At 42.9% G+C, this 138,825-nt stretch overlaps 20 protein-coding genes across 20 annotated transcripts; all 20 read left to right on the top strand.

Annotated features, from left to right (window-relative positions):
- The first annotated feature begins 4,980 nt into the window (after nucleotides 1–4,980).
- Nucleotides 4,981–9,179, top strand: LOC113123747 (trace amine-associated receptor 13c-like). Its single transcript, XM_026296002.1, has 3 exons — nucleotides 4,981–5,147; nucleotides 5,260–5,600; nucleotides 9,087–9,179. Exons 1-3 carry the CDS (start codon nucleotides 4,981–4,983, stop codon nucleotides 9,146–9,148), a joined length of 570 nt encoding a protein of 189 aa, XP_026151787.1. The 3' UTR covers nucleotides 9,149–9,179.
- Nucleotides 9,180–23,496: 14,317 nt separating this feature from the next.
- LOC113123855 (trace amine-associated receptor 13c-like) lies at nucleotides 23,497–24,842 on the top strand. The gene is made up of 2 exons (XM_026296183.1): nucleotides 23,497–23,666; nucleotides 24,029–24,842. The coding sequence occupies exons 1-2, from the start codon at nucleotides 23,497–23,499 to the stop codon at nucleotides 24,840–24,842; spliced, it is 984 nt and encodes a 327-aa protein (XP_026151968.1).
- A 4,168-nt stretch (nucleotides 24,843–29,010) lies between these two features.
- LOC113123165 (trace amine-associated receptor 13c-like) lies at nucleotides 29,011–30,360 on the top strand. Its single transcript, XM_026294989.1, has 2 exons — nucleotides 29,011–29,180; nucleotides 29,547–30,360. The coding sequence occupies exons 1-2, from the start codon at nucleotides 29,011–29,013 to the stop codon at nucleotides 30,358–30,360; spliced, it is 984 nt and encodes a 327-aa protein (XP_026150774.1).
- Nucleotides 30,361–34,828: 4,468 nt separating this feature from the next.
- Nucleotides 34,829–36,178, top strand: LOC113123856 (trace amine-associated receptor 13c-like). The gene is made up of 2 exons (XM_026296184.1): nucleotides 34,829–34,998; nucleotides 35,365–36,178. Exons 1-2 carry the CDS (start codon nucleotides 34,829–34,831, stop codon nucleotides 36,176–36,178), a joined length of 984 nt encoding a protein of 327 aa, XP_026151969.1.
- Nucleotides 36,179–47,468: 11,290 nt separating this feature from the next.
- Nucleotides 47,469–48,815, top strand: LOC113123819 (trace amine-associated receptor 13c-like). Its single transcript, XM_026296124.1, has 2 exons — nucleotides 47,469–47,638; nucleotides 48,005–48,815. The coding sequence occupies exons 1-2, from the start codon at nucleotides 47,469–47,471 to the stop codon at nucleotides 48,813–48,815; spliced, it is 981 nt and encodes a 326-aa protein (XP_026151909.1).
- Nucleotides 48,816–51,707: 2,892 nt separating this feature from the next.
- Nucleotides 51,708–53,865, top strand: LOC113123164 (trace amine-associated receptor 13c-like). Its single transcript, XM_026294988.1, has 2 exons — nucleotides 51,708–51,716; nucleotides 53,056–53,865. Exons 1-2 carry the CDS (start codon nucleotides 51,708–51,710, stop codon nucleotides 53,863–53,865), a joined length of 819 nt encoding a protein of 272 aa, XP_026150773.1.
- A 3,750-nt stretch (nucleotides 53,866–57,615) lies between these two features.
- On the top strand, nucleotides 57,616–58,967 carry LOC113123946 (trace amine-associated receptor 13c-like). Its single transcript, XM_026296345.1, has 2 exons — nucleotides 57,616–57,785; nucleotides 58,151–58,967. The coding sequence occupies exons 1-2, from the start codon at nucleotides 57,616–57,618 to the stop codon at nucleotides 58,965–58,967; spliced, it is 987 nt and encodes a 328-aa protein (XP_026152130.1).
- A 1,757-nt stretch (nucleotides 58,968–60,724) lies between these two features.
- LOC113123163 (trace amine-associated receptor 13c-like) lies at nucleotides 60,725–62,071 on the top strand. The gene is made up of 2 exons (XM_026294987.1): nucleotides 60,725–60,894; nucleotides 61,261–62,071. The coding sequence occupies exons 1-2, from the start codon at nucleotides 60,725–60,727 to the stop codon at nucleotides 62,069–62,071; spliced, it is 981 nt and encodes a 326-aa protein (XP_026150772.1).
- Nucleotides 62,072–67,221: 5,150 nt separating this feature from the next.
- On the top strand, nucleotides 67,222–68,571 carry LOC113123162 (trace amine-associated receptor 13c-like). The gene is made up of 2 exons (XM_026294985.1): nucleotides 67,222–67,391; nucleotides 67,758–68,571. Exons 1-2 carry the CDS (start codon nucleotides 67,222–67,224, stop codon nucleotides 68,569–68,571), a joined length of 984 nt encoding a protein of 327 aa, XP_026150770.1.
- Nucleotides 68,572–70,318: 1,747 nt separating this feature from the next.
- Nucleotides 70,319–71,664, top strand: LOC113123842 (trace amine-associated receptor 13c-like). Its single transcript, XM_026296166.1, has 2 exons — nucleotides 70,319–70,488; nucleotides 70,848–71,664. The coding sequence occupies exons 1-2, from the start codon at nucleotides 70,319–70,321 to the stop codon at nucleotides 71,662–71,664; spliced, it is 987 nt and encodes a 328-aa protein (XP_026151951.1).
- Nucleotides 71,665–76,876: 5,212 nt separating this feature from the next.
- Nucleotides 76,877–78,201, top strand: LOC113123798 (trace amine-associated receptor 13c-like). Its single transcript, XM_026296095.1, has 2 exons — nucleotides 76,877–77,046; nucleotides 77,388–78,201. Exons 1-2 carry the CDS (start codon nucleotides 76,877–76,879, stop codon nucleotides 78,199–78,201), a joined length of 984 nt encoding a protein of 327 aa, XP_026151880.1.
- Nucleotides 78,202–81,342: 3,141 nt separating this feature from the next.
- On the top strand, nucleotides 81,343–82,686 carry LOC113123970 (trace amine-associated receptor 13c-like). Its single transcript, XM_026296385.1, has 2 exons — nucleotides 81,343–81,512; nucleotides 81,876–82,686. The coding sequence occupies exons 1-2, from the start codon at nucleotides 81,343–81,345 to the stop codon at nucleotides 82,684–82,686; spliced, it is 981 nt and encodes a 326-aa protein (XP_026152170.1).
- A 10,688-nt stretch (nucleotides 82,687–93,374) lies between these two features.
- On the top strand, nucleotides 93,375–94,724 carry LOC113123904 (trace amine-associated receptor 13c-like). Its single transcript, XM_026296271.1, has 2 exons — nucleotides 93,375–93,544; nucleotides 93,911–94,724. The coding sequence occupies exons 1-2, from the start codon at nucleotides 93,375–93,377 to the stop codon at nucleotides 94,722–94,724; spliced, it is 984 nt and encodes a 327-aa protein (XP_026152056.1).
- Nucleotides 94,725–97,647: 2,923 nt separating this feature from the next.
- On the top strand, nucleotides 97,648–99,000 carry LOC113123161 (trace amine-associated receptor 13c-like). The gene is made up of 2 exons (XM_026294984.1): nucleotides 97,648–97,817; nucleotides 98,184–99,000. Exons 1-2 carry the CDS (start codon nucleotides 97,648–97,650, stop codon nucleotides 98,998–99,000), a joined length of 987 nt encoding a protein of 328 aa, XP_026150769.1.
- Nucleotides 99,001–104,974: 5,974 nt separating this feature from the next.
- On the top strand, nucleotides 104,975–106,324 carry LOC113124000 (trace amine-associated receptor 13c-like). Its single transcript, XM_026296436.1, has 2 exons — nucleotides 104,975–105,144; nucleotides 105,511–106,324. The coding sequence occupies exons 1-2, from the start codon at nucleotides 104,975–104,977 to the stop codon at nucleotides 106,322–106,324; spliced, it is 984 nt and encodes a 327-aa protein (XP_026152221.1).
- Nucleotides 106,325–107,679: 1,355 nt separating this feature from the next.
- On the top strand, nucleotides 107,680–110,610 carry LOC113123160 (trace amine-associated receptor 13c-like). Its single transcript, XM_026294983.1, has 3 exons — nucleotides 107,680–107,796; nucleotides 108,645–108,841; nucleotides 109,797–110,610. Exons 1-3 carry the CDS (start codon nucleotides 107,680–107,682, stop codon nucleotides 110,608–110,610), a joined length of 1,128 nt encoding a protein of 375 aa, XP_026150768.1.
- A 3,065-nt stretch (nucleotides 110,611–113,675) lies between these two features.
- Nucleotides 113,676–115,224, top strand: LOC113123158 (trace amine-associated receptor 13c-like). Its single transcript, XM_026294982.1, has 2 exons — nucleotides 113,676–113,812; nucleotides 114,411–115,224. Exons 1-2 carry the CDS (start codon nucleotides 113,676–113,678, stop codon nucleotides 115,222–115,224), a joined length of 951 nt encoding a protein of 316 aa, XP_026150767.1.
- A 1,586-nt stretch (nucleotides 115,225–116,810) lies between these two features.
- LOC113123830 (trace amine-associated receptor 13c-like) lies at nucleotides 116,811–118,033 on the top strand. The gene is made up of 2 exons (XM_026296141.1): nucleotides 116,811–116,980; nucleotides 117,220–118,033. Exons 1-2 carry the CDS (start codon nucleotides 116,811–116,813, stop codon nucleotides 118,031–118,033), a joined length of 984 nt encoding a protein of 327 aa, XP_026151926.1.
- A 10,202-nt stretch (nucleotides 118,034–128,235) lies between these two features.
- LOC113123923 (trace amine-associated receptor 13c-like) lies at nucleotides 128,236–129,587 on the top strand. Its single transcript, XM_026296316.1, has 2 exons — nucleotides 128,236–128,405; nucleotides 128,774–129,587. Exons 1-2 carry the CDS (start codon nucleotides 128,236–128,238, stop codon nucleotides 129,585–129,587), a joined length of 984 nt encoding a protein of 327 aa, XP_026152101.1.
- A 3,869-nt stretch (nucleotides 129,588–133,456) lies between these two features.
- LOC113123863 (trace amine-associated receptor 13c-like) lies at nucleotides 133,457–134,808 on the top strand. The gene is made up of 2 exons (XM_026296194.1): nucleotides 133,457–133,626; nucleotides 133,995–134,808. Exons 1-2 carry the CDS (start codon nucleotides 133,457–133,459, stop codon nucleotides 134,806–134,808), a joined length of 984 nt encoding a protein of 327 aa, XP_026151979.1.
- The last annotated feature ends 4,017 nt before the right edge of the window (nucleotides 134,809–138,825 follow it).

Genomic DNA, 138,825 nt, shown 5'->3' with positions numbered 1-138,825 from the left:
GGACGGAGCAGAGCTCTGCTTCCCACAGCTCAACACGTCGTGCAGGAAGCCGACAGATCGGTCCAAGGCTGTGCTTCTGAACCTCCTGGTGTCCTTGGTCTCTGTCCTCACTGTGGCTCTCAACCTGCTCGTCATCTTTTCAATCTCCCACTTCAGGCAGAATCATCACTAACCTTTTAGAAATATGAAATGTTGACTTTCAGCTGACAGGTTTTCTACTTTCCACAGCTGTCTGATGTTGTAATGATGTTCTGCTCTTTTCCTCCAGGCAGCTCCACACAAACACTAACACCCTCCTCCTCTCTCTGGCTGTCTCAGACTTTCTCGTGGGCCTCGTGGCAATGCCTGGAAAAGTCCTCCGACAAACAGGCTGCTGGTTTCTTGGTGATCTCACATGTTCGATGTTTAAATATCTATCCTGTGTCACACTCTGTGCTTCAATAGGAAACATGGTTCTAATATCAGGTGAACGTTATGTGGCTATTTGTGACCCTCTGCATTACCCCACCAGAGTCACTGAGAGAAGAGTGACTCGAACAACAAAATCTGAGCTGAAGGCAGCCAGGACTCTTGGTGTTGTTGTGGCTGTGTTTTTAATGTCTTACTGTCCATATTACTGTGTGTCACTAGCAGGGGAGAACTTGGTCCATCGTTCAGCTGCATCTTTTGTAATCTATCTGTTCTATTGTAACTCCTGTGTGAACCCTCTGATCTATGCCTTGTTTTATCCCTGGTTTAGAAAAACTGTTAAACTCATTGTCACTCTGCAGATTCTGCAGCCTGGATCTCGTGACACCAACGTACTGTAGAGAGACTGTGAGTGAAATGAAATGAAACCTGCTCAATATTTTGACAAGTGAATTCACACATGCAGAAAGTTATTTAATCCTTTCTTCTCTTTAAAAAGGAAATATAAATAAAGCAGCACACCTGTAGAATCATTATGTGAGGCTGTTTGTGTCAGACTGCTCAGCTTCACAAACCCTGTTGCATCTTCAATATGTTTTATGAAATAGTGATTCTAATCAATATTTAATGATAGTTTGATTGTATTGCCGTGGGGTCCCTGTTCTGCCAGCTACCATGTCAGACAGTCACAGACATATACAGTGAATGGGTGGTGAGGTAATCCAGAATCCAGTCTGGCAGGTGGAAGTCCACCCTCATGTGTTTTAGCTTGTCACTGGAGAAATCAAAGAACATGATCCTCACAGTGCTCCCAGGCTTCTCCAGGTGAGAAACAACTCTGTAGGAAGAAGATGATGCTATCATCAACCTCGATGCCAAGCTGGTAGGCAAACTGAAGCTCACCAGAGGGTGGAGATGGACAAGGACCAGCCTCTCCAATGGTCTTCATCAGGTGTGATGTCAGTGCCACTGGCCTGTAGCTGTTGAGGTCCTTTGGGTGCTGTGTCTTTTGTAGTGGTATCACAGAGGATGTTTTCCACAGTTGAGGAGCCTGGAGCTGATGCATCAGGACCTGCAGCTTTCCTCACTTTGATCTTGCTGAGATCATTTCTCACCTTGTCTGTTGACAGACTGTGGAAGGGGGGTCAGAGTGCTGGATTGAGAGGGTGGGGGAGCCTGGGATGTTAGCAATAGGATGGCTGGGGTTTGGCCATGAGCTGAGACACATGCAGAGGGGGGTAGATGTGGTTCCTGGCTCCTGTAGTTGGCTTTCCCCTCCTGGATCTTCCTTCTCAGCTCCCTCAGCCCATTGTCTTTGAATTTTGTATGCTTCCTCGGTGTTGGTGGAATAAAATAGATCCAATATTTTATTGTCCCTGGTGTGGCAGGTCACACACTGGGTGAAATTGGACAGAGTCGAGGGCAAAGACACATGGTTGAAGTCCCCAGAGAAAAGCAGGAGGCCTGTGGGTGCTGTATCTGCAGCCTGCTCACAGCTGAGTGCAGGACGTCGCAGGCTGCATTAGCGTTGGCAGATGGGGGGGATGTTCACAGCCATCACAATAACAACTCCCTCCATATATAACAATGCCTCTTGCTAACAGCAGCAGTTTGATATCTGTACAGCAGATTTGCTCTTTAACAGTGATGTGCCCAGAGTTAAACCATCTATCAATCACAAATACTGCCAGCCCTCCTCCTTTCCTCTTACTGCTCTCCATTGTCCTGTCCATCTGTATGAGATGGAAGCTAACCAAAGGAACGACTAATTTCAGGATTCAAATGTGGCGCTACATCAATGTCAAAAGTACAATGTGCAAAAAGAAAAGGAGAAAAATATAAATCTGCATGTTTTAGCAATTTACATGTGCAGATATCTCAGTTGGAAGCACAAATGTGAAATTCACATGCCCTGAATGAAGACCTACATGTATGTTTATCATCAGGTCACAATCAAACTGTTTTTTCCTTCATCATTTGATATTTGTCCTCGTGCACCAAGTGGACTTCACCCTGCAGCTCTCTCTACTCAATTGACATTTTTGAGCACGACATGACATGGGGGGTGGATAGGACAGTTTTGGGGGGGGTTCCTGGTCGTTTCTAGTACAACAGTGCTAGCCAATATATTTATCCGACAGATTCCAATTTGTTCATGTTCATGATGAACCTTCCATGCACACAAAAGTTAGTTATGGAGTTCCACAAGGTTCTGTACTAGGACCGATTCTGCTCACCTTATACATGCTTCCATTAAGCAATGTGATTAGGAAGCACTCTATTAATTACCACTGCCTTCTTTCACTTGCGCAATATTGAAAAATTAGGAACATCCTGTCTCAAAATTATGCAGAAAAACTTGTCCATGCATTTGTTACCTCAAGGCTAGACTACTGTAACTCATTACTATCTGGATGTCCCAGTAACTCCATAAAAAACCTCCAGTTAATCCAGAATGCTGCAGCAAGAGTCCTGACAGGAACTAGCAAGTGAGATCATATTTCTCCTATATTAGCTTCTCTTCACTGTCTTCCTGTAAGATCCAAAATAGAATTTATAATCCTTCTCCTCACACACAAAGCTCTTCATGATGAAGCTCCTTCATACCTTAAAGACCTCATAGTACCATATTATCCCAATAGAGCACTTCGCTCTCAGAGTGCAGGTCTACTTGTGGTTCCCAGAGTTTCCAAAATTAAAATGGGAGGCAGAGCCTTTAGCTATCAAGCTCCTCTCCTGTGGAACCAGCTCCCAGTCTGGGTTCAGGAGGCAGAAACTCTCTGTACTTTTAAGGCTAGACTTAAAACCTTCCTCTTTGACAAAGCTTAAAGTTATGGTTAGTCCAGGTAACCCTGAACCATCCCTTAGTTATGCTGCTATAAGCCTAGACTGCCCGAGGACCATCGGTGCACTGAGCTCCTGTACCCTAACCCCCCCCCTCTTCTCTCCTCCCACCTCATGTATATTCCACCATTGAATGTCACTAACCTTGTGCTCTCTCTCCCCCCTAGTTTGTGCTCTCTCCCTCTCTCTCTCTCTCTCTGTACCTTCTGCAGGTGTCCCTGGTCCTGGAGCTGTATATTGCTGATGTGCAGTTAATGTCCCCACCAACCTGCAGTGTCTATTTGTTGTTTATTGTTGCTGTTCTTTTCTCTCTCCTCTATCCACTCACCGCGACCGGTCGAGGCAGGTGGCTGCCCAAACTGAGCCCGGTTCTGCTGGAGGAGAACATTTGCATGTAGCTGTAACGGTTAAGATGTAAATGATCTGACTGAAATCATGTTTATTTGGAGCAGTCAGAGGCATGTCCCAACTCCATATAAAGCACCGTATAACCAGACTACTGTGTGGTACAGCAGTATGAATGATACCACTGAGTCAACACATCAAGTAATAAGTTCATGTAGCAACATAAGGACCTTCCTGATGGACCACTCAGGCATCAATTTCCCCTGGAAATGCACAGGATGAGTTTATAAGTCAGTGCTGATTTTACTATCACTAACATCACCTTTTTCAGTACATATTATAATGTGTCTGAACAGACGTGGACATCGGCTTATCCAGTGGAGCTAATCAAACATCATGGCATTAACTAATGTCTCTGAGGTCGTGATAACTTTATAATCTGCTTATAGAATCGTCAGGTCATACACAGCTTTAGAAGAAATACTGGTTCACTATTAAATAATGAACGTTACCATAAGATTGATGAAGCACAGAGTGTATTCAACCTACATTCTGACGTTCATCCTCGTCCAGTATCTTGGATGTCTGGAGAAACTGTCATGATGTGGTCAATGACAAAAGCAGGAGCCATCAGCCAATGACATCTGTTGACAGAAACAACCATGAGCCATTGGTGCACGAGGAAAAATATCAAATGGAAAAGGAAAAAACAGCGTGACATGATGATAAACATACATGCAGCTCTTCATTCTGTGATTGTGAGATATTTGCACATGCAAATTGTTAAAACAAACAGGTTTATGTTTTCACCTTGTGTTTTTTTGTGCCCTCTAGTTTTGACATTGATGTGACCCCATATCAAAGGTCTCTGTCACAGTGACAAACATGTAGTTAAATACAGGGTGACAAACCTTTAAAGCTGAGCCGGAGGAGCAGTGTCTGATCAATTCTAATAATAATCATCAATGATAATCAATATAAAGACATAAAGTCCTAAATGTAATGGAAGTACACAGCTAAAATACAAAGCAGCACTTGTCAGATGTACAAGTCAGAACTGTGAGGAAAACTACACAATGACTTGTTGATACACAAATGGGCAGGGCAATGAGAAGGATTCACAGAGGACAGTGTGTTAGGTACGTCTGCAGATACACAGAGGTCAAAGGTCAGGATGAGGGAGAAATAAAGTGACAGTGAATGACAGAAGAAACAGTGAGAGAGAAAGTGATGACAATGATTGTGTTATGTTTAGAGTGAGAGAGGAAGGTGATCGGTGTCCAACAGAGACTGAGAGAGGAGGGGAGGGAGGGAACGACAGTAGAAAGAGATAAATCAGCTGTATGACAGAGAGCGTGGTCAGAAACCTGCAGACCTCTGATGATGCAGACCCAGGACGGAGCAGAGCTCTGCTTCCCACAGCTCAACACGTCGTGCAGGAAGCCGACAGATCGGTCCAAGGCTGTGCTTCTGAACCTCCTGGTGTCCTTGGTCTCTGTCCTCACTGTGGCTCTCAACCTGCTCGTCATCTTTTCAATCTCCCACTTCAGGCAGAATCATCACTAACCTTTTAGAAATATGAAATGTTGACTTTCAGCTGACAGGTTTTCTACTTTCCACAGCTGTCTGATGTTGTAATGATGTTCTGCTCTTTTCCTCCAGGCAGCTCCACACAAACACTAACACCCTCCTCCTCTCTCTGGCTGTCTCAGACTTTCTCGTGGGCCTTGTGGCAATGCCTGGAGAAACCCTCCGACAAACAGGCTGCTGGTTTCTTGGTGATCTCATGTGTTCAATAGTTAAATACTTGTCCTCTATCACAGTCTGTGCTTCAATAGGAAACATGGTTCTAATATCAGGTGAACGTTATGTGGCTATTTGTGACCCTCTGCATTACCCCACCAGAGTCACTGTGCAGAGAGTCAGGTTCATTGTTTGTCTGTGTTGGCTCATTTGCGTTTTCTACAATGGTCTCTATTTTAAGGATGAAATAACTGAACCAGGTAGATATAACTCCTGCTATGGACAGTGTGTGTTTAATATTGATTATATTGTAGGAGCTGTTGACATTGTTGTTAGTTTTATTTGCCCCATAACTCTCATCATAGTTCTTCATATCAGAGTGTTTGTTGTGGCTGTGTCTCAGGCTCGGGCCATGCGCTCTCACATTACAGCTGTCACACTGCAGCGTTCAGTGACTGTAACAACAAAATCTGAGCTGAAAGCAGCCAGGACTCTTGGTGTTCTAGTAGCTGTGTTTCTAATGTGTTTCTTTCCATATTACTGTGTGTCTCTTGCAGGGGAGAACTTGGTCCATCGTTCAGCTGCATCTTCTCTGCTCTATTTGTTCTACTTTAACTCCTGTCTGAACCCTCTGATCTATGCCTTGTTTTATCCCTGGTTTAGAAAAACTGTTAAACTCATTGTCACTCTGCAGATTCTGCAGCCTGGATCTCGTGACACCAACGTACTGTAGAGAGACTGTAGGTGAAATGAAATGAAACCTGATCAATATTTTGACAAGTGAATTCACACATGCAGAAAGTTATTTAATCCTTTCTTCTCTTTAAAAAGGAAATATAAATAAAGCAGCACACCTGTAGAATCATTATGTGAGGCTGTTTGTGTCAGACTGCTCAGCTTCACAAACCCTGTTGCATCTTCAATATGTTTTATGAAATAGTGATTCTAATCAATATTTAATGATAGTTTGAGCGTATTGCCAGTAGAATGAGGCTGTTTTATGACACTGGCTGTTGCAGACATCAAAACGTAGTTTACTCCAGTGTGACAAACTGATAAATGTTAAGATATAAAATTATGATCATGAAAAGGATTCACAGAGAACAGTCTGACGCAGAGGTCAAAGGTCAGGAGGTCAAGTCTAATTGCATTATTTGTGTTGTATCTGCTATTTTGACAAAGTCACTTTTTGAGGGTTTTTTTTTTACGTGATTAAATCAGAGATATATACAATCACAATCATGATCAATATCAGATCCATTGCTACAACTGATTCTGGAGGTTCACAACAACTATTCCAGCCTAAGAGTTTTAACACAACCCACCAAGCCACAGGTCAAGTGCGTCTATCTAATAAACATAAAATAAAATGAAGACTATATTTCCAAAAGTTTACACCTCCTCTCAGATGACTGTTGCTTCGGATATCCTGGAGACCTGCTCCAGATGACTGCAGACATCCTTAAAGTGCTTCATCCACGTAGAACCTATAACTCTAAAAAGTCCAACACTGGTTAAAGCACATCTTGTTGCATGATTATATTATAATATGATAACTGAGGAAAATAAAATTAAATTAAAATTTGTCAGACTGCAAAGGAGTTAGGTTAAAAACAAATATAAGTCAAGCAGAGTAATATGAGAGGACTAGAGGAGAGCTTCAGAACAGCCACCCAATGATAAGACAAGTGTCAACAGTCCTGTCAACCACCATGTTGGACAGGAAACTGAGGCTGTACTGGAGGGTGGGCTTGATGTCTAGTAGGAAGCTAGTACCACTCTGGAGGGTGGCCCTGAGAGCCAACAGGATATAAAACCTGATATGCGCGGCAGCCTCAGGAGCAATCGGGGAACTGAGATCACTCAAGACAGCAACCTTGGGCAAAGAACCGATGTGTTTCTGGTGGTTGACCTCAACAATCAGCTGAGGCCATTTAGGAGGGCAGCCCTGGCTACATGCAGGAACAAAAAGCTTGAAGCAATAGGAGGGTGTTATGTTGGAAAAGGACACTTGGGACGAGGTGCCAACGGCTCCAACAGATGACCCTCAAACATGGACATGAACAAAGGTTTCATCAAGGGCTCCTGCTGCCAACACTCCAACATGAACTGGGGGGGGGCTCTGAGGACATTAGTATAATAAACTGCAAACAAGAACAATAGAATAATTAAGGTGAAGGACAGACGAGGATCTGTCAGATACGTATAATGGCAAGAGCCAAACTAATCCAAACCAGGTGAAAACGAAAAATTAATTTGCGAGAAACTTAAGTAAATGACCTGGTTAGAACTTGGATGGGAGATCACCTTGGAAGACCAGGCCCGTTAGCCACAGCCACTGAGGTTGCACAAGCTGGTGTGGTCTTAGTGTCGGGCTCAAGCCCGAGTAAATGAAGAGAGCTGCTTCAGAAAGGCCAAATCAATCATGTGGATCAATTGATCCCCTTTCGTGACCCCTAATGGAGCAGTTTAAAGAAAAAGGGAAACTTAAGGAACATGATCAAAACTAAACAAACAACCATTACATCATCACTCTCAAGACTTGAAAAGGGTTTTCAAAGCTTCTGAAGCTTCATACATCATGAGTTTTTTAATTTGATACAAGATCATTTACTCATCTGAATAGCTTCTTCAGTCTAAAGGGAAGCTGGTAGAAATCTCAAATTTATCCTCTAAGATTAAATAAACAGGCAGATTTTAAGTGGTTAATGTACAACATAAATAACGGCCCTTGGACACTCCTATAACGGCCACTATATGTTATAAGGTCCCATTCATTTCTTAGCTGTCCATTACATAGGAATGCGACCATTGACGGTGGCTTTAATTTGAACATATGGTCATGTATGGAAGTCAGTATAAAAGGCCTTTAAGGAAGTGACGTAGGACCTGAACAGATACTTTAGTTGCCTGCCTTCCTCCTGGTGTGGCTAGTTAAATACAAAATACAGGCGTCAGTTCAGAATGGGCTCTTCTAAGTTCTGGCTATAACATACAATATATTGCTTGAAAATCAAACTTATTGTATTCTTTTATTCAACTTATTCTGACCTTATGTGGATGGAAAACTGAAGGACAGTGGGATCTTCAGCTTAGATTAATTACACGTGCAACTTACAGAGTACTGATTCTCTGAATCTCTAAGGTGAAAGAGGAAGAAGGGCACAACATGAGACAGTCTTGGTATTAAAGTAATGCAGAGGATAAATGAGTGTGCTGTGTCCAACAGAGAGAGGGTGTGGGAGGGACTAGGACAGTGACAGAAGAGTCATAGTCAGAAAGCTGCTGGAGCTGCAGCTCTATTCAGACCTCTGATGATGGAGACCCAAGCAGGAGCAGAGCTCTGCTTTCCACAACTCCTCAACTCCTCCTGCAAGAAACCAACACCTGCTTGGTCTGAAGTTGTGTTTCTGCACTTTCTGCTGTCCTGTGTGTCTGTGCTCACTGTAGCTCTCAACATGCTCGTCATCATCTCAGTCTCCCACTTCAGGCACAGATTCACTCCTCAGTAGAGAGTTTTAGGTTTTTGTTTTAAATTTCTGTTTTACATTCACAGCTGGATTTTATCAGAATTAACTATGAACAAGTATATGAAGACTTACACCGAGACTTGTTGACAGTGAAGGTCAATGAACAATAACAACAATGTAAAGCACGTATTTACTTGATTGTAAATGTTATTTATCTTTTTTTTTTAGCTGTCCATGATTTTATCCCGTATTTGAAACTTTTCTCTTTTCCTCCAGGCAGCTCCAGAAACCCACCAATCTCCTCATCCTCTCGCTCTCTGTCTCAGACTTCCTCGTAGGCCTCGTGTTCCTGCCTGGTGAAATCCTCAGAAAAACAGGCTGCTGGTTTCTTGGTGAGCTCATGTGTTCTCTTTATAAGTATGTTATCACTCTCAATGTCTCAGCATCAGTAGGAAACATGGTTCTGATATCAGCTGACCGTCATGTGGCCATTTGTGACCCTCTGCATTATCTCACCAGAGTCACTGTGAGAAGAGCAAGAATTTGCATTTCTCTCTGTTGGCTCTGTTCGGGTCTCTTCTGCAGTCTCTTTGTAAAGAATGATCAATTACAAAACAACAAGAATAGTTTCTGCGACGGGCAGTGTGTGTTTAGCATTGATTATACTCTAGGAGCTGTTGATGTTGTTTTTAACTTTGTTTTACCAATTACTCTTATTGTTGTTCTGTATATGAGAGTGTTCGTTGTGGCTGTGTCTCAGGCTCGGGCCATGCGCTCTCACATTACAGCTGTCACACTGCAGCGTTCAGTGACTGTAAAGACAAAGAAGTCTGAGCTGAAAGCAGCCAGGACTCTTGGTGTTGTTGTAGCTGTGTTTTTAATGTGTTACTGCCCATATTACTGTGCTTCTCTTGTCTGGGAGAATTTACTCAATACTTCATTTGGAACCTTTGTGGTATGTGTTTTCTCTCTTAACCCTTGTCTGAACCCTCTGATCTATGCTTTGTTTTATCCCTGGTTTAGAAAAACTGTTAAGCTCATTGTCACTCTGCAGATTCTGCAGCCTGGATCTCGTGAGGCCAACGTACTGTAGAGACTGTGAAATTAGATCAAACCTGCTGAATTAACAAAGATATTTTGTTGTTTACTTAGTGATTCTAAACTCCAGTACCTGAAACTATGATTTACCTTTTGTCAGAACAAATTGTTTATGAACAAAACACACCTTCAGAAAATGTTTCAGATAGGTTTTGTGTCCATCAGTTCACTGATAGTTTCCTGTAGCTTGTTCATATTGCTTTGCTCATGTTTCCATTATTCAAGTGAGTAATAACATCCGATAATGAATTGTGACTGTATTTGCATTTACCAGCTAAAATTTTTGCAGTTCCTGGACCATGTCCTGCTCTCAGAGGGCCTGTGCTTCACATTCAGTTTTGTTGTCATAGGTTTTGTTCTCTGACTGTGTTTACTTTTTTTCAGGTGCTGCTTTATTTTATTACACCTATGAATCTGAGATTCAAGCATTTGTCTTTTCCTAGCAGTCATATCGTCTCTGACAGGGACAGACGAGCTATTAAACATTAAATAACTGTGATTTTTGGTGTTTTTGCAAACATTAATTATTGGTCTACTGGTTTCTGTGTGACGCAGAAAAATATGCTGCAGACCAGTCAAATCTGCTTTCAAGTGAAGCAAAACTATCAATGAGACAAATGTTTTGTTTACAGTTAAAAATAGAAGAGATAAGAAAATAAGCACTTCTATTCATCCTGAAGAAAACTATTGTCCTACAAATTATAACATAAATATGTGTAAAATCTAGCAAACCAAAATAATACACAACCTAAAAAAAACCAACACAAAATTAAGATATAAAAGAATGCTGATATCATGATACATCTTAAACACTTTTGCGACAATTGTCATCATAACCATAAAAGTGTGTTGTATCATAATAAATTATCAAATATGATACATAAAGCTGCATAAAAATACTTCACCTGTTGTGCCCAATTGATGTGCAAGACAAAATGTAATATAGCTACATAACCCCCCCAAATAAATAGTTAATTACTTTATTACTTTATTAATTACTTTATGAATTACTATTAATCAATATAATTTAAATAACCTCAAATTTAATAACTGCTGTAACAACTGAATTTCCCCTTGGGGATTAATAAAGTACTTCTTCTTCTTTCTTCTTCTTCTAACATAGATACATATAACTATCATCCATCTATCTTTGGTTTACTTTGCATCATTTCATTTAAAATCCAACAAACTTTAATGGGGACAAGTTGTTTTCTTGGTGTGGTGTCATTTGTTTATGTTCGATGCTTGTAACAATATTTTAAATGATAATAAAAAATCTATGTAAATTCTACTAATACTACTAGAACAGTGTAGTGCAGTTTAACATTAATAAATACGGTATAAATAGAGTTGCATATATAATTCTCAAGATATGGTATAATTAGAGTCCTGTTGCTATCAGCTGTCCTCAGCCTGCTGACTCGTACACTGCCACACTTCCCTCTGTAGAGCTGCTGTTATCCCAACTTATTCAGCTCAACTGTTCCTATAACTATTAACTTGCTGGGGACATTCTCTCACAACGACCCACCCAGCCTCACTTACATGTGCTGGGAGACAGGGAGGGAGTAAAGCAACAGCTCAAAATGTATGTAACAGCTACAAGATGCTGCATAAAGTCTGAATCATCAACCAACAATGTTCCACTATGTCCATCCAGCCACCATCTATACCCTCTTAGAACTAACCAGGGTCCCAGGGATCTGCTGGAGCCTATCCCAGCTCTCTTTGGGTGAAAGGCAGGGGTCCACCCCGGACAGGTCCCCAGTCCATCACAGGGCCACATAGAGACAAACAACCTCACACACTCACACTCACTCCTATGGGCAATTTAGAGTCACCAATCAACCTGACATACATGTTTTTGGACTGTGGGAGGAAACCAGAGTACCTGGTGAAAACCCACGCAAGCACAGGGAGAACATGCAGACTCCACACCGAAAGGCCCCTGATGGGTTTCAAACCAGGAACCTTCTTGCTATGAGGCCTCAGTCCTAACCCCGGTCAGACCACCAGATCCTAAACAGTTTCCATCACAAATACAGCACCAGAGAAAAAGATCACTATGTCGTAAAATACCCAGATCAGTTTTATTACAGAGGTGATGAAACAACACAGTCTGTCAAGTTTTCAATTTTCAGAAAAGGCTCAGACCTTATCATGTCAATGATGGGGATGTTGTCCAAAGGAGGCATAATGTTTCATGACAGATTAATCAAGAACAAGGAGATGGATCTGTTTGTTTTCACTTCTAGCTTCTAGCTGAATGTGCAGCCTCACCAGTTGAAGTAATAATGAGGTTTCCATCCAATATCTCCATTGAGTGGTTAGACTATGTAATGCATGTCGACCTACAGAGATCAAACATAATGTAAACAATGATGAGGAGGCAAAAGGACCTTACTACGTTGATGGTTATCATGTGACATATTAGGAATTGCAGGGTGAATTTTCCGTGGCTCTGTAAAATGCTATGGGCAGGCAGATTTTAACCCCATAACCTGGTTGTCACCAATTTAATGATAAAGTTGTCCACTTAACAAGGCAGCATGGTGTTGGAATATGAACATTTACCATGCCCAACCAAGTTGATCTACATTAGGCAGAGTTTGACAGGCAATTGTGTGCCTGCCTGTGAACTGATAGGGAATCCCAAATTATCTTTAGAAAGATTTATTCCACTGTTACTTGATTTGGATTTGTGAAATGGAAATAATGAGGTCTGTAACATCTAACTCTTTCTTCCAATATGGAGCTAACAAAAAATACTTTTCTTGTATGTATCATCCATCCATCCATCTTCTTCCGCTTATCTGGGACCGGGTTGCGGGGGCAGTAGCCTAATCAGGGATGCCTGGACTTCCTTTTCCCTGGACACTTCCTCCAGCTCTTCTGGGGGGACACGAAGGCCCGGCCAGCTGAGAGACATAGTCCCACCAGCGTGTCCTGGGTCTTTCCCATGGCCTCCTCCTGGGATGACATGCCCACCTCCCCAGAGAGGCACCCAGGAGGCATATGGAACAGATGCCTGACCCACCTCAGCTGGCTCCTCTCGATGTCGAGGAGCAGTGGCTCTACTCTGAGCTCCTCCCAAGTGACCAAGCTCCTCACCCTATCTCTGTGGGAGCGCCCGGCAACCCTACGAAGGAAGGCAAGGCAAATTTATTTGTATAGCACCATTCATCTTCTTCTTCTCCTTTCGGCTGCTCCCTTCAGGGGTCGCCACAGCCAATCATCTGCCTCCATTTAACCCTATCCTCTATATCCTCCTCACCCACACCAACTATCCTCGTGTCCTCCTTCACTACATCCAAGAACCTCCTCTTTGGTCTTCCTCTAGGCCTCCTTCCTGGCAGCTCTAACCCCAGCATCCTTTTCCCAATGTATTCACTGTCCCTCCTCTGGACATGTCCAAACCATCTCAATCTGGCTTCCCTGGCTTTTTCTCCAAAACATCTAACATGAGCTGTCCCTCTGATGTACTCATTCCTGATCCTATCCATCCTCGTCACTCCCAGAGAGAACCTCAACATCTTCAGCTCTGCTACCTCCAGCTCTGCCTCCTGTCTTTGTCTCAGTGCCACTGTCTCTAAACCAGACAACATTGCTGGTCTCACCACTGTCTTGTCCACCTTACCTTTCATTCTTGCTGACACTCTTTTGTCACACATCACACCTGACACTTTCCTCCACCCGTTCCAACCTGCTTGCACACGTCTCTTCACTTCTTTTCCACACTCTCCGTTGCTCTGGACTGTTGACCCTAGGTACTTAAAATCCTCCACCTTCTTCACCTCTACTCCCTGTAACCTCACCGTTCTACTTGAGTCCCTCTCATTTACGCACATGCACTCTGTTTTACTGTGGCTAACCTTCATTCCTCTCCTTTCCAGAGCAAACCTCCACCTCTCTAGATTTTCCTCCACCTGCTCCCTGCTCTCACTACAGATGAAAATGTCATCTGCAAACATCATGGTCCACGGAGATTCCTGTCTAACCTCATCTGTCCATCACCACAGCAAACAAGAAGGGGCTCAAAGCCGATCCTTGGTGCAGTCCCACCTCTACCTTAAACTCCTCTGTCACCCCTACAGCACACCTCACCACTGTCTTACAGCTCTCATACATGTCCTGCACCACTCGAACATACTTCTCTGCCACTCCAGACTTCCTCATACAAAACCACAGCTCCTCTCTTGACACCCTGTCCAAATCTACAAAGACAATGCATCTCTTTCTGGCCTTCTCTGTACTTCTCCATCAGCATTCTCAAAGCAAATATTGCATCTGTGGTTCTCTTTCTTGACATGAAACCATACTGCTGCTCACAAATGCTCACTTCTGACCTCAGCCTAGCCTCCACTACTCTTTCCCATAACTTCATTGTGTGACTCATCAGCTTTATTCCTCTGTAGTTTCCACAACTCTGCACATCTCCCTTGTTCTTAAAGATGGGCACCAGTACACTTCTCCTCCATTCCTCAGACATCTTCTCACTCTCCAAGATCTTGTTAAGTAGCCCAGTCAAAAACTCTATTGCCACCTCTCATAAACACTTCCATACCTCCACAGGTATGTCGTCAGGACCACCTGCCTTTCCACTCTTCATCCTCTTCAACGCTTTCCTCACTTCATCCTTACTGATCTTTGCTACTTCCTGCTCCACAACAGTCACCTCTTCTACTCTGTGCTCTCTAACATTTTTCTCATTCATCAACTCTTCAAAGTATTCCTTCCATCTTTCCATCACACTTGTGGCACCTGTCAACACATTTCCATCCCTGTCCTTGACCACCCTAACCTGCTGCACATCCTTCCATCTCTGTCTCTCTGCTTCGCCAACCTGTACAAATCCACCTCTCCTTCCTTAGAGTCCAACCTATCATACAAATCCTCATACGCCCTTTGTTTGGCCTTTGCCACATCTACCTTCACTTTACGCTGCATATCCCTGTACTCCTGTCTATTCTGTTCTGTCCTCTCAGTGTCCCACTTCTTAGCTAACCTTTTCCTCTTAACACACTCCTAAAGTCACTGACCTCTTTCAGGTTGGAACGTCTGCACAAGATGTGCTCCTGCCTCCACTCTTATATGTCACCCTATGCTCCTCCCTCCTTCTGGAAAAATGTGTTCACTACAGCCCTTTCCATCCTTTTTGCGAAGTCTACCACCATCTGTCCCCCTGCATTCCTGTCCTGCATACCAAACTTACCCATCACTTCCTCGTCACCTCTGTTTCCCACACCAAACATGTCCATTGAAGTCTGCCGCAATCACCACTTTCTCACCACTAGGGATACCCTGAATCACCTCATCCATCTCCCTCCAGAATTTCTCCTTCTCTTCTAACTCACATCCTACCTGTGGGGCATAACCACTGACATTCAACATCACACCTTCAACTTCCAGCTTCAGACTCATCACCCTATCTGACACTCTCTTCACCTCCAGAACATTCCTAGCAAAATCCTCTTTCAGGATAACTCCTACTCCATTCCTCTTTCCATCCACACCATGATAAAACAGCTTGAACCCTGCTCCTAATCTATAGGTCTTGCTACCTTTCCACCTGGTCTCCTGAACACACAACATATACACCTTTCTTCTCTCTATCATATCAGCCAACTCTAGTTTTCCCTGACAAAGTCCCTACATTCAAAGTCCCCATTCTAAGTCCTACACTCTCTTTACCTACGAACACGCCTTCCTCCTCTCCTTCTTCAACCAACAGTAGTCCAACTTCCACTGGCCACCTGTAAGTCAACAGCACCAGTGGCGGTCGTTGTTAACCCGGGCCGCGACCGATCCGGTATGGAAGTCATTTTTGTGATTCGCATGTTTGATTTGGCTGAAATTTTACGTCGGATGCCCTTCCTGTTCTGTTCTGTTCACCCTGTACATGCTTCCTTTAGGATATGTCATTAGGAAGCACTCTATTAATTACCACTGCTATGCAGATGACACTCAGTTATATCTATCTATTAAACCTGTTTACACAAACCAGTTAACCAGACTTCAAGCCTGTCTAACTGACATAAAGGCCTGGATGACCAGTAACTTTTTACTTTTAAACTCAGAGAAAACAGAAGTCATTATATTTGGGCCAAAACAATCTCAGAAATAACTTTTCTAAAATTATAGCTACTTTAGATGGCATAGCCCTGGCCTCCAGCACTATTGTAAAAAACCTTGGAGTTATTTTTGACCAGGACATGTCCTTTAACTCACACATAAAACAAATCTCTAGAACTGCATTCTTTCACCTGCGCAACATTTCCAAAATTAGGAACATCCTGTCTCAAAATGATGCAGAAAAACTTGTCCATGCATTTGTTACCTCAAGGCTAGATTACTGTAACTCATTACTATCTGGATGTCCCAATATCTCCATAAAAAGCCTCCAATTAATCCAGAATCCTGACAGGAACTAGCAAGAGAGATCATATTTCTCCTATATTGGTTTCTCTTCACTGGCTCCCTGTAAAATATAGAATAGAATTTAAAATCCTTCTTCTCACATACAAATCCCTTCATAATCAAGCTCCTTCATACCTTAAAGACCTCATAGTACCATATTATCCCAATAGACCACTTCGCTCTCAGAGTGCAGGTCTACTTGTGGTTCCCAAAAGCAGACTGGGAGGCAGAGCCTTTAGTTATCAAGCTCCTCTCCTGTGGAACCAGCTCCCAGCCTGGGTTCAGGAGGCAGACACTCTGTGTACTTTTAAGGCTAGACTTAAAACCTTCCTCTTTGACAAAGCATATAGTTAGGGCTGGCTTCAGGCAACCCTGAACCATCCCTTAGTTATGCTGCTATAGGCCTAGACTGCCCAAGGACCATCAGTGTACTGAGCTCCCGTACCCTAACCCTCCCCTCCCTTCCCCTCACATGTATATTCCACCACTGAATGTCACTAAACTTGTGCTCTCTCTCTCCCCTAGTTTGTGCTCTCTCCTTCTCTCTCTGTTCTCTCTCTACCTTCTGCAGGTGTCCCTGGTCCTGGAGCTGTATATCGCTGATGTGCAGTTACTGGTCCCACCAACTTGCAGTGCTGTTCTTTTCTCTCTGCTCTATCCACTCACCACAACCGGTCGAGGCAGATGGCTGCCCAAACTGAGCCTGGGTTCTGCTGGAGGTTTTTTCTTCCGTTAAAGGGAGTTTTTCCTCTCCACTGTCGCCAAGTGCTTGCTCATAAGGGAATTGTTGGGTTTTTAGTTTTAGTTTTTGTAAAGTGCCTTGAGATGATTTGTATTGTGATTTGGCGCTATACAAATAAAATTGAATTGAATTGAATTGAATTGAAAAACAATCACTTCTGTCTTGTCTGTATTGAGCTGGAGAAAATTCTGGCACATTCATTCTTTGACTTGATTAATACACTCACATAATGAAATTAGAGGACTATAATCATGAATGATACTGATATATAAAGTTGGGTGTCATCTGCATAGGTATGGTAATCAATGTTGTAGTGTTCCATAATCGGAGCAAGGGGCAGCATGTAGATATTGAATAAGAGAGGACCAAGAATAGACCCCTGAGGAACCCCACATTTAATTTTTGTTCGCTCAGACTCGTAATTACCAAGTGAGACAAAATAGTCTCTATCTTGTAAGTAAGATTTTAGCCAATTTAACACGGTGCCAGTAACTCCCACCCACGTTTCTAGTCTATCAAGCAACACATCATGATCAACTGTGTCAAATGCAGCACTGAGATCCAGCAGTACTAAAACAGAGGTTTTGGATTCATGATTATTCAAATGTTGAATAATCATGAATCCAAAGCTGGGTTCCAGAGCCCAGGCTGTGCGTGGAGGTGAGCCCAACTATCTCTAGTCGGTACCGCTCGACTTCCCGCACAAGCTCAGCCCCCCCAGTCAGGTGACATTCCATTTCCCTAGAGCCAGTTTCAGCATCCAGGGATCGGGTCGCCAAGGTCCCTGTCCTCGACCACTGCTCGATCCACTAGGCACTGGCCCCTTATGGATCCTCCTGTGGGTGGTGGGTCCACACAAGGGCGGCCCTGCGTCGCTCTTTCGGGCTTTGCCCGGCTGGGCCCCATGGGGGGAGACCCAGCCACCAGGTGCTCGCCAACGGGCCCAACACCAGGCCTGGCTCCAGGGTGGGGCCCCGGCTTCGCCATGCCGGGCGACGTCACAGTCCTCGGTTTTCGCTCCATAAGAGGTCACTGAACCCCTCTTAGTCTGGTCCGTCACCTAGGACCTGTTTGCCTTGGGAGACCCTGCCAGGGGCATATAGCCCCGGACAACATAACTCCTAGGATCATACAGGCACTCAAAATCCTCTATCACGATAAGGTGGCGGTTCAAGGAGGGGACATTTGAAAATGAGGGAGAGATCCTGCCTCAGGTGGAGGAGTTTAAGTATCTCGGGGTCTTGTTCACGAGTGAGGGACGGACGGACCATGAGATTGACAGACGGATCAGGGCATCGGCAGCAGTAATGCGGTCGGTGTACCGGTCCGTTGTGGTGAAGAAGGAGCTGAGTCAGAAGGCAAAGCTCTCGATTTACCGGTCAATCTACGTTCCTACTCTCACCTATGGTCATGAGCTTTGGGTCAGGAGCTTGAAAGAACAAGATCACGGATACAAGCGGCTGAAATGAGCTTCCTCCGCAGGGTGGCCGGGAGCTTGGTCACCCGGGAGTAGAGCCACTGCTCCTTCACATCGAGAGGAGTCAGTTGAGGTGGCTCGGGCATCTGTTTCGGATGCCTCTTGGGCGCCTCCCTGTGAAGGTGTTCCAGGCTTGTCCCACCGGGAGGAGACCCTGGGGAAGACCCAGGACATGCTGGAGGGACTATGTCTCCCGGCTGGCCTGGGAACGCCTTGGTGTCCCCCCGGAAGAGCTGGAGGAAGTGTCCAGGGAGAAGGAAGTCTGGGTACCCCTGATTCGGCTACTGCCCCCGTGACCCGGCCCCAGATAAGTGGAAGAAGATTGATGGATGGATGGATGGATGGATGGATGGATGGATGGATGGATGGATGGATGGACGGATGGATGGATGGATGGATTATTCAAATGTAAATCATTTAAAATTTTAATAAGTGCTGTGGTGTGCGCGATATCCAGACTGAAGTGCAGTAAAAAGATTGTTTGCACCATAAAACTGTGAATTTGTTGAAAAACTACTTTTTCAATTATTTTTCCCAAAAATGGAAGATTAGATATTGGCCTGTAGTTACTTACTGCTGAAGCGTCTAGATTAGGCTTTTTAAGAAGAGGTTTTATAACAGCAGTTTTTAAGGCCTGGGGAAACTGCCCTGACTGAAGAGAACTATTAACAATCTGCAATACATCTGGAGCTAAGCTGTTAAAAACATTTAAAAAAAAATTTGTTGGTAAAATATCAAGGCAGCATGATGTAGATTTTAATTGTAGAAGCGTTTCTGCCAGAGCTCTGTGATCAAGGAGATCAAAATGTTCTAGATTCACTGGAGAACAAGGAGGCACAGGTGATATTGTCATGTTCCTAGGACTGCAGCTAGAGATAGTTTGTCTTATCTTTGATATTTTGTCTGTGAAAAAGGCTGCAAAATCATTGCATGACTAATGCACAGCTGTTCTCATTAATATTCCGCTTTTTGACTACCTCTGTTTCACCTGTGTTCAAAACAGCAGGGTGGTTGTTTAAAAAAAAACACAGCAATGATCAGAAAGCGCAACATCGGTCACCACCACCTCAGAAATATTAAAACCTTTAGAAATTATTAGATCCAGTGTGTGTCCCTTGATATGTGTTGGATCTGTTACATGCTGAGAAAGCCCAAAGTTGTCCAGGATGTTCAAGAGTTCTTTTGCACTTGCATCATTGAGATTATCAACATGAATGTTAAAGTCACCCACTAAAACAATACAATCAAAATCAATGCATACAATAGATAGTAATTTAGCAAACTCGTCAAAAAATGTGCATTGTACTTTGGGGGTCTATAAATAGTTACAAATATTGCTCGACAGGAGGATTTGGTATGAAGAGCAACATATTCAAAGGAGTCAAACTTTCCATATGATATGTTTTTGCATTTGAGGCTATCACTAAATAAAATAGCAACTCCACCTCCTTTCTTATGTATTCTTGTTTCACTCATGAAACTGAAATTTGGAGGGGTTGATTCAATAAGAACTGCAGCATTATTATCTTGTCCTAACCATGTTTCGATTAAAAACATAAAATCAAGCTTGTGCTTAATAATAAAATCATTGATTAAAAATGATTTGCCTACCAAAGACCTGACATTTAAAAGAGCTAAATTTAGTGTGTTAAAAACATTGTTTTCCCCATGTTCTGGGACATACTGTGGTTGGCAAGGGATACATAAATTTGCAGAATGCGTTGGGTAAGTCTTATTTCTCTGTAGATTTACCAAACTTTTTCTGTTACCTATCAAAACTGGGATTGAAACAGCTATTTGCATATTGGGCCCCGGCATTTCCTGGAGAGAGCCATGACTAACAGTATTGCAGCCTGGACCCAGCACATATCAGTTAGAGCTTACTGTGCTGTTATCAGGCTGTGGAGACAAAGAATGATTTCAGTGACGGCGTGGAGGAGGGGTTGGTGGATGCTGCAGTTGTGATGATTGCAGCAGAGCTTGCTGAGGAATTGGTGGGGCATGCCGCTTTGAAGGGCTTCTGGGTGTGAAAATGACACTGGGGGAAGAGGTCAGTTTGGGCCAAGTAGTGATGTCAGGTTGGCGAGGTTCTTGGTGATGGGGAATGGGATGCCCCGGGAAGATGATGAACTACGTAGGGTTTGCGGGGTTGTGGGAAGTGAATCCTCACAGACAGTGTCTGCTAGTGGGGTGTGGTCTCCTCATCTTTACTCTGACTACTCTCCATGTTAGAGCATTCGGGGGGGAGTGTTGGCTTTGGATGTTTTGATGTTTCTTCATTTTGTTTAGATTCCCGTATCTTGTCCTTGGCAGATTCCCGTTGTATCTTGTCCTTGGCAGAGGGAAGATTGTGGCGCAGGAAGAAAAATAGGTTGGAGGTGAAAGCTTTTACTCCTGATTTATTTAGAGACAATCCATCTCCCTTAAAAAAATGCCTGTGATCCCAGAAATGGTTAAAATTGTTGATAAAATGTACTGAATGAACATCACATGCAGTTGAAAGCCATGTGTTCAGTGCTAGTAACCTGCTGAATTTCTCAGTTCCTCCTCTGACTGGTGGTAGAGGTCCACTGATAAAAACTTCTGCATTTAGCGACCTTACTGTGTTTAGCAGATTATTAAAGTCCTTTTTGAGGACTTTGGACGGCTGCTTCACAATATCACTTGCCCCTATGTGTAGTACGAGGTTTTTCACAGTTGGATTTTCTGCAACAATGCTCATGATTTTCTCAGTTATGTCAGAGACCATATCTTTTGGGAAATACAGCACTTTTGTGTTGTTATTACACATCCGTCTCACATCTTTTATGGAAGAGTCGCCTGAGGCCCTGTTAGCTTTCCTCTTAGCTTTCAGACCTTACCCCTCTCTATGGATGTGGGGGATTGTCCAAGTGATCAGATGAAGATCCAGGGTCCTGCAGTAGTGGAGCGAATCTATTTTGTAGCTGTACAGTTGGTTCCTTTAGGAGTTTTGTTGCTCTTTTTCCCTTTAGCTGTTTTCCATGGCTGTGCTTTCCTCTGCACAGGACTTGAGGAGGATGATAACAATGGCCATCCTGTCACATCACAGATCTCTGGGCGCTGAGTTCTGCCTGTTGCTTGTCCTCTCATGTCAGAGGGAAGTGATTTAGTCTTTGGCTTTGCTCCGAGAGCATTCCAGGGAGGACTGATACCAGTAGTTTTATTTACCCAGACACAACCCTCCTGTTGCTTGGTCTTGTTAATGCTAGTTAGCTGTATACTAGCATGCTCTTGTCTGCTACTATGTTAGAGTGGTAGAGTAGTGTCCTCTTTCCCAGATAGTCCATTTATCTCCACGTTCATATCTAACCTTTGCACTTTATTTTCCAGCATAGTAATTTTCTGTAAGAGTTTGCTGTAATCGTCCTCTGAGAAGGGAGGCATGGTCATGGGAGGTTGAAAAAAATAAAAATAAAATCCTCACTAAAATTCTAAATGCAGTTAAAAAAGGGTAAAATAATGTTAAAAAGTGTATTATAAAATCATTGGGTAAGAATAAACAAAGTGAAAGGGAATAAAAGCAAAGTAAAACTGGCAGAAGCAGGATCAAGCAGAAGAGCGTCTGCACTCTTCAGAAGCAGGAAGCAAAAGGAAGGGAGCTCATTTCAACCATTTGTATCCTAGATCCTTGTATCCTAGGTCTTGTCTTTTCGGTGCCTATAGCAGCAGAAGAACTATAAGCTTTGTCAAATAGGAGGGTTTTAAGTCTAGTCTTAAAAATACAGAGTGTCTGCCTCCTGAACCCAGGCTGGGAGCTGGTTCCACAGGAGAGGAGCTTGATAACTAAAGGCTCTGCCTCCCATTCTACTTTTGGAAACTCTGGGAACCACAAGTAGACCTGCACTCTGAGAGCAAAGTGCTCTATTGGAATAATATGATACTATGAGGTCTTTAAGGTATGAGGGAGCTTGATCATGAAGGGATTTGTATGTGAGAAGAATGATTTAAAATTTTATGCTGGGATCCATCTGTCAATCTCATGACAGGACAACACCCCAGATACCTAACCTCCTCAACCTGAGCCAAGATCTCTCCCCTGACCTGAAGATGGAAAGCCACATTTTTCCGGTTGGCGGTGATGATTCTCATCCCAGTCACTTCAGACTTGGTTGCAAACCACCCCAGGCCACACAGAAGTTCCTGGCTCAATGGAGTTTGTCCTGTGGTCCCCGAATTGGACTCTCTCTGGCCCGTGGCTGCGCTTAGAAATTCTGTCCAGAAAAATAATAAACAGAATTGCCGACAAAGGGCAGCGCTGCCAGAGTCCGACAAGGACTGTAACATTGCCCAGTACGGAGAAGCTGGGGCTTTTCCCTGGAGAGGCCACGACCGCAAAGTCAATCATCGACCCCTGGCTGGGACCATGGGCAGAGACCCAGCTACCAGGTGCACGCCTTCAAGCCCCAACTCCAGGCCTGGCTCTAGGGAAAGGCCCCAGCTTCATCGTACTGGTGGACATCACAGTTCTTTGTTTGTCTTCTTTAGAAAGGGACCCATTTGAACTGCTCTTGGTCTGGTCTATTACCTACAAACTGTTTGCCTTGGGAGACCCTACTAGGGGCATATAGCCCACGACAACATAGCTCCTAAAATTCAGACACTCAAACCCCTACACCACGATAAAGTGGCGGCTCAGGGTGTATATATCAGCAATCTAAGAAGTGTGTTAGTAGCAGTAATGGAAAATGTCCATAAAATGTTTTAAGTCCTTTGGCAGTAATAAGGCTTTAGCTGATTCCCATGAATAAGATGAAAATCTGTCTTGGCAGGTCTTCTTAGCCTAGGTCACACACGCACAAAGAGGAGGGACCTCAGAGACCAGCAGACACTGAAAGAAAGAGGAGGGGATGAACTAAGAAAAGGTGAGAGGTAAATCAGTTATATGAGTCAGTTTTCTTCACAAAGCTGCAGCTCTCTGCAGGACTCTGAAGATGGAAGTTGAGGATGGAGTAGAGCGCTGCTTTCCACAACTCAACACCTCCTGCAGGAAGCCCACATTTCCAGGATCTGATGTTTTGTTCCTTCACATTGTGCTGTATTTTGTCTCTGTGCTCACTGTGGCTCTGAACCTGCTCATCATCATCTCAATCTCTCATTTCAGGCACAGATTCACTTCTCTATGATTTTTGTCTTAAAATGTGAACAGCTGCTGTACATTTACAAGAACTGTCTTTAGGCTTTTACTAAATCATGGTTCATGTTGACACACTAGACTTCTATTCTGCCTTGTTGACTGTTTGTGCACAATGAAGCACAAATGACTGATATTTGACACCAGAAACCACAGTTCATGTCCTGTCTCCAACAAATAATCAGCACTGGTTTCTATCCACTGAACTCAACCAAGTAGTTTTAATTGTCTACACTTAACCATGTGGTGACTACAGATGTGACAGATCAGGAAACATTCAGAGATATTGAACACAACTTGTTGGTTAATGACACTTTTCTCTTTTCCTCCAGGCAGCTCCACACAAACACTAACACCCTCCTCCTCTCTCTGACTGTCTCAGACTTTCTCGTGGGCCTTGTGCTGATGCCTGGAGAAATCCTTCGACAAACAGGCTGCTGGTTTCTTGGTGATCTCATGTGTTCTCTATATAAATATGTGTGCTTAATCATTACTGCTACCTCAGTAGGAAACATGATCCTGATATCAGTTGACCGTTATGTGGCTATTTGTGACCCTCTGCATTACCCCACCAGAGTCACTTTAAGAAGAGTGAAACTTTGTGTTTGTCTGTGTTGGCTCGGTTCCTTTTTCTACAGCAGTATCTTTTTTAAGGATGATCTGACTGAACCAGGCAGATATAACTCCTGCTATGGACAGTGTGTGTTTGTCATTGATTATACTGCAGGAGTTGTTGACCTATTTATATCCTTTATTGCTCCAGTTACTGTCATCATAGTTCTGTATATGAGAGTGTTTGTTGTGGCTGTGTCTCAGGCTCGGGCCATGCGCTCTCACATTACAGCTGTCACACTGCAGCGTTCAGGGACTGTAACAACAAAATCTGAGCTGAAAGCAGCCAGGACTCTTGGTGTTGTTGTAGCTGTGTTTTTAATGTGTTTGTGTCCATATTACTGTGTGTCATATGCAGGAGACACTGCACTAAGTGGCTCATCTGCTGCCTTTGTTCTCTACCTGTTCTATTGTAACTCCTGTCTGAACCCTCTGATCTATGCCTTGTTTTATCCCTGGTTTAGAAAAGCTGTCAAACTCATTGTTACTCTTCAGATTCTGCAGCCTGGATCTCGTGAGGCCAACATACTGTAGAGAGACTGTGAAATTAGATTTGATTCAGAAAGTAGGAGTGAAAATCCTTGTTTCTTTCTTTGCATACAGGATATAAATACAGTAGATAATCACTATATGTGCCACTGCACTTAATTTTATTCAAGGATTGCAACTTATGTAAAATTTAATAAACCTCCAAGCCCCCAACACTGATACCATTGGGGAACATTTATAAGTTGGTAGACACTAAAAATAAACTGAAATAATAATTCCTATATGCTCTATCTCTAATTGTTAGAAATGTGATGGTGGTGAGTGAAGAATTTAGGGACAGAAGATGTTTCACCAATGGAAAAAACTGAAGTGCAGTATTTTTTACTGACGATTCCACAGACTGGTGGATGTTAAAATCACAGTGATGGTGACAGCATTACTACACTACACAGTGAGAGCAATGAAACTCAGCCCAATTAGTGTTTCCCAGAGACGTAAAGAATGAGGAATGAAACTCACAGTTACTTAAGCTGCTGTTGCTGTTGTATCCATCTGTTCAAGAAAAGCAAACCCATCTGTTCTAAAAGCTGATAGATGTTCTGAAAGTCTTTAGTTTTTCTGAACCTCACACGAAAATAGTGCTCAAGATACCACATCTGTTCATCTACATGTGGAAAAAAAAAAACGAACGTGGTCCCATGAACAGGAGATGTCTAAAACTGCGAGTGAAAGCAGGCATTTGATGAGTGTGCAGCAGCAGCCTGAGTGTGAGGAGGATTTAGGAATGAGCACAGGACATTAGTCCAAGCAGCTTCATACCTGAGCTCAGACTGACAGAGCAGAGCACATCTGAGTGAGAGTGGGGAGTGTTTGCACGTGAGGACAGGGCTGTCCAATATTTAAACATCTAACTAAAAGATGACTCTCTCAAAATGGAAGAAATAATCTTCAATAAAAAGGAGTAAACCCCCAAAGAGCAGTGGTTCACATTGTCGCTTTACAGTAAGAAGGTTCCAGGTTTGAATCCCATTCCTGCCTTTTTTTGTGGACTTTGCATGTTCTCCCCATGTCTGTGTGGCTTTACTGCAGATGCTCCAGCTTTCTCCCACAGCCCACAAAGCCGATCATAGACCTCCAGCCTAGGGTGTCCTGGTACCATGTGCATTGGTGGACATGCTTGAACATGGTGTTCATTATGGACAAGCTGCCACTAGCACAGAAGTCCAACAACAGAACACCATTCGGGTTCAAATCGGGGAGGCTGTTCTCCCCAATCAAGCCCCTCTAGGTTTCACTGTCACTGCCCACATGAGCGTTGAAATCCCCCCAGCAGAATGATGGAGTCCCCAGTTGGAGCAACTTTCAGCACCAATTCTAGAAACTCTAAAAAGACCGGATATTTTCCATTGCTGTTCGGCCCACAGGCCGAAACAACAGTGAGAGACCTGTCCCCGACGTGAAGGCGCAGGGAAGTGACCCTCTCATTCAACGGGGAAAACTCCAACATCTGGCGGCTGATCTGGGGAGCAAGCCCACACTAGCCTGCCGTCTCTCGCCGCAGGCAACTTCAGAGTAGAAGAGAGTTCAACCCTTCTCAAAGAGTTGGGTTCCAGAGCACACTCAAATCCCTCTACCACGATAAGGTGGCAGTTCCAGGAGGGGGGTATAAATTTGTGGTCAACAGAATGCAGAACAGATGTAGGACAGATGGGGTAAACAACAACTAAGTGCTGGGCATAAACATGGGAGTAGCTGGCACAGCCACTTGGAGGAAATGGATCAGAGCTCTACTGGACTCTCCAAGGGTCACACCTAGCAGGATCTCTCTGCTGGGCTGTAACCCTCCCAAAACACCACAGATTGCAGTTGGCTCAGTCTGTATCTTAAATTCATTAGTGTATGAACCACAGATACTGGATCATTGTCAGTTTTGATAGATGGTGATGGATTCTCCAGTGGCTCCATTCCTTGCAGGGCACTGGGAACAATTAATCTGAGAAGAGATACCTGAAAGGTTGGACCAATCTTAAGTTGCTGCAGTGGTTGAATATACTAATTACCTCCATTTCTTCTTAATAGCAAAGAATGAAGAATGAATTCTGTTTTTGGCTAGATAGCTGGAGATTGATTGTGGCCAGGGAATGAGCCAGCTGTGAAGGGCTTGTGGCATGAAGTTCTACTCAGGTGGATATCTTGGACGTCTGGGCTAATGCTCCATCCTCTCCTGGATTTCCTTGTCAATCTCCCACCGATGAGGTGTCACAATGAGGTAGTCTGAACAATGGTCCCAGGAGCAGTGTATGAAGTGTCAACTCCATACTTTGGGACAAGAAATCAGCCTTGGTGTTTTTACAGCCTGGGCAGTATGAAATGGTAAAGTATAAATGTGGAGGAAAAGAGGGCCCATCTGGCAAACCTGGGGCTCAGTTGCTGAGCCACCCAAATATATTTCAGGTTCTTGTGTTCAGTGAGAATACAGATCAGATGCTGAGCTCCCTTCAACTATTCCTCCAAGATGACCTTAATGGCAAGTAAATCTATTAAGTCGGCTTAAGGCTATCTCTGCATTTAAGGTCTTCATTTAAGGTCCATTGGAACCGGAAGAGAGACCTTTGTACACCAGCAACAACAAGAAAACACAAGCTCTACCAGAGAATTGGTGGGAGAAGAACCAGGAAAGCCCACGGCTCATATCATAAGTGGCATCAACTTGCATGACAAAATGAGATATGCAAATGTTTTGCATTCATACCTGTAATATAATAGAACATAAAAAGGCATAAAAACATCTGGTGGTGAAAATATTCTAGAGTTGCTGCTTCTGTCACATTTCTAACACCAAACAAGCTGGGCTGAAGAATGCAGACAACACAAGGAAAAGCAAGGTGACAATGTAATTAGTTCATCATTAAACTGAAATTTCTCAGCGAATAAATAGAAACTGAGCAATAAAGAATCTTTCAAGTCTCTGGAAAGTATGCAGAACATAAACTAGCATGAACTAGCAGCCAAGTAACAAAACAATAAGAGAGTGGGCAAGAGGGCAGGGAGTTTAAATCCAGAGAGTCTCACCATATTTTAAGAGGTTCTGCATTGCAGACAAACTACACCCAGGGGGTGTTCTGGAGGACAGCCTTTTCAGCTGGCTATTCTAGAGGGTGGCTCTGCAGGTGAACTGACGTTCTGGTGAGTAGCCTTGGAGGCGATCTTTTTGGTGTGCAGTCCAGACGGGAAGCTGATGCCAATCGGAGGGTGTAGACAGGTTGCTTGGAACAGTACTAAGTGGGTGAAGGGCATGCTGCTTGAGCTTTCAGCTCAATAAAAAGGGGATGAGCCGCTGCTGGATTCAGAGGCTGGGGCTTCATTAACACGGTGGGACCTTGAACCACCTGAAATATCAGGACTGGGGGCAGACTGTGGTGGAGACTGTGGTTGAGACTGACCATGAAGAAGACTGAGGGCAAGATAATGACTGTAATGAGTTGGGCTGGAGCAGCACGGTGGCTGAGTGGTTAGCACTCTTGCCTCACAGTGAGAAGACCACGGGTTCGCAACCCATCAGAGACTATTCTGTGTGGAGTTTGCATGTTCTCCCTGTGCTTGTGTGGGTTTTCTCCAGGTACTCTGGTTTCCTCCCACAGTCCAAAAACATGTATGTCAGGTTGATTGGTGAATCTAAATTGCCCATAGGAATGAGCGTGAGGGTGTGAGGTTGTTTGTCTCTATGTGGCCCTGTGATGGACTGGTGACCTGTCCAGGGTGTACCCCTGCCTTTCACACAAAAAGAGCTGGGATAGGATGACCCTGGTTAGGAATATGCTGGTAAAGATAAAGGTTCGAAAATGGCTGATTATGGTCTGTGGGGTGAATACTTTGGTGTATGAGATCCCCTTATTCTTCTCCCCTGATGGGGACTCCTGCTGAGTCCCTTAAATTACATAAACAGGAGGTGGAAGTGGGTATAGGTGAGGGAAAACAGAACTTTCTACCTTTTTTCCTGCAAAAACATCTTTAGTTGTTTTGTCAGTGTGAAAACCACTGTCTGGAAAACTGAACACATTAAAACACAAAACATGCACAGGGAGGAGGGACCTCAGAGACCAGCAGCCACTGAAACAAAGAGGAGGGGATGAACTAAGAAAAGGTGAGAGGTAAATCAGTTATATGAGTCAGTTTTGTTCACAAAGCTGCAGCTCTCTGCAGGACTCTGAAGATGGAGGTTGAGGATGGAGCAGAGCTCTGCTTTCCACAACTCAACACCTCCTGCAGGAAGCCCACATTTATGTGGTCTGGTGTTTTGTTCCTTCACATTGTGCTGTATTGTTTCTCTGTGCTCACAATGGCTCTGAACCTGCTCATCATCATCTCAATCTCCCACTTCAGGCACAGATTCATTTCTCTATGATTTTTGTCTTAAAATGTGAACAGCTGCTGTACATTTACAAGAACTGTCTTTAGGCTTTTACTAAATCATGGCTCATGTTGACACACTAGACTTCTATTCTGCCTTGTTGACTGTTTGTGCACAATGAAACACAAATGTCTGACTGATATTTGGCACCAGAAACCACAGTTCATGTCCTGTCTACTACAAATAATCAGCACTGGTTTCTATCCACTAAACTCAACCAAGTAGTTTTAATAGTCTACACTTAACCATATGGTGACTACAGATGTGACAGATCAGGAAACATTCAGAGATATTGAACACAACTTGTTGGTTAATGACACTTTTCTCTTTTCCTCCAGGCAGCTCCACACAAACACTAACACCCTCCTCCTCTCTCTGGCTGTCTCAGACTTTCTCGTGGGCCTTGTGCTGATGCCTGGAGAAATCCTTCGACAAAAAGGCTGCTGGTTTCTTGGTGATCTCATGTGTTCTCTATATAAATATGCGTCCTACATCATTGTGAATACCATAGTAGAAAACATGGTTCTGATATCAATTGACCGTTATGTGGCTATTTGTGACCCTCTGCATTACCCCACCAGAGTCACTGAGCAAAGAGTGAAACTCTGTGTTTGTCTGTGTTGGCTCGGTTCTGTTTTTTACTACAGTCTCTTTTTTAAGGATGAACTGACTGAACCAGGCAGATATAACTCCTGCTACGGACAGTGTGTGTTTGTCATTGACTATATTGCAGGAGTTGTTGACATGGTCCTAACCTTTATTGCTCCAGTTACTGTCATCATAGTTCTGTATATGAGAGTGTTTGTTGTGGCTGTGTCTCAGGCTCGGGCCATGCGCTCTCACATTACAGCTGTCACACTGCAGCGTTCAGTGAGGACAACAATGAAGTCTGAGCTGAAAGCAGCCAGGACTATTGGTGTTGTTGTAGCTGTGTTTTTAATGTGTTTCTGTCCATATTACCGTGTGTCACTTGCAGGAGTCACTACACTAAATGGCTCATCTGCTGCCTTTGTTCTCTACCTGTTATATTTTAACTCCTGTCTGAACCCTCTGATCTGTGCCTTGTTGTATCCCTGGTTTAGAAAAACTGTTAAGCTCATTGTCACTCTTCAGATTCTGCAGCCTGGATCTCGTGAGGCCAACGTACTGTAGAGAGACTGTGAAATTAGATTTGATTCAAAAGGTACAAGTGAAAATCCTTGTTTCTTTCTTTGCATACAGGATATAAATACAGTAGATAATCACTATATGTGCCACTGCACTTAATTTTATTCAAGGATGGCAACTTATGTAAAATTTAATAAACCTCCAAGCCCCCAACACTGATACCATTGGGGAACATTTATAAGTTGGTAGACACTAAAAATAAACTGAAATAATAATTCCTATATGCTCTATCTCTAATTGTTAGAAATGTGATGGTGGTGAGTGAAGCATTTAAGGACAGAAGATGTTTCAACTATGGAAAAAACTGAAGTACAGTATTTTTTACTGACGATTCCACAGACTGGTGGATGTTAAAATCACAGTGATGATGACAGCATTACTACACTACACAGTGAGAGCAATGAAATTAAGCCCAATTAGTGTTTCCCAGAGACGTAAAGAATGAGGAATGATACTCAGTTACTTAAGATGTCTCGACTCAGCTACTACAAAAGTAGAGGTAGTTTTATTTTGATTTTGTTTATGCTGCTCAAGCTTTAACTTGCCAGAAGATCTCACAAGTGATGTCTTGTCGTGGAAACCTTTGGCCTGTTGCTGTTGTAGCCATAGCTCAAGAAAAGCAAACCCATCTGTTCTAAAAGCTGATAGATGTTCTGAAAGTCTTTAGTTTTTCTGAACGTCACACGAAAATAATGCTCAAGATACCACATCTGTTCATCTACATGTGGAAAAAAAAAAGAACGTGGTCCCATGAACAGGAGATGTCTAAAACTCTGCGAGTGAGAGCAGGCATTTGATGAGTGTGCAGCAGCAGCCTGAGTGTGAGGAGGATTTAAGAATGAGCACAGGACATTAGTCCAAGCAGCTTCATACCTGAGCTCAGACTGACAGAGCAGAGCATATCTGAGTGAGGGTGGGGAGTGTTTGCACGTGAGGACAGGGCTGTCCAATATTTAAACATCTAACTAAAAGATGACTCTCTCAAAATGGAAGAAATATTCTTCAATAAAACGGAGTAAACCCCCAAAAAGCAGTGGTTCACATTGTCGCTTTACATTAAGAAGGTTCCAGGTTTGAATCCCATTCCTGCCTTTCTTTGTGGACTTTGCATGTTCTCCCGATGTCTGTGTGGCTTTACTGCAGATGCTCCAGCTTTCTCCCACAGCCCACAAAGCCGATCATAGACCTCCAGCCTAGAGTTTCATGTGCACTGGTGGACACCCTTATGCTTGGAAATGGTGTTCATTATGGACAAGCTGCGACCAGCACAGAAGTCCAAAAACAGAACACCACTCGGGTTCAAACCGGGAGGCTGTTCCTCCCAATCAAGCCCCTCTAGGTTTCACTGTCACTGCCCACATGAGCGTTGAAATCCCCCAGCAGAATGATGGAGTCCCCAGTTGGAGCAACTCTCAGCCAAAACCACAGTGAGAGACCTGTCCCCGACTTAAAGGTGCAGGGAAGTGACCCTCTCATTCAACGGGGAAAACTCCACCATCTGGCGGCTGAGCTGGGGAGCAAGCCCACACTAGCCTGACGCCTCTCGCCGCAGGCAACTCCAGAGTAGAAGAGTCCAATCCTTCTCAAAGAGTTGGGTTTCAGAGCACAGACTGTACGTGGAGGTGAGCGCAACTATCTCTAATCGGTATTGCTCAACCTCCTGCACAAGCTCAGGCTCCTTCCGCCCCATTGAGGTGACATTCCATGTCCCTAGAGCCAGTTTCAGCATCTGCCTTCAACTACTGCCCTATCCCCAAAGTACTGACCCCTTATTGATCCTCCTGCGGGTGGTGGGCGCATAGAAGGGCGCCCCATATCGCTGTTTCGGGATTTGCCTGGCTGGGCCACATTGGGGAGACCCAGCCACAAGCCTTCAAGCCCCTGGACACTCAAATCCCTCCACCATGATAAGGTGGCAGTTCCAGGAGGGGGGTATAAATTTGTGGTCAACAGAATGTAGAACAGATGTAGGACAGATGGGGTAAACAACAACTAAGTGCTGGTCCATTGGGAGTAGCTGGCACAGCCACTTGGAGGAAATGGATCAGAGCTCTACTGGACTCTCCAAGGGGCACACCTAGCAGGATCTCTCCTCTGGGCTGTAACCCTCCCAAAACACCACAGATTGCAGTTGGCTCAGTCTTTATCTTAAATTCATTAGTGCATGAACCACAGATACTGGATCATTGTCAGTTTTGATGGATGGTGATGGATTCTCCAGTGGCTCCATTCTTTGCAGGGCACTGGGAACAATTAATCTGAGAAGAGATACCTGAAAGGTTGGACCAATCTTAAGTTGCTGCAGTGGTTGAATATACTAATTACCTCCATTTCTTCTTAATAGCAAAGAATGAAGAATGAATTCTGTTTTTGGCTAGACAGCTGGAGATTGATTGTGGCCAGGTAATGAGCCAGCTGTGAAGGGCTTGTGGCATGAAGATCTACTCAGGTGGATATCTGGGAGGTCTGGGCTAATCCTCTGTCCTCTACCGGATTTCCTTGTCAATCTCCCACTGAAAAGGTGTCACAATGAAGGTAGTCTGAACAATGGTCCCAGGAGCAGTGTATAAAGTGTCAACTCAATACTTTGGGACAAAAAATCGGCCTTGGTGTTTGTAGAGCCTGGGCACAATGAAATGGTAAAGTATAAATGTGGAGGAAAAGAGGGCCCATCTGGAAAACCTGGGGCTCAGTTGCTGAACTACCCAAATATATTTCAGGTTCTTGTGTTCAGTGAGAATACAGTACAGATGCTGAGCTCTCTTCAACTATTCCTCCAAGACAACCTTAATGGCAAGTGAATCTCTTAAGTCGGCTGAAGGCTTTCTCTGCATTTAAGGTCGATTGGAACCGGAAGAGAGACCTTTGTACACCAGCAACAACAAGAAAACACAAGCTCTACCAGAGAATTGGTGGGAGAAGAACCAGGAAAGCCCATGGCTCATATCATAAGTAGCACCAACTTGCATGACAAAATGAGATATGCAAATGTTTTGCATTCATACCTGTAATATAATAGAACATAAAAAGGCATAAAAACATCTGGTGGTGAAAATATTCTAGAGTTGCTGCTTCTGTCACATTTCTAACACCAAACAAGCTGGGCTGAAGAATGCAGACAACACAAGGAAAAGCAAGGTGACAATGTAATTAGTTCATTATTAAACTGAAATTTCTCAGCGAATAAATAGAAACTGAGCAATAAAGAATCTTTCAAGTCTCTGGAAAGTATGCAGAACATAAACTAGCATGAACTAGCAGCCAAGTAACAAAACAATAAGAGAGTGGGCAAGAGGGCAGGGAGTTTAAATCCAGAGAGTCTCACCATATTTTAAGAGGTTCTGCATTGCAGACAAACTACACCCAGGGGGTGTTCTGGAGGACAGCCTTTTCAGCTGGCTATTCTAGAGGGTGGCTCTGCAGGTGAACTGACGTTCTGGTGAGTAGCCTTAGAGGCGATCTTTTTGGTGTGCAGTCCAGAGGGAAGCTGATGCCAATCGGAAGGTGTAGACAGGTTGTTGGGACAAGTACTAAGGGGATGATGGGCATGCTGCTTGAGCTTTCAGCTCAATAAAAAGGGAATGAGCCCCTGCTGGTTTCAGAGGCTGGGGCTTGAGTAACATAGTGGGACCTTGAACCACCTGAGATATCAGGACTGGGGGCAGACTGTGGTGGAGACTGACCATGAAGAAGACTGAGGGCAAGATAATGACTGTAATGAGTTGGGCTGGAGCAGCACGGTGGGTTAGTGGTTAGCACTCTTGCCTCACAGTGAGAAAACCACGGGTTCGCAACCCATCAGAGACTTTTCTGTGTGGAGTTTGCATGTTCTCCCTGTGCTTGCGTGGGTTTTCTCCAGGTACTCCGGTTTTCTTCCACAGTCCAAAAACATGTATGTCAGGTTGATTGGTGACTCTAAATTGCCCATAGGAGTGAGTGTGAGTGTGTGAGGTTGTTTGTCTCTATGTGGCCCTGTGATGGACTGGTGACCTGTCCAGGGTGGACCCCTGTCTTTCACACAAAAAGAGCTGGGATAGGATGACCCTGGTTAGGAATATGATGGTAAAGATAAAGGTTCGAAAATGGCTGATTATGGTCTGTGGGTTGAATACTTTGGTGTATGAGATCCCCTTATTCTTCTCCCCTGATGGGGACTCCTGCTGAGTCCCTTAAATTAGATAAACAGGAGGTGGAAGTGGGTATAGGTGAGGGAAAACAGAACTTTCTATCTTTTTTCCTGCAAAAACATCTTTAGTTGTTTTGTCAGTGTGAAAACCACTGTCTGGAAAACTGAACACATTAAAACACAAAACATGCACAGGGAGGAGGGACCTCAGAGACCAGCAGCCACTGAAACAAAGAGGAGGGGATGAACTAAGAAAAGGTGAGAGGTAAATCAGTTATATGAGTCAGTTTTGTTCACAAAGCTGCAGCTCTCTGCAGGACTCTGAAGATGGAGGTTGAGGATGGAGCAGAGCTCTGCTTTCCACAACTCAACACCTCCTGCAGGAAGCCCACATTTATGTGGTCTGATGTTGTACTCCTTCAGATTGTGCTGTACTTTGTCTCTGTGCTCACTGTGGCTCTGAACCTGCTCATCATCATCTCAATCTCTCACTTCAGGCACAGATTCACTTCTCTATGATTTTTGTCTTAAAATGTGAACAGCTGCTGTACATTTACAAGAACTGTCTTTAGGCTTTTACTAAATCATGGATCATGTTGACACACTAGACTTCTATTCTGCCTTGTTGACTGTTTGTGCACAATGAAACACAAATGTCTGACTGATATTTAACACCAGAAACCACAGTTCATGTCCTGTCTCCAACAAATAATCAGCACTGGTTTCGATCCACTGAACTCAACCAAGTAGTTTTAATAGTCTACACTTAACCATATGGTGACTACAGATGTGACAGATCAGGAAACATTCAGAGATATTGAACACAACTTGTTGGTAAATGACACTTTTCTCTTTTCCTCCAGGCAGCTCCACACAAACACTAACACCCTCCTCCTCTCTCTGGCTGTCTCAGACTTTCTCGTGGGCCTTGTGCTGATGCCTGGAGAAACCCTCCGACAAACAGACTGCTGGTTTCTTGGTGATCTCATGTGTTCTCTATATAAATATGTGTCCTACATCATTACCTCCACCTCAGTAGGAAACATGGTTCTGATATCAGTCGATCGTTATGTGACTATTTGTGACCCTCTGCATTACCCCACCAGAGTCACAGACAGAAGAGTGAAACTCTGTGTTTGTCTGTGTTGGCTAGGTTCTGTTTTCTACTACAGTCTCTTTTTTAAGGATGAACTGCCTGAACCAGGCAGATATAACTCCTGCTACGGACAGTGTCTGTTGGTTATTAGCTATATTGCAGGAGTTGTTGACCTGGTTGTGACCTTTATTACTCCAGTTACTGTCATCATAGTTCTGTATATGAGAGTGTTTGTTGTGGCTGTGTCTCAGGCTCGGGCCATGCGCTCTCACATTACAGCTGTCACACTGCAGCGTTCAGTGAGTCTAACAACAAAATCTGAGCTGAAAGCAGCCAGGACTCTTGGTGTTCTAGTAGCTGTGTTTTTGATGTGTTTCTGTCCATATTACCGTGTGTCACTTGCAGGAGTCATTGCACTAAATGGCTCATCTGCTGCCTTTGTTCTCTACCTGTTATATTGTAACTCCTGTCTGAACCCTCTGATCTATGCCTTGTTTTATCCCTGGTTTAGAAAAACTGTTAAGCTCATTGTCACTCTTCAGATTCTGCAGCCTGGATCTCGTGAGGCCAACGTACTGTAGAGAGACTGTGAAATTAGATGTGATTCAAAAAGTACAAGTGAATATCCTTGTTTCTTTCTTTGCATAAAGGATATAAACACAGTATATAATCACTATATGTGTCACTGCACTTAATTTTAATCAAGGATTGCAACTTATGTAAAATTTAATAAACCTCCAAGCCCCCAACACTGATACCATTGGGGAACATTTACAAGTTGGTAGACACTAAAAATAAACTGAAATAATAATTCCTATATGCTCTATCTCTAATTGTTAGATATGTGATGGTGGTGAGTGAAGAATTTAGGGACAGAAGATGTTTCAACAATGGAAAAAACTGAAGTGCAGTATTTTTTACTGACGATTCCACAGACTGGTGGATGTTAAAATCACAGTGATGATGACAGCATTACTACACTACACAGTGAGAGCAATGAAATTAAGCCCAATTAGTGTTTCCCAGAGACGTAAAGAATGAGGAATGAAACTCACAGTTACTTCAGCTGTCTCGACTCAGCTACTACAAATGTAGAGGTAGCTTTATTGTCTTTGCTGCTCAAGTTTTAGCTTGCCAGAAGATCTCACAAGTGATGCCTTGTCGTGGAAACCTTTGGCCTGTTGCTGTTGTAGCCATCTGCTCAAGAAAAGCAAACCCATCTGTTCTAAAAGCTGATAGATGTTCTGAAAGTCTTTGGTTTTTCTGAAAGTCACACAAACATAATGCTCAAGATACCACATCTGTCCATCTACATGTGGAAAAAAAAGAACATGGTCCCATGACCAGGAGATGTCTAAAACTCTGCGAGTGAGAGGAGGCATTTGATGAGTGTGCAGCAGCAGCCTGAGTGTGAGGACGATTTAGGAATGACCACAGGACATTAATCGAAGCAGCTTCATACCTGAGCTCAGACTGACAGAGCAGAGCACATCTGAGTGAGAGTGGGGAGTGTTTGCACGTGAGGACAGGGCTGTCCAATATTTGAACATGTGTCTAAAAGATGACTTTCTCAAAATGGAAGAAATATTCTTCAATAAAAAGGAGTAAACCCCCGAAGAGCAGTGGTTCACATTGTCGCTTTATAGTAAGAAGGTTCCAGGTTTGAATCCCATTCCTGCCTTTCTTTGTGGACTTTGCATGTTCTACCCATGTCTGTGTGGCTTTACTGCAGATGCTCCAGCTTTCTCCCACAGCCCACATAATATGGTACTATGAGGTCTTTAAGGTATGAAGGAGCTTGATCATGAAGGGGTTTGTATGTGAGAAGAAGGATTTTAAATTATATTCTATATTTTACAGGGAGCCAATGAAGAGAAGCTAATATAGGAGAAATATGATCTCTCTTGCTAGTTCCTGTCAGGAGTCTGGCTGCAGCATTCTGGATTAACTGGAGGCTTTTTATGGAGATATTGGGACATCCAGATAATAATGAGTTACAGTAATCTAGCCTTGAGGTAACAAATGCATGGACTAGTTTTTCTGCATCATTTTGAGACAGGATGTTCCTAATTTTGGAAATGTTGCACAGGTGAAAGAATGCAGTTCTAGAGATTTGTTTTATGTGTGAGTTAAAGGACATGTCCTGGTCAAAAATAACTCCAAGGTTTTTTACAGTAGTGCTGGAGGCCAGGGCTATGCCATCTAGAGTAGCTATAATTTGTAAAATGTGGAAGGTTCATCATGGACATAAACAAACTGGAATCTGTCCGATAAATAGGATTGGAACCATTTTAACGCTGTTCCTCTGATACCAGTCACATGCTCCAATCTCTGTAATAAGATGTTGTGGTCAATGGTGTCGAATCCAGCACTAAGGTCTAGATACAACTAATAATGTGTCCTACCATAACTATGCAGATGACACTCAGATTTACATTTCACTCACAGCTGGTGAATATGGACCAGTTGACTCACTGTGCAGCTGTATTGAACAGATCACTCTGTGGATGCAAAACAACTCTCTCCAAATAAACAGTGACAAGACTGAAATAATCATCTTTGGGCCTCAGAAACAAAGAGAAAGTGTCAGCAGTCACCTCGAGTCTCTTTCTCTAAAATTTAAAAATCAAGCCAGAAATCTAGGGGTAATCATGGACTCAGACTTAAATTTTAACAGCCACATTAAATCGATAACATCGTCAGCATTTTACCATCTCAAAAACATTGCCAGAATCAAAGGGATCTTGTCTAAACCAGACTTGGAGAGACTCCATGCATTTATCTCTAGCAGGTTAGATTACTGTAACGGCCTGTTCATGTACTGTAAGGCAGCTACAGTACATTCAGAACGCTGCTGCTCGGGTCCTGACTAGAACCAGGAAGTACAACCACATTACTCCTGTTCTCAGATCTTTGCACTGGCTTCCTGTCTCTCAGAGAATAGACTTCAAAACAGCACTGCTTGTGTATAAGTCTCTTCATGGCTCAGCACCACATTACATCTCTGACATGCTGATGCCATATGAACCATCTCGAACTCTGAGAACATCAGGGACAGGCCTTCTGCTCGTGCCCAGAGTCAGGACTAAACAGGGAGAAGCAGCGTTTCAGTTATATGCAGCTAAAACCTGGAATAGTCTTCCTGATGATATTAGACAAGCCTCATCTCTGGCAATGTTTAAGTCCAGGCTAAAAACCTTTCTTTTTACTGTGGCATATAACATTTGACCTGCCAAATCGATCTATCTGCACTCAGTTTCCTTTAATATTAAATTTTAACTTTTATTATTATTTATTGTTTCTTTTCTAAAACTGTCTTTTTGTCCTACTTTGGTCCAGTTGGGGGAGACAATCGGACTCACGGTCAGTACTCTAAGTTGATTATGTTGGGAACCTTCGATCTAAAGCCAATTGGGTCAGGGACTCAGGGGTTAGGAACCCTGGTGCTTTAGTGTTATCCTTAGAATACGGGTCTAAACAGCTGTAGACTTAAATAAGGGGTTTGGAACCTCCAGCTGTAGCCTACTCGATCCTAGACGTAAGAGTCCGGGACTCAGGATCGTCTCCGCAGATAGTCTGTGTTGAGGTACTTTTAGTCCATCAGGGATTGGACAAACTGAAAGTAGGGGACCCACAAATATGGGTCAGCGTGGTCCGATAGTCGATATCATTAGGGGCAAATATGGTGACAAAGTGGTGGCATGCCTTTTTATTTTTTATTCTTGCTTATGTATTTTAACCTGTCTTTTATTTCTGTAAAGCACTTTGAATTACTCTGTGTATGAACTGTGCTATATAAATAAACTTGCCTTGCCTTGCCTTAATTTTAGAAAAGTTATTTCTGAGATTTTTTGGCCCAAATATAATGACTTCTGTTTTCTCTGAGTTTAAAAGTAAAAAGTTACTGGTCATCCAGGCCTTTATGTCAGTTAGACAGGCTTGAAGTCTGGTTAACTGGTTTGTGTTAACAGGTTTAATAGATAGATACAACTGAGTATCATCTGCATAGCAGTGGTAATTAACAGAGTGCTTCCTAATGACATAGCCTAAAGGAAGCATGTACAGGGTGAACAGAATCGGTCCTAGCACAGAGCCTTGTGGAACTCCATAACTAACTTTAGTTCATGTGGAAGGTTCATCATGGACACAAACAAACTGGAATCTGTCCGATAAATAGGATTGGAACCATTTTAACACTGTTCCTCTGATACCAGTCACATGCTCCAGTCTCTGTAAGAAGATGTTGTGGTCAATGGTGTCGAATGCAGCACTAAGGTCTAGGAGGACAAGTATAGAAACAAGTCCATTATCTGAGGCTAAGAGAAGATCATTGGTAACTTTTAACAGTGCTGTTTCTGTACTATGATGTGCTCTAAATCCTGATTGAAAATCTTCAAATAGTTCATTCCTGTGTAAGTGGTCTGATAGCTGCTTAGCAACAGCTTTTTCTAGGATTGTAGAAATAAATGGCAGGTTGGATATTGGTCTATAATTAGCCAAGACTCCTGGATCAAGACTAGGCTTTTTGAGTAAAGGTTTGATTACTGCAGTCTTAAAGGTCTGTGGTACGTAGCCTGATACTAGAGATACATTTACTAAGTCTAATAAAGATGAGTTAATTAATGGCAGGGTGTCTTTAAGCAGTCTAGTCGAGATGGGGTCTAAGAGACACGTTGATGATTTCGATGAAGCAGCTACTGATGTAAATTCAGAGAGATCTATGGGAGAGAAGCAGTCTAAACATAACTGAGGTCCTACAGATGATTCAAGAGCTACTGTAGTAGAAGATTCATTTATTGCAGGTATAGGAAGCATCTGCTGAATTTTATCTCTAATAGTTGTGATTTTATTTGTAAAGAAACTCATAAATTCATCACTGCTGAGAGCTAAGGGAACACTGGGCTCAACAGAGCTGTGACTTTTTGTCAGCCTGGCTACAGTGCTGAAAAAAACCTGGGATTGTTCTTATTTTCCTCTATTAGTGATGAATAGTATGCAGTTCTGGCTTTACGGAGAGCTTTTTTATATGTTAGTAGACTGTTTTTCCAGGCTAGAAAAATTTCCTCTAAGTTTGTGGAACGCCACTTCCTTTCCAGCCTTCGTGATGCCTGCTTTAAGGTACGAATATGTAAATTATACCATGGGGCTAGTCTTCTCTGAATCACTAACTTCTTTTTCAGAGGGGCTACAGAATCAAGCGTTTCACGCAGTGAAGTTACAGCACTGTCAACAACATGATCAATTTGGTAGGGAGTGGGATTGAAGCAGCTGCCCTCCACTGTGTTTATACTTGGCATAGATGTAAATAAAGATGGAATCATTTTCTTAAATTTATTAACAGTGTTGTCAGATAAACATCTGCTGTAGTGGAATTTTCTTCCAAACGCTGCATGATCCATCATCTTAAATTCAAAAGTTATTAAAGAATGATCTGACAAAACAGGATTTTGGGGTAAAACTATTAGATGTTAAATTTTGATGCCATAGGTCAGAACAAGATCATGGATGTGATTAAAACAGTGGGTAGGTTTATTAACATTTTGAATGAAACCAATTGAATTTAATATAGAATTAAATGAATTATGAATTATGAATATAGAATTATGCTGAGACTATTATTTTCAACATCTACATGAATGTTAAAATCTCCTACTATAATGACTTCATCTGAACTAAGCACTAAATTAGACAGGAAGTCTGGGAATTCAGTTAAAAATTCTGAGTAAGGGACAGGTGGACGGTACACAGTGACAAGTAGAACTGGTTTTTGTGTTTTCCAGTTTGGATGTGAGAGACTAAGAGTGAGGCTCTCAAATGAGTTATAACTGTTCTGAGGATGAAAGTTTAATAATAAGTGAGTGGAAGATTGTAGCTACTCCTCCACCTCGACCTGTGCTTCGAGGAACATGATCATTTTTATGACTGAGGGGGATTGATTCATTCAGACTGACATATTCATCCTGCTGTAGCCAGGTTTCAGTAAGATAAAGTAGGTCAATTTGGTGATCAGTTATCAAATCATTTACTAACAGAAACTTAGATGAAAGAGACCTGATATTTAATAATCCACATCTGACTGTTCTGTTTTTCTGTAAATAAGAGGAGTGGTCTTAATTTTTATTAAGTTTTTATGAATAACTCCTGTTAACTTCTGATTTATTTGATTTATATGTTCGAGGGGCAGACACAGTCTCTATGTGGTTTGAGGGGGGCGGCGGCTCTAAGGAAACTGCAGAGAGGCGTTTTAGTTTTAATGAGTCTCTGCGTCCCGGTCCCCACTCTGGATTGTCAGGCTTTAGGTTGGCTAATAAACTCGGCCAAATTTCTGGAGATGAGAGCTGCACCATTCAAAGTGGGATGGATGCCATCTCTGGCTACCAGACCGGGTTTTCCCCAGAAAGTGGCCCAATTGTCTATGAAGCCCACATCGTTTGCTGGACACCACCTAGACAGCCAGCGACAGAACGACAACATGTGGCTAAACATGTCATCACTGGTCAGATTGGGGAGGGGTCCAGAGAAAACTACGGAGTCCGACATTAATTTGGCAAAGTTACACACCGACTCAACATTAATTTTAGTGACCTCCGATTGGCGTAATCGGGTGTCATTGCTGCCAACGTGAATAACAATGTTTCCATATTTACGATTAGCCTTAGCCAGCAGCTTCAGATTTGACTCGATGTTGCCCGCTCTGGCCCCAGGAATACATTTGACTATGGTCGCTGGTGTCTCTATTTTCACGTTCCCGAATCGCCAATTAGCAGAGTCGGTTTCTCAGCGGGTGTGTCACTGAACGGGGAAAATCTATTAGAAACGTGAACAGGCAGGTGATGAGCCGTGGGCTTCTGCTTAGGAGTATGTTTCCGTTGGACCGTCATCCAGGCTAATTCTCCGGGCTGCTCCGGAGCTGCCCTTGGACCGCTAACAGACTCTGAGCTCGGTGGCTCCACACCTGCTAACGGGGCTAGGCTAGCTGGCTTTTGTTCGAAGGTGCGGAGCCGCGCTTCCAAATCAGTGATCCTCGCCTCCAAGGCTAGCAGAACCTTACACTTATTACAGGTACTGTGGTGGAAATTTCTTTAAGTATGAGAGTTGCTAATTCTCAGAAAAGAACCACAAGTGTGATGAATCATCTCAGGTTAAATCACAGGCCCGGAGAGGATGTCCTTGCAGAAATCCTCTGACGTCTGTGTTACAACACCAGTTTATATACAGTACTGTGGACTAATCCTGAACAGACCCCCGAAATTGTTTGTTCAGGTACTATCTTCAGTCTTCTTACCATCAAAGAAACAAATTGTTGGCAGTTATTTACAACCCTCAATCCTAAAACACTAAACCAATAAACAGACAGAACCACATACCATGAAAGTGTCAAGCAAACATTCAACCCCCACTTTGGCGTAAGTCAGTGACCGTTTGCTCTGTTGTAAAATCCCACAGTATCATTATCGCTAAAGGAGGCAGAGGAATAACTAAACATGTGGCACACTGAGCAAGAAAGAGAGAGAGAGGGAGAGACCATGTTAGCTAAGCTAACTAGCTAGCTAAGCTAACCGGTAGGCTAATGAGTTCTAAGTCAGGAAATAGCAATAAATACCAGTCAAAATAGAAAGGTACTTGACTAGTACCGGAATATAGCAGTTAATGAATTGTTAAGAATTTAGTTGGTTTTTAGGTGTGTTAGACTATAGCTAGTCTGTTGCTAATCTGTAGACGAACTATACAACACACACAACAGGACACGCTTGCAAGAGAAAGTGATTCGCTTACCCGGAGAGCAATACACTACGTCACAATGAAGGTAGCCTGAACAATGGTCCCAGGAGCAGTGTATGAAGTGTCAACCACATACTTTGGGACAAGAAATCGGCCTTGGTGTTTTTAGAGCCTGGGCAGTATGAAATGGTAAAGTATAAATGTGGTGGAAAAGAGGGCCCATCTGGTAAACCTGGGGCTCAGTTCCTGAACTACCCAAATATATTTCAGATTCTTGTGTTCAGTGAGAATACAGAACAGATGCTGAGCTCCCCTTGAACTGTTCCTCCAAGACAACCTTAATGGCAAGTGATTCTCTTAAGTCGGCTGAAGGCTTTCTCTGCATTTAAGGTCCACTGGAACTGGAAGAGAGACCTTTGTACACCAGCAACAACAGGAAAACACAAGCTCTACCAGAGGATTGGTGGGTGAAGAACCAGGAAAGCCCATGGCTCATATCATAAGTAGCACCAACTTGCATGACAAAATGAGAAATGCAAATGTTTTCAAATATTCAAAAAAGGCATAAAAACATCTATCCATCCATCTTCTTTGGCTTATCCGGGGCCGGGTCGCGGGGGCAGTAGCCGAATCAGGGATACCCAGACTTCCTTCTCCCTGGACACTTCCTCCAGCTCTTCCGGGGGGGGACCAAGGCATTCCCAGGCCAGCCGGGAGACATAGTCCCTCCAGCGTGTCCTGGGTCTTCCCCGGGGCCTCCTCCCAGTGGGACATGCCCGGAACACCTCCCCAGGAAGGCGCCCAGGAGGCATCCGAAACAGATGCCCGAGCCACCTCAACTGACAGCTCTCGATGTGGAGGAGCAGCGGCTCTACACCGAGCTCCTCCCGGGTGACCGAGCTCCTCACCCTATCTCTAAGGGAGCGCCCGGCCACCCTGTGGAGGAAGCTCATTTCAGCCACTTGTATCCGCGATCTTGTTCTTTCGGTCATGACCCAGAGTTCATGACCATAGGTGAGAGTAGGAACGTAGATTGACCGGTAAATCGAGACCTTCGCCTTCCAGCTTAGCTCCTTCTTCACCACAACGGACCGGTACACTGACTGCATTACTGCTGCCGATGCCCCGATCCGTCTGTCAATCTCGTGTTCCGTCCTTCCCTCACTCGTGAACAAGACCTCGAGATAGTAAAACTCCTCCACTTGAGGCAAGATTACTCCCCTGGCCTGGAGATGGCAAGCCACCTTTTTCCGGTTGAGTACCATGGCCTCGGACTTGGAGGTGGTGATTCTCATCCCAGCCGCTTCACACTCAGTTGCAAACCGCCCCAGTGCACGCTGGAGATCCTGGCTCGATGGAGCCAACAGGACAACATCATCTGCAAAGAGCAGAGATGAAATCCTGTGGTCTCCGAACTGGACTCCGTCCAGCCCCTGGCTGCGCCTAGAAATTCTGTCCATAAAAGTAATGAACAGAACCGGTGACAAAGGGCAGCCCTGCCGGAGTCCAACGCGCACTGGGAACAGGTCTGACTTACTACCGGCAATGTGAACCAAGCTCCTGCTCCGTTTGTACAGAGACCGGATGGCCCTCAGCAAAGGGCCCCGGACCCCATACTCCTGGAGCACCTCCCACAGGATGTCACGAGGGACCCAGTCGAATGCCTTCTCCAAATCCACAAAACACATGTGGACTGGTTGGGCAAACTCCCATGAACCCTCAAGCACCCTCGAGAGTGTGTAGAGTTGGTCCAGTGTTCCACGCCCAGGACAGAAACAGCATTGTTCCTCCTGGATCCGAGGTTCGACCACCGGCCAGATCCTCCTCTCCAGCACCCTGGCATAGACCTTCCCTGGGAAGCTGAGGAGTGTGATGCCTCTAGTGGGAACACACCCTCCAGTCTCCCTTCTTAAAAAGAGAAACCACCACCCCGGTCTGCCAATCCAGGGGTACTGTCCCCGAACGCCACGCAATGTTGCACAGGCGTGTCAGCCATGACAGCCCAACAACATCCAGAGACTTGAGGTACTTGGGACGGACCTCATCCACCCCCGGTGCTTTGCCACCGAGGAGCTGCCGAACTACCTCAGTGACTTCGGCTTGGGTGATGGATGCATCAGCCCCCGAATCCCCAGCACCTACTTCCCTTATGAAGTCGAGGTCAGCAGCTCCCCACTTCCACTGTAAACAGTGTTGGTAGAGCACTGCTTCCCTGAGGTGCCGGACGGTTTGCCAGAATTTCTTCGGAGCTGACAGGTAGTCCTTCTCAGAGGCCTCACCGAACTCCTCCCATACCCGAGTTTTTGCCGCCGTCACCGCCTGGGCTGCAACACGCTTGCATCTGGTGGTGAAAATATTCTAGAGTTGCTGCTTCTGTCACATTTCTAACACCAACAAGCTGGGCTGAAGAATGCAGACAACACAAGGAAGAGCAAGGTGACCATGTAAATAGTTCATTATTAAACTGAAATTTCTCAGCCAATAAACAGAAACTGAGCAATAAAGAATCTTTCAAGTCTCTGGAAAGTATGCAGAACATAAACTAGCATAAACTAGCAGCCAAGTAATAAAACAATAAGAGAGTGGGCAAGAGGGCAGGGAGTTGAAATCCAGAGAGTCTCACCATATTTTCAGAGGTTCTGCATTGCAGATAAACTAGAACCAGGGGGCGTTCTGGAGGACAGCCTCTCCAGCTGGCTGTTCTAGAGGGTGGCTCTGCAGGTGAACTGACGTTCTGGTGAGTAGCCTTAGAGGCGATCTTTTTGGTGTGCAGTCCAGACGGGAAGCTGATGCCAATCGAAGGGTGTAGACAGGTTGCTTGGACAAGTACTAAGGGGGTGAAGGGCATGCTGCTTGAGCTTTCAGCTCAATAAAAAGGGGATGAGCCCCTGCTGGTTTCAGAGGCTGGGGCTTGAGTAACATAGTGGGACCTTGAACCACCTGAGATATCAGGACTGGGGGCAGACTGTGAGACTGTGGTGGAGACTGACCGTGAAGAAGACTGAGGGCAAGATAATGACTGTAATGAGTTGGACTGGAGCAGCACGGTGGTTCATTGGTTAGCACTCTTCCCTCACAGCGAGAAGGCCACAGGTTCGCAACCCATCAGAGACTTTTCTGTGTGGAGTTTGCATGTTCTCCCTGTGCTTGCGTGGGTTTTCTCCAGGTACTCCGGTTTCTGCCCACAGTCCAAAAACATGTATGTCAGGTTGATTGGTGACTCTAAATTGCCCATAGGAGTGAGTGTGACTGTGTGAGGTTGTTAGTCTCTATGTGGCCCTGTGATGGACTGGTGACCTGTCCAGGGTGTACCCCTGCTTTTCACCCAAAAAGAGCTGGGATAGGATGACCCTGGTTAGGAAAAAGGTGGTATTGATAAAGGTTGGAAAATGGCTGATTATGGTCTCTGGGGTGAATAAATTGGTGTATGAGGTCCCCTTATTCTTCTCCCCTGATGGGGACTACTGTTGAGTCCCTTAAATTAGATAAACAGGAGGTGGAAGTGGGTATAGGTGAGGGAAAACAGAACTTTCTTTCTACCTTCTTTCCTGCAAAAACATCTTTAGTTGTTTTGTCAGTGTGAAAACCACTGTCTGAAAAACTGACTACATTACAACACATACACAGGGAGGAGGGATAAACGGACACTGAAATAAAGAGGAGGGCATGAACTAAGAAAAGGTGAGAGCTAAATCAGTTACATAACTCAGTTTTGTTCAGAAACCTGCAGCTCTCTGCAGGACTCTGACGATGGAAGACTGCTACTTTTGCCTTTTCAGAATGTTCATAAGATCCATCCATCCATTTTCTATAACCACTTTTTCCTGAAGGCCAGGGTCACAGGGATCTGCTGTAGCGTATCCCAGCTCTGTTCATAAGATGATGCATCTAATTGAAGTGTGTAACTATGGGAATGGAAAATGCCCAAGAAAGTTTTTGCTCTTTTTGAACCAACAGGAGGTGGGAACAAGTGAGGAGCAAACCTAAGATTAAAAACAAATATACACACCCACACACGAAGGAGGGACCTCAGAGACCAGCAGACACTGACACAAAGAGGAGGGGATGAACTAAGAAAAGGTGAGAGGTAAATCAGTTATATGAGTCAGTTTTGTTCACAAAGCTGCAGCTCTCTGCAGGACTCTGAAGATGGAGGTTGAGGATGGAGCAGAGCTCTGCTTTCCACAACTCAACTCCTCCTGCAGGAAGCCCACATTTCATGGGAATTATGTTTTGTTCCTTCACATTGGGCTGTTCTCTGTCTCTGTGCTCACTGTGGCTCTGAACCTGCTCATCATCATCTCAATCTCCTACTTCAGGCACAAATTCACTTCTCTATGATTTTTGTCTTCAAATGTGAACAGCTGCTGTACATTAACAAGAAATGTCTTTAGGCTTTTACTAAATCATGGTTCATGTTGACACACTAGACTTCTGTTCTGCCTTGTTGACTGTTTGTGCACAATGAAACACAAATGTCTGACTGATTTTTGACACCAGAAACCACAGTTCATGTCCTGTCTACTACAAATAATCAGCACTGGTTTCTATCCACTGAACTCAACCAAGTAGTTTTAATAGTCTACACTTAACCATATGGTGACTACAGATGTGACAGATCAGGAAACATTCAGAGATATTGAACACAACTTGTTGGTTAATGATACTTTTCTCTTTTCCTCCAGGCAGCTCCACACAAACACTAACACCCTTCTCCTCTCTCTGGCTGTCTCAGACTTTCTCGTGGGCCTTGTGCTGATGCCTGGAGAAACCCTCCGACACACAGACTGCTGGTTTCTTGGTGATCTCATGTGTTCTCTATATAAATATGTGTCCTTCATCATTGCTACTACCTCAGTAGAAAACATGGTTCTGATATCAGCCGACCGTTATGTGGCTATTTGTGACCCTCTGCATTACCCCACCAGAGTCACAGACAGAAGAGTGAAACTCTGTGTTTGTCTGTGTTGGCTAGGTTCTGTTTTCTACTACAGTCTCTTTTTTAAGGATGAACTGACTGAACCAGGCAGATATAACTCCTGCTACGGACAGTGTGTGTTTGTCATTAGCTATATTGCAGGAGTTGTAGACCTGGTTCTGACCTTCATTGCTCCAGTTACTGTCATCATAGTTCTGTATATGAGAGTGTTTGTTGTGGCTGTGTCTCAGGCTCGGGCCATGCGCTCTCACATTACAGCTGTCACACTGCAGCGTTCAGTGACAACAACAAAATCTGAGCTGAAAGCAGCCAGGACTCTTGGTGTTGTTGTAGTTGTGTTTTTAATGTGTTTCTGCCCATATTACTGTGTGTCACTTGCAGGAGACACCTCAGTAAGTGGCTCATCTGCTGCCTTTGTTCTCTATCTGTACTATTTTAACTCCTGTCTGAACCCTCTGATCTATGCCTTGTTATATCCCTGGTTTAGAAAAACTGTTAAGCTCATTGTCACTCTTAAGATTCTGCAGCCTGGATCTCGTGAGGCCAACGTACTGTAAAGAGACTGTGAAATTAGATTTGATTCAAAAGGTACAAGTGAAAATCTTCTTTTCCTTGTTTGTATACAAGATATAAATACAGTATATAATCACTATATGTGCCACTGCACTTAATTTTAATCAAGGATTGCAACTTATGAAAACTTTAATAAAACTTCCATGACCCCAACACTGACACCATTGAGGAACATTTACAAGTTGGTAGAGACTAAAACTAAACACAAATAATAATTCCTATATGCTCTATCCCTAATTGTTAGAAATGTGATGGTGGTGTAATCACTACGCTAGTGAGAACAATGAAACTAACCTCAATTAGTGTTTCCCAGAGACGTAAAGAATGAGGAATGAAACTCACAGTTACTTAAGCTGTCTCGACTCACCTACTACAAATGTAGAGGTAGCTTTGTTTTTGTTTGCTGCTCAAGTTTTAACTTGCCAGAAGATCTCACAAGTGATGTGAGTCATTGTCCTGGAAACCTTTGGACTGTTGCTGTTGTAGCCATAGCTCAAGAAAAGCAAACCCATCTGTTCTAAAAGCTGATAGATGTTCTGAAAGTCTTTAGTTTTTCTGAAAGTCACATAAAAATAATGCTCAAGATACCACATCTGTCCATCTACATGTGGAAAAAAAAAGAATGTGGTCCCATGAACAGGAGATGTCTAAAACTCTGCGAGTGAGAGCAGGCGTTTGATTAGTGTGCAGCAGCAGCCTGAGTGTGAGGAGGATTTAGGAATGAGCACAGGACATTAGTCCAAGCAGCTTCATACCTGAGCTCAGACTGACAGAGCAGAGCACATCTGAGTGAGAATAGGGAGTGTTTGCGCGTGAGGACAGGGCTGTCCGATATTTGAACATCTAACTAAAAGATGACTCTCTAAAAATGGAAGAAATAATCTTCAATAAAAAGGAGTAAAGCCCCAAAGAGTAGTGGTTCACATTGTCGCTTTACAGTAAGAAGGCTCTGGGTTTGAATCCCATTCCTGTCTTTCTTTGTGGACTTTGCATGTTCTCCCCATGTCTGTATGGCTTTACTGCAGATGCTCCAGCTTTCTCCCACAGCCCACAAAGCTGATCATAGACCTCCGGCCTAGGGTGTCCTAGTGCCATGTGCACTGGTGGACACCCTTATGCTTGAACATGGTGTTCATTATGGACAAACTGCGACTAGCACATAAGTCCAACAACAGAACACCACTTGGGTTCAAATCGGGGAGGCTGTTGTTCCCAGTCAAGCCCCTCTAGGTTTCACTGTCACTGCCCACATGAGCGTTGAAATAACCCAGGGAATGAGCCAGCTGTGAAGGGCTTGTGGCATGAAGATCTACTCAGGTGGATATCTGGGAGGTCTGGGCTAATGCTCCATCCTCTCCTGGATTTCCTTGTCAATCTCCCACTGAAGAGGTGTCACAATGAAGGTAGTCTGAACAATGGTCCCAGGAGCAGTGTATGAAGTGTCAACTCCATACTTTGGGACAAGAAATCGGCCTTGGTGTTTGTAGAGCCTGGGCAGTATGAAACGGTAAAGTATAAATGTGGTGGAAAAGAGGGCCCATCTGGCAAACCTGGGGCTCAGTTGCTGAACCACCCAAATATATTTCAGATTCTTGTGTTCAGTGAGAATACAGATCAGATGCTGAGCTCCCTTCAACTATTCCTCCAAGACAACCTTAATGGCAAATGAATCTCTTAAATCGGCTGAAGCCTTTCTCTGCATTTAAGGTCCATTGGAACCGGAAGAGAGACCTTTGTACACCAGCAACAACAAGAAAACACAAGCTCTACCAGAGAATTGGTGGGAGAAGAACCAGAAAAGCCCATGGCTCATATCATAAGTGGCATCAACTTGCATGTCAAAATGAGATATGCAAATGTTTTGCATTCATACCTGTAATATAATAGAACATAAAAAGGCATAAAAACATCTGTTGGTGAAAATATTCTAGAGTTGCTGCTTCTGTCACATTTCTAACACCAACAAGCTGGGCTGAAGAATGCAGACAACACAAGGAAAAGCAAGGTGACAATGTAATTAGTTCATTATTAAACTGAAATTTCTCAGCGAATAAATAGAAACTGAGCAATAAAGAATCTTTCAAGTCTCTGGAAAGTACGTAGAACATAGACTAGCATAAAATAGAATCCAAGTAACAAAACAATAAGAGAGTGGGCAAGAGGGCAGGGAGTTGAAATCCAGAGAGTCTCACCATATTTTCAGAGGTTCTGCATTGCATATAAACTAGAACCAGGGGGCATTCTGGAGGACAGCCTCTCCAGCTGGCTGTTCTAGAGGGTGGCTCTGAAGGTGAATTGACGTTCTGGTGAGTAGCCTTGGAGGCGATCTTTCTGGTGTGCAGCCCAGACGGGAAGCTGATGCCAATCGGAGGGTGCGGACAGGTTGCTTGGACAAGTACTAAGGGGGTGAAGGGCATGCTGCTTGAGCTTTCAGCTCAATAAAAATGGGGCTTGAATATAATAGTGGGACCTTGAACCACCTGAGATATCAGGACTGGGGCAGACTGTGTTGGAGACTGACTGTGAAGAAGACTGAGGGCAAGATAATGACTGTAATGAGTTGGGTTGGAGCAGCGCGGTGGGTGAGTGGTTAGCACTCTTGCCTCACAGCGAGAAGGCCACAGATTCACAACCCATCAGAGTCCTTTCTGTGTGGAGTTTGCATGTTCTCCCTGTGCTTGCATGGGTTTTCTCCAGGTACTCCGGTTTCTGCCCACAGTCCAAAAACATGTATGTCAGGTTGATTGGTGACTCTAAATTGCCCATAGGAGTGAGTGTGACTGTGTGAGGTTATTTGTCTCTATGTGGCCCTGTGATGGACTGGGGACCTGTCCAGGGTGGACCCCTGCCTTTCACCCAAAAAGAGCTGGGATAGGATGACGCTGGTTAGGAATAAGGTGGTATAGATAAAGGGTGGATAATGGCTGATTATGATCTCTGGGGTGAATACATTGGTGAATGAGGTCCCCTTATTCTTCTCCCCTGATGGGGACTCCTGTTGAGTCCCTTAAATTACATAAACAGGAGGTGGACGTGGGTATAGGTGAGGGAAAACAGAACTTTCTTTCTACCTTCTTTCCTGCAAAAACATCTTTAGTTGTTTTGTCAGTGTGAAAACCACTGTCTGGAAAACTGACTACATTAGAGCACATACACAGGGAGGAGGGATAAACGGACACTGAAACAAAGAGGAGGGCATGAACTAAAAAAAGGTGAGAGCTAAATCAGTTACATAAGTCAGTTTTGTTCAGAAACCTGCAGCTCTCTGCAGGACTCTGACGATGGAAGGCTGCTACTTTTCCTTTTTCAGATTGTTCATAAGATCCATCCATCCATTTTCTATAACCACTTTTTCCTGAAGGCCAGGGTCACAGGGATCTGATGGAGCCTATCCCAGCTCTGTTCATAACATGATGCATCTAATTGAAGTGTGTAACTATGGGAATGGAAAATGCCCAAGAAAGTTTTTTTGCTCCCTTTGAACCAACAGGAGGTGGGAACAAGTGAGGAGCAAACCTAAGATTAAAAACAAATACACACACCCACACACGAAGGAGGGACCTCAGAGACCAGCAGACACTGACACAAAGAGGAGGGGATGAACTAAGAAAAGGTGAGAGGTAAATCAGTTATATGAGTCAGTTTTGTTCACAAAGCTGCAGCTCTCTGCAGGACTCTGAAGATGGAGGTTGAGGATGGAGCAGAGCTCTGCTTTCCACAACTCAACACCTCCTGCAGGAAGCCCACATTTCATGGGAATGATGTTTTGTTCCTTCACATTGGGCTGTTCTCTGTCTCTGTGCTCACTGTGGCTCTGAACCTGCTCATCATCATCTCAATCTCCCACTTCAGGCACAGATTCACTTCTCTATGATTTTTGTCTTAAAATGTGAACAGCTGCTGTACATTTACAAGAACTGTCTTTAGGCTTTTACTAAATCATGGTTCATATGTTGACACACTAGACTTCTATTCTGCCTTGTTGACTGTTTTTGCAAAATGAAACACAAATGTCTGACTGATATTTGACACCAGAAAACACAGTTCATGTCCTGTCTTCAACAAATAATCAGCACTGGTTTCTATCCACTGAACTCAACCAAGTAGTTTTAATAGTCTACACTTAACCATATGGTGACTACAGATGTGACAGATCAGGAAACATTCAGAGATATTGAACACAACTTGTTGGTTAATGACACTTTTCTCTTTTCCTCCAGGCAGCTCCACACAAACACTAACACCCTCCTCCTCTCTCTGGCTGTCTCAGACTTTCTTGTGGGCCTTGTGGTAATGCCTGGAGAAACCCTCCGACAAACAGACTGCTGGTTTCTTGGTGATCTCATGTGTTGTCTATATAAATATGTGTCCTTCATCATTGCTACTACCGCAGAGGAAATCATAGTTCTGATATCAATTGACCGTTATGTGGCTATTTGTGACCCTCTGCATTACCCCACCAGAGTCACTGAGAGAAGAGTGAAACTTTGTGTTTGTCTGTGTTGGCTCATTTCTGTTTTCTACTACAGTATCTATTTTAAGGATGAACTGCCTGAACCAGGCAGATATAACTCCTGCTATGGACAGTGTGTGTTTGTTATTAGCTATATTGCAGGAATTGCTGATGTTGTTGTGACCTTTATTGCTCCAGTTACAGTCATCATAGTTCTGTATATGAGAGTGTTTGTTGTGGCTGTGTCTCAGGCTCGGGCCATGCGCTCTCACATTACAGCTGTCACACTGCAGCGTTCAGTGACTGTAACAACAAAATCTGAGCTGAAAGCAGCCAGGACTCTTGGTGTTCTAGTAGCTGTGTTTTTAATGTGTTTGTGTCCATATTACTGTGTGTCATATGCAGGAGACACTGCACTAAGTGGCTCATCTGCTGCCTTTGTTCTCTACCTGTTCTATTGTAACTCCTGTCTGAACCCTCTGATCTATGCCTTGTTTTATCCCTGGTTTAGAAAAGCTGTTAAACTCATTGTCACTCTGAAGATTCTGCAACCTGGATCTCGTGAGGCCAACGTACTGTAGAGAGACTGTGAAATTAGATTTGATTCAGAAAGTACAAGAGAAAATCCTTGTTTCTTTGTTTGTATACAGGATATAAATATAGTATATAATCACTATATGTGTCACTGCACTTCATTTTAATCAAGGATTGCAACTTATGGAAAATTTAATAAACCTCCAAGCCCCCAACACTGACACCATTGGGGAACATTTACAAGTTGGTAGACACTAAAAATAAACTGAAATAATAATTCCTATATGCTCTATCCCTAATTGTTAGAAATGTGATGGTGGTGAGTGAAGCATTTAGGGAGAGAAGATGTTTCAACTATGAAAAAAACTGAAGTGCAGTATTATTTAGTCGTGATTCCAGACTGGTGGATGTTAAAATCACAGTTTTGTGGCATCACTAGACTACACCTATCAGTAAGAACAATGAAATTAAGCTCAATTAGTGTTTCCCAGAGACGTAAAGAATGAGGAATGAAACTCACAGTTACATAAGCTGTCTCGACACAGGTACTACAAATGTAGAGGTAGTTTTTTTTCTTTGTTGTGCAAGTTTTAACTTGCCAGAAGATCTCACAAGTGATGTGAGTCATTGTCCTGGAAACCTTTGGCCTGTTGCTGTTGTAGCCATAGCTCAAGAAAAGCAAACCCATCTGTTCTAAAAGCTGATAGATGTTCTGAAAGTCTTTAGTTTTTCTGAAAGTCACACAAACATAATGCTCAAGATACCACATCTGTCCATCTACATGTGGAAAAAAAAAAGATTGTGGTCCCATGAACAGGAGATGTCTAAAACTCCACGAGTGAGAGCAGGCGTTTGATTAGTGTGCAGCAGCAGCCTGAGTGTGAGGAGGATTTAGGAATGAGCACAGGACATTAGTCCAAGCAGCTTCATACCTGAGCTCAGACTGACAGAGCAGAGCACATCTGAGTGAGAATAGGGAGTGTTTGCGCGTGAGGACAGGGCTGTCCAATATTTGAACATCTAACTAAAAGATGACTCTCTCAAAATGGAAGAAATAATCTTCAATAAAACGGAGTAAACCCCCAAAGAGCAGTGGTTCACATTGTTGCTTTACAGTAAGAAGGTTCCAGGTTTGAATCCCATTCCTGCATTTTTGATGGACTTTGCATGTTCTCCCCATGTCTGTGTGGCTTTACTGCAGATGCTCCAGCTTTCTCCCACAGCCCACAAAGCCGATCATAGACCTCCGGCCTAGGGTGTCCTGGTGACATTTGCACTGGTGGACACCCTTATGTTTGAACATGGTGTTCATTATGGACAAGCTGCGACTAGCACAGAAGTCCAACAACAGAACACCATACAGGTTCAAATCAGGGGGGCAGTTCCTCCCAATCAATACACTCTAGGTTTCACTGTCACTGCCCACATAAGTGTTGAAATCCCCCAGCAGAATGATGGAGTCCCCAGTTGGAGCAACTTTCAGCACCAATTCCAGAAACTCCAAAAAGGCCGGGTACTCTGCATTGCTGTTCAGCCCATAGGCGGAAACAACAGTGAGAGACCTGTCCCAGACCCGAAGGCGCAGAGATGTGACCCTCTTATTCAACAGGGAAAACTCCAACATCTGGCGGCTGAGCTGGGGAGAAAACCCATACTAGCCTACCGCCTCTCGCCGCAGGCAACTCCAACTACTAATTACCTCCATTTCTTCATAATAGCAAAGAATGAAGAATGAATTCCGTTTTTGGCTAGACAGCTGGAGATTGGTTGTGGCCAGGTAATGAGCCAGCTGTGAAGGGCTTGTGGCATGAAGATCTACTCAGGTGGATATCTGCGAGGTCTCGGCAAATGCTCCATCCTCTCCTGGATTTCCTTGTCAATCTCCCACTGAAGAGGTGTCACAATGAAGGTAGTCTGAACAATGGTCCCAGGAGCAGTGTATGAAGTGTCAACTCCATACTTTGGGGCAAGAAATCGGCCTTGGTGTTTTTAGAGCCTGGGCAGTATGAAATGGTAAAGTATAAATGTGGTGGAAAAGAGGGCCCATCTGGCAAACCTGGGGTTCAGTTGCTGAACCACCCAAATATATTTCAGATTCTTGTGTTCAGTGAGAATACAGAACAGATGCTGAGCTCCCTTCAACTATTCCTCCAAGACAACCTTAATGGCAAGTGAATCTCATAAGTCGGCTGAAGGCTTCCTCTGCATTTAAGGTCCATTGGAACCGGAAGAGAGACCTTTGTACACAAGCAACAACAGGAAAACACAAGCTCTACCAGAGAATTGGTGGGAGAAGAACCAGGAAGTCCAATGGCTCATATCATAAGTAGCACCAACTTGCATGACAAAATGAGAAATGCAAATGTTTTGCATTCATACCTGTAATATAATAGAACATAAAAAGGCATAAAAACATCTGGTGGTGAAAATATTCTAGAGTTGCTGCTTTTGTCACATTTCTAACACAAACAAGCTGGGCTGAAGAATGCAGACAACACAAGGAAGAGCGAGGTGACCATGTAATTAGTTCATTATTAAACTGAAATTTCTCAGCGAATAAACAGAAACTGAGCAATAAAGAATCTTTCAAGTCTCTGGAAAGTACGCAGAACATAAACCACCTGCCAAGTAATAAAACAATAAGAGAGTGGGCAAGAGGGCAGGGAGTTGAAATCCAGAGAGTCTCACCATATTTTCAGAGGTTCTGCATTGCAGATAAACTAGAACCAGGGGGCGTTCTGGAGGACAGCCTCTCCAGCTGGCTGTTCAAGAGGCTGGCTCTGCAGGTGAACTGACGTTCTGATGAGTAGCCTTGGAGGCGATCTTTCTGGTGTGCAACCCAGACAGGAAGCTGATGCCAATCGGAGGGTGCAGACAGGTTGCTTGGACAAGTACTAAGGGGGTGAAGGGCATGCTGCTTGAGCTTTCAGCTCAATAAAAATGGGGCTTGAATAACATAGTAGGACCTTGAACCACCTGAGATATCAGGACTGGGGCAGACTGTGAGACTGTGGTTCAGAGTGACCGTGAAGAAGACTGAGGGCAAGATAATGACTGTAAAGAGTTGGGTTGGAGCAGCACGGTGGCTGAGTGGTTAGCACTTTTGCTTCACAGCGAGAAGACCACAGGTTCGCAACCCATCAGAGACCTTTCTGTGTGGAGGTTGCATGTTCTCCCTGTGCTTGCATGGGTTTTCTCCAGGTACTCTGGTTTACTTCCACAGTACAAAAACATGTATGTCAGGTTGATTGGTGACTCTAAATTGCCCATAGGAGTGAGTGTGAGTGTGTGAGGCCGTTTGTCTCTATGTGGCCCTGTGATGGACTGGTGACCTGTCCAGGGTGTACCCCTGCCTTTCACCCAAAAAGAGCTGGGATAGGATGACGCTGGTTAGGAATATGCTGGTAAGATAAAGGTTGGAAAATGGCTGATTATGGTCTGTGGGGTGAATACTTTGGTGTATGAGATCCCCGTATTCTGCTCCCCTGATGGGGACTCCTGTTGAGTCCCTTAAATTAGATAAACAGGAGGTGGAAGTGGGTATATGTGAGGGAAAACAGAACTTTCTTTCTACCTTTTTTCCTGCAAAAAAATCTTTAGTTGTTTTGTCAGTGTGAAAACCACTGTCTGAAAACTGAACGCATTAAAACACAAAACATGCACAGGGTGGAAGGACCTCAGAGACCAGCAGCCACTGAAAGAAAGAGGAGGGGATGAACTAAGAAAAGGTGAGAGGTAAATCAGTTATATGAGTCAGTTTTGTTCACAAAGCTGCAGCTCTCTGCAGGACTCTGAAGATGGAGGTTGAGGATGGAGCAGAGCTCTGCTTTCCACAACTCAACACCTCCTGCAGGAAGCCCACATTTATGTGGTCTGATGTTGTGCTCCTTCAGATTGTGCTGTATTTTGTCTCTGTGCTCACTGTGGCTCTGAACCTGCTCATCATCATCTCAATCTCCCACTTCAGGCACAGATTCACTTCTCTATGATTTTTGTCTTCAAATGTGAACAGCTGCTGTACATTTACAAGAACTGTTTTAGGCTTTTACTAAATCATGGCTCATGTTGACACACTAGACTTCTATTCTGCCTTGTTGACTGTTTGTGCACAATGAAACACAAATGTCTGACTGATATTTGACACCAGTAACCACAGTTCATGTCCTGTCTACTACAAATAATCAGCACTGGTTTCTATCCACTGAACTCAACCAAGTAGTTTTAATAGTCTACATTTAACCATATGGTGACTACAGATGTGACAGATCAGGAAACATTCAGAGATATTGAACACAACTTGTTGGTTAATGACACTTTTCTCTTTTCCTCCAGGCAGCTCCACACAAACACTAACACCCTCCTCCTCTCTCTGGCTGTCTCAGACTTTCTCGTGGGCCTTGTGCTGATGCCTGGAGAAATAGTCCGAAAAACAGGCTGCTGGTTTCTTGGTGATCTCATGTGTTCTCTATATAAATATGTGTCCTTCATCATTACTGCTACCTCAATCGGGAACATGGTTCTGATATCAGTCGACCGTCATGTGGCTATTTGTGACCCTCTGCATTACCCCACCAGAGTCACTGAGAGAAGAGTGAAACTTTGTGTTTGTCTGTGTTGGCTCGGTTCCTTTTTCTACAACAGTCTCTTTTTTAAGGATGATCTGACTGAACCAGGCATATATAACTCCTGCTATGGACAGTGTGTGTTTGTCATTGACTATATTGCAGGAATTGTTGACCTGGTTCTAACATTTATTGTTTCAGTTACTGTCATCATAGTTCTGTATATGAGAGTGTTTGTGGTGGCTGTGTCTCAGGCTCGGGCCATGCGCTCTCACATTACAGCTGTCACACTGCAACGTTCAGTGACTCTAACAACAATGAAGTCTGAGCTGAAAGCAGCCAGGACTCTTGGTGTTCTAGTAGCTGTGTTTTTGATGTGTTTCTGTCCATATTACTGTGTGTCACTTGCTGGGGACACTGCACTAAGTGGCTCATCTGCTGCCTTTGTTCTCTATCTGTTCTATTGTAACTCCTGTCTGAACCCTCTGATCTATGCCTTGTTTTATCCCTGGTTTAGAAAAACTGTTAAGCTCATTGTCACTCTTCAGATTCTGCAGCCTGGATCTCGTGAGGCCAACGTACTGTAGAGAGACTGTGAAATTAGATGTGATTCAAAAAGTACAAGAGAAAATCAAGTTTTCTTTCTTTGTATACAGGATATAAATACAGTATATAATCACTATATGTGTCACTGCACTTCATTTTAATCAAGAATTGCAACTTATGGAAAATTTAATAAAACCTCCAAGCCCCCAACACTGATACCATTGGGGAACATTTACAAGTTGGTAGACACTAAAAATAAACTGAAATAATAATTCCTATATGCTCTATCTCTAATTGTTAGAAATGTGATGGTGGTGAGTGAAGAATTTAGGGAGAGAAGATGTTTCAACAATGGAAAAAACTGAAGTACAGTATTTATTACTCATGATTCCACAGAGTGGTGGATGTTAAAATCACAGTAATGGTGACAGCATTACTACACTACACAGTGAGAGCAATGAAACTAAGCCCAATTTCTGTTTCCCAGAGACGTAAAGAATGAGGAATGAAACTCAGTTACTTAAGATGTCTCGACTCAGCTACTACAGATGTAGAGGTAGTTTTATTGTCTTTGCTGCTCAAGTTTTAACTTGCCAGAAGATCTCACAAGTGATGCATTGTCCTGGAAACCTTTGGCCTGTCGCTGTTGTAGCCATAGCTCAAGAAAAGCAAACCCATATGTTCTAAAAGTTGATAGATGTTCTGAAAGTCTTTGGTCATTCTTACAGACACACAAAAGTAATGCTCAGGATACCACATCTGTCCATTCATGTGACTGCAAAACAGTGGAGTGGAGCTCACAGTGAGTCTATTCATGTTAGAGTAACAATCATTCTATCATTCTATTCTATTATACATGGCATAACCAACCGTTTATGAGTGGGTGTAGACCTGAAGTACACAGGAGTGTTCGAAAAAAGTTTAACAGCAACAGCACTAAAGCACAAGCTCTACCACAGAACTGGTGGGAGAAGAACCAGAAAATGGCCTGGCTGATGTTGCAATGTTAAGGGACACCAACTAGTGTGAACACGTGAGAAACTATGCAAGTGTTTGGCATTCATAGCTCTCCGCAGCAAAGTAGAGAGAACATGAAAAGGCACAAAAATCTCTGGGGGTGAAAAAATGATACAGCTGCTGTTTCACCCATTCAACACTTCGAAAACTTCAATAGATGGAGATCGAATCCGTATGTTGTCATTTCCCTCTGCATATTCAGTCATGTCCATTACCTCCACACAGAAACAAATATTTAGTCACATTGTCATTAAAAATGTGAAATTTCCATTATTCATTTTTAACATTGAGTAAAGACGATGACAAACGTGGTTGTTCTTACAGCTGTATATAGTTTCTGTAGACAGGAACGGTCATTGTACCTTTGTTGTACTGAGCCTTCACTGTAAAAGGTGACAGGAATACTCTAACCAGAAATTCTCCTTGTGGATGAATAATGTTCTCTATTTATCTCTACAGTTGGACGATGGCTGATTATGGTCCATGGGGTGAATACATTGGTGTATGAAATCCCCTTACTCTCCTCCTCTGATGGGGGTTCTTGCTGAGTCCCTTGAACTAAATTAAACAAGAAGTGGAAGTGGGGATAGGTGAGGGAAAACAGAACTTTCTTTCTAGCAAAACCATATTTAGTTGGTTTGTCAGTGTGAAACCCACTGTCTGGAAAACTGAATACATTAACACAAGAAACACACAAACACACAGGGAGGAGGGATAAACAAGAGGAGTTATATGAGTCAGCTTTGCTCAGATAGCTGCAGCTCTCTGCAGGACTCTGAAGATGGAGGTTGAGGATGGAGCAGAGCTCTGCTTTCCACAACTCAACACCTCCTGCAGGAAGCCCACATTTATGTGGTCTGATGTTGTGCTCCTTCAGATTGTGCTGTATTTTGTCTCTGTGCTCACTGTGGCTCTGAACCTGCTCATCATCATCTCAATCTCCCACTTCAGGCACAGATTCACTTCTCTATGATTTTTGTCTTAAAATGTGAACAGCTGCTGTACATTTACAAGAACTGTCTTTAGGCTTTTACTAAATCATGGCTCATGTTGACACACTAGACTTCTATTCTGCCTTGTTGACTGTCTGTGCACAATGAAACACAAATGTCTGACTGATATTTGACACCAGTAACCACAGTTCATGTCCTGTCTACTACAAATAATCAGCACTGGTTTCTATCCACTAAACTCAACCAAGTAGTTTTAATAGTCTACTCTTAACCATATGGTGACTACAGATGTGACAGATCAGGAAACATTCAGAGATACTGAACACAACTTGTTGGTTAATGACACTTTTCTCTTTTCCTCCAGGCAGCTCCACACAAACACTAACACCCTCCTCCTCTCTCTGGCTGTCTCAGACTTTCTCGTGGGCCTTGTGGTAATGCCTGGAGAAACCCTCCGACAAACAGACTGCTGGTTTCTTGGTGATCTCACGTGTTGTCTATATAAATATGTGTCCTTCATCATTGCTAATACCGCAGTAGAAATCATAGTTCTGATATCAGTTGACCGTTATGTGGCTATTTGTGACCCTCTGCATTACCCCACCAGAGTCACTGAGAGAAGAGTGAAACTTTGTGTTTGTCTGTGTTGGCTCGGTTCCTTTTTCTACTACAGTCTCTTTTTTAAGGATGAACTGACTGAACCAGGCAGATATAACTCCTGCTACGGACAGTGTGTGTTTGTCATTAGCTATATTGCAGGAATTGTTGACCTGGTTGTGACCTTTATTGCTCCAGTTACTGTCATCATAGTTCTGTATATGAGAGTGTTTGTCGTGGCTGTGTCTCAGGCTCGGGCCATGCGCTCTCACATTACAGCTGTCACACTGCAGCGTTCAGTGACAAATACAAAATCTGAGCTGAAAGCAGCCAGGACTCTTGGTGGTGTTGTAGCTATGTTTTTATTGTGTTTCTGTCCATATTACTGTGTCTCACTTGCAGGAGACACTGCACTAAATGGCTCATCTGCTGCCTTTGTTCTCTATCTGTACTATTTTAACTCCTGTCTGAACCCTCTGATCTATGCCTTGTTTTATCCCTGGTTTAGAAAAACTGTTAAGCTCATTGTCACTCTTAAGATTCTGCAGCCTGGATCTTGTGAGGCCAATGTACTGTAGAGAGACTGTGCATTTAGATTTGATTCAAAAAGTACAAGTGAAAATCCTCGTTTCTTTCTTTGCATACAGGATATAAACACTATATGTGTCACTGCACTTCATTTTAATCAAGGATTGCAACTTATGGAAAATTTAATAAAACCTCCAAGCCCCCAACACTGACACCATTGGGGAACATTTACAAGTTGGTAGACACTAAAACTAAACTGAAATAATAATTCCTATATGCTCTATCCCTAATTGTTAGAAATGTGATGGTGGTGTAATCACAGCACAAATGAGAAACTAAGCCCAATTAGTGTTTCCCAGAGACGTAAAGAATGAGGAATGAAACTCACAGTTACTTAAGCTGTCTCGACACAGCTACTACAAATGTAGAGGTAGCTTTGTTTTGGTAATTTTTTTTGCTGCTCAAGTTTTAACTTGCCAGAAGATCTCACAAGTGATGCATTGTCCTGGAAACCTTTGGCCTGTCGCTGTTGTAGCCATAGCTCAAGAAAAGCAAACCCATCTGTTCTAAAAGCTGATAGATGTTCTGAAAGTCTTTGGTTTTTCTGAACGTCACACAAAAATAATGCTCAAGATACCACATCTGTCCATCTACATGTGGAAAAAAAAGAATGTGGTCCCATGAAATGGAGATGTCTAAAACTCTGCGAGTGAGAGCAGGCATTTGATGAGTGTGCAGCAGCAGCCTGAGTGTGAGGAGGAGGATTTAGGAATGAGCACAGGACATTAGTCCAAGCAGCTTCATACCTGAGCTCAGACTGACAGAGCAGAGCACATCTGAGTGAGAGTGGGGAGTGTTTGCACGTGAGGACAGGGCTGTCCAATATTTGAACATGTAACTAAAAGATGACTCTCTCAAAATGGAAGAAATAATCTTCAATAAAAAGGAGTAAACCCCCAAAGAGCAGTGGTTCACATTGTCGCTTTACAGTAAGAAGGTTCCAGGTTTGAATCCCATTCCTGCCTTTTTTTGTGGACTTTGCATGTTCTCCCCATGTCTGTGTGGCTTTACTGCAGATGCTCCAGCTTTCTCCCACAGCCCACAAAGCCGATCATAGACCTCCAGCCTAGGGTGTCCTGGTGCCATGTGCACTGGTGGACACCCTTATGCTTGATCATGGTGGTCATTTGTTATGTGTTGGGGTGCTGGAAGGAGGAAGGAGAGACAGGACCCAAATGCAGGACAGCGAAGTTTAATAATTTCCCTGGATGTCCCAGGGCTCGGGAGAACACAAGTTTTAACCGTAGCGGTTAATATACAATCGCCGGCATAACGGAGAAACCTGCCACGTAAGGCATATAACAAAAATTTACTTTTATTGTTAAACAAAGGTCAGCTTCGGTCAACACGGGTTAATGCTTCTGCCAGGATCAAAGGAACACAGGGAGTACTTATAGCAGCCAAGGAAAACAAGTAATTGAACACAGGTGCAAATAGTTAGAGACAAACGTAAAGCTGCCGGAGACCGAGGTGGGGGGAAAACAGGAAGTCCCTTCAGTATAAAGGTCCCCCGGCAAGAAGTCCCAAAAGGGGACTCATAACATCATTATTGACAAGCTGTGACTGGAACAGAAGTTCAACAACAGAACACCACTCGGGTTCAAATCGGGGAGGCTGTTCCTCCCAAATCAAGCCCCTCTAGGTTTCACTGTCACTGCCCACATGAGCGTTGAAATCCCCCAGCAGAATGATGGAGTCCCCAGTTGGAGCAACTTTCAGCACCAATTCCAGAAACTCCAAAAAGGCTGGGCACTCTGCATTGCTGTTCGGCCCATTGGCCGAAACAACAGTGAGAGACCTTTGCCCGACCCGAAGGCACAGGGAAGTGACCCTCTCATTCAACAGGGAAAACTCCAACATCTGGCGGCTGAGCTGGGGAGCAAGCCCACACTAGCCTGACGCCTCTCGCCGCAGGCAACTCCAGAGTAGAAGAGAGTCCAACCCTTCTCAAGGAGTTGGGTTCCAGAGCACAGGCTGTGCGTGGAGGTGAGCACAACTATCTCTAATCGGTACTGCTCAACCTCCTGCACAAGCTCGGGCTCCTTCCGCCCCACTGAGGTGACATTCCATGTCACTAGAGCCAGTTTCAGCATCTGCCTTCAAGTACTGGTCCTCCTGCGGGTGGTGGGCGCATAGAATGGCATCCCATATTGCTGTTTCAGGATTTGCCTGGCTGGGCTCCATTGGGGAGACCCAGCCACAAGCCTTCAAGCCCCCGGACACTCAAGTCCCTCCACCACGATAAGGTGGCAGTTCCAGGAGGGGGGTATAAATTTGTGGTCAACAGAATGCAGAACAGATGTGGGACAGATGGGGCAAACAACAACTAAATGCTGGGCATAGACATGGGAGTAGCTGGCACAGCCACTTGGAGGAAATGGATCAGAGCTCTTCTGGACTCTCCAAGGGGCACACCTAGCAGGATCTCTCCTCTGGGCTGTAACCCTCCCAATACACCACAGATTGCAGTTGGCTCAGTCTTCATCTTAAATTCATTAGTGCATGAACCACAGATACTGGATCATTGTCAGTTTTGATAGATGGTTTTGACAGTGGCTCCATTCCTTGCAGGGCACTGGGAACAATTAATCTGAGAAGAGATACCTGAAAGCTTGGACCAAGCTTAAGTTGCTGCAGTGGTTGAATATACTAATTACCTCCATTTCTTCTTAATCGCAAAGAATGAAGAATGAATTCTGTTTTTGGCTAGACAGCTGGAAATTGATGTCCTTTATTCACAGCCAAACACTGTCCTGGTCACCAGACAGGTCCTTCTCTCTGCCTGTGGTCAGCAGCCACTTCTCTGCCCTCTGCAGGCGCTTGTGTTGAAATACTGACATGCAGTTTCACCACTGTGAATCAACTCAACCAACTCGTCACTACAATAATCATTGCCATACCTCATCAGGTACCACTTGATATTTTGGCTTAATGGACTTGGAGGTCTGTTACAAAGTGTGTAGAGAGATGTGACCATTATCACTGAGTAAGTGAAAAGTGGCTCGAGGTTACCTGACCACAAACGATCTGGTATCTTTGATTGATCACACACTGTTCAAGAGTTCACATAGAGCTACACATCCTTCCCAATGGTAGGCCACCAACACCACAAGGCTAAAATTTGCTGTGTATGGTTGGTACCAGGAGTTCTCTAGCCTCTGCGGGCTGTGTGGCCAGGTAATGAGCCAGCTGTGAAGGGCTTGTGGCATGAAGATCTACTCAGGTGGAGATCTGGGAGGTCTGGGCTAATGCTCCATCCTCTACCGGATTTCCTTGTCAATCTCCCACTGAAAAGGTGTCACAATGAAGGTAGTCTGAACAATGGTCCCAGGAGCAGTGTATGAAGTGTCAACTCCATACTTTGGGACAAGAAATCGGCCTTGGTGTTTGTAGAGCCTGGGCAGTATGAAATGGTAAAGTATAAATGTGGAGGAAAAGAGGGCCCATCTGGCAAAACTGGGGCTCAGTTGCTGAACCACCCAAATATATTTCAGATTCTTGTGTTCAGTGAGAATACAGAACAGATGCTGAGCTCCCTTCAACTACTCCTCCAAGACAACCTTAATGGCAAGTGAATCTCATAAGTCGGCTGAAGGCTTTCTCTGCATTTAAGGTCCATTGGAACCGGAAGAGAGACCTTTGTACACAAGCAACAACAGGAAAACACAAGCTCTACCAGAGAATTGGTGGGAGAAGAACCAGGAAAGCCCATGGCTCATATCATAAGTAGCACCAACTTGCATGACAAAATGAGAAATGCAAATGTTTTGCATTCATACCTGTAATATAATAGAACATAAAAAGGCATAAAAACATCTGGTGGTGAAAATATTCTAGAGTTGCTGCTTCTGTCACATTTCTAACACCAATAAGCTGGGCTGAAGAATGCAGACAACACAAGGAAGAGCAAGGTGACAATGTAATTAGTTCATTATTAAACTGAAATTTCTCAGTGAATAAACAGAAACTGAGCAATAAAGAATCTTTCAAGTCTCTGGAAAGTACGCAGAACATAAACTAGCATAAACTAGCATCCAAGTAACAAAACAATAAGAGAGTGCGCAAGAGGGCAGGGAGTTGAAATCCAGAGAGTCTCACCATATTTTCAGAGGTTCTGCACTGCAGATAAACTAGAACCAGGGGGCGTTCTGTTGGACAGATGGCTGTTCTAGAGGGTGGCTCTGCAGGTGAACTGACGTTCTGGTGAGTAGCCTTGGAGGCGATCTTTCTGGTGTGCAGCCCAGATGGGAAGCTGATGCCAATCGGAGGGTGCGGACCAGTGTTAATTTTGACAGCAGATTTTAATTTAGTTTTAGTCAGTCTTTTGACTAAAATGCAATTTTTCTTTTAGTCATATTTTAATCATCTGCTTTGTTTTAATTTTACTGTGAAGAAGACTGAGGGCAAGATAATGACTGTAATGAGTTGGGCTGGAGCAGCACGGTGGCTGAGTGGTTAGCACTCTTGCCTCACAGCGAGAAGGCCACAGGTTCGCAACCCATCAGAGACCTTTCTGTGTGGAGTTTGCATGTTCTCCCTGTGCTTGCATGGGTTTTCTCCAGGTACTCCGGTTTCCTCCCACAGTCCAAAAACATGTATGTCAGGTTGATTGGTGACTCTAAATTGCCCATAGGAGTGAGTGTGAGTGTGTGAGGTTGTATGTCTCTATGTGGCCCTGTGATGGACTGGTGACCTGTCCAGGGTGTAGCCCTGCCATTCACACAAAAAGAGCTGGGATAGGATGACCCTGGTTAGGAATATGCTGGTAGATAGAAGGATGGAAGCTGATTAAGGTCTGTGGGGTGAATACATTGGTGTATGGGATCCCCTTCTTCTTCTCCCATGATGGGGACTCCTGTTGAGTCCCTTAAATTAGATAAACAGGAGGTGGAGGGAAAACAGAACTTTCTTTTTACCTTCTTTCCTGCAAAAAAATCTATAGTTGTTTTGTCTGTGTGAAAACCACTGTCTGGAAAACTGAACACATTAAAACACAAAACATGCACAGGGAGGAGGGACCTCAGAGACCAGCATTTACTGAAACAAAGAGGAGGGGATGAACTAAGAAAAGGTGAGAGGCAAATCAGTTATATGAGTCAGTTTTGTTCACAAAGCTTCAGCTCTCTGCAGGACTCTGAAGATGGAGGTTGAGGATGGAGCAGAGCTCTGCTTTCCACAACTCAACACCTCCTGCAGGAAGCCCACATTTATGTGGTCTGATGTTGTGCTCCTTCAGATTGTGCTGTATTTTGTCTCTGTGCTCACTGTGGCTCTGAACCTGCTCATCATCATCTCAATCTCCCACTTCAGGCACAGATTCACTTCTCTATGATTTTTGTCTTAAAATGTGAACAGCTGCTGTACATTTACAAGAACTGTCTTTAGGCTTTTACTAAATCATGGCTCATGTTGACACACTAGACTTCTATTCTGCCTTGTTGACTGTTTGTGCACAATGAAACACAAATGTCTGACTGATATTTGACACCAGAAACCACAGTTCATGTCCTGTCTACTACAAATAATCAGCACTGGTTTCTATCCACTGAACTCAACCAAGTAGTTTTAATAGTCTACTCTTAACCATATGGTGACTACAGATGTGACAGATCAGGAAACATTCAGAGATATTGAACACAACTTGTTATTTAATGACACTTTTCTCTTTTCCTCCAGGCAGCTCCACACAAACACTAACACCCTCCTCCTCTCTCTGGCTGTCTCAGACTTTTTCGTGGGCCTTGTGGTACTGCCTGGAGAAACCCTCCGACAAACAGGCTGCTGGTTTCTTGGTGATCTCATGTGTTCTCTATATAAATATGTGTCCTTCATCATTGCTACTACCGCAGTAGAAAACATAGTTCTGATATCAGTTGACCGTTATGTGGCTATTTGTGACCCTCTGCATTACCCCACCAGAGTCACTGAGAGAAGAGTGAAACTCTGTGTTTGTCTGTGTTGGCTCGGTTCCTTTTTCTACTACAGTCTCTTTTTTAAGGATGATCTGACTGAACCAGGCAGATATAACTCCTGCTATGGACAGTGTGTGTTTGTCATTAGCTATATTGCAGGAATTGTTGACCTGGTTGTGACCTTTATTACTCCAGTTACTGTCATCATAGTTCTGTATATGAGAGTGTTTGTTGTGGCTGTGTCTCAGGCTCGGGCCATGCGCTCTCACATTACAGCTGTCACACTGCAGCGTTCAGTGACTGTAACAACAAAATCTGAGCTGAAAGCAGCCAGGACTCTTGGTGGTGTTGTTGCTGTGTTTTTATTGTGTTTCTGTCCATATTACTGTGTGTCACTTGCAGGAGACACTGCACTAAATGGCTCATCTGCTGCCTTTGTTCTCTATCTGTACTATTTTAACTCCTGTCTGAACCCTCTGATCTATGCCTTGTTTTATCCCTGGTTTAGAAAAACTGTTAAGCTCATTGTCACTCTTAAGATTCTGCAGCCTGGATCTCGTGAGGCCAACGTACTGTAAAGAGACTGTGAAATTAGATTTGATTCAAAAAGTACAAGTGAAAATCCTCGTTTCTTTCTTTGCATACAGGATATAAACACTATATGTGTCACTGCACTTCATTTTAATCAAGAATTGCAACTTATGGAAAATTTAATAAAACCTCCAAGCCCCCAACACTGACACCATTGGGGAACATTTACAAGTTGGTAGACACTAAAAATAAACTGAAATAATAATTCCTATATGCTCTATCTCTAATTGTTAGAAATGTGATGGTGGTGAGTGAAGAATTTAGGGACAGAAGATGTTTCAACAATGGAAAAAACTGAAGTGCAGTATTTATTACTCATGATTCCACAGACTAGTGGATGTTAAAATAACTTTAATGGTGACAGCATTACTACACACTACACAGTGAGAGCAATGAAAGTAAGATCAATTAGTGTTTCCCAGAGACGTAAAGAATGAGGAATGAAACACAGTTCATTAAGATGTCTTGACTCAGCTTCTACAGATGTAGAGGTAGTTTTATTGTCTTTGCTGCTCAAGTTTTAACTTGACAGAAGATCTCACAAGTGATGCATTGTCCTGGAAACCTTTGCCCTGTTGCTGTTGTAGCCATAGCTCAAGAAAAGCAAACCCATCTGTTCTAAAAGCTGATAGATGTTCTGAAAGTCTTTGGTCATTCTGACAGACACACAAAAGTAATGCTCAAGATACCATATCTGTCCATTCGTGTGACTTCAAAACAGTGGAGTGGAGCTCACAGTGAGTCTATTCATGTTAGAGTAACAATCATTCTATCAAATATCATTGTAATACATGGAATAACCAACCTTTTATGAGTGGGTGTAGACCTGAAGTACACAGAAGTTTTCGAAAAAACAGGATACAGTTACAGCACTAAAGCACAAGCTCTACCACAGAACTGGTGGGAGAAGAACCAGAAAATGGCCTGGCTGATGTTGCAATGTTAAGGGACACCAACTAGTGTGAACACGTGAGAAACTATGCAAGTGTTTGGCATTCATAGCTCTCCGCAGCAAAGTAGAGAGAACATGAAAAGGCACAAAAATCTCTGGGGGTGAAAAAATGGTACAGCTGCTGTTTCACCCATTCAACACTTTGAAAACTTCAATAGATGGAGATCGAATCCGTATGTTGTCATTTCCCTCTGCATATTCAGTCATGTCCATTACCTCCACACAGAATCAAATATTTAGTCACATTGTCATTAAAAATGTGAAATTTCCATTATTCATTTTTAACATTGAGTAAAGACGATGACAAACGTGGTTGTTCTTACAGCTGTATATAGTTTCTGTAGACAGGAACGGTCATTGTACCTTTGTTGTACTGAGCCTTCACTGTAAAAGGTGACAGGAATACTCTAACCAGAATTTCTCCTTGTGGATGAATAATGTTCTCTATTTATCTCTATAGTTGGGCGATGGCTGATTATGATCTATGGGGTGAATACATTGGTGTATGAAATCCCCTTACTCTCCTCCTTTGATGGGGGCTCCTGCTGAGTCCCTTGAACTAAATTAAACAAGAAGTGGAAGTGGGGATAGGTGAGGGAAAACAGAACTTTCTTTTTAGCAAAACCATCTTTAGTTGGTTTATCAGTGTGAAACCCACTGTCTGGAAAACTGAATACATTAACACAAGAAACACACAAACACACAGGGAGGAGAGATAAACAAGAGGAGTTATATGAGTCAGCTTAGATCACATAGCCACAGCTCTCTGCAGGGCTCTGGAGATGGAGGTTGAGGATGGAGCAGAGCTCTGCTTTCCACAACTCAACACCTCCTGCAGGAAGCCCACATTTCATGGGACTGATGTTTTGTTTCTTCACATTGGGCTGTATTTTGTCTCTGTGCTCACTGTGGCTCTGAACCTGCTCATCATCATCTCAATCTCCTACTTCAGGCACAGATTCACTTCTCTATGATTTTTGTCTTCAAATGTGAACAGCTGCTGTACATTTACAAGAACTGTCTTTAGGCTTTTACTAAATTATGGATCATGTTGACACACTAGACTTCTATTTCGCCTTCTTGACTGTGAACAAAACGCAAAGGTCTGACTGATATTTGACACCAGAAACCACAGTTCATGTCCTGTCTACTACAAATAATCAGCACTGGTTTCTATCCACTGAACTCAACCAAGTAGTTTTATTTGTCTACACTTAACCATATGGTGACTACAGATGTGGCAGATCAGGAAACATTCAGAGATATTGAACACAACTTGTTGGTTAATGTCACTTTTCTCTTTTCCTCCAGGCAGCTCCACACAAACACTAACACCCTCCTCCTCTCTCTGGCTGTCTCAGACTTTCTCGTGGGCCTTGTGGTAATGCCTGGAGAAATCCTCCGACAAACAGGCTGCTGGTTTCTTGGTGATCTCATGTGTTCTCTATATGCTTACTTGTCCTTCATCATTGCTGCTACCTCAATTGGAAACATGGTTCTGATATCAATCGATCGATATGCGGCTATTTGTGACCCTCTGCATTACCCCACCAGAGTCACTGAGAGAAGAGTGAAATTCTGTGTTTGTCTGTGTTGGCTCGGTTCCTTTTTCTACAACAGTCTCTTTTTTAAGGATGATCTGACTGAACCAGGCAGATATAACTCCTGCTATGGACAGTGTGTGTTTGTCATTAGCTATATTGCAGGAATTGTTGACCTGGTTATGACTTTTATTACTCCAGTTACTGTCATCATAGTTCTGTATATGAGAGTGTTTGTTGTGGCTGTGTCTCAGGCTCGGGCCATGCGCTCTCACATTACAGCTGTCACACTGCAGCGTTCAGTGACTCGAACAACAATGAAGTCTGAGCTGAAAGCAGCCAGGACTCTTGGTGTTCTAGTAGCTGTGTTTTTGATATGTTTCTGTCCATATTACTGTGTGTCACTTGCAGGAGACACCTCAGTAAGTGGCTCATCTGCTGCCTTTGTTCTCTATCTGTTCTATTTTAACTCCTGTCTGAACCCTCTGATCTATGCCTTGTTTTATCCCTGGTTTAGAAAAACTGTTAAGCTCATTGTCACTCTTCAGATTCTGCAGCCTGGATCTCGTGAGGCCAACGTACTGTAGAGAGACTGTGAAATTAGATTTGATTCAAAAAGTCGAAGCAAAAATCCTGTTTTCTTTCTTTACATACAGGATATAAATACAGTATATAATCACTATATGTGTCACTGCACTTCATTTTAATCAAGAATTGCAACTTATGGAAAATTTAATAAAACCTCCAAGCCCCCAACACTGACACCATTGGGGAACATTTACAAGTTGGTAGACACTAAAACCTAAACACAAATAATAATTCCAATATGCTCTATCCCTAAGACTTAGAAATGTGATGGTGGTGAGTGAAGAATTTAGGGACAGAAGATGTTTCAACAGTGGAAAAAACTGAAGTGCAGTATTTTTTACTGACGATTCCACAGACTGGTGGATGTTAAAACAACTGTAATGATGACAGCATTACTACACTACACAGTGAGAACAATGAAACGAAGCCCAATTAGTGTTTCCCACAGACTTAAAGAATGACGAATGAAACTCAGTGTCTTAAGATGTCTCGACTCACCTACTACAAATGTAGCGGTAGTTATATTGTCTTTGCTGCTCAAGTTTTAACTTGCCAGAAGATCTCACAAGTGATGCATTGTCCTGGAAACCTTTGGCCTGTTGCTGTAGTAGCCATAGCTCAAGAAAAGCAAACCCATCTGTTCTAAAAGCTGATAGATGTTCTGAAAGTCTTTGGTTTTTCTGAAAGTCACACAAACATAATGCTCAAGATACCACATCTGTCCATCTACATGTGGAAAAAAAAAAAAGAATGTGGTCCCATGAACAGGAGATGTCTAAAACTCTGCGAGTGAGAGCAGGCGTTTGATTAGTGTGCAGCAGCAGCCTGAGTGTGAGGAGGATTTAGGAATGAGCACAGGAAATAAGTCCAAGCAGCTTTATACCTGAGCTCAGACTGACAGAGCAGAGCACATCTGAGTGAGAGTGGGGAGTGTTTGCAAGTGAGGACAGGGATGTCCAATATTTGAACATCTAACTAAAAGATGACTCTCTAAAAATGGAAGAAATAATCTTCAGTAAAGAGGAGTAAACCCCCAAAGAGCAGTGGTTCACATTGTCGCTTTACAGTAAGAAGGTTCCAGGTTTGAATCCCAATCCTGCATTTTTTATGGACTTTGCATGTTCTACCCATGTCTGTGTGGCTTTACTGCAGATGCTCCAGCTTTCTCCCACAGCCCACAAAGCCGATCATAGACCTCCAGCCTAGGGTGTCCTGGTGCCATGTGCACTGGTGGACACCCTTATGTTTGAACATGGTGTTCATTATGGACAAGCTGCGACTAGCACAGAAGTCCAACAACAGAACACCACTCGGGTTCAAATCGGGGAGGCTGTTTCTCCCAATAAAGCCCCTTTAGGTTTCACTGTCACTGCCCACATGAGCGTTGAAATCCCCCAGCAGAATGATGGAGTCCCCAGTTGGAGCAACTTTCAGCACCAATTCCAGAAACTCCAAAAAGGCTGGGCACTCTGCATTGCTGTTCGGCTCATAGGCCAAAACAACAGTGAGAGACCTGTCCCAGACCCGAAGGCACAGGGAAGTGACCCTCTCATTCAACAGGGAAAACTCCAACATCTGGCGGCTGAGCTGGGAAGCAAACCCACACTAGCCTGCCGCCTCTAGCCACAGGCAACTCCAACTACTAATTACCTCCATTTCTTCTTAATAGCAAAGAATGAAGAATGAATTCTGTTTTGGCTAGACAGCTGGAGATTGATTGCGTCCAGGTAATGAGCCAGCTGTGAAGGGCTTGTGGCTTGAAGATCTACTCAGGTGGAGATCTGGGAGGTCTGGGCTAATGCTCCATCCTCTCCTGGATTTCCTTGTCAATCTCCCACTGAAGAGGTGTCATAATGAAGGTAGTCTGAACAATGGTCCCAGGAGCAGTGTATGAAGTGTCAACTCCATACTTTGGGACAAGAAATCGGCCTTGGTGTTTGTAGAACCTGGGCAGTATGAAATGGTAAAGTATAAATGTGGTGGAAAAGAGGGCCCATCTGGCAAACCTGGGGCTCAGTTGCTGAACCACCCAAATATATTTCAGATTCTTGTGTTCAGTGAGAATACCGTACAGATGCTGAGCTCCCTTCAACTACTCCTCCAAGACAACCTTAAGGGCAAGAGAATCTCATAAGTCGGCTGAAGGCTTCCTCTGCATTTAAGGTCCATTGGAACCGGAAGAGAGACCTTTGTACACCAGCAACAACAAGAAAACACAAGCTCTACCAGAGAATTGGTGGGAGAAGAACCAGAAAAGCCCATGGCTCATATCATAAGTAGCACCAATTTGCATGAAAAAATGAGAAATGCAAATGTTTTGCATTCATACCTGTAATATAATAGAACATAAAAAGGCATAAAAATATCTGGTGGTGAAAATATTCTAGAGTTGCTGCTTCTGTCACATTTCTAACACCAACAAGCTGGGCTGAAGAATGCAGACAACACAAGGAAAAGCAAGGTGACAATGTAATTAGTTCATCATTAAACTGAAATTTCTCAGCAAATAAACAGAAACTGAGCAATAAAGAATCTTTCAAGTCTCTGGAAAGTTTGCAGAACATAAACTAGCATGAACTAGCATCCAAGTAACAAAACAATAAGAGAGTGGGCAAGAGGGCAGGGAGTTGAAATCCAGAGTCTCACCATATTTTCAGAGGTTCTGCATTGCAGATAAACTAGAACCAGGGGGCCTTCTGGAGGACAGCCTCTCCAGCTGGCTGTTCTAGAGGGTGGCTCTGCAGGTGAACTGACGTTCTGGTGAGTAGCCTTGGAGGCGATCTTTCTGGTGTGCAGCCCAGACGGGAAGCTGATGCCAATCGGAGGGTGCAGACAGGTTGCTTGGACTAAGTACTAAGGGGATGATGGGCATGCTGCTTGAGCTTTCAGCTCAGTAAAAATGGGATGAGCTGCTGCCGGTTTCAGAGGCTGGGGTTTGAGTAACATAGTGGGACCTTGAACCAACTGAGATATCAGGACTGGGGCAGACTGTGAGCCTGTGGTGGAGACTGATCGTGAAGAAGACTGAGGGCAAGATAATGACTGTAATGAGTTGGGCTGGATCTGCACGGTGGGTTAGTGGTTAGCACTCTTGCCTCACAGCGAGAAGGCCACAGGTTCGCAACCCGTCAGAGACCTTTCTGTGTGGAGTTTACATGTTCTCCCTGTGCTTGTGTGGGTTTTCTCCAGGTACTCCGGTTTACTTCCACAGTACAAAAACATATATGTCAGGTTGATTGGTGACTCTAAATTGCCCATAGGAGTGAGTGTGAGTGTGTGAGGTTGTTTGTCTCTATGTGGCCCTGTGATGGACTGGGGACCTGTCCAGGGTGGACCCCTGCCTTTCACACAAAAAAAGCTGGGATAGGATGACCCTGGTTAGGAATATGCTGGTAAAGATAAAGGTTCGAAAATGGCTGATTATGGTCCATGTGGTGAATACATTGGTGTATGAGATCCCCTTATTCTTTTCCCCTGATGGGGACTCCTGTTGAGTCCCTTAAATTAGATAAACAGGAGGTGGACGTGGGTATAGGTGAGGGAAAACAGAACTTTCTTTCTACCTTCTTTCCTGCAAAAAAATCTTTAGTTGTTTTGTCAGTGTGAAAACCACTGTCTGGAAAACTGAACGCTTTAAAACACAAAACATGCACAGGGAGGAGGGACCTCAGAGACCAGCAGCCACTGAAACAAAGAGGAGGGAATGAATTGTCTGACATGAGTTCATCTGACTGAACCAGGCAGATTCTGCAGCCTGGATCTCGTGAGGCCAACATACTGTAGAGAGACTGTGAAATTAGATTTGCTTCAAAAAGTACTAGTGAAAAAACTCGTTTCTTTCTTTGTATACAGGATATAAATACAGTATATAATCACTATATGTGTATTTGCACTTAATTAATCAAAGATTGTAACTTATGGAAAATTTAATAAAACTTCCAAGCCTCCAACACTGATACCATTGGGGAACATTTACAAGTTGGTAGACACTAAAAATAAACTGAAATAATAATTCCTATATGCTCTATCTCTAATTGTTAGAAATGTGATGGTGGTGAGAAGCATTTAGGGACAGACGATGTTTCAACAATGGAAAAAACTGAAGTAAAGTATTTTTTACTGATGATTCCACAGACTGGTGGATGTTAAAATCACAGTGATGGTGACGACATTGCTACACTACACAGTAAGAACAATGAAACTAAGCTCAATTAGTGATTCCCAGAGACGTAAAGAATGAGGAATGAAACTCACATTTACTTCACCTGTCTCGACTCAGCTACTACAAATGTAGGGGTAGTTTTATTGTCTTTGCTGCTCAAGTTTAACAGCTACAGCACTAAAGCACCAGCTCTACCACAGAACTGGTGGGAGAAGAACCAGAAAATGGCCTTGCTGATGTTGCAATGTTAAGGGACACCAACTAGTATGAAGACGTGAGAAACTATGCAAGTGTTTGGCATTCATAGCTCTCCGCAGCAAAGTAGAGAGAACATGAAAAGGCACAAAAATCTCTGGGGGTGAAAAAAATGGTACAGCTGCTGTTTCACCCATTCAGACTTCAAAAACTTCAATAGATGGAGATCGAATCCGTATGTTGTCATTTTCCTCTGCATATGCAGTCATGTCCATTACCTCCACACAGAAACAAATATTTAGTCACATTGTCATTAAAAATGTGAAATTTCCATTATTCATTTTTAACATTGAGTAAAGACGATGACAAACGTGGTTGTTCTTACAGCTGTATATAGTTTCTGTAGACAGGAACGGTCATTGTATCTTTGTTGTACTGAGCCTTCACTGTAAAAGGTGACAGGAATACTCTAACCAGAATTTCTCCTTGTGGATGAATAATGTTCTCTATCTATCTCTACAGTTGGACGATGGCTGATTATGGTCCATGGGGTGAATACATTGGTGTATGACATCCCCTTACTCTCCTCCTCTGATGGGGGTTCCTGCTGAGTCCCTTGAATTAATTAAACAAGAAGTGGAAGTGGGGATAGGTGAGGGAAAACAGAACTTTCTTTCTACCTTCTTTCCTGCAAAAACATCTTTAGTTGTTTTGTCAGTGTGAAAACCACTGTGTGGAAAACTGAACACATTAACACAAGAAACACACAAACACACATGGAGGAGGGATAAATAAGAGGGGTTATATGAGTCAGTTTTGCTCAGATAGCTGCAGCTCTCTGCAGGGCTCTGGGGATGGAGGTTGAGGATGGAGCAGAGCTCTGCTTTCCACAACTCAACACCTCCTGCAGGAAGCCCACATTTACGTGGTCTGATGTTTTGTTTCTTCACATTGTGCTGTCCTCTGTCTCTGTGCTCACTGTGGCTCTGAACCTGCTCATCATCATTTCAATCTCCCACTTCAGGCACAGATTCACTTCTCTATGATTTTTGTCTTAAAATGTGAACAGCTGCTGTACATTTACAAGAACTGTCTTTAGGCTTTTACTAAATCATGGCTCATGTTGACACATTAGACTTCTATTCTGCCTTGTTGACTGTTTGTGCACAATGAAACACAAATGTCTGACGTGTTGATATTTGGCACCAGAAACCACAGTTCAGGTTTCTATCCACTGAATTTAACCAAGTAGTTTTAATAGTCTACACTTAACTATATGGTGACTACAGATGTGACAGATCAGGAAACATTCATAGATATTGAACACAACTTGTTAGTTAATGACACTTTTCTCTTTTCCTCCAGGCAGCTCCACACAAACACTAACACCCTCCTCCTCTCTCTGGCTGTCTCAGACTTTCTCGTGGGCCTCGTGGTAATGCCTGGAGAAATCCTCCGACAAACAGGCTGCTGGTTTCTTGGTGATCTCATGTGTTCTCTGTTTAAATATATTTCCTTCATCATTACTGCCACCTCAGTGGGAAACATAGTTCTGATATCAGTCGACCGTTATGTGGCTATTTGTGACCCTCTGCATTACCCCACCAGAGTCACTGAGAGAAGAGTGAAACTCTGTGTTTGTCTGTGTTGGCTCGGTTCTGTTTTCTACAACAGTCTCTATTTTAAAGATGAACTGTCAGAACCAGGCAGATATAACTCCTGCTATGGGCAGTGTGTGTTTGTTATTGATTATATTGCAGGAGTTGTTGACCTATTTATATCTTTTATTGCTCCAGTTACTGTCATCATAGTTCTGTATATGAGAGTGTTTGTTGTGGCTGTGTCTCAGGCTCGGGCCATGCGCTCTCACATTACAGCTGTCACACTGCAGCGTTCAGTGACTGTAACAACAAAATCTGAGCTGAAAGCAGCCAGGACTCTTGGTGTTCTAGTAGCTGTGTTTTTGATGTGTTTCTGTCCATATTGCTGTGTTGCTCTTGCAGGGGACACTGCACTCAAGGTTTCATCTGTATCTTATGTCATTTATGTGTTCTATTGTAACTCCTGTCTGAACCCTCTGATCTATGCCTTGTTTTATCCCTGGTTTAGAAAAACTGTTAAACTCATTGTCACTTTTCAGGTTCTGCAGCCTGGATCTCGTGAGGCCAACGTACTGTAGAGAGACTGTGAGTGAAATAAGATACGCTGTACAAAACATTTTCACTAGATTTAAGAATACAAGTTAAAATCTCTCTCTCTGCATACAGTGCATAATCAGTATATCGGTAAAATGTGTTTGCAACTTATGCTAAGATTATTTTGTTCTCAGTCATTTTATTATGATTTCTGTGTTTATTTTCATAGAGTCTGTTAGTTCATGTTCTAAGAAAGTTAGATAAAAGAAACAGAGCCAATATAAAGATATTTGACATCTATACAGTAGCCCCCTTCTAGGCTGTAGGAAGTGTTGACTCAGGAGACCCCTCTCTAGGCTACAAAAAACACTGACTTGACTGCCCCCTCAAGGTCACAGGAGCAGACTAAAAACCAGGGCTTGGGGCTGACTTGAAACTTATCTTATTAGTTTGTGAGACAGAGTGTTTGAAATCAATTTTACTTGCTGTTATTATAATGCAAAACATGGTTTGGCCTGCCATGCTAGTGTTGGTTCAAACTGCTGTTCATTCAACATTGTCTGTGCCTAAAGAAGGAAGAGTCCAACTTTTGTTAGTCACACAACAGCTAAAATCTCAAGTGGAAATAATCGAAACAATGCAACATCAACTCCTATCTACAAATGACGAAAACATGGAACAGTGGAAAACCTTTCCAGGAATGACCGGCCGACAAAATTACCCCACAGCGACGACTCATCCAAGAGGTCACAAAAGACCCCACAACAATATCCAAAGAACTGCAGGCCTCACTTGCCTCAGTTAACCCTCTGGGATCGACAAACGCACTGGTGCGTTTTGACGCATCTTCTCCCGATAAGGCCGAAACAAACTTAAATTACTCCGTCAATCTTGATCGTACAGATAAAAGAAATATATCATTCAAATCTGAAAAGGGTCTACTTTTAGTTTTATACCATCATAATAAAAACAAAACGTTGTGCTTTTTTTAAATAAAGAAAGCCGACAGGGTGCTCTCTCTGTCTTTTCTGTCTGTCATTTCTCTTCACAGACGCGTAAATAAAACAACCAGAATCTCAGCGAATACTTGGCTCATAAAAATAAGAATCATATGGCTAGAAAGCTTGAAATGTTTTCTTTTAAATGAAACAATTCAAGTCAAAAACAAATCATCACTTTTTATTTAATCCGTATGAACGTAAGGAGAAGTTCGTTTTCTCCTGTCTCACCTCATTACAGGTAATGCGGTCCCGCCTTGTACACTGTCCACTGTTCACATGTAAATAATCTCAGGTGAACCAGGTAAATATGTGCACACCCCCGAGAAATGACACAAAATATCAAACTTCATCATAGAATTTATTCACTTTTTCTGCGCGTTTGGATGATGGCGCGTTACGCACGTGAAGCGGCGCTCCTTACATTCCTCACAGAGACAAATAGTTTAGCTTGTCCTCAGAGTAAAAACACTGATTTTAACTCAAATGAGGATCGTTTGGCTCCTCATTGTGTTGTATTGTACAGCACTAATCCGTCCCATCTACATTGACTGAAAGGCTCATTATGCGCGCCTTTGTCTGGACGTTCAGTGCGTCTTTTGTGTTCTCAGGTAAATCACATGACTATTCATCCTCAGACACACCCTCTTGCATATGGCCTTTCTGGACAAAAAGTGTCTTAGAAAATTTAAATCAGTGTATTGTTTACTGTGAATGTGTGAACAAGATGACATTCACAGCACTCTGAAGTAAACACTTTAGCCTACAACATGCAGGTCTCCAAAGTCTTGTGAACCAATGTCCTGTTTGTGTTTTATGGTCTTATTTCAGTGACAAAAAAATTGCAGTTTTTCACAAACCATGCATAAACACTTTTTTCTAAAAAACACAATCATGTATAAACTTGCTGCTCACATATTATTGTAGCGCAGTTTGTGCTGATTACAGTGTTATCAGACTTTAGACATTAATATGTTTAAAAGCAACTGAAAAAAACACAAATGTCAGGACATGTGAAAATTTGTCCAGGGCCCCCTCAGATCCCAGAGGGTTCAGGTCACTGTTCATGACTCCACCATAAGAAAGAGACTGGGCAAAAATGGTCTGCATGACAGAGTCACCAGATACAAACCGCTGCTGAGCAAAAAAAACATAAAGACTCGTCTCACTTTTGCCAGAAAACATCTTGATGATCCCCAAGACTTTTGGGAAAATACTTTTTGGAAGGTGCATGTCCCAGTACGTCTGGCGTAAAAGTAACACCGCATTTCAGAAAAAGAACATCATATGAACAGTAAAATAAGGTGGTGGTAGTGTGATGGTCTGGGGCTGTTTTGCTGCTTCAGGACCTAGAAGACTTGCTGTGATAAATGGAACCATGAATTCTGCTGTCTAAGAATAAGAAATCACACCACTGTATACTGAGCACAGATTATATTTTTGCTCGCTCAAACAAAAAATTTTTGCTTGAATATAAATTATTTTCGGCAGGATGGTAGCTTAGCAGTTAGCACTGTTGCCTCACAGCAAGAAGAGCCCGGGTTTGCAACCAGTCAGAGTGAATGTGTGTGGTTGTTTGTCTCTATGTGTCCCTGTGATGAACTGGTGACCTGTCCAGGGTGTACCCCTGCCTTTCACCCAAAAAGAGCTGGGATAGGCTCCAGCAGATCCCCGTGACCCTGAGCCAGGAAAAGCGGGTATAGAAGATGGATGGATGGGTTACTAGAGTTGGAACACATTGAAGGTCACAAGGAAGCTGGTTCCATTTTTGTGGAACATTGGACCGGAAAGCAGCTTCAACATATTTGGTTCTGACTTGAGATTCTACCAGGTGACTGTTTCCGAAAGACCTTCAAGACTTTGGCTTTGTTCTTCAAGGAGATATTGTCATTTCCTTTTTCAGAGTGTTCGTAAGATGATGCATCTTATTGAAGTGTGTAACTATGGGAATGGAAAATGCCCAAGAAAGTTTTTTTGCTCCCTTTGAACAAACAGGAGGTGGGAACAAGTGAGGAGCAAACCTAAGATTAAAAACAAATACACACACCCACACACGAAGGAGGGACCTCAGAGACCAGCAGACACTGAAACAAAGAGAAGGGGATGAACTAAGAAAAGGTGAGAGGTAAATCAGTTATATGAGTCAGTTTTGTTCACAAAGCTGCAGCTCTCTGCAGGACTCTGAAGATGGAGGTTGAGGATGGAGCAGAGCTCTGCTTTCCACAACTCAACACCTCCTGCAGGAAGCCCACATTTCATGGAACTGATGTTTTGTTCCTTCACATTGTGCTGTATTTTGTCTCTGTGCTCACTGTGGCTCTGAACCTGCTCATCATCATCGCAATCTCCCACTTCAGGCACAGATTCACTTCTCGATTTTTGTCATAAAATGTGAACAGCTGCTGTACATTTACAAGAACTGTCTTTAGGCTTTTACTAAATCATGCATCATGTTGACACACTAGACTTCTATTCTGCCTTGTTGACTGTTTGTGCACAATGAAACACAAATGTCTGACTGATATTTGGCACCAGAAACCACAGTTCATGTCCTGTCTACTACAAATAATCAGCACTGGTTTCGATCCACTAAACTCAACCAAGTAGTTTTAATAGTCTACACTTAACCATATGGTGACTACAGATGTGACAGATCAGGAAACATTCAGAGATATTGAACACAACTTGTTGGTTAATGTCACTTTTCTCTTTTCCTCCAGGCAGCTCCACACAAACACTAACACCCTCCTCCTCTCTCTGGCTGTCTCAGACTTTCTCGTGGGCCTTGTGGTAATGCCTGGAGAAACCCTCCGACAAACAGACTGCTGGTTTCTTGGTGATCTCACGTGTTGTCTATATAAATATGCGTCCTTCATCATTTCTACTACATCAGTAGAAAACATAGTTCTGATATCAGTCGACCGTTATGTGGCTATTTGTGACCCTCTGCATTACCCCACCAGAGTCACAGACAGAAGAGTGAAACTCTGTGTTTGTCTGTGTTGGCTCGGTTCCTTCTTCTACTACACTCTCTTTTTTAAGGATGAACTGACTGAACCAGGCAGATATAACTCCTGCTACGGACAGTGTGTGTTTGTCATTAGCTATATTGCAGGAATTGTTGACCTGGTTGTGACCTTTATTGCTCCAGTTACTGTCATCATAGTTCTGTATATGAGAGTGTTTGTTGTGGCTGTGTCTCAGGCTCGGGCCATGCGCTCTCACATTACAGCTGTCACACTGCAGCGTTCAGTGACAAATACAAAATCTGAGCTGAAAGCAGCCAGGACTCTTGGTGGTGTTGTAGCTATGTTTTTATTGTGTTTCTGTCCATATTACTGTGTGTCACTTGCAGGAGACACCTCAGTAAGTGCCTCATCTTCTGCCATTGTTCTCTATCTATACTATTTTAACTCCTGTCTGAACCCTCTGATCTATGCCTTGTTTTATCCCTGGTTTAGAAAAACTGTTAAGCTCATTGTCACTCTTAAGATTCTGCAGCCTGGATCTCGTGAGGCCAACGTACTGTAGAGAGACTGTGAAATTAGATTTGCTACAAAAAGTACAAGTAAAAATCCTCATTTCTTTCTTTGCATACAGGATATAAACATAGTATATAATCACAATATGAGTCGCTGCATTTAATTTTATTCAAGGATTGCAACTTATGGAAAATTTAATAAAACCTCCAAGCCCCCAACACTGATACCATTGGGGAACATTTTAAAGTTGGTAGACACTAAAAATAAACTGAAATAATAATTCCTATATGCTCTATCTCTAATTGTTAGAAATGTGATGGTGGTGAGTGAAGAATTTAGGGACAGACGATGTTTCAACAATGGAAAAAACTGAAGTGCAGTATTTATTACTCATGATTCCACAGACTAGTGGATGTTAAAATAACTTTAATGGTGACAGCATTACTACACTACACAGTGAGAGCAATGAAAGTAAGATCAATTTCTGTTTCCCAGAGACGTAAAGAATGAGGAATGAAACTCACAGTTACTTAAGATGTCTTGACTCAGCTTCTACAAATGTAGAGGTAGTTTTATTGTCTTTGCTGCTCAAGTTTTAACTTGACAGAAGATCTCACAAGTGATGCATTGTCCTGGAAACCTTTGGCCTGTTGCTGTTGTAGCCATAGCTCAAGAAAAGCAAACCCATCTGTTCTAAAAGCTGATAGATGTTCTGAAAGTCTTTGGTCATTCTGACAGACACACAAAAGTAATGCTCAAGATACCACATCTGTCCATTCGTGTGACTTCAAAACAGTGAAGTGGAGCTCACAGTGAGTCTATTCATGTTAGAGTAACAATCATTCTATCAAATATCATTGTAATACATGGAATAACCAACCTTTTATGAGTGGGTGTAGACCTGAAGTACACAGAAGTTTTCGAAAAAACAGGATACAGTTACAGCACTAAAGCACCAGCTCTACCACAGAACTGGTGGGAGAAGAACCAGAAAATGGCCTGGCTGATGTTGCAATGTTAACCCTCTGAGGTCTGAGGGGGTTTTTGGGGCCCTGGACAAATTTTGACATGTCCTGACATTTGTGTTGTCTTTTAAACATATTAATGTCTAAAGTCTAATAACACTGTAATCAGCACAAAATTGGCTACAATAATATGTGAGCAGCAATTTTATACATGATTGTGTTTTTGAGAAAAAAGTGTTTATGCATGGTTAGTGAAAGACTACAATTTTTTACTCACTGAAATAAGACCATAAAACACATACAGGACATTGGTTCACAAGACTTTGGAGACCAGCATGTTGTAGGCTAAAGTGTTTACTTCAGAGTGCTGTGAATGTCATCTTCTTCACTCATTCACAGTAAACAATACACTGATTTAAATTTTCTAAGACACTTTTTGTCCAGAAAGGCCATATGCAAGAGGGTGTGTTCTGAGGATGAATAGTCATGTGATTTACCTGAGAAGACAAAAGACGCACTGAACGACCAGACAAAGACGGGCATAATGAGCCTTTCAGTCAATGTAGATGGGACAGATTAGTGCAGCACAATACAAAACAATGAGGAGCCAAACGATCCTCATTTGAGTTAAAATCAGTGTTTTTACTCTGAGGACAAGCTAAACTATTTGTCTCTGTGTGGAATGTGAGGAGCGCCGCTTCACGTGCGTAACGCGCCATCATCCAAACACGCAGAAAAAGTGAGTAAATTCTATGATGAATTTTGATATTTTGTGTCATTTCTCGGGGGTGTGCACATATTTACCTGGTTCACCTGAGATTATTTACATGTGAACAGTGAACAGAGTACAATGCGGGATTGCATTACCTGTAATGAGGTGAGACAGGAGAAAACGGACTTCTCTTTACGTTCATACGGATTAAATAAAAAGTGATGATTTGTTTTTGACTTGAATTGTTTCACTCTAAAGAAAACATTTCAAGCTTTCTAACCATATAATTCTTATTTTTATGAGGCAAGTATTCACAGATTCTGGTTGTTTTATTTACGCGTCTCTGAAGAGAAATGACAGACAGACCGAGAGCGCACCCTGTCGGCTTTCTTTACTTAAAAAAAGCACAAGGTTTTGTTGTTATTATGATGGTATACCACTAAAACTAGACCTTTACAGATTTGAATGATCTATTTCTTTTATCTGTACGATCAGAATTGACGGAGTAATTTAAGTTTGTTTCGGCATTATCAGGAAAAGATGCGTCAAAACGCACCGGCGAGTCCGTCGGCCCCAGAGGGTTAAGGGACACCAACAAATATGAACACGTGAGAAACTATGCAAGTGTTTGGCATTCATAGCTCTCCGCAGCAAAGTAGAGAGAACATGAAAAGGCACAAAAATCTCTGGGGGTGAAAAAATGGTACAGTTGCTGTTTCACCCATTCAACACTTCAAAAACTTCAATAAATGGAGATCGAATCGTATGTTGTCATTTTCCTCTGCATATTCAGTCATGTCCATTACCTCCACACAGAAACAAATATTTAGTCACATTGTCATTAAAAATGTGAAATTTCCATTATTCATTTTTAACATTGAGTAAAGACGATGACAAACGTGGTTGTTCTTACAGCTGTATATAGTTTCTGTAGACAGGAACGGTCATTGTATCTTTGTTGTACTGAGCCTTCACTGTAAAAGGTGACAGGAATACTCTAACCAGAATTTCTCCTTGTGGATGAATAATGTACTCTAAATATCTCGGGCGATGGCTGATTATGGTCCATGGGGTGAATTCATTGGTGTTTGAGATCCCCTTACTCTCCTCCTCTGATGGGGGCTCCTGCTGAGTCCCTTGAATTAATTAAACAAGAAAATGAAGTGGGAATGGGTGTGTCAGGATCTGTGTTTCTGAGTTCCTGTTTTGTGCTTTTATTTTGTAGTTCCTTTAGGATATGGTTTTGTTTTCCCTTGTTCCACTTTACTTTGACCCAATTAGTTGATTGTTTGCACCCTTGCCTCGTTTGTGTTCCTTTCCTTCTTATACCTTGGTTCAGTCTTTGTTTTTTTGCTAGGTCATCTGCCCTCACATGCGTTTTGTCTGCCGTGATATGTGGTTGTCTCCCCTCGCATGTTTTCACTTGCCAGTACTGCCAGATCTGCCGTCTGCCTTTTCTCCTGGGTTTGAGTTAAGTTTTGTCTGCCTTTGTTTGTATGTGCTCTTCACAATGTCTCGTCTTCTTGTTAGCTCGTCACATGCCTAGTTCCTCTTGTTTCTGCTTTGTCTCCCTAGTGTTTAAGTTTGCCTCGTTCCTGTCCTAGTCCTGTCTTGTGTCTCTTGCTTGGTTCCTACTCTGTTTGTTTGTTCTTGTAAGTCTGGTGTGTCCCCGAGGTGTGTGTGACCCCAGACCTTTGACCCTTGTTATTTGTGTAAGCCTGGTGTGTCCCCGAGGTGTGTGTGATCCCAGGCCTTCGACCCCTTGTTTTCTGTGTAAGTCTGGTGTGTCCCCAAGGTGTGTGTGACCCCAGACCTTCGACCCTGTGTTGCCTCTTGTGTAAGCCTGGTGTGTCCCCGAGGTGTGTGTGATCCCAGGCCTTCGACCCTTGTTATTTGTGTAAGCCTGGTGTGTCCCCGAGGTGTGTGTGATCCCAGGCCTTCGACCCCTTGTTTTGTGTGTAAGTCTGGCGTGTCCCCTAGGTGTGTGATCCCAGACCTCCGACCTTTGTGTATTTGTTTATTTGTGACCTTGACCTTCTTGTCTTGTCCCCTTGGCTCGTCTTGTCTCGTCTCCTTTGGTTTGTGTCGTTTTGGCCCCTGGCTTATGTACTTGTGGCCCGTTAGCTCTCCATGTTCATGTTTCGACTTCCTTGAGTTCTGTTTAAAATAGTTTCATTTGAACCTTGAGTACCAGAGTGGGCAATCCTTGGTCCGCACTTCCAACTCCCCTGCACCAACCCTGACAGTATGACCTAGCCAAAAGTAAAAAGGAAGAAAACGGACCACGCCCTTTTTTTTTTTCCACCTCCCTGGTACAACCCGTGCCCAGTAGTTTTTGTATTGTTTTGCGCCCTGTTTTTTTTTTTCACCACAGACCACCCAGGATTCTTTTTGACACCATGTCTTCTCGACGCTTCAGACGACACCGAAGGAAGGTCATGCAACAGCTTTCCTCATGTCCCCCACTAGCCTCAGCTTTGGACTGTTTAAGAGTGGGGAGTTTGTTTACCAGTCCCTCTCTCGTCGCTCCACATGCGACCCATGACCATCTAGGCCTAACCTTTTTTAACAACCAAGAGCGGAAGCGTGAGCCACGATACGCCGTGGGGTCTGTTTTTGAGGACCCCCTAGACAGCGAGTACTCTTCAGACAGTTCCATGGATGACCCCTCTACTTACGTCCCCGTGAAGCATTTTGGGGGTCATCTACTACAGGCCACACACACCTCCCCAAGTAATAATAGTTATAACACCCCAGCCCATGAACAAGTGGACCTCCTGACGTTTTTGTGTAATCTGGTCCGGAAACAGGACCCACGATACACCGTGGGGGCCGTTTCTGAGGATCCTAGCGTCAGCGAACACTCCAGACGATTCCGTGGATCTACAGCCCACACCATGCCATAGACGCTGCCAACGTCAGCACCTGACCCTGGATCAGCCTCACTACAGCGACTCAGACTGGGAGACCCTCGACGAGGAGGACGACGAGGGACCCTCCGAGGGAAACAGCCTCGTCGGGAACCCAGCTTCACAGCATCCAGTCCGTCCTCTGCCACAGTCTCCCTTGCCACAGTCTTCCTCGCCACAACATCCACTTGGCCTGCCTCCTCAACGACAGCGACGGAGTCGCCACCGTTGGAAGAGATCAGCTAGAGAATCTCAGCGGCCCGACGAAATCACCACCGCCGAGATTCCCCTCACACTTCCACAGCCACAAAAGCAGGGACATTCTCCAGCACCGCATTCTCCAGTACCACCACAGCGGCCCGAACCGGAACTACCGGATTGGCCGGAACCTCCTGAGCCACTCAGATGGCCAGAGCTGCCAGAAGGGCCCGAACCACCGGTACGGACACAGTCCTTACCGTGTCCAGGCCTGCCCGAACTCCCGGAGTTTCCTGGACTGTCTACCTCCCTCTATCTTCCAGAGTTTCCGGAGCCGCCTCACCTTCAGCTTCAGCTTCCAGATCTCTCAGCTTCGGCTTCCAGATCCGCCTCAGCTCCCGCTTCCAGATCCGCCACAGCTTCAGCTCCAGCTTCTAGGTCCGCCGCAGCCTCTACTTCAGATTCCAGATTCGCCTCGACTTCAACCTCAGCTTCCAGATCTTCGGCTTCCAGACCCGCTTCAGCCTCAGCTTCCAGATACGCCTCGGCTTCAGCTCCCAAGTCTTTTTCAGCTTCCACATCCGCTTCAGCCTCAGCTTCCAGATACGCCTCGGCTTCAGCTCCCAAGTCTTTTTCAGCTTCCACATCCGCTTCAGCCTCAGCTTCCAGATACGCCTCGGCTTCAGCTCCCAAGTCTTTTTCAGCTTCCACATCCGCTTCAGCCTCAGCTTCCAGATACGCCTCGGCTTCAGCTCCCAAGTCTTTTTCAGCTTCCACATCCGCTTCAGCCTCAGCTTCCAGATACGCCTCAGCTTCAGCTCCCAAGTCTTTTTCAGCTTCCACATCCGCTTCAGCCTCAGCTTCCAGATACGCCTCGGTCTGAACTTCCTGAGCCGCGGCAGCTACCACAGTTCCCTGAGCTGCAGCCATCGCCACAGCTATCGGCACTTCCTGAGCCGCAGCAGCAGCTACCTGAGCCTCATGAGCCGCAGCAACAGTTACCTGAACTTCCTGAGCCGCAGCAGCAGCTACCTGAGCCTCATGAGCCGCAGCAGCAGTTACCTGAACTTCCTGAGCCGCAGCAGCAGCTACCTGAGCATCCTGAGCCGCAGTCTCCGCAGTCTCCGCCCGGACGATTCCGGACCCTCGCCCGCCGGAGAGGCCGCCCGCCAGAGCGGTCTCGGACCCTCGCCCGCCTGTAAGCCTGGTGTGTCCCCAAGGTGTGTGTGATCCCAGGCCTTCGACCCCTTGTTTTGTGTGTAAGTCTGGCGTGTCCCCTAGGTGTGTGATCCCAGACCTCCGACCTTTGTGTATTTGTTTATTTGTGACCTTGACCTTCTTGTCTTGTCCCCTTGGCTCGTCTTGTCTCGTCTCCTTTGGTTTGTGTCGTTTTGGCCCCTGGCTTATGTACTTGTGGCCCGTTAGCTCTCCATGTTCATGTTTCGACTTCCTTGAGTTCTGTTTAAAATAAAGTTTCATTTGAACCTTGAGTACCAGAGTGGGCAATCCTTGGTCCGCACTTCCAACTCCCCTGCACCAACCCTGACAGGGTGAGGGAAAACAGAACTTTGTCTAGTAAAACCATCTTTATTTGGTTTCTCAGGATGAAAACCACTGTGTGGAAAACTGAATACATTAACACAAGAAACACACATGGAGGAGGGATAAATAAGAGGGGTTATATGAGTCAGCTTTGCTCAGATAGCTGCAGCTCTCTGCAGGGCTCTGGGGATGGAGGTTGAGGATGGAGCAGAGCTCTGCTTTCCGCAACTCAACACCTCCTGCAGGAAGCCCACATTTACGTGGTCTGGTGTTTTGTTCCTTCACATTGTGCTGTCCACTGTCTCTGTGCTCACTGTGGCTCTGAACCTGCTCATCATCATCTCAATCTCTCACTTCAGGCACAGATTCACTTCTCTATTATTTTTGTCTTAAAATGTGAACAGCTGCTGTACATTTACAAGAACTGTCTTTAGGCTTTTACTAAATCATGGCTCATGTTGACACACTAGACTTCTATTCTGCCTTGTTGACTGTTTGTGCACAATGAAATACAAATGTCTGACTGATATTTGACACCAGAAACCACAGTTCATGTCCTGTCTACTACAAATAATCAGCACTGGTTTCTATCCACTGAACTCAACCAAGTAGTTTTAATAGTCTACACTTAACCATATGGTGACTACAGATGTGACAGATCAGGAAACATTCAGAGATATTGAACACAACTTGTTGGTTATTGACACTTTTCTCTTTTCCTCCAGGCAGCTCCACACAAACACTAACACCCTCCTCCTCTCTCTGGCTGTCTCAGACTTTCTCGTGGGCCTTGTGCCGATGCCTGGAGAAATCCTCCGACAAACAGGCTGCTGGTTTCTTGGTGATCTCATGTGTTCTCTGTTTAAATATATTTCCTACATCATTACCTCCACCTCAGGAGGAAACATAGTTCTGATATCAGTCGATCGCTATGTGGCTATTTGTGACCCTCTGCATTACCCCACCAGAGTCACTGAGAGAAGAGTGAAACTTTGTGTTTGTCTGTGTTGGCTCATTTCTGTTTTCTACAACAGTCTCTATTTTAAAGATGAACTGTCAGAACCAGGCAGATATAACTCCTGCTATGGACAGTGTGTGTTTGTCATTGATTTCACTGCAGGAGCTGTTGATGTTGTTGTGAGCTTCATTGCTCCAGTTACTGTCATCATAGTTCTGTATATGAGAGTGTTTGTTGTGGCTGTGTCTCAGGCTCGGGCCATGCGCTCTCACATTACAGCTGTCACACTGCAGCGTTCAGTGACTCGAACAACAAAATCTGAGCTGAAAGCAGCCAGGACTCTTGGTGTTGTTGTAGCTGTGTTTTTGATGTGTTTCTGTCCATATTGCTGTGTTGCTCTTGCAGGGGACACTGCACTCAAGGTTTCATCTGTATCTTATGTGATTTATGTGTTCTATTGTAACTCCTGTCTGAACCCTCTGATCTATGCCTTGTTTTATCCCTGGTTTAGAAAAACTGTTAAACTCATTGTCACTTTTCAGGTTCTGCAGCCTGGATCTCGTGAGGCCAACGTACTGTAGAGAGGCTATGAGTGAAATAAGATACACTGTACAAAAGATTTTCACTAGATTTAAGAATACAAGTTAAAATCTTCTCTCTTTGCATACAGTGTATAATCAGTATATCAGTAAAATGTGTCAGTTTTTGGAAAAAATTACATCTCTTGTTTTTCTGATTCTGGTTCTCATGTTCAAAGGGATAAGTTAAATAAGAATGCAGAAAAAAACCTCTGAGACAGGAAAAAGCAGTTTGAGTGATGTCTCTTATAGACATTACAGTTTTTACAAGTTGGGAGACACTAAATCCAAAAAGTTTATAATTCCTATAGCATCTACCTCTGTATCCCAACAATGTGGCAGGTATGTGGATAAAGCAGCATAACCTGCTCATAAGAGGTTACAACATGAACCAACCACTACATGAATAATGTACCATCAAAAATTTGAACAATGAAATAAAACTTTTAACAGGTTTCGTTTTGCTGAGGCCAATGCACTGTAGAGAGACTGAGTGAAATGTCATTTGATTCAAAAAGTGAAAATCCTCTTTTTTCAGCCGTATCACAGTATCTGTATACACAGAATATTAAATCACCCAATTTTTGCTACAGTTTGCAACTTATGCTAAGATTATTTTGTTCTCAGTCATTTTATTATGATTTGTGTTTATTTTCATTGACTCTGTTAGTTCATGTTCTAAGAAAGTTAGATAGAAGAAACAGCCAATATAAAGATGTTTGACATCTATACAGTAGCCCCCTTCTAGGCTGTAGGAAGTGTTGACTCAGGAGACCCCTCTCTAGGCTACAAAAGACACTGACTTGACTGCCCCCTCAAGGTCACAGGAGACATTGATTTGAGTGGATCCCTTTGTGTTGGCGGCTCCAGCCGTTAACCTTGTGACAGTGACATGGTTGTCCTCAGTCCCTGGCAGATCAGGGCATGGCCACATTAGATATGGAATGAGGAGGGGATTTTGCCATCAGCATGCAAGGTAAAGGGAGTTCTAGAGGGGATGCCTTTGTCTGCAGTTTGGGGTGCAGGCAATGAGACAAGTAAGATGAGTGACAGAAATGACGTGGACCCATGGGTACTGGAATAAGCTTGGGCTCTGGTGTGTGAGTACACTAAGGCATTGCCGGTGACTGAGATTTGGCAGGCAACTGAGGCATGGCTGGGGGCTTTGGCGTAGCCCTGAGCTGTTGCATGAACTTAGCCTCGGGCATGGGCATGGACCTAGGTGTGGATAAAAAACTCCCAAGAAGCTGTGTGGAAAGGGAGCTTTCAAGCTCCACTTGATGCAGAGATCCCCATAAGCTGTCCACTGTGGACTCGATCATTTTTCGTGATGCCTGTCACAGGTGAATGGCACATGAGCAGACTAAAAACCTGAGCTTGGGGCTGACTTGAAACTTATCTTACTAGTTTGTGAGACAGAGTGTTTGAAATCAATTTTACTTGCCGTTATTATAATGCGAAACAAACAATGCAACACTATGTTGTAACTCTATACTACAGAAAACTAACACAGCATTTCTATAATATGAAACAATAATAATAAAAAAAGTCAAAGTCCTGACCTGAACCCAACTGAGATGCTGTGGCACGAAAAGGTCACCCTTCAATGTGGCAGAATTACAACAAATATGCAAAGATGAGTTGGCCAAAATTCCTCCACAGAGCTGTAACAGACTCATTGCAAATTATTGCAAATGCTTGAAACGCAGTTGTTGCTGCAAAGGGTGGCCCGACCAGTTATTAGGTTTAGGGGGCAAACATTTTTTCACACTGGGGCATGTAGTTTTGGATTTTGTTTTCCCTTAATAATAAAAACCTTCATTTAAAAACTGCATGATGTGTTTACTTGTGTTATCTTTGACTAATATTTAAATTTGTTTGATGATCTGAAAGTGTGACAAACATGCAAAAAAATAAGAAATCACACCACTGTATACTGAGCACAGATTATATTTTTGCTCGCTCAAACAAAAATTTTTTGCTTGAATATAAATTATTTTCGGCAGGATGGTAGCTTAGCAGTTAGCACTGTTGCCTCACAGCAAGAAGAGCCCGGGTTCGCAACCAGTCAGAGTGAATGTGTGTGGTTGTTTGTCTCTATGTGTCCCTGTGATGAACTGGTGACCTGTCCAGGGTGTACCCCTGCCTTTCACCCAAAAAGAGCTGGGATAGGCTCCAGCAGATCCCTGTGACCCTGGTTAAGGAATAAGCATGTATAGATAAATATATGCTCAAAATCTCCTGTTGGTCACTCGGTGGCACAAAAAAAAAATACTCATGGCTATAGTGAAGCTTCGAACATAGATTTGCTGCCAAATGATCATGATCTTCCTTCCCACTCAGGTCCCTCTTCATGACAACAGTGAGGCTGCATAAACAGCAGACCTTTAATTTTAGATTTGAAGGTTACTAGAGTTTGGAACACATTGAAGGTCACAAGGAAGCTGGTTCCATTTTTGTGGAACATTGGACCGGAAAGCAGCTTCAACATATTTGGTTCTGACTTGAGATTCTACCAGGTGACTGTTTCCGAAAGACCTTCAAGACTTTGGCTTTGTTCTTCAAGGAGATATTGTCATTTCCTTTTTCAGAGTGTTCGTAAGATGATGCATCTTATTGAAGTGTGTAATTGTGGGAACGGAAAATGCCCAAGAAAGTTTTTTTGCTCCCTTTGAACCAACAGGAGGTGGGAACAAGTGAGGAGCAAACCTAAGATTAAAAACAAATACACACACCCACACACGAAGGAGGGACCTCAGAGACCAGCAGACACTGAAACAAAGAGGAGGGGATGAACTAAGAAAAGGTGAGAGGTAAATCAGTTATATGAGTCAGTTTTGTTCACAAAGCTGCAGCTCTCTGCAGGACTCTGAAGATGGAGGTTGAGGATGGAGCAGAGCTCTGCTTTCCACAACTCAACACCTCCTGCAGGAAGCCCACATTTCATGGGAATGATGTTTTGTTCCTTCACATTGGGCTGTTCTCTGTCTCTGTGCTCACTGTGGCTCTGAACCTGCTCATCATCATCTCAATCTCCCACTTCAGGCACAGATTCATTTCTCTATGATTTTTGTCTTAAAATGTGAACAGCTGCTGTACATTTACAAGAACTGTCTTTAGGCTTTTACTAAATCATGGCTCATGTTGACACACTAGACTTCTATTCTGCCTTGTTGACTGTTTGTGCACAATGAAACACAAATGTCTGACTGATATTTGGCACCAGAAACCACAGTTCATGTCCTGTCTACTACAAATAATCAGCACTGGTTTCTATCCACTAAACTCAACCAAGTAGTTTTAATAGTCTACACTTAACCATATGGTGACTACAGATGTGACAGATCAGGAAACATTCAGAGATATTGAACACAACTTGTTAGTTAATGACACTTTTCTCTTTTCCTCCAGGCAGCTCCACACAAACACTAACACCCTCCTCCTCTCTCTGGCTGTCTCAGACTTTCTCGTGGGCCTTGTGCCGATGCCTGGAGAAATCCTCCGACAAACAGGCTGCTGGTTTCTTGGTGATCTCATGTGTTCTCTGCTTAAATATGTGTCCTACATCATTTCCTCCACCTCAGTAGGAAACATTGTTTTCATATCAATCGACCGCTATGTGGCTATTTGTGACCCTCTGCATTACCCCACCAAAGTCACTGAGAGAAGAGTGAAACTCTGTGTTTGTCTGTGTTGGCTCAGTTCTGTTTTCTACAACGGTCTCTATTTTAAGGATGATCTGACTAAACCAGGCCAATATAACTCCTGCTATGGACAGTGTGTGTTTGTTATTGATTATATCACAGGAGCTGTGGATGTTGTTGTGACCTTTATTGCTCCAGTTACTGTCATTGTAGTTCTACACATCAGAGTGTTTGTTGTGGCTGTGTCTCAGGCTCGGGCCATGCGCTCTCACATTACAGCTGTCACACTGCAGCGTTCAGTGACTCGAACAACAAAATCTGAGCTGAAAGCAGCCAGGACTCTTGGTGTTCTAGTAGCTGTGTTTCTAATGTGTTTCTGCCCATATTACTGTTTGTCTCTCGCAGGGGAGAACTTGGTTAATGGTTCAGCTGCATCTTTTGTAATCTATTTGTTCTATTTTAACTCCTGTCTGAACCCTCTGATCTATGCCTTGTTTTATCCCTGGTTTAGAAAAACTATTAAACTCATTGTCACTCTGCATATTCTACAGCCTGGATCTCGTGAAGCCAATGTACTGTAGAGAGAATTAGAGTTGCTCCAAAAAGTAGAAGTGAAAATACTCTCTTGTAGTGGACCTAAAGCAGCAAAATATGTTCGCATTCTTGATTGAGGCAGGAGTGATATGCTTTACACAATTTATGACTGTAAAACTCTTAGTAACCTACTATGGTAAACAACAGGGGTTGATACAGGCCCACGCCGACAAGTACTGAGCTGTGAAGACTCCATTTTATAAAGAGCAGACCACTGAGCAGACCACTTGACAAAGAAACCCCCCTTTTGCTTTACATTCTGCTGTAAATATTTTGAAACTACTCCCTTTTCAGACAAGACCTGAAACCTATACAATGACTTATGAACTGGTCTTTACACCCTATTCTCACATTTGTGGCTTGATTGCTAAGCATGTGACATGTGACCAGACCTATACAGAGCATCACTGTCAGACTACAGTGTGTGAGAGAAGCTGTGCTATTGCTTATCTATTATTCATGCTTGTAGTTAATCCATATAAATATAAAGTTTTATTGATTTTCTTTTATGATGTTGGTCAACTATTGACTCTGATTAGTTACTAAGTTTGTCGTGTTTAAATTTTGCTGGGTGGAAAAAAAAATTACTGTTCCCATCTTAGAAAAACATTCTTAAAAGTTACAACACAATAGGTTACTCTCAATTCACACATGACCAGTGATATTTAAACCAATCATCAGCAAGGATGCAGCATTTCCTGGACCAATCACAGTCAAAGGACGAACCAGATGGATTCCCTGCACAGTGCGGCAAGATACAAAAGACAGACACACCCTGAACTCCGGGTAACTGAACATCCCGGAAAATGAACTGAACAGAAATCAATAGTGTTCCAGACAGATTGAAAGAAAGTTAAGAGATTTCCACACTCTCAAGATCCTCTCACTCTGAGGAGAAAGACTCTTAGAAAGAGAGCACCACACAGAAGAACCATGAAGTACACACTGCTTTTACTCCCCACAAAGAGGAGAGAAACAGACATCCTCCCTGCGCATGGCTGTCCTGCAGCTGATCAGCTCACATCAACCAGCTTCATCAGACGACCCTGCAGCAGCCAGAAGGAGAGCGAGGAAAGGCAACAAACAGACTCCAGGCCTGCAGCCCAGGACTTCAGGGAACACATACTCTCTCCTGGAAACCCGCCCCAGCAGACTGCAATCAGACCAGCTCACAGAGGAACAGACAGAGTCTCAGTAAATCGCAGGTCAAGTAAGTAACCTGTGGCTGTGCTGGTTGTCTCACATTAATCTCAGTTGGTCTCCATAATTACTAGAGCTTCCTCCCAAACTGTGTTTAGACCTTAGACTCAAACACAGAACATAAATTAATTTCAAGATTGACTGTTATGTTTTATTCGTTAATTCAGCTGGGCTGACCTCCCATTGTCATTGTCTTGCCTACTTGGGCAGACATCCCCACTCATGAGCACTGATCTGTCATATGCCTGAACATAGACAGCATCAGCACCACATAGACTTTTGACTGGTGGTTCTTTTCAATGTTGATCTCAAAAGGATGTCCACCTAAAGATGGAGACCCGGAGGCTTAAGACCTCAAAAAACAGTCTGCTTGACTGTCAGGGCTCAAGGGTTTAAATACTTTCAGTTTCTGTTAGGCAACCAAAAATTGGTTTTAACAAAAGCATCAGGGGTCTCATTTACCAATCCATGCATAAAATAAGCCACATGTATGTATGTAAGAATTAACATATGCACAAGGAAACTGCTGTTTATCACATGTATGTATGCTCGAAATGCACACAACTGCGCACAATTGGTAATAATAAATCAGAAACATTCTAAATAGCCATCCTTCGGCAAGACCTGGTTCAATTTCATAAAGTAATGGCCCAGATGCAATTTATATGGTATAAAAATCACCTTTTTAGTACCTACACACCCAATAAATCCCTCATGAGCAGCATTTAGCAACAACAGAAAGGAAAATTTCTCAGTAACTGAAGAAACATCAAGCCAAACTGGGCTGAGTTTGAGCATCAATCTACCTCGACCTGTTGGGGAGAGTGGATAGAGAAGAGGGAAAAGGTATAGGTATAGTTTTACTTATACAGAGACAGTGCACAAAATCACATTGACCTCAAAAGAAAGAAAGATGCATTACGTGATAGCAAAATTGGAGAGGAGAGGAGTGGACAGGAGAGACCTGTAGCACCATAACTAAGGGATGAGACTGAGATTCTATCAGGTGACTACTCCATTAGACCTGCATGCCTTGATGGGTTTATTCATTAAGGAACTCAAATGTTTTGGCAGATTTGTGAAAATTTAACACTAGGAATAATGTGCGTAGGTTTACAGGTTCCTGTTAAACCTCTGGCAGCATTGTGTGAAAGACTTAGTGTTGTAAATAAGTGTTGTTTTTTTTTTGTTTTTTTTTTTTTGGGAGAACACACATATGGCTGTTACTATTGTCCAGCAATCACCAACCCTGGTCCTCAAGGCCAACTGTCCTGCTGGTTTTCCAACTATCTCTGCGCTTCCAGTTTCTGATTGCCTTAACACACTTGATCCAGGTAATCAGCAGTGCGTAGGGCAGGGATATCTGGAAAACAAGCAGGACAGCAGGCCTCAAGGACCAGGGTTGGTGACCTCTGCCATAGTCCATCCTGCTAGAGATGAAGGCATGAATGACTTTCTCTAAATCCTGGTAATAAACCAGTTGCTAAGACGTTTTGTTGCAGCTACCACGGACTGATAATCTTTTCATAACCACTTTGCGAGGTGTGTTACAGGAGGTGGAAGTGGAGATAATGAGAGACCTCAGAGACTAGCAGACACTGGAAAAAAAAGAGGAGGGGATGAACTAAGAAAAGGTGAGAGGTAAATTAGTTATCAGTTATCAGAGTCAGTTTTGTTCACAAAGCTGCAGCTCTCTGCAGGACTCTGAAGATGGAGGTTGAGGATGGAGCAGAGCTCTGCTTTCCACAACTCAACACCTCCTGCAGGAAGCCCACATTTCCAGAATCTGATGTTTTGTTCCTTCACATTGTGCTGTACTTTGTCTCTGTGCTCACTGTGGCTCTGAACCTGCTCATCATCATCTCAATCTCCTACTTCAGGCACAGATTCACTTCTCTATGATTTTTGTCTTCAAATGTGAACAGCTGCTGTACATTTACAAAAACTGTCTTTAGGCTTTTACTAAATCATGGCTCATGTTGACACACTAGACTTCTATTCTGCCTTGTTGACTGTTTGTGCACAATGAAACACAAATGTCTGACTGATATTTGGCACCAGAAACCACAGTTCATGTCCTGTCTACTACAAATAATCAGCACTGGTTTCTATCCACTAAACTCAACCAAGTAGTTTTAATAGTCTACACTTAACCATATGGTGACTACAGATGTAACAGATCAGGAAACATTCAGAGATATTGAACACAACTTGTTGGTTAATGACACTTTTCTCTTTTCCTCCAGGCAGCTCCACACAAACACTAACACCCTCCTCCTCTCTCTGGCTGTCTCAGACTTTCTCGTGGGCCTTGTGCTGATGCCTGGAGAAATCCTTCGACAAACAGGCTGCTGGTTTCTTGGTGATCTCATGTGTTTTTGTTATAATTATGTCTCCTTCATTGTTACATCCACCTCAATCGGACACATGGTTCTGATATCAGTCGATCGTTATGTGGCTATTTGTGACCCTCTGCATTACCCCACCAGAGTCACTGAGAGAAAAGTGAAATTCTGTGTTTGTCTGTGTTGGCTCAGTTCTGTTTTCTACTGCAGTGTAATTGTACAGGATGATCTGACTGAACCAGGCAGATATAACTCCTGCTACGGACAGTGTGTGTTTGTCATTAGCTATATTGCAGGAATTGTTGATGTTGTTGTGACCTTTATTGCTCCAGTTACTGTCATCATAGTTCTGTATATGAGAGTGTTTGTTGTGGCTGTGTCTCAGGCTCGGGCCATGCGCTCTCACATTACAGCTGTCACACAGCATCGTTCGATGACTGTAACAAAAATGAAGTCTGAGCTGAAAGCAGCCAGGACTCTTGGTGTTCTAGTTGCTCTATTTCTAACGTGTTTCTGTCCATATTACTGTGCCTGCCTTGCAAAGGAGAACTTAGGCAATGCTTCATTTGCCTCATTTGTGCTCTATCTATTCTATTGTAACTCATGTATGAACCCTCTGGTCTATGCCTTGTTTTATCCCTGGTTTAGAAAAACCTTTAAACTCATTGTCACTCTTCAGATTCGGCAGTCTGGGTCTTGTGAGGCCAAAATAATGTAGAGAGGCTGTGAGTGGAATGAAATCTGCTCTACACATGGTTGTCACTGTCCAAAAAGTAGAAGTGAAAAATCTCTTCTCTCTGTATGTATAATATAGTACAGTATTTGAGAATACTGTCACTCCAGCCGTTCTCATTCCTATGGAAATACCAAAGGCTAACCATATCATTTTATGTCTAAACATAACCACAGAGTTTTTTTCTTAAACAGATTTTGTTCCTAAATTTAATCATCTACATCTAACCTAACCATGTTATTTTTGTACAGTAGACCTACCTTTTGTGTCTCATATTGATAGAGTCATTTGGCATCAGTACGTTACAATGACAGAATCAGAAATGCACTTCCAGTGTTAATTTAATAACAGCAGGTTTTAATTTAGTTTTAAGTCATAGTCTTTTGACTAAAATGCAATTTTAGTTTTAGTCATATTTTAGTCATCTGCTTTGTTTTAGTTTTAGTCTAGTTTTAGTCTAAAATATATTGGGTTTAATTTAAGTGTAATTTAGTAAAACTATTGTAATATACAAAATATTAAAAATTCAAATTAAATAAAAAAGTTTCATTAAATATATATATGGAATATGGCCTTTCCATAAAAGACCAAAAATTAGATATGCATTGTTTATAAACTGCATATGACATTCTTCATTCTTTAAAGCAAAAGAGCAACTCCAAAATATTTAAGAGAAAAACTGTATTTAGCAGTAATGTCATTGCATCAAACATGAAACTGACCCATATATCTTCTCTTCATTTTCTCCCAGCTGTTGCCATTTCATTATAGTTTAAGTCAGACAGAAACCCAGTGTAGGCTATGATGATGATGTCATGTACTCGCGCATCCAGCTTCGCTAGGTGGATCAGTTACTTTTCAAATGTGCGTGTGCATCTAAGATTAATTCTGATTGGATCTTTTCGAAAAACGTCCCTCACTCACATTTTGGTCTCGTTTGTATTAGTCAACGAAAATGTCAATATATTTTGATTATAGTTTTTGTCGTCATCACTTAATTTTTCTCGTTTTCGTCAGTGAAAATTATAACGAAAATACTTCGTCAACGAAATTAACACTGTGCACTTCATCAGTTAGTGCGTTTAACATGATCATTAAGAGATAACCAAATCAATCAGAGGCACAAGAGTGTTTTAATTTTGGATTCAATTAGATTTTCCTGGTCCAGTGTATTGCATTGTTCCTTCTGTTAATGGTCAATGGACATAACATGGCCAGACAAGTCTACGCCTTATGCTGTACTTGTTTGTTTTGTTTGCTCTTGCACCACTGTCTCATGTAGCTACTTTGCTACTCCAATATGGGGTCAGAGAGCTTTTCCAGCCCTACTCCACTGAACCACGACATTCTTAGTACTTCCATCAAGACATTTGCCATTGCCCATGACATAAATATAGCCACTATGTGTCTCGTCAGGTATGATGACACCAAGATTATAAGGGTTTACTGGCCCTCAGTCCCTCAAACCTCAAGGAAACCTGATCAGACTGTGAGCCATAGAGTGCTGGCCAAGCTAAATAGCTCACCTAGCTCTGCGTCTGGCAAAAACAGTTTCAAGATTTGGCTATTCAGCATATTTTTACTCTCCAATAAAGTGCCATCTGATCTATGATCTTGTGGATGATCCTATGTTCTGATATGGTTGTGCTTTACAACAGTTACTCACTGAAGTTGTTGAGCAGAGTGTGGATAAAACTGTGCCAATAAAACCTAGCACTGTTGCACCAACAGAACTCTTATACTTTAAAATAAACAAACCTGTTTGTTACATGGTGTCAGAAGTGGGATGAAGATTACCTAAATTCAATCACTGGAAAACAGTTTTGAGAAACCAGTGGAGTGGTCAGACTGAAAGAAATGTTTACCCAGTACAGGACAGCTAACCAACTGAACAAAGAGAATGACCCTGTTCTGTTGACTCATGTCGCTCCCATTAGTCATTACCATGAGCAGAAGAGCACATCACGAGGAATTTTATTTTTGAGAGATACTTTGAGCACAGTTTCCTTATTACCAACACCTCTTACATTGGTGGAGAACATGGTTTGGATGACATGACAAACTTGCAAGCAGCGGACTCCCTGGTCCAGATGGTGGTGGAGGTGGGGGTGTTCAGTAAGGGATCAAGCAGGCGCAGTGTGCAGGCACAGACCAAGCTCCAGATGGAAGCTGGTGGCAAGCTTAGGGGAACGGAGATTGAGTTTCCCAGCTTTGGTGGTGAACCCTACATAAAATGACACTTCCTAAATATAAATGAGAGGATAGGTCCAAGCCTGTGTAAAAATTAACTTCAATACGTTCGGGATCTGAGCACAAAACTTAATTAACTGGAGTACCTATCACAGGAGAATTTGCTCCATCCAGGTACAGCAAAATCTGCAGAGCCTCTAATGAGGCTAAGGAAATTTACATTGGGATGTGAAGTGTTACGAGTTACACCTATCCTATACAGAGAGCAGATGTTAAAGCACTGCGACATTGTCTTGCAGACATGTTCCTCCACTACGCCTGGTCACACAACATATATAGAACACCACATTCAGTGAGGGCTGATGGTGTGTTTGAGGCTGTACAGACCGCCAGACCACAAATGAAGGATTGTGCAAGCAGAACTGAAAGTGATGCAGTCCCATCGTTCGGGTGGTAAAGAAGGATGGATCTATTCAATTCTGACAAAATGAAATCAATGAAATAATGAAATATCACAATTTGATGTTTACTCCCCAGATCAACAACCTCCTGGGATGACCTGACACAGCTCCATTTTTTACAACGTCTCTAGAATCCTGTGGAAAATGGTCTCCTCTTCACACGGGTCATACCAGTTTGTGACACTTCCATTCAGCTTGTTCAGTGTCCCAGTCCCATTCCAATGCATCATCGACTGGGTGTTGCATCCATATGCAGTGTATAATGCTGCCTGTCTAACTGGAGCTCAAGTTGTCCTCATGTCAATCACCAGTTCCTTTGTTTTTGGCATTGAGCTGCAGGGGACTCTGCACACATCAAGTGACAAAGCTTCAACTACTGCAGAGTCATCAGAAAACTTCTGAAGGTAGCAGGTCTCCATGCAGTAGCTGAAGGCTGTGGTGTAGCGGGTAAAGAAGAGAGAGGACAGTCCTCTACAGAGCCCCAGTGATGCTGATCACTCAGTACATTATACAGTGCTGCAGATACGCATACGGGTTCACAACAACACAGGAAACAAGGGGTGTACCCACCTGCATTTCAGTCAGTTTCTCATTTGAGAAGTCAAACATACACCCTCACAGTGCTCATCAGCTTGTGCAGGTAGGCAGACATGAGACTTATCTTGGCTTTTCCTCAACTCCTAATCAAAGAAAATTAGGCAAAGTGTAAAGGGTACAATCGTGATCATGGGCTGCAGCTTTTCAATGATTGGTTTCTCCAGCATCATCATGTTATGTACTGTCTGTGCTACTGTAGTCTTTAGGGCCACAGAGACATGGTGTCTTCAGCATATGAAGAAGATATAATGTCTGAAGACTCAAGCTCCTTCTGAAGTGATGGTGAAGGACTCAATAAAGGTGTGAGGCACTGGCTTTGAGGAGCTTGGGGCTCACATCATCAGGGCCTGCAAACTTGGCACAGTGGAGTCTCTTCAACTGTCTCCCAACATGTTCAGAGGTATGCACAATCTGCAGGTGGCGGGTGGGGGAGAGGTAGAGATGCTGTACTGGAGAGAAGTCAGAGTAGTAAAAACAGAAATTATGACAGCAGAAAGTGTGACGGGTAGAACAAAACACCACATAGCCACCAGAATAGGTGACCTGTAGGCAGTCTACTTGCAACAAATCTTGGAATAAGGGACAATGGGAAAGAGTCTGCAAAGTCAGGCTGAGGAGTCAAGTGACATGGGGGGGACATGATGATTAATTGCACATGTTTTGGACAGAGAAGATAGGTGGTTTGAGACAGGGGTCAGAGAAGCTATATATGTTCAAGTGGCAATCCCCTCCCTTAACAGGGGTGTTGGTCTCAGACATAACTTGTCTTCAATCTACTGGCTGCCCTCTGTTCCCCTGAAAATAAAGAAGACACTGAATGTCTTCCAGGGAGAACACACTCTGCAGCCAGTTGGTGAATCAGAGGTGTCACCGGTCGACCATTCGATCCTACCAACCCTCCCCTGAGCTCACTTCTATTGTTCTATTGAGCCTATTCAGGCCAGGTTTGAAGTGCAACCAACTCAGGAATGTGGGTCTAACGACTCTCACCCTATTTACATAGCTCACATAATGAGACTATTTGGGCTAGGGGTAAAGTGAAACCAACATGTAAGATAAATTTAGTTTCCATACTAGCTTTCTCTTAGACTGATGAAGCTACTCGTATGAGTAATGAAACATTTCGACCTAAAAACTAGAAGTCCATTTGCCATGACTCAACTTCTAGATGACTAATAAAATATCTACAACTAGGGAGACACTAAATGATTTTAAAATCATCACAAATTTTAAAAACATGGGAGACCACAGTCATAACAGTTTCAGAGGATTTTTAATCTTATAATCCTCTGAACACACCAGAGGATTCAACAAGACTTACTGATTGTAGTATGTACCATGTTTGTGAGGCATAAAGGTACACAGTATCCTGTTGGCAAAGTTTTCTGGACTCTTCTCTCTCGTTGGCTATTGAGGGCATTCTGCAGTTTCCCCAAATTCAATATTGTAACAACATGTTTGATATTTACAATTGAGGCTCCACCCCATTCAGGAGCAGTAAAATAACTGTGTTGACACCACACACTTGAGGATTGTTAAGACAAATAATCGGTTGCGACAAAGTTGGAATCGGGCCACGCCCCCACAATCACTGGAGGGGGAAAATCGGAGATGAAATTGGGCTTAAAATCATCTAGTGTGTCCCCAGCCTAACGCATGATCATTGACATTCATGCCATTAGCAACATTAATCATAAACAAAAAAAAAAAAAAATGCTCATTAATAACGTTTACTATTTGTAGTTGCAGTGTTACCATTTCTCACACAGGCATATTACTCAAGCTAAGCTAAAAAAGTGCAAAACACAAGAGTATAGGGGCGTAATTGCAAGTGGTCTGCATTTCACATCTTGACCTTTCTCCTCATATGCCTACACTTGTCTCGCAGTTGTACATTTGCGTTCAATCTATGTCTGAGACCCTGACAACAAAAGCAGCTACACATTTTTAACCCAACGTAAAGCAGATAGACACAAAAGTATGAATCAGTAACTAAATCTCAGAAAGGAAAAAGTGCCACATGATTTACTGACTCCAAAGCTATCAGCAAGAGGAGATTATTATAAACCAATTAGTGGTAGCTGATGGAGGTGATCCTGTTGCAGCTCTAGTATACACACTCAGCTCACACATACAGTGATCTAATTCTAAGTATCTCACTTCTGCCTCCTAATACAGAGGAGGTAAATGAGACATCATACATTGTCATTTTGTTCAGAATATTTGGTCATGTCATTTGATGGACACAAACAAATATGGATATAGACGACTACAGCCCAAAACCGCATTGCTCTGGAAAAGTTTTTAAAAAATAAGGACAGCCATGTGTTTGTTACTATATTAGTATACATCCAAAACATAATGTATTTGAAGTGAATCTTTCATGACTTGACTTATTTATCCTCCTTTTTGTTTTATCAGGGTAGAAATCACTATCTATAAATGTAAAACAGTACAGACATGAGAAAAAACAGACTAATACAATAATTTACATGGTGGCCATCAGAATTTGGCCCCAAGAGAAGATAGAGTCCAGGTACTATGTAAGTGTGTAAACAGGTTTGGGTTTCTTGAACACTCACACAAGGAGGAGGGACCTCAGCAGACACTGAAACAAAGAGGAGGAGATGAACTAAGAAAAGATGAGAGGTAAATCAGTTATATGAGTCAGTTTTCTTCACAAAGCTGCAGCTCTCTGCAGGGCTCTGAAGATGGAGGTTGAGGATGGAGCAGAGCTCTGCTTTCCACAACTCAACACCTCCTGCAGGAAGCCCACATTTCCAGGATCTGATGTTTTGATCCTTCACATTGTGCTGTATTTTGTCTCTGTGCTCACTGTGGCTCTGAACCTGCTCATCATCATCTCAATCTCTCACTTCAGGCACAGATTCACTTCTCTATGATTTCTGTCTTAAAATGTGAACAGCTGCTGTACATTTACAAGAACTGTCTTTAGGCTTTTACTAAATCATGGCTCATGTTGACACACTAGACTTCTATTCTGCCTTGTTGCCTGTTTGTGCACAATGAAACACAAATGTCTGACTGATATTTGACACCAGAAACCACAGTTCATGTCCAGTCTACTACAAATAATCAGCACTGGTTTCTATCCACTGAACTCAACCAAGTAGTTTTAATAGATGACACTTAACCATATGGTGACTACAGATGTGACAGATCAGGAAACATTCAGAGATATTGAACACAACTTGTTGGTTATTGACACTTTTCTCTGTTCCTCCAGGCAGCTCCACACAAACACTAACACCCTCCTCCTCTCTCTGGCTGTCTCAGACTTTCTCGTGGGGCTCGTGCCGATGCCTGGAGAAATCCTTCGACAAACAGGCTGCTGGTTTCTTGGTGATTTCACATGTACTCTGCTTAAATATGTGTCCTACATCATTTCCTCCACCTCAGTGGGAAACATTATTTTCATATCAGCTGACCGTTATGTGGCTATTTGTGACCCTCTGCATTACCCCACCAGAGTCACTGAGAGAAGAGTGAAACTCTGTGTTTGTCTGTGTTGGCTCAGTTCTGTTTTCTACAACGGTCTCTATTTTAAGGATGATCTGACTAAACCAGGCCAATATAACTCCTGCTATGGACAGTGTGTGTTTTTCATTGATGACATCATAGGAGCTGTGGATGTTGTTGTAACTTTTATTGCTCCAGTTACTGTCATCATAGTTCTGTATATGAGAGTGTTTGTTGTGGCTGTGTCTCAGGCTCGGGCCATGCGCTCTCACATTACAGCTGTCACACTGCAGCGTTCAGTGACTCTAACAACAAAATCTGAGCTGAAAGCAGCCAGGACTCTTGGTGTTCTAGTAGCTGTGTTTTTGATGTGTTTCTTCCCATATTACTGTTTGTCTCTTGCAGGGGAGAACTTGGTCAATGGTTTATTCTCATCTTACGTAAACTATCTGTTCTACTTTAACTCCTGTCTGAACCCTCTGATCTATGCCTTGTTTTATCCCTGGTTTAGAAAAACTGTTAAACTCATTGTCACTCTTCAGATTCTGCAACCTGGATCTTGTGAGGCCAACATACTGTAGAGAGTGCTTATATGATTTCCAAAAAAGTGAAGTGAAAGTCCTCAATTCTCTCTCTCTGTATACAGTATATAACCAGTGCTGCATACAAGTAAACTAAATTACTGCATTCAGTTTTAGGTAGGGATTGCAAATAATGACTAAGATCATTTTGTTGTCATTTGTTTTTATATGATTGTATTGATTTTCTCTGGAACTGCTATTTCATGTTTTAAGAAAATAAAATATGATGGAGAAAAATATTTGTCACACAAAATGAGCAGTTTCACAAGTTGGTAGAAACTAATAACTAAACTTCATATTTTCTATTCAATGCAATTTATTTGTACAGCACCAAATCCCAATACAATCACCTTAATGCACTTTACAATATTTTATATACCTGTGCTCCATATATTGCACAAATGAGATGTGGGTGGGTGAAGTATGTAGGAATTGTAAATGCAGCAGCAGAAATGACTCAATCAGTAATGTGCTTCTCCTGTGACAGGCCACAACATGAACTAACTAGTTAACGGATATGTAGCTGGGACTCCTCACAAAAGTCAAGTTATAGCTGCAACAAGTGAAAGCTCACATTGTATTTCCTACAGTTACTTTAGTACTCCAGTACAGGAGTCCAACTCAGCCTCACATTAAAGAGGCAAATCACCCAACCTGACAATTAAACTGTACAGGTTTCTAATCAAAGTTTTAGGCTGAGGTACAGGATTTTATCCAATTTTCTTCCTGAAGTGTCACCCACTACCTTCAAATTCACTGGCCTGAAATAATGTCACTGTGAAGACCACTTTAGTCCTCCTCATCATAGCTGCTGTTCTGGTTGGTGGAAAATACCAAGCTGCAAACATACTTTGTTGTAGAGAAATTTGAAATGGAGGGTGTAGTCCAACAGATAACAGCCTTCTTTTTTTTTTTTTTTATAGATATGTCAGAGGGGCTATGCACACCTTAGTCTCTATACAAGTTATTGTGAAAACAAAGATATTTAATTTTGACTACAAGTTTATGTTCTTTATTCAGCAGTTTCAAGATAACAGAAAAAAGATATATTTAATGTATTCTGCAATTTAGTAAGTCATAAAAAATGATTACTTAGTTTTGCCCTAGTATAATCTAAATAATAGGACTGATTAAAAAAAAAAAAAAAACAAATAAAAAATGAGAATGTGACATCAGAGTCTGCCCGTGAGCTTAGTAAGCACAGCTGAGTCTGATTTCCTAGTGACCTGGCTATGTAAGGGGAGGAACTGGTAGCCAGTGATCATCACAGGAGTTCGTCTCAGCTGGCAGCAGAATGTGCCAGAGAACAGTGGCTGGAAAGTGCTGCCAAAGAGAGATGGTGGGTTGGTAATAGCATGAGGGAGTGCCCATTTGGCAACGAGAGACAGCATTTGACGGTGGCTGGAAAGGGCTGGGAGGGACATAGTTGTTGGCTGTGGAAACCACTTGGGCGAATCTCACCTGCTGTCCATGTGGGTGGCAAAACACTACCTGTGGTTGTCACTCCCAAACCGGAGCAATAGAACTGAATGGGCAGATGATGTCTGTCCATGACTGACAACAGAAAACATAGCTCTCCATCTCCTGGTAGTGGTTTTTGTGTTTACACCAACATGGAACGCTGCAAAATCTCAGTACTAGTTTCAAGTTACGGCCCATCACTGGTGGGGTTTATGACTATCAGATGCAGACCTTTTTATTTATCAAGGAATTTCACTGCTGTTGACATAGTGGCTGTATACACACCACGGCAAGTCACTAATTTGGAGGAGTAGGTGACATCAGTGACTAGATACATTAGTAAGTGCAACAATGATGTCAGATCATCACCACACACTGCAACCAGAAGCCACTGATGACTGCAAAAGTGAAAGCGCTGCTGAGAATCCAAGACTCTACTTTAAAAAATATGATGAGGCTGCCCTGAAAATAGTAGGAACCAAATGTCCCAGGTCATCAGAGAGGCAAAACAACTTCAAGGCCAATGACAATGCCAAGTGCATGTGCTAGGGCATTAAGGCTATCACCAACTACAGAACAACTCCACCTGCCTGTAACAGTGATGCCTCCATTCCAGATGTGCCGAACGACATCTACACAGTTTACAAGTGCAGAGTGACACAGGGACGAGGAAGACCAACACTCCTCCCCACTACCTGGAACTGTGTCCTACCATCAACTGAGGTGACGAAAACTCTATACAGAGGCAACCCACAAAAAGCTGCTAGAGTGCTCAGAGTATGTGCAATCCAGCAAACAGATATTCTCGCATCTCAAATTCTTCAACATCACTCTGAGCAGTGCTCTTGGTTGTTTCAAGGCCCACACCACCATACCCCTGCTCAAGACATCATCCCTGTCCTGCTTCAATGATTACCACCCCATTGCACTTACACCCATCATCATGAAGTATTTTGAAAGGCTCCTTATAAGGAACACCAAGAGCCTGCTACCCAACTCACTAGACCCTCTGTATTCCAACAGTTTCATGATGCCACTAACCTCACGGTGTACCAGGTACTCACACACCTGGACAATAAGCATACTTAAGTTCAAATGTTGTTCACAGACTTCAGTACAACATTAAACAAAATCATGCCTCAAAAATGGAATGGAAAGCTAAACCAATCATTTTAAACCTACTGGGCCTGAAAACCTCCCTCTGCGGATTTCCTGGATGAAACTTTTGGAGTGTTTTACTTTAGGAATGGAAAATGCACAAAGCTAGTTTTGGTCCTTATGTACTAACAGGAGGTGAAACTGGGGATACATGAAGAACAAAGCCAGAAAAAAACAAACACACAGGGAGGAGGGACCTCAGAGACCAGAGACACTGACACAAAGAGGAGGGGATGAACTAAGAAAAGGTGAGAGGTAAATCAGTTATATGAGTCAGTTTTGTTCACAAAGCTGCAGCTCTCTGCAGGGCTCTGAAGATGGAGGTTGAGGATGGAGCAGAGCTCTGCTTTCCACAACTCAACACCTCCTGCAGGAAGTCCACATTTCCAGAATCTGATGTTTTGATCCTTCACATTGTGCTGTATTTTTTCTCTGTGCTCACTGTGGCTCTGAACCTGCTCATCATCATCTCAATCTCTCATTTCAGGCACAGATTCACTTCTCTATGATTTTTGTCTTAAAATGTGAACAGCTGCTGTACATTTACAAGAACTGTCTTTAGGCTTTTACTAAATCATGGTTCATGTTGACACACTAGACTTCTATTCTGCCTTGTTGACTGTTTATGCACAATGAAACACAAATGTCTGACTGATATTTGGCACCAGAAACCACAGTTCATATCCTGTCTACTACAAATAATCAGCACTGGTTTCTATCCACTGAACTCAACCAAGTAGTTTTAATAGTCTACATTTAACCATATGGTGACTACAGATGTGACAGATCAGGAAACATTCAGAGATACTGAACACAACTTGTTGGTTAATGACACTTGTCTCTTTTCCTCCAGGCAGCTCCACACAAACACTAACACCCTTCTCCTCTCTCTGGCTGTCTCAGACTTTCTCGTGGGCCTTGTGCCGATGCCTGGAGAAATCCTTCGACAAACAGGCTGCTGGTCTCTTGGTGATTTCACATGTACTCTGCTTAAATATGTGTCCTACATCATTTCCTCCACCTCAGTGGGAAACATTATTTTCATATCAGCTGACCGTTATGTGGCTATTTGTGACCCTCTGCATTACCCCACCAGAGTCACTGAGAGAAGAGTGAAACTCTGTGTTTGTCTGTGCTGGCTCGGTTCTGCTTTCTACAACATTCTCTTTTTTAAGGATGAACTGACGGAACCAGGCAAATATAACTCCTGCTATGGACAGTGTGTAATTTTCATTAGCTATATTGCAGGAATTGTGGACCCAATTGTGACCTTTATTACTCCAGTTACTGTCATCGTTGTTCTGTATATGAGAGTGTTTGTTGTGGCTGTGTCTCAGGCTCGGGCCATGCGCTCTCACATTACAGCTGTCACACTGCAGCGTTCAGTGACTGTAACAACAACATCTGAGCTGAAAGCAGCCAGGACTCTTGGTGTTCTAGTAGCTGTGTTTTTGATGTGTTTCCTCCCATGTTACTGTTTGTCTCTTGCAGGGGAGAACTTGGTCAATGGTTTATTCTCATCTTACGTAACCTATCTGTTCTACTTTAACTCCTGTCTGAACCCTCTGATCTATGCCTTGTTTTATCCCTGGTTTAGAAAAACTGTTAAACTTATTATCACTCTTCAGATTCTGCAACCTGGGTCTTGTGAGGCCAACATACTGTAGAGAGACTGTCAGTGCAATAGGATTTCCAAAAAGTGAAGTGAAAGTCCTCAACTCTCTCTCTGTATACAGCATATAACCAGTGCTGCATACAAGTAAACTGCATTCAGTTTTAGGTAGGGATTGCAAATAAGGACTAAAATAATTTTGTTGTCATTTGTTTTTATATGATTGTATTAATTTTCTCTGGAACTGCTATTTCATGTTTTAAGAAAATAAAATATGATGGAAAAACAAATATTTGTCACACAAACATGAGCAGTTTCACAAGTTGGTAGAAACTAAAAACTAAACTTCATATTTTCTATTCAATGCAATTTATTTGTACAGCACCAAATCCCAATACAATCATCTCAATGCACTTTACAATGTGCTCCATATATTGCACAAATGAGACGTGGGTGGGTGAAGTATGTAGGAATTGTAAATGTAGCAGCATAAATGACTCAATCAGTAATGTGCTTCTCCTGTGACAGGCCACAACATGAACTAACTAGTTAACCAGAACTAACATGTAACTAGGACTCCTCACAAAAGTCAAGTTATAGCTGCAACAAGTGAAAGCTCACATTGTATTTCCTACAGTTACTTTAGTACTCCAGTACAGGAGTCCAGCTCTGCCTCACATTAAAGAGGCAAATTACCCAACCTGACAATTAAACTGCACAGGTTTCTAATCAAAGTTTTAGGCTGAGGTAGAGGATTTTATCCAATTTTCTTCCTGAAGTGTCACCCCTGGGGCTGCATGAGGGCTGCCGGCACTCGGGAGCTACAGTTCATTGAGGGAACCATGAATGCCAACATGTACTGTGACCTACTGAAGCAGAGCATGATCCCCTCCCTTTGGAGACTGGGCAACAGGGCAGTATTCCAGCATGATAACGACCCCAAATACACCTCCAATATGACCACTGCCTTGCTAAAGAAGCTGAAGGTAAAGGTGATGGACTGGCCAAGCATGTCTCCAGACCTAAACCCTATTGAGCATCTGTGGGGCATCCTCAAACGGAAGGTGGAGGAGTGCAAGGTCTCTATCATCCACAAGCTCTGTGATGTCATCATGGAGGAGTGGAAGAGGATTCCAGTGGCAACCTGTGAAGCTCTACTAAACTCCATGCCCAAGGGGGTTATGGCAGTGCTGGAAAAAAATGGCAGTCACACAAAATATTGACATTTTGGGCCCAATTTGGATATTTTCACTTAGGGGTGTTCTCACTTTTGTTGCCATTGGTTTAGACATTAATGGCTGTGTGTTGAGTTATTTTGAGGGGACAGCAAATTTATACTGTTATACAAGATGTACACTCACTACTTCACATTGTAGCAAAGTGTCATTTCTTCAGTGTTGTCACATGAAAAGATATAATAAATTATTTACAAAAATGTGACGGGTGTACTCACTTCTATGAGATACTGTAGCTGCTGTTCTGGTTGGTGGAAAATACCAAGCTGCAAACATACTTTGTTGAAGAGAAATTTGAACTGGAGGGTGCAATCCAACAGATAAGAGCATTCATTTTTTATTTATGGATATGTCAGAGTGGCTATGCACACCTTAACCCTCTGGGGTCTGAGGGGGTTTTTGGGGCCTGGACAAATTTTGACATGTCCTGACATTTGTGCTTTTTTCAGTGTCTTTTAAACATATTAATGTCTAAAGTCTGATAACACTGTAATCAGCACAAAATTGGCTACAATAATATGTGAGAAGCAAATTTATACATGATTGTGTTTTTGAGAAAAAAGTGTTTATGCATGGTTAGTGAAAAACTACAATTTTTTACTCACTGAAATAAGACCATAAAACACAAACAGAACATTGGTTCACAAGACTTTGGAGACCTGCATGTTGTAGGCTAAAGTGTTTACTTCAGAGTGCTGTGAATGTCATCTTGTTCACACATTCACAGTAAACAATACACTGATTTAAATTTTCTAAGACACTTTTTGTCCAGAAAGGCCATATGCAAGAGGGTGTGTATGAGGATGAATAGTCATGTGATTTACCTGAGAACACAAAAGACGCACTGAACGACCAGACAAAGGCGCGCATAATGAGCCTTTCAGTCAATGTAGATGGGACGGATTAGTGCTGTACAATACAACACAATGAGGAGCCAAACGATCCTCATTTGAGTTAAAATCTGTGTTTTTATTCTGAGGACAAGCTAAACTATTTGTCTCTGTGAGGAATGTAAGGAGCGCTTCTTCACGTGCGTAACGCGCCATCATCCAAACACGCAGAAAAAGTGAGTAAATTCTATGATGAAGTTTGATATTTTGTGTCATTTCTCGAGGGTGTGCACATATTTACCTGGTTCACCTGAGATTATTTACATGTGAACAGTGGACAGTGTACAAGGCGGGACCGCATTACCTGTAATGAGGTGAGACAGGAAAAAACGGACTTCTCCTTATGTTCATACGGATTAAATAAAAAGTGATGATTTGTTTTTGACTTGAATTGTTTCACTCAAAAGAAAACATTTCAAGCTTTCTAGCCATATAATTCTTATTTTTATGGGCCAAGTATTCGCTGAGATTTAGGTTGTTTTATTTACGCGTCTGTGAAGAGAAATGGCAGAGACAGAAAAGTCCGAGAGCGCACCCTGTCGGCTTTCTTTATTTAAAAAAAGCACAACGTTTTGTTGTTATTATGATGGTATACCACTAAAACTAGACCCTTTACAGATTTGAATGATATACTTCTTTTATCTGTACGATCAGAACTGACGGAATAATTTAAGTTTGTTTCGGCCTTAGCAGAAAAAGATGCGTCAAAACGCGCCGGCGCGTGCGTCGACCCCATAGGGTTAAAGACGTAGTGGGAAACAGTGGGAAACATTATTTTCATATCACCTTAAAGACGCAAAGAATTTGCTTCGAGGATTTTTGTAATCGAATTCCTCAATTTACTTAAGTACTCATTACAACCGTAAAGTCAAACCTTTATAGAAAACTAGGTTGTGCTGCCACTGCTGAAGACTGCTAATCTTTTCATAATAGTACTGGAGTGTGTTACTATGGAAATGGAAAATGCACAAAGATTTTGGTCCTTTAACACCAGCATGTACCACCAGGAGGTGGAAGGGGAGATATGTGAAGGACAGAGTAAAAATACAAACACACAGGGAGGAAGGAGGGACCTCAGAGACCAGCAGACGCTGAAACAAAGAGGAGGGGATGAACTAAGAAAAGGTGAGAGGTAAATCAGTTATATGAGTCAGTTTTGTTCACAAAGCTGCAGCTCTCTGCAGGACTCTGAAGATGGAAGTTGAGGATGGAGCAGAGCTCTGCTTTCCACAACTCAACACCTCCTGCAGGAAGCCCACATTTCCAGGATCTGATGCTTTGTTCCTTCACATGATGCTGTACTTTGTCTCTGTGCTCACTGTGGCTCTGAACCTGCTCATCATCATCTCAATCTCTCATTTCAGGCACAGATTCACTTCTCTATGATTTCTGTCTTAAAATGTGAACAGCTGCTGTACATTTACAAGAACTGTCTTTAGGCTTTTACTAAATCATGGTTCATGTTGACACACTAGACTTCTATTCTGCCTTGTTGACTGTTTGTGCACAATGAAACACAAATGTCTGACTGATATTTGGCACCAGAAACCACAGTTCATATCCTGTCTACTACAAATAATCAGCACTGGTTTCTATCCACTGAACTCAACCAAGTAGTTTTAATAGTCTACATTTAACCATATGGTGACTACAGATGTGACAGATCAGGAAACATTCAGAGATACTGAACACAACTTGTTGGTTAATGACTCTTGTCTCTTTTCCTCCAGGCAGCTCCACACAAACACTAACACCCTTCTCCTCTCTCTGGCTGTCTCAGACTTTCTCGTGGGCCTTGTGCCGATGCCTGGAGAAATCCTTCGACAAACAGGCTGCTGGTCTCTTGGTGATTTCACATGTACTCTGCTTAAATATGTGTCCTACATCATTTCCTCCACCTCAGTGGGAAACATTATTTTCATATCAGCTGACCGTTATGTGGCTATTTGTGACCCTCTGCATTACCCCACCAGAGTCACTGAGAGAAGAGTGAAACTCTGTGTTTGTCTGTGCTGGCTCGGTTCTGCTTTCTACAACATTCTCTTTTTTAAGGATGAACTGTCAGAACCAGGCAAATATAACTCCTGCTATGGACAGTGTGTGATTTTCATTGATGACATCATAGGAGCTGTGGATGTTGTTGTAACTTTTATTGCTCCAGTTACTGTCATCATTGTTCTGTATATGAGAGTGTTTGTTGTGGCTGTGTCTCAGGCTCGGGCCATGCGCTCTCATATTACAGCTGTCACACTGCAGCGTTCAGTGACTGTAACAACAAAATCTGAGCTGAAAGCAGCCAGGACTCTTGGTGTTCTAGTAGCTGTGTTTTTGATATGTTTCCTCCCATGTTACTGTTTGTCTCTTGCAGGGGAGAACTTGGTCAATGGTTTATTCTCATCTTACGCAACCTATCTGTTCTACTTTAACTCCTGTCTGAACCCTCTGATCTATGCCTTGTTTTATCCCTGGTTTAGAAAAACTGTTAAACTTATTATCACTCTTCAGATTTTGCAACCTGGGTCTTGTGAGGCCAACATACTGTAGAGAGACTGTAAGTGCAATAGGATTTCCAAAAAGTGAAGTGAAGTGAAAGTCCTCAACTCTCTCTCTCTCTCTGTATACAGTATATGACCAGTGCTGCATACTAAATGACTGCATTCAGTTTTAGGTAGGGATTGCAAATAATGACTAAAATAATTTTGTTGTCATTTGTTTTTATATGATTGTATTAATTTTCTCTGGAACTGCTATTTCATGTTTTAAGAAAATAAAATATGATGGAAAAACAAATATTTGTCACACAAACATGAGCAGTTTCACAAGTTGGTAGAAACTAAAAACTAAACTTCATATTTTCTATTCAATGCAATTTATTTGTACAGCACCAAATCCCAATACAATCATCTCAATGCACTTTACAATGTGCTCCATATATTGCACAAATGAGATGTGGGTGGGTGAAGTATGTAGGAATTGTAAATGCAGCAGCAGAAATGACTCAATCAGTAATGTGCTTCTCCTGTGACAGGCCACAACATGAACTAACTAGTTAACCAGAACAAAATGTAACTAGGACTCCTCACAAAAGTCAAGTTATAGCTGCAACAAGTGAAAGCTCACATTGTATTTCCTAAAGTTACTTTAGTACTCCAGTACAGGAGTCCAGCTCTGCCTCACATTAAAGAGGCAAATCACCCAACCTGACAATTAAACTGCACAGGTTTCTAATCAAAGTTTTAGGCTGAGGTAGAGGATTTTATCCAATTTTCTTCCTGAAGTGTCACCCCTGGGGCTGCATGAGGGCTGCCGGCACTGGGAAGCTACAGTTCATTTGAGGGAACCATGAATGCCAACATGTACTGTGACCTACTGAAGCAGAGCATGATCCCCTCCCTTTGGAGACTGGGCAACAGGGCAGTATTCCAGCATGATAACGACCCCAAATACACCTCCAATATGACCACTGCCTTGCTAAAGAAGCTGAGGGTAAAGGTGATGGACTGGCCAAGCATGTCTCCAGACCTAAACCCTATTGAGCATCTGTGGGGCATCCTCAAACGGAAGGTGGAGGAGTGCAAGGTCTCTATCATCCACAAGCTCTGTGATGTCATCATGGAGGAGTGGAAGAGGATTCCAGTGGCAACCTGTGAAGCTCTACTAAACTCCATGCCCAAGGGGGTTATGGCAGTGCTGGAAAATAATGGCAGTCACACAAAATATTGACATTTTGGGCCCAATTTGGATATTTTCACTTAGGGGTGTTCTCACTTTTTTTTCCATTGGTTTAGACAATAATGGCTGTGTTGAGCTATTTTGAGGGGACAGCAAATTTATACTGTTATACAAGCGGATAACAGGCTGAAACTTTCAGAGTGTTTACTTTATGAATGGAAAATGCACAAAGCTAGTTCTGGTCCTTATGCACTAACTGGAGGTGGAAGTGGGGATACATGAAGAACAAACCGAAAAAAAAAAAAAACAAAAACACAGGGAGGAGGGACCTCAGAGACCCAGAGACTAGCAGCAACTGACACAAAGAGGAGGGGACGAACTAAGAAAAGGTGAGAGATAAATCAGTTATTCGAGTCAGTTTTGTTCACAAAGCTGCAGCTCTCTGCAGGGCTCTGAAGATGGAGGTTGAGGATGGAGCAGAGCTTTGCTTTCCACAACTGAACACCTCCTGCAGGAAGCCCACATTTCCAGGATCTGATGTTTTGTTCCTTCACATTGTGCTGTTCTCTGTCTCTGTGCTCACTGTGGCTCTGAACCTGCTCATCATCATCTCAATCTCTCACTTCAGGCACAGATTCACTTCTCTATGATTTCTGTCTTAAAATGTGAACAGCTGCTGTACATTTACAAGAACTGTCTTTAGGCTTTTACTAAATCATGGCTCATGTTGACACACTAGACTTCTATTCTGCCTTGTTGACTGTTTGTGCACAATGAAACACAAATGTCTGACTGATATTTGACACCAAAAATCACGGTTCATGAACACAACTTGTTGGTTAATGACACTTTTCTCTTTTCCTCCAGGCAGCTCCACACAAACACTAACACCCTCCTCCTCTCTCTGGCTGTCTCAGACTTTCTCGTGGGCCTCGTACTGATGCCCGGAGAAACCCTCCGACAAACAGGCTGCTGGTTTCTTGGTGATCTCATGTGTTCTCTATATAAATATGTATCTTTCATCATTAGTGCTACCTCAGTAGGAAACATGGTTCTGATATCAGTTGACCGTTATGTGGCTATTTGTGACCCTCTGCATTACCCCACAAGAGTCACTGAGAGAAGAGTGAAACTTTGTGTTTGTCTGTGTTGGCTTGGATCTGTTTTCTACAACAGTCTCTATTTTAAGGATGATCTGACTGAACCAGGCAGATATAACTCCTGCTATGGACAGTGTGTGTTTGTCATTAGCTATATTGCAGGAATTGTTGACCTGGTTGTGACCTTTATTGCTCCAGTTACTGTCATCATAGTTCTGTATATGAGAGTGTTTGTTGTGGCTGTGTCTCAGGCTCGGGCCATGCGCTCTCACATTACAGCTGTCACACTGCAGCGTTCAGTGACTCACACAACAAAATCTGAGCTGAAGGCAGCCAGGACTATTGGTGTTGTTGTAGCTGTATTTTTAATGTCTTTCTGCCCATATTACTGTGTGTCTCTTGCAGGAGACACTGCACTGAATGGCTCATCTGCCTCCTTTGTGCTTTATGTGTTCTTTTCTAACTCCTGTCTGAACCCTCTGATCTATGCACTGTTTTATCCCTGGTTTAGAAAAGCTGTTAAACTCATTGTCACTATTGAGATTCTGCAGCCTGGATCTTGTGAGGCCAGCGTACTATAGAAAGACTGTGGGTGAAATAACATTTGTTCGCCAGAATGGTTTGCTTAGTTCAAAACTAAAGAAGTAAAAATGAAAAGCTTTTATCTCCCTGTGCGCAGTATATAATCAGTGTATTTGAGTAAACTATGTTGTTCAACTTAATCTTAGATAAGGATTGTTACTTATCCCATATCTATACATATTTGCTACTTATGCCTTATTTATGACCATTTTGCTCTCACCAATTTCTTTATTATTGTTGTGTTTTTCCTGGCTTCTGCCTTTTCATAATCTAAGAAATTAAAATAAGTAACGATGTCCTGATTAAGGTTATAATATTGAAATATTATATCATTGAAATTTTAAATGTTGAGTATCTGCTGATACAGAGTCCTAGTCCAACACTTGTATTTTCTTCGATAATATATTTGGACAGTGTACATAAAGTACATTCAAATTCATTCATATCAATCCAGTATATTTGTAGCTTAACAATTGAGTAGCTCTGTAATGCAGTAAGAAAAAACTGCCTGCACCCAAGCTGTTGATGTGTAGCATTGGTTTTTGTGTTTTCACAAAATAACCAAATAAATGAACTGCGTATAAAATAAAAATGTATTGCAGTATCGTAATAATGAAACTAGAACACCCAAAATGACTAATGTCATCACCCAACTAAGGGAACAGCCTAACCTTATCGTTGGCTACCACTTTACAAGTTGGTAGACACTAAAAAATAAAGACTGTAATTCCTCTACCCTCTCTTCATGTATCAAACGTGAGAAGGAAGTGGTTGAAGCAGGTTGGAGAGACAATCCAGCAGGATAATTGGCTCAACAGTCAACAATGTGCCTCATTTATACAGTGAGGATACACTACATATTACATTGGGTACGGAAAGTATTCAGACCCCTTTAAAATTTTCACTTTGTGTCATTGCAGCCATTTGCCAAGATCAAAAAAGTTCATTTTATTTCTCATTAATGTACACTCAGCATCCCATCAGATGGTTCTGCACCTTCATTGGAGTCCAGCTGTGTTTAATTAAACTGACTGGACTTGATTAGGAAAGGCACACACCTGTCTATACAGCTCACAGTGCATGTCAGAGCAAATGAGAATCATGAGGTCGAAGGAACTGCCCAAAGAGCTCAGAGACAGAATTGTGGCAAGGCACAGATCTGGACAAGGTTACAAAAGAATTTCTGCAGCACTCAAGGTTCCTAAGAGCACAGTGGCCTCCATAATCCTCAAATGGAAAAAGTTTGGGACGACCAGAACTCTTTCTAGACCTGGCTGTCCAGCCAAACTGAGCAATCGTGGGAGAAGAGCCTTGGTGAGAGAGGTAATGAAGAACCCAAAGATCACTGTGGCTGAGCTCCAGAGATGCAGTAGGGAGATGGTAGAAAGTTCCACAAAGTCAACTATCACTGCAGCCCTCCACCAGTCGGGGCTTTATGGCAGAGTGGCCGGACAGAAGCCTCTCCTCAGTGCAAGACACATGAAAGCCAGCATAAAGTTTGAAAGGTTCACCTTTCAACAGGACAATGACCCTAAGCACACAGCTAAAATAACAAAGGAGTGGCTTCGGAACAACTCTGTGACCGTTCTTGACTGGCCCAGCCAGAGCCCTGACCTAAACCCAATTGAGCATCTCTGGAGAGACCTGAAAATGGCTGTCCACCAACGTTCACCATCCAACCTGACAGAACTGGAGAGGATCTGCAAGGAAGAATGGCAGAGGATCCCCAAATCCAGGTGTGAAAAACCTGTTGCATCATTCCCAAGAAGACTAATGGCTGCATTAGCTCAAAAGGGTGCTTCTACTCAATACTGAGCACAGGGTCTGAATACTTATGACCATGTGATATTTCAGTTTTTATTTTTTAATAAATTTGCAAAAATTTCTACATTTCTGGTTTTTTCTGTCAAGATGGGGTGCTGAGTGTACATTAATGAGAAATAAAATGAACTTTTTTGATTTTGGAAAATGGCTGCAATGACACAAAGAGTGAAAAATTTAAAGGGGTCTGAATACTTTCCATACCCACTGTGTGTATATATATATATATATATATATATAGAAATTTATATAAAATATTATAAATATATATAAAAAATTTCCCTTCTCACCCCTATGGGTGGTGTGTGTGTGTGTCTTCCTCAATCTCGGGTCCTGGGCCTGGGAGTTTGAGGGTTCTTCGCAGTATCTTAGCTGTTCCTAGCACTGCGCTCTTCTGGACTGAGATCTCTGATGTTGTTCCTGAGATCTGTTGGAGCCACTCTCCCAGTTTGGGGGTCACAGCCCCGAGGGTGCCGATTACCACGGGGACCACTGTTGCCTTCACCTTCCACATCTTTTCTAGCTCTTCTTTAAGCCCTTGGTATTTCTCCAGCTTCTCATGTTCCTTCTTTCTGATGTTGCTGTCACTTGGAATCGCTACATCTACCCCTACGGCTTTCTTCTGCTGTTTGTCCACCACTACTATGTCCGGTTGGTTAGCCATCACCTGTTTGTCGGTCTGTATCTGGAAGTCCCACAGGATCTTAGCTCGGTCATTCTCCCTCACCTTTGGAGGTGTGTCCCATTTTGACCTCGGGACCTCCAGCCCATACTTGGCACAGATATTCCTGTACACTATGCCGGCCACCTGGTTATGGCGTTCCATGTACGCTCTGCCTGCTAGCATCTTACAATCTGCTGTTATGTGCTGGGTTGTCTCAGGGGCATCTTTGCACAGCCTGCACCTGGGGTCCTACCTGGTGTGGTAGACCTTGGTAGACGCCGCACTTGATGGAGACTTGTGCTATCGGTTTGAGATTGGCTACTAGGGTTGTTTTCCACAGTCCCATTGAGTTCCTTATGAAGGTTCTTAGGGTCCTATTGATGTTGTACAGCTCCAGGCATTCCAGGATACATGTGTGAGGCATTGAGTCGTAGGCTTTCTTGTAGTCGATCCAGGCGGTGCACAGGTTGGTCTGCCTGGTCTTACAGTCTCGAGCGACCGCTTTATCCACCAGTAGTTGATGTTTTGCTCCCTTGGTGTCCTTACCCATTGCTTTCTGGGCCCCGCTCATGTATTGAGCCATGTGCCTACTCATCTTAGCCGCTATGATGCCCGACAGGAGCTTCCATGTTGTGCAGAGGCAGGTTATTGGACGGTAGTTGGATGGGACTGCTCCTTTTTGGGGGTCCTTCAGGATCAGGACTGTCCTGCCTTCAGCCAGCCATTCTGGGTGAGTCCCATCCATTAGCAGCTGGTTCATTAGAGCTGCCAGGCGCTCATGGAGGGCAGTTAGCTTCTTTAGCCAGTAGGTGTGGATCATGTCAGGTCCCGGTGCTGTCCAGTTCTTCATGTTTGAGACCCTTTCTCGGATATCTGCCGTTGTGATGGTTACTGGTTCCTGTTCAGGGAGGTTGTTGTGGTCGCGGACCTTGTTGACCCAGGCGACGTCCGAGCCGGTATGACTCCAGTATTTCTATGAGTAGTAGCATTAAGGACCTTGCCTAAGGGCTGACACTGGTGATGCCCTGGTCGGGATTTGAACCCCCGACCCTTTGATCACATATATACATATATACACATTTACATATATGTATATATGTAGCCAAATATGAATGCATAAATCTTTAACTAAAAGGTTGTCAAAAGTGCAGCCACACTGTCCTGCGAATGCTCCTTCTGGGGTACCCCAAAGTGTTATCAGACTAGATGAGATACACAGTCTTTTATTATACTATGGGTCTATACTGATGCTTCCTATTAGTTGGATATGCCTGAAAAACGCCCAGTAAAACAGCATCAGCTCTACTCTGATTCTAGTTTGAATTCCTGACTCGATTACTAAGGCTAAGGAGTCCAGTCTCTTTATAGAGGAAACTCATTATGTCTCCATGTAATCTTGGTCTCACTGTTTTAGTCAATACCCAATGACCATAGGTGAAGGATGGACCATACATTTACTGGTAAACTGAATGGAAGTCAAGCCTATGAAAACCCAGAACTGGCAACCGGTGTGGGAGACGGAGTTTGTATGTCTAATCAACCTCTACAAAACAGATGACGAAGAATAATTGAAGAATTGCAATATATGGCATTATATAATTATATCATATTGTATCGAATCAAACTGACTCAAATCGCATCCTTTCATACCATACACCACAGTGTATCGAGTTATGTATCATATCATGACATCTTTAAAGATGCCCAGCCCTACTTCACACCTAGCTTGAATGTGCTCATGAGCTGAACAATGGAAGTGAGCACAGATGGGAGTCATTAGGATTTAATGGGTGACTCTAGATACACTTCTGATCCACAAACTAGTCTAGTGTGTGTCCTCCCTGAAGCGCGTCTGGTCATCAACTTTCTCGAAATTGATAAAAGCACAGCCTGTTAAATTGAGAATAGCTTTAGTTGCTTCACAGACCACTCACTCAAAACATCAATGTCTGTCTGAAACATGTACAGCCTGGTCTCAGACAAGGATAAACTGAAAGCTCAGCTTTCAAGATTAGCTTAGATTAGTTGCGGAAACAGGAGTTTTCATTTTAGATCTGAAAGTGTCTAGAGTTACACATTTAAGATCTTGAGGAAGTTGATCACATCTGTGTGGAGCATCAGAGCTAATAGCAACTTTACAAAGTTTGGTTCTTACTTCAGCCTCAGCTGGACTACAGGCCTTGCTGGATTTTTTTTATCAGTGAGATTAGAAATGCATTTCTGCCCCATGCCAGTGATTTATAAACTTGCAGTACTACCTGTTCTGTGGGTAGCTGGTCATCATTAAGAAGTAACAAAAGGAGTAATGAGGTCAGGTCTCAAAGCAAGTCAAATAGGGCTGCAGCTATCGATCATTTTTGGAGTCGAGTACTCTACCAAATATTTCAGCAATTACTCGAGTAATCGGACAAAATAAATTTTGCGTTTTTAACTGATTGTTAACCCTGGGCCCAGGGGTAGACTGAAAACCGTATTTGGGCTATATTTCCAGATGGATTACCAATCATCATCAAACAAATTGGAATAAAGTCTGACAAACTATATATCATTTGAAAGCAGAAAGTTTCACGATTCAAATGGTATAAAGCAATTCAGGATTGAATTATCACATTGACTACAGTTTCTTAATGTTGAAGATGCTGAAGAAGAAAAAACACCACTTCTTACCTTTGCTGATGTGTACAAATCCACACGTACTGAAACAGCAAGTGTTGCATAGCTTTCTTTTTCTCGTTAGAATCCAGGAAACATAGTGCATTCATGTTTTTAGTCCAAAAAACATATTATCCGTGAGTACATCCATAAAACCATCGTCCTTCTCATGAAAAGTTTTAATCCTGTTCGTTTTACGTTAGATTTCGTGGTTTATTCACTAGAAAAGGTACAGCTACATATATTAGGCTCCTGTGAATCACATGAGCCCTCAATCAAACTTGTTCGTTACATTTTACAGTGTAAGTACAAAAACCAATGGGAGTCACGAATCATAAAACCCACCCAGAGGGAGAGTACAACTTCTAATGACAGTAAAATCAGCCAGTCGCATTGTTTCTGATGAAACAGCCAATGAAAAGCCCTTTCGAATAATGTGTCACACTATGTTGGGCAAAGCGGAGGGGGGATTTAAATGGTCCGCAGCCTTACTGTAAGTCTCCCATGCCCAGCGTTGTCAGACATGCAGCAGGCGCAGATAAGGGGGGAAGGGGAGTCATATTTTACAGTTTAAAATAATAAAGTGGAAAGCTTTTCCTTTCCAATGACAGTAAGGTCATCAATACAACCCTGAAAATGTAAAGACAACAGCTAGTTTAATTTGGGTATGCATTGTTCAGCCGCGTGCAAAAGAAGGGGTGGGTAATAATAATGGAAAATGTGTGTGATTGCTAAAAGCACGCTGCTATTGCCGCTTGCAATACATGTCGATCACTTCAGAAGTTGGAGATTGTATCTCAGCTTAAAAATTTGAAAAGGCTTACTTGCCCGGGATCAAACCCGGGTATCCTGCGCGACAGGCGCGTGCCCAACCAAGTGGGCTATAGCAGGTAAGCTGTGAGTTCAGCCGCTTTTTACTCCATAAAAAGAAAGCACATTCGACCTAGCAAGAACACAGTGAGAAGCTAACGTGCCCAAAACTCTCAATTTCCTTACAAAATACTTATTCTACAGGAGATATTCTTTGACTGCTAGAATCCTAACGTCTTGTACAACAACACCATGCACAGTTTGTTCAGACTGGAGTTAAAATGATGCCGTGAGAGCAGGTAAGACCGACAGCCTCAGACGCGAGATACAGGCAGCAAATTTCTATTGGAGTCAATGAGACAGAAACGCGACTCTGTCACTGCTGTCAATTAAGGCATCGATGGCAAAAACTACAAATCTTGTGGATTATATGTCTTGACGAAGCAAGACATATAAGACAAGGCCTGTGGCAACATCTGAGCTGAGTTTTGTGCTTGTAGAGTTAAAACTGAAACCGTGTGAGCAGTTGAGAGATTTTTTTCTGCTCAGAAAAACAGGCAATTCTCTGCTCTAGCTAATTACGTCACATGCTGTTAAACTCGGCAAACCATTGTGACATCCCTCCCTGTAGACCTAAATTAATAAAAAACTATGCAAGATCTGACAACACGGAGCATAACCCAGACAGATGAAAGATATTGAAGCATTTTAAAATTTAAATAGAATCTCTAGCTGCACATATGCCAGAGATATACTCTTGGAGATCGACCTGATTCAGTAAAGTCAGATCATTTCTCCCATTCATTTCAATGGGACATTTTTAATTGTTAAAAATTAATATAAAATCACAGAAATGAGATACATGCACTATGAGTAAGCACACGTCTCCTCAATATGCCTAATATGTGTGGCAGTATGAGCCACAGACTAGCCGGTCATTTCGGTCCCATATTCCATTGGCCATTCGCGCAAGTTGGCATCCTATAAGGACACGTGAGTTGTTACTACTGTTGTTGATGATTTCAGAAAAATACATTTCTCTCTTTCTACATAGAGTTTCATTGAACACACCCACCATCTGCTTATAAATGTCATAGTGAACCTGCAGCTTTGATTTACGCCATGTTCGTTCGGCCTCCTGGCACTCCCTTTTCTGTGCCCTGAGTCATCATTTCTCCACAGTGGCTTTTACCTGTTCCTGATTATCTTTAACAGGAGCAATCACATCTATGACATTTAGAACACTTGAAGTATATGAATTCAACAAATCTTCAACATGAGAGAAAGTGGTATTTTCAAACCTAATCATCTCCATAAACAGTTTCCTGGTGTTATCATTTATGTGTCTTTTCTGAACAAGTGTAGGTCCAGTTGCGTCTTTGGGAATTTTGGACAAATCAAAAAAGACACAAAAATAGACAAAGCAACATCAATCACAGTGACATTAGAAGCGTTAACACCCTTAGTAATGACAAGGTCCAGAGTGTGACCTCTGGTATGGGTCGGCTCCCTAACATGCTGACTAAGGCCGTACATTTCAAGGACGGCTGAAAGTTCGCTGGCATATGTGTCACAGGCCTTATCCATGTGAACATTACAATCACCTGTAATAACCAAACAGTCAAACTCTGTGAGGACAACTGAAAGCATCTCAGTAAATTCATCAATAAAATTTTGACAGCATTGGACAGGTTTGTAAATGATTATAAAAAGTACAGAGGGACATAATTTTTGCTCCATTTTATAAGATACATACTCAAATGATAACAGCTCCCCAAATGACAGCCTGTGGGTAACCATAGACCATAAACCACCGTTTCTGATAGAAATGTAAAATTAGGTGGAGTGGATTCAGTAAGAACTGCATTTGCTGTCCTGCTGTCTAACCATGTTTCTGTTAAAAACATAAAATCAAGATTGTAAGAGGAGATAAAATTATTGATTAAAAATTATTTGTTACATAAAGATCTGACATTGAGCACTGCAAGTTTCAAATTAGTTTGAGTAGGACCTGAAACTATCTGTCTGCAAGGGATTTGAATTAGATTTCGCTGAATTGATTTCGCATAAATTTGCAGAATGCATTGGGTAAATCTTATTTCTCTGTAGATTTACCAATAGTTTCCTATCAAGACTGGGATTGAAATAGCTATTTGCATACTGGGCCCCGGCTTTTCCTGGAGAGAGCCATAACTAACAATATTGCAGCGTGGAACCAGCACATATCAGTAAGAGCTTACTGTGCTGTTATAAGGCTGTGGAGACAAAGAATGATTTCGGTGACGGCGTGGAGGAGGGGGTGGTGGATGCTGCAGTTGTGATGATTGCAGCAGAGCTTGCTGAGGGATTGGTGGGGCATGCCGCTTTGAGGGGCTTCTGGGTGTGAAAATGACACTGGGGGAGGATGTCAGTTGGGGCCCAGTAGTGATGTGCCTCATCAGGTTGGCGAGGTTCTTGGTGATAGGGAATAGGATGCCCCGGGAAGTTGGTGAACTAGGTAGGGTTTGCGGGGTTGTGGGAAGTGAATCCTCACAGACAGTGTCTGCTGGTGGAAGGGGTGTGGTCTCCTCATCTTTGCTCTGACTTCTCTCCGTGTTAGAGCATTCGGGGGGAGAGTGTTGGCTCTGGATGTTTTGGTGTTTCTTCGTTTTGTTTAGATTCCCCTCGTATCTTGTCCTTGGCAGAGGGAAGATTGTGGTGAAGGAAGAAATATAGGTTGGAGGTGAAAGCTTTTACTCCTGATTTATTTAGGGACAATCCATCTCCCTTAAAAAGATGCCTGCGATCCCAGAAATGGTTAAAATTGTCGATAAAATGTACTGAATGAACATCACATGCAGTTGAAAGCCATGTGTTCAGTGCTAGTAACCTGCTGAATTTCTCAGTTCCTCATCTGACTGGTGGTAGAGATCCACTGATAAAAACTGCATTTAGCAACCTCACTGTGTTTAGTAGATTATTAAAGTCCGTTTTGAGGATTTCGGACTGCTGCTTCACAATATCACTTGCCCCTGAGTGTAGAACTAGGTTTTTCAGAGTTGGATTTTCTGCAACAATGCTCATGATTTTCTCAGTTATGTCAGAGACCACATCTTTTGGGAAATAAAGCACTTTTGTGTTGTTACTGCACATCCCTCTCACATGTTTTATGGCAGATTCGCCCACAATCAGGGTCTGAGGCCCTGTTAGCTTTCCTCTTAGCTTTCGGTCTTCTGATGTGCTTTCAGACCTTACCCCTCTCTGTGGATGTAGGGGATTGTCACAGGTGACAGGTGATCAGATGAAGATCCAGGGTCCTGCAGTAGTGGAGCAAATCTATTTTGTAGCTGTACAGTTGGTTCCTTAGGAGTTTTGTTGCTCTTTTTCCCTTTAACTATTACCCATGGCTATGCTTTCCTCTGCACAGGAGTTGAGGAGGATGATAACGCTGGACAGCCTGTCACATCACAGATCTCTGGGCACTGAGCTCTGTCTGTTGCTTGTCCTCTCATGTCAGAGAGAAGTGATTTAGTCTTTGGCTTTGCTCCGAGAGCGTTCCAGGGAGGACTGATACCAATAGTTTTATTTACCTGGACACAGCCCTTATGTTGCTCGGTCTTGTTAATGCTAGTTAGCTGTATACTAGCATGCTCTTGTCTGCTACTATGATAGAGTGGTAGAGTAATGTCCTCTTTCACAAATAGTCCATTTATCTCCACATTCATCTCTAACCTTTGCACTTTAGTTTCCAGCATAGTAATTTTCTGTAAGAGTTTGCTGTAATTGTCCTCCAAGAAAGGAGGCATGGTCATTGAAGGTTGATCAAAAAGAAAAATAAACTCCTCACTAAAATTCCAAGTGCAGTTAAAAAAGGGGTAAAATAATGTTGAAAAGTGTATTATAAAATCATTGGGTAAGAATAAATGAAATGAAAAGGAATAAAAGCAAAGTAAAACTGGCACAAGCAGGAGCAAGCCGAAGAGCATCTGCAATCTTCAGAAGCAGGAAGTCAGTTGTGTGGAGTGTGTTACTGTGGAAATGGAAAATGCACAAAGAAGATTTTGGTCCTTTATCAACAGCATGTACCACCAGGAAGTGGAAGTGGAGATATGTGAAGGACAGAGAAAAAATACAAACACACAGGGAGGAGGGAACTAACAGATCAGCAGATGCTGAAACAAAGAGGAGGGGATGAACTAAGAAAAGGTGAGAGGTAAATCAGTTATATGAGTCAGTTTTGTTCACAAAGCTTCAGCTCTCTGCAGGACTCTGAAGATGGAAGTTGAGGATGGAGCAGAGCTCTGCTTTCCACAACTCAACACCTCCTGCAGGAAGCCCACATTTTCCAGGTCTGATGTTGTGCTCCTTCACATTGTGCTGTCCTCTGTCTCTGTGCTCACTGTGGCTCTGAACCTGCTCATCATCATCTCAATCTCCCACTTCAGGCACAGATTCACTTCTCTATGATTTTTGTCTTAAAATGTGAACAGCTGCTGTACATTTACAAGAAATGTCTTTAGGCTTTTACTAAATCATGGTTCATATGTTGACACACTAGACTTCTATTCTGCCTTGTTGACTGTTTGTGCACAATGAAACACAAATGTCTGACTGATATTTGGCACCAGAAACCACAGTTCATGTCCTGTCTACTACAAATAATCAGCACTGGTTTCTATCCACTGAACTCAACCAAGTAGTTTTATTAGTCTACACTTAACCATGTGGTGACTACAGATGTGACAGATCAGGAAACATTCAGAGATATTGAACACAACTTGTTGGTTAATGACACTTTTCTCTTTTCCTCCAGGCAGCTCCACACAAACACTAACACCCTCCTCCTCTCTCTGGCTGTCTCAGATTTTCTCGTGGGCCTTGTCCTAATGCCTGGAGAAACCCTCCGACAAACAGACTGCTGGTTTCTTGGTGATCTCACTTGTTCTCTGTATATTTATGTGTCTTGCATCATTACCTCTGCCTCAGTAGGAAACATGGTTCTTATATCAGCCGACCGCTATGTGGCTATTTGTGACCCTCTGCATTACCCCACCAGAGTCACTTTAAGAAGAGTGAAACTCTGTGTTTGTCTGTGTTGGCTCATTTCTGTTTTCTACAACTGTATATTTTTTAAGGATGATCTGACTGAACCAGACAGATATAACTCCTGCTATGGACAGTGTGTGTTTGACATTGATTATATTGTCGAAGTTGTTGATGTTGTTGTGACCTTTATTGCTCCAGTTACTGTCATCATAGTTCTGTATATGAGAGTGTTTGTCGTGGCTGTGTCTCAGGCTCGGGCCATGCGCTCTCACATTACAGCTGTCACACTGCAGCGTTCAGTGACTCACACAACAAAATCTGAGCTAAAAGCAGCCAGGACTCTTGGTGTTCTAGTAGCTGTGTTTTTAACATGTTTCTGTCCATATTACTGTTTATCTCTTGCTGGGGATAACTTCCTCGGTGGTACGTCTGCAGCTTATGTGGTTCATTTGTTCTTTTTTAATGCCTGTCTGAACCCTCTAATCTATGCCTTGTTTTATCCATGGTATAGAAAAGCTGTTAAGCTCATTGTCACTCTGCAGATTCTGCAACCTGGATCTCGTGAGACCAACGTACTGTAGAGACTGTGAGTGAAATGAGATTTGTTCTACTAAAAGTTTCAAGTGAATTCAAAATTTAAAAAATTAAACTGAAAATACTCTCTTTGGATTACAGTATATAATCAGTGTGTGTAAACTATTTCACTCCACTTAATTTTAAATAAGGATGAAGAGTATTGTTTAAGATTGATTTTATTTTCATCGTTTCTGTTGCAGATATGTTTTCTTGTTTTTATTTCTGTAAAAAAGTAAAACAAGATGGAAGAAAATCTTACAGCCAACATAAGTTCTGGATTGACACCACTGCAAAATGAACAGTTTTACAAGTTGGTAGACATTAAAACCTAAGCACATATTTAAATTCCTATACCTTCTACTGCTATATCCCAGTAATGTGACAGAGGCATGAAGCAGGTAAGACAGTAAATCCAGCAGCATAATCAGCTCATCAGTCATAAATGTATTTCATCTATGAGAGGTCACAATATGACCCAATCAGTTAACTAATATGTCGCTGGGACTCCTCAGAAATTAGGTTATAGCTGTGACATGCAACGTCATCTTGTATTTGCTACCTAGGCCAGTAAATTTACTTAGCTGTTATTTTACCTTTTGAACATTGCAAAGTGCGTTGACTCTACTACTACAAACAAAGAAGGAATTTCAACGCCTGAAGAAAACCAAATGGTACAATGGCTTCTCAAAGCTGATGGGTGCTCAGAAAGTCTTTGGAGTGTGCAAGAAACAAACAAATAAAAAGAACTTCTTAAGCTGAAATCTGCTAAATAGTGGCATGTAGTGTGAATGCGCATAATTTAATAAGTAAAATCAAGTCACTACTGTGCTGAATAATCTGGGTTTTTCGAGGTGTCCTGTGAGAAGTTACAGTAATCTACAGCTTAGACCAAGGACTACACAGCTGTAAGGCCAAAAAAACCATCTTGTTTTTTAGGCTAAACTGATTAAAGGCTTCAGATTGTTAGCGAGCATAAAGACCAGAATTTGGAGCAATGCAAGGGTCTGGGAGCACAGAGTCCTGACCTTATCCCAACTGAACGTCTTTGAGATGTGCTAAAATCGTTAGCCAGTGTCTTGACTCATCCTACATAAAATATTACAGTCAAATATGAATGTAACTCTGTATGGAAATAAATCTTTTACATAAGGTTGTTGAAGCAATGCCTTAATGAATGTGCACCATAATAAAAGTCAAGGGAAGTCCAGTGAAATGTGCAACATTTTTTGTCCAGTGTGTAAACTAATTCCAGAATCATGGCTGTTTTTCCTTTATGAAGGAATCTAATGTCCATCAGTCACTTTCTGCCTCTTATCCAGTCAGGTCATGGTGGTAGAATACACGTCCCTCTTCCCAAGAACCCTTTACTGCTCTTCCTGGGGTACCCCAAGCATTACCAGACTAGATGAAATACACAGTCATTTACAAAATTACAGGTTTATACTGAGGCGTCTTATTAGTTGGATGTGCTTGGAAAATCTCCAGTAAAACTCCATCCTGATCAGATGCCCAAAACCTCTACTGGATTCTTTCAAAGTGAAGGAGAAACAGCTCTACTCTGAGCATTCTCTAGAAGTTTTAATTTCTCACTTTATTGCTAAGGCTGAGTCCAGTCTTCTTATACAGGACACTCATTATGTCTCCATGTAATCTTGGTCTAAGGGAGCGCCCGGTCACCCTACAAAGTAAGCTCATTTCAGCCGCTTGTATCCGAGATCATTCGGTCATGATCCAAATCTCATGACCATAGGTGAGAGTAGTAACATAGACTGACCGGTAAATCGAGAGCTTCACCTTTCAGCTCAGCTCCTTCTTCACCACAACGGACCAGTACATCGACTGCATTGTGGCTGCTGATGCACCAATCCGTCTGTCAATCTCATGTTCCGTCCTTCCCTCACTCATGAAAGGGATCCCAAGATACTTAAACTCCTCCACCTGAGGCAGGATCTCTCCCCTGACCTGGAGATGGCAAGCCACCTTTTTCCGGTTGAGAACCATGGCTTCGGACTTGGAGGTGCTGATTCTCATCCCAGACGCTTCACACTCAGTTGCAAACCGCCCCAGTGCACGCTGAAGGTCCTGGCTCGATGGAGCCAACAGGACATCATCATCTGCAAAAAGCAGAGATGAAATCCTGTGGTCCCCAAACTTGTGGGCCCGAGCCAGTCCAGTGTTCCACAACCGAGACGAAAACCTCATTGTTCCTCCTGGATCCTGGTCTTTGGGTGATGAGCTCGGTCACCCGGGAGGAGCTTGGAGTAGAGCCGCTGTTCCTCCACATCGAGAGGTGCCAGCTGAGGTGGCTCGGGTATCTGTACCGGATACCTCCTGGGCGCCACCCTGAAGAGGTCTTCCGGGCATGTCCCACCGGGAGGAGACCCTGGGGAAGACCCAGGACATGCTGGAGGGACTTTGTTACTCAGCTGGCCTGGGAACGCCACGGTGTCCCCCTGGACGAACTGGAGGAAGTGTCCAGGGAAAAGGAAGTCTGGGCATCCCTGCTTAGGCTGCTGCCCCTGCGACAAAGCCCCGGATAAGCAGAAGATAGATGGATAGATAGATGGATGGATGGATGGATGGATGGAATCTTGGTCTCATTATTATAGTCAATACCCAAAGACCATAGGTGAACAATGGACCATACATTTCCTGGTAAACTGAATGGAGTGTGGGTAATGGATTGGTGTTTATTTGTCTAGTCAACCTCCACAAAACGGGACAAGTTGCTAACACAGCTCAAGTAACACTGGCCTAGGCAAACAAAACTCATTAACTAACCATGCACGGCTTTCCACAAGAAGGTCCCTGTGGTATCTGACAATGTGCTCACTCCTAAGCAAATTATTTGCAAATTCCTCCACTAAGACCCATTGTCAATCCAAACTATATGGAGATGTGTCTACCTATTATTAGCTTACCTAAGTTGTACACATCAAGTTATATTTTCAGCACTAATTTTATGATGCTGAGAATTGCAATATAAAGGATTATATATTGGTTTCTAATCAAACTGAATTGAATCGTATTGTTTCCTACTATACCACACTATATCGAGGTACATATCGTATCGTGACGTCCTTAAAGATACCCAGCCCTATTTCACACCTAGCTTGAATAAGCTCATAAGCTGAACAATGGAAAAGAGCACAGATAAGAATCATTAGGGTCTAATGGGTGACTCTTGTTACCCCTCTGATCCACAAACTGAGTCAAGAGCGTGGCCTCCCTGAAGCACGTCTGGTCATCAACTTTCTCAGAATTGATGAAGGCACAGCCTGTTAAATTGAGAACAGCTTTTATTGCTTCTCAGACCACTCAAAACATCAATGACCTCTGTCTGAAACATGTACAGCCTCGTCTTGGACAAGGACAAACTGAAAGCTCAGCTTTCCAGATCAGCTCTATGTTCACCACAAATGTGATGTTGTAGAAACAGAAGTTTTCATGTTAGTACCACCTTGCAGTAACACCTGTTCTGTGGGTAGCTGGTAATCATTGTGAAGATGTAACAAAAGGGAGTAATATGCTCAGTTCTCCTGGTTCTTGATAAAAGCCGGCGCTGAAGACTGCTAATCTTTTCATAATAGTATTGGGGTGTGTTATTGTGGAAATGGAAAATGCACAAAGAAGATTTTGATCCTTCAGCACCAACAGGATGTGGAAGTGCAGATACATGAAGAACAAACATAAGATAGAAAAAAAAATACAAACAAACACACACACACACACACACACACACAAGGAGGAGGGATCTTAGAGACCAGTAGACGTTAAAACAAAGAGGAGGGGATGAACTAAAAACGTGAGAGGTAAATCAGTTACTTGAATCAGTTTTGTTCACAAAGCTGCAGCTCTCTGCAGGGCTCTGAAGATGGAGGTTGAGGATGGAGCAGAGCTCTGCTTTCCACAACTCAACACCTCCTGCAAGAAGCCCACATTTTCCAGGTCTGATGTTGTGCTCCTTCACATTGTGCTGTCCTCTGTCTCTGTGCTCACTGTGGCTCTGAACCTGCTCATCATCATCTCAATCTCCCACTTCAGGCACAGATTCACTTCTCTATGATTTTTGTCTTAAAATGTGAACAGCTGCTGTACATTTACAAGAACTGTCTTTAGGCTTTTACTAAATCATGGTTCATATGTTGACACACTAGACTTCTATTCTGCCTTGCTGACTGTTTGTGCACAATGAAACACAAATGTCTGACTGATATTTGACAGCAGAAACCACAGTTCATGTCCTGTCTACTACAAATAATCAGCACTGGTTTCTATCCACTAAACTCAACCAAGTAGTTTTATTAGTCTACATTTAACCATGTGGTGACTACAGATGTAACAGATCAGGAAACATTCAGAGATATTGAACACAACTTGTTGGTTAATGACACTTTTCTCTTTTCCTCCAGGCAGCTCCACACAAACACTAACACCCTCCTCCTCTCTCTGGCTGTCTCAGACTTTCTCGTGGGCCTTCTGGTAATGCCTGGAGAAACCCTCCGACAAACAGCATGTTGGTTTCTTGGTGATCTCACTTGTTCTCTGTATATTTATGTGTCTGCAATCATTACCTCTGCCTCAGTAGGAAACATGGTTCTTATATCAGCTGACCGCTATGTGGCTATTTGTGACCCTCTGCATTACCCCACCAGAGTCACTTTAAGAAGAGTGAAACTCTGTGTTTGTCTGTGTTGGCTCATTTCTGTTTTCTACAACTGTATATTTTTTAAGGATGATCTGACTGAACCAGACAGATATAACTCCTGCTATGGACAGTGTGTGTTTGACATTGATTATATTGTCGAAGTTGTTGATGTTGTTGTGACCTTTATTGCTCCAGTTACTGTCATCGTAGTTCTGTATATGAGAGTGTTTGTCGTGGCTGTGTCTCAGGCTCGGGCCATGCGCTCTCACATTACAGCTGTCACACTGCAGCGTTCAGTGACTCACACAACAAAATCTGAGCTAAAAGCAGCCAGGACTCTTGGTGTTCTAGTAGCTGTGTTTTTAACATGTTTCTGTCCATATTACTGTTTATCTCTTGCTGGGGATAACTTCCTCGGTGGTACGTCTGCAGCTTATGTGGTTCATTTGTTCTTTTTTAATGCCTGTCTGAACCCTCTGATCTATGCCTTGTTTTATCCATGGTATAGAAAAGCTGTTAAGCTCATTGTCACTCTGCAGATTCTGCAGCCTGGATCTCGTGAGACCAACGTACTGTAGAGACTGTGAGTGAAATGAGATTTGTTCTACTAAAAGTTTCAACTAAATTCAAAATTTAAAAAATTAAACTGAAAATACTCATAATAATAATAATAATAATAACAATAATAAATATAGCCGCAAGCGGCGATGAACGGCCCTCGCCGTTCGCGACCCGCCGTGACCCGCCGAGGTTCCCCTGTATCCACACGTGACCGTCCATTACAGCCCAGACGGTGACCATCCCCTGGTGCCGAAGTCAAACTGTGTAGCCAGTGATTTCAGTGGGATCCATTTTTACCCCCTGAAAACATGACAGCCATTTTGTGTCCCATTAGAAAGAATTGTCATTGAAAATATATGGTGGATTTCTGTCATCGCCAAGGCAACACTATTGAAAATAGGGTATGGGTCTGATTGGCTTTTCTTATCAGTATATGTTAAAGGATTTTTGTGCAATAGTATAGTCAAGTGTGACAAATTAAAAAATTTTTTTGTCAATACAAATTGTCCATATGCGAGGAAGAAAGCAGAGCCAACTACCTGGCTGCGGTACTGGAAAACCATAACAGTTATCAAAATAATTTGGTTCTCTTGATGCTCCACACCTCTAAGTGAGGTCATTAAGCCAAAAGCAATAGGATGAGTTTGGTAAAGTAAGTCGTGTGAAAAAACGGTACATTTTGTAAAATTCCCATTGGAAATGAATGGAGGCTTTCGGTCATCGCCACGGCAACACCTTTGAAAATAGACCATAGGTCTGATTGGCTTTTTTGATCGGTATCCCCTAAAGGAATTTTTGTCAAATTATATTCAAGTGTGACAAACTAAATTTTTTGGTCTGCATTCAAATTGGACATAAACGAGCGAAAGAGCGGACGCCAACTCTCTGGCTGCGGTACCGGAAAACCGTAAAAGTTATCAAAATAATTTGGATAACTTTTGATGTTCCACATCTCTAGGTGATGTTGACCAAGAATGAGCTCATTTGGCCAAAAGCCCTAGGACAAGTTCGTTAAAGTACGACGTGTGCAAAAACAGTACATTTTGTAAAATCCCCATTGCAAATGAATGGAGGATTTCGGTCATCGCCGTGGCAACACCGTTGAAAATAGGGCATGGGTCTGGTTGGCTTTTCTGATCGGGATGGCCTAATGGAATTTTGTGCCAAATTTGGTACGTTTTGGAAAAACTAAATTTTTGACGCTCCATACAAATATTTGATTCAATCTGTAGGGGGCGCTATTGCACCAATCGTGATTTTGTTCAATCACATGGGTTCAGGCCCATGGGGACTACATTTCATCAATTGATCCCATTCAAATCCGACGATGCGTGTGGAAGTTATAACAATTTGAAAGTTTGAGGGCGGGGCAAAAATCGTAGGTCACATGGTCGGCGGCGCCAAGGGAAAACCGTAAAAGTTAGCAAAATAATTTGGATAACTTTTGACCCCCCTCATCTTTTGATGATTTTGACCAAACCACAGCTCAATCGGTGAAAAGCCGTAGGACGAGTTCGTTAAAGTACGAAGTGTGCAAAAATGGCGAGATCGCAATTTTCAAATTTCAATCCAATATGGCGGACTTCCTGTTTACCGTGCAGCATCGCCATCATATGGTTTTTTGCTTGCCCCGACACGAAGAACATGTGTACCGGATTTGGTGGCTGTGCGATGAAAAAAGTGTGGGTCGGGCCCCCATTGGCGTAATGTATTTTCACTTTTGTAGGGGGCGCTGTAGAGCCATTGTTTTGAGGTTGTTTAAAAAAGTATTAAAAAAAAAAACTAGCACGCTTTTCTGAATTTTGGGCAAATTTTCGTGAGTTTTCGAATATGCTGAGTGGGTCAGATTTGCGGTTTTCTGGTTAGAAGAAGAATAATAATAATAAATATAGCCGCAAGCGGCGATGAACGGCCCTCGCCTCGAGCGACCCGCCGTGACCCGCCGAGGTTCCCCTGTATCCACCTGTGACCGTCCATTACAGCCCAGACGGTGACCATCCCCTGGTCGCGAAGTCAAACTGTGTAGCCAGTGATTTCAGTGGGATCCATTTTTACCCCCTGAAAACATGACAGCCATTTTGTGTCCCATTAGACAGAATTGTCATTGAAAATATATGGTGGATTTCCGTCATTGCCAAGGCAACACTATTGAAAATAGGGTATGGGTCTGATTGGCTTTTCTTATCAGTATATGCTAAAGGATTTTTGTGCAATAGTATATTCAAGTGTGACAAATTAAAAATTTTTTTCTCAATACAAATTGTCCATATGCGAGGAAGAAAGCAGAGCCAACTACCTGGCTGCGGTACTAGAAAACCATAACAGTTATCAAAGTAATTTGGATCTCTTGATGCTCCACATCTCTAAGTGAGGTCATTAAGCCAAAAGCACTAGGATGAGTTTAGTAAAGTAAGTCGTGTACAAAAATGGTACAGTTTGTAAAATTCTCATTGGAAATGAATGGAGGCTTTCGGTCATCGCCACGGCAACACCTTTGAAAATAGGGCATAGGTCTGATTGGCTTTTTTGATCGGTATCCCCTAAAGGAATTTTTGTCAAATTATATTCAAGTGTGACAAACTAAATTTTTTGGTCTGCATTCAAATTGGACATAAATGAGCGAAAGAGCGGACGCCAACTCTCTGGCTGCGGTACCGGAAAACCGTAAAAGTTATCAAAATAATTTGGATAACTTTTGATGTGCCACATCTCTAGGTGATGTTGACAAAGAATGAGCTCATTTGGCCAAAAGCCCTAGGACAAGTTCGTTAAAGTACGACGTGTGCAAAAACGGTACATTTCGGAAAATCCCCATTGGAAATGAATGGCGGCTTTCGGTCGTCGCCGTGGCAACACCGTTGAAAATAGGGCATGGGTCTGGTTGGCTTTTCTGATCGGGATGGCCTAATGGAATTTTGTGCCAAATTTGGTACATTTTGGAAAAACTAAATTTTTGATGCTCCATACAAATATTTGATTCAATCTGTAGGGGGCGCTATTGCACCAATCCTGATTTTGTTCAATCACATGGGTTCAGGCCCATGGGGACTACAATTCATCAATTGATCCCATTCAAATCCGACGATGCGTGTGGAAGTTATAACAATTTGAAAGTTTGAGGGCGGGGCAAAAATCGTAGGTCACATGGTCGGCGGCGTCAAGGGAAAACCGTGAAAGTTAGCAAAATAATTTGGATAACTTTTGACCCCCCTCATCTTTTGATGATTTTGACCAAACCACAGCTCAATCGGTGAAAAGCCCTAGGACGAGTTCGAAAGAATGCGAGGTGAGCAAAAAACGGCGAACTCAATGACCTTTAGGTAAACTCCAGGCTGGTGGACTTCCTGTTGGTCGTGCGGCATCGACGTCATAAGGTTTTTTGCTTGCCCCGATGCGACGAAAATGCGTACCGAATTTGGTGGCTGTGTGATGAAAAAAGTGTTGGTCGGGCCCCCATTGGCGTAATGTATTTCGAATTTTGTAGGGGGCGCTGTAGAGCCATTGTTTTGAGGTTGTTTAAAAAAGTATTAAAAAAAAAAACTAGCACGCTTTTCTGAATTTTGGGCAAATTTTCGTGAGTTTTCGAATATGCTGAGTGGGTCAGATTTGCGGTTTTCTGGTTAGAAGAAGAATAATAATAATAAATATAGCCGCAAGCGGCGATGAACGGCCCTCGCCGTTCGCGACCCGCCGTGACCCGCCGAGGTTCCCCTGTATCCACCCGTGACCGTCCATTACAGCCCAGACGGTGACCATCCCCTGGTGCCGAAGTCAAACTGTGTAGCCAGTGATTTCAGTGGGATCCATTTTTACCCCCTGAAAACTTGACAGCCATTTTGTGTCCCATTAGAAAGAATTGTCATTGAAAATATATGGTGGATTTCTGTCATCGCCAAGGCAACACTATTGAAAATAGGGTATGGGTCTGATTGGCTTTTCTTATCAGTATATGTTAAAGGATTTTTGTGCAATAGTATAGTCAAGTGTGACAAATTAAAAAATTTTTTTCTCAATACAAATTGTCCATATGCGAG

Source organism: Mastacembelus armatus, chromosome 21, assembly GCF_900324485.2.
Source record: "Mastacembelus armatus chromosome 21, fMasArm1.2, whole genome shotgun sequence".
Lineage (NCBI taxonomy): Eukaryota > Metazoa > Chordata > Actinopteri > Synbranchiformes > Mastacembelidae > Mastacembelus > Mastacembelus armatus.
This window is presented reverse-complemented; position numbering and strand designations above follow the sequence as displayed.

Excerpts from the sequence above, each read along its gene's own strand:
- LOC113123162 (XM_026294985.1), top strand. The coding sequence starts at position 67,222 with ATGGAGGTTGAGGATGGAGCAGAGCTCTGCTTTCCACAACTCAACACC. Across the intron at positions 67,392-67,757 it reads ATCTCAATCTCCCACTTCAG|GCAGCTCCACACAAACACTA; the intron begins GCACAGATTCAC and ends CTTTTCCTCCAG.
- LOC113123163 (XM_026294987.1), top strand. The coding sequence starts at position 60,725 with ATGGAGGTTGAGGATGGAGCAGAGCTCTGCTTTCCACAACTCAACACC. Across the intron at positions 60,895-61,260 it reads ATCTCAATCTCCCACTTCAG|GCAGCTCCACACAAACACTA; the intron begins GCACAGATTCAC and ends CTTTTCCTCCAG.
- LOC113123842 (XM_026296166.1), top strand. The coding sequence starts at position 70,319 with ATGGAGGTTGAGGATGGAGCAGAGCTCTGCTTTCCACAACTCAACACC. Across the intron at positions 70,489-70,847 it reads ATCTCAATCTCCTACTTCAG|GCAGCTCCACACAAACACTA; the intron begins GCACAGATTCAC and ends CTTTTCCTCCAG.
- LOC113123158 (XM_026294982.1), top strand. The coding sequence starts at position 113,676 with ATGTACCACCAGGAGGTGGAAGGGGAGATATGTGAAGGACAGAGTAAA. Across the intron at positions 113,813-114,410 it reads GAACTAAGAAAAGGTGAGAG|GCAGCTCCACACAAACACTA; the intron begins GTAAATCAGTTA and ends CTTTTCCTCCAG.
- LOC113123160 (XM_026294983.1), top strand. The coding sequence starts at position 107,680 with ATGAGGGAGTGCCCATTTGGCAACGAGAGACAGCATTTGACGGTGGCT. Across the intron at positions 107,797-108,644 it reads GAATCTCACCTGCTGTCCAT|GCCCACACCACCATACCCCT; the intron begins GTGGGTGGCAAA and ends GGTTGTTTCAAG. Across the intron at positions 108,842-109,796 it reads CTAACCTCACGGTGTACCAG|GCAGCTCCACACAAACACTA; the intron begins GTACTCACACAC and ends CTTTTCCTCCAG.
- LOC113123856 (XM_026296184.1), top strand. The coding sequence starts at position 34,829 with ATGGAGGTTGAGGATGGAGCAGAGCTCTGCTTTCCACAACTCAACACC. Across the intron at positions 34,999-35,364 it reads ATCTCAATCTCTCACTTCAG|GCAGCTCCACACAAACACTA; the intron begins GCACAGATTCAC and ends CTTTTCCTCCAG.
- LOC113123863 (XM_026296194.1), top strand. The coding sequence starts at position 133,457 with ATGGAGGTTGAGGATGGAGCAGAGCTCTGCTTTCCACAACTCAACACC. Across the intron at positions 133,627-133,994 it reads ATCTCAATCTCCCACTTCAG|GCAGCTCCACACAAACACTA; the intron begins GCACAGATTCAC and ends CTTTTCCTCCAG.
- LOC113123970 (XM_026296385.1), top strand. The coding sequence starts at position 81,343 with ATGGAGGTTGAGGATGGAGCAGAGCTCTGCTTTCCACAACTCAACACC. Across the intron at positions 81,513-81,875 it reads ATCGCAATCTCCCACTTCAG|GCAGCTCCACACAAACACTA; the intron begins GCACAGATTCAC and ends CTTTTCCTCCAG.
- LOC113123798 (XM_026296095.1), top strand. The coding sequence starts at position 76,877 with ATGGAGGTTGAGGATGGAGCAGAGCTCTGCTTTCCACAACTCAACACC. Across the intron at positions 77,047-77,387 it reads ATTTCAATCTCCCACTTCAG|GCAGCTCCACACAAACACTA; the intron begins GCACAGATTCAC and ends CTTTTCCTCCAG.
- LOC113123855 (XM_026296183.1), top strand. The coding sequence starts at position 23,497 with ATGGAAGTTGAGGATGGAGTAGAGCGCTGCTTTCCACAACTCAACACC. Across the intron at positions 23,667-24,028 it reads ATCTCAATCTCTCATTTCAG|GCAGCTCCACACAAACACTA; the intron begins GCACAGATTCAC and ends CTTTTCCTCCAG.
- LOC113123161 (XM_026294984.1), top strand. The coding sequence starts at position 97,648 with ATGGAGGTTGAGGATGGAGCAGAGCTCTGCTTTCCACAACTCAACACC. Across the intron at positions 97,818-98,183 it reads ATCTCAATCTCCTACTTCAG|GCAGCTCCACACAAACACTA; the intron begins GCACAGATTCAC and ends CTTTTCCTCCAG.
- LOC113123923 (XM_026296316.1), top strand. The coding sequence starts at position 128,236 with ATGGAAGTTGAGGATGGAGCAGAGCTCTGCTTTCCACAACTCAACACC. Across the intron at positions 128,406-128,773 it reads ATCTCAATCTCCCACTTCAG|GCAGCTCCACACAAACACTA; the intron begins GCACAGATTCAC and ends CTTTTCCTCCAG.
- LOC113123747 (XM_026296002.1), top strand. The coding sequence starts at position 4,981 with ATGCAGACCCAGGACGGAGCAGAGCTCTGCTTCCCACAGCTCAACACG. Across the intron at positions 5,148-5,259 it reads TTTTCAATCTCCCACTTCAG|GCAGCTCCACACAAACACTA; the intron begins GCAGAATCATCA and ends CTTTTCCTCCAG. Across the intron at positions 5,601-9,086 it reads GGATGAAATAACTGAACCAG|GCAGCTCCAGAAACCCACCA; the intron begins GTAGATATAACT and ends CTTTTCCTCCAG.
- LOC113123830 (XM_026296141.1), top strand. The coding sequence starts at position 116,811 with ATGGAGGTTGAGGATGGAGCAGAGCTTTGCTTTCCACAACTGAACACC. Across the intron at positions 116,981-117,219 it reads ATCTCAATCTCTCACTTCAG|GCAGCTCCACACAAACACTA; the intron begins GCACAGATTCAC and ends CTTTTCCTCCAG.
- LOC113123904 (XM_026296271.1), top strand. The coding sequence starts at position 93,375 with ATGGAGGTTGAGGATGGAGCAGAGCTCTGCTTTCCACAACTCAACACC. Across the intron at positions 93,545-93,910 it reads ATCTCAATCTCCCACTTCAG|GCAGCTCCACACAAACACTA; the intron begins GCACAGATTCAT and ends CTTTTCCTCCAG.
- LOC113123946 (XM_026296345.1), top strand. The coding sequence starts at position 57,616 with ATGGAGGTTGAGGATGGAGCAGAGCTCTGCTTTCCACAACTCAACACC. Across the intron at positions 57,786-58,150 it reads ATCTCAATCTCCCACTTCAG|GCAGCTCCACACAAACACTA; the intron begins GCACAGATTCAC and ends CTTTTCCTCCAG.
- LOC113124000 (XM_026296436.1), top strand. The coding sequence starts at position 104,975 with ATGGAGGTTGAGGATGGAGCAGAGCTCTGCTTTCCACAACTCAACACC. Across the intron at positions 105,145-105,510 it reads ATCTCAATCTCTCACTTCAG|GCAGCTCCACACAAACACTA; the intron begins GCACAGATTCAC and ends CTGTTCCTCCAG.
- LOC113123165 (XM_026294989.1), top strand. The coding sequence starts at position 29,011 with ATGGAGGTTGAGGATGGAGCAGAGCTCTGCTTTCCACAACTCAACACC. Across the intron at positions 29,181-29,546 it reads ATCTCAATCTCCCACTTCAG|GCAGCTCCACACAAACACTA; the intron begins GCACAGATTCAT and ends CTTTTCCTCCAG.
- LOC113123819 (XM_026296124.1), top strand. The coding sequence starts at position 47,469 with ATGGAGGTTGAGGATGGAGCAGAGCTCTGCTTTCCACAACTCAACTCC. Across the intron at positions 47,639-48,004 it reads ATCTCAATCTCCTACTTCAG|GCAGCTCCACACAAACACTA; the intron begins GCACAAATTCAC and ends CTTTTCCTCCAG.